The sequence below is a fragment of the Aquarana catesbeiana genome, linkage group LG04, assembly GCF_042186555.1.
Source record: "Aquarana catesbeiana isolate 2022-GZ linkage group LG04, ASM4218655v1, whole genome shotgun sequence".
In the NCBI taxonomy this organism is placed as follows: Eukaryota; Metazoa; Chordata; class Amphibia; order Anura; family Ranidae; genus Aquarana; species Aquarana catesbeiana.
Window position 1 is genome coordinate 83,430,672 of NC_133327.1, and position 144,179 is coordinate 83,574,850.

Below are 144,179 nucleotides of genomic sequence, written 5' to 3' on the forward strand. Positions count from 1 at the left end.
GCCCCGTTTATAGTTCCGACGTACGTCACCGCGTTTAGAATGATCGGATTTTCCGACAACTTTGTGTAACCGTGTGTATGCAAGACAAGTTTGAGCCAACATCTGTCGGAAAAAATCCTAGGATTTTGTTGTCGGAATGTCCGATCAATGTCCGACCGTGTGTATGGGGCATAACACTATGGAAGCCTTTCTATCCTTACATGGGGAATGAGTGAATACTATTTGTACTGAGGATATCCTGAGCTGAGTGTCTGGGAACATCTAGCTATCCAAGCACAGAGACCCGGGGCTGGGGATAAAGCCACAGGCACTTGTGATCGCCTTATACAAGAGATCTAGCAAGCTGGTAAGCGGCAGTATTATTATTGGTGGAGGACCTTTTTCCTGTCATACCCTGTCACATCTTCTTGGGTGTCATGGTTACATGTCATTACGGAATAGAGGGTCGAGGAATTATCCCTTGAACTGTCATTATGACCTATGTACCTCGTTTTAGCAACCCATCGGAGGTAATTGGACATTTGGAGATTTCTTGCAGCCTTCATTGTTCTATTTTTTGTACACTTCATTAGTATTGTGTTTTAATATTGATGCAACATTGGGTTGCACGGAGAGTTTATCTCTATTGTGTTAGATGTATCGATAATATATATAAGTCACTTTATTTTGATCACATTTAGTATTTAGCGCAACTTTTCTTATCAATAATTTGTAAACTCCTGGAGGGGATGATAAGGGACTATTTACAAGATTTTAGTAATGAGAACAGTATCAGCAGTAATCAGCATGGATTCATGAAGAATCGTTCTTGCCAAACCAATCTATTAAACTTCTATGAGGAGGTGAGTTGCCATCTAGATAGAGGAAGGCCCGTAGATGTGGTGTATCTGGATTTTGCAAAAGCATTTGACACAGTTTCCCATAAACGTTTACTGTACAAAATAAGGTGGTCCATTGGCATGGACCATAGGATGAGTACATGGATTGAAAACTGGCTACAAGGGCAAGTTCAGAGGGTGGTGATAAATGGGGAGTACTCGGAATGGTCAGGGGTGGGTAGTGGGGTCCCCCAGGGTTCTGTGCTGGGACCAATCCTATTTAATTTGCTCATAAACGACCTGGAGGATGGGATAAACAGTTCAATCTCTGTATTTGCGGATGATACTAAGCTAAGCAGGGCAATAACTTCTCCGCAGGATGTAGAAACCTTGCAAAAAGATCTGAACAATTTAATGGGGTGGGCAACTACATGGCAAATGAGGTTCAATGTAGAAAAATGTAAAATAATGCATTTGGGTGGCAAAATTATGAATGCAATCTATACACTGGGGGGAGAACCTCTGGGGGAATCTAGGATGGAAAAGGACCTGGGGATCCTAGTAGATGATAGGCTCAGCAATGGCATGCAATGCCAAGCTGCTGCTAACAAAGCAAACAGAATATTGGCATGCATTAAAAAGGGGATCAACTCCAGAGATAAAACGATAATTCTCCTGCTCTACAAGACTCTGGTCCAGCCGCACCTAGAGTATGCTGTCCAGTTCTGGGCACCAGTCCTCAGGAAGGATGTACTGGAAATGGAGCGAGTACAAAAAAGGGCAACAAAGCTAATAAAGGGTCTGGAGGATATTAGTTATGAGGAAAGGTTGTGAGCACTGAACTTATTCTCTCTGGGGAAGAGACGCTTGAGAGGGGATATGATTTCAATATACAAATACCGTACTGGTGACCATACAATAGGGATAAAACTTTTTCGCAGAAGGGAGTTTAACAAGACTCGTGGCCACTCATTAAAATTAGAAGAAAAGAGGTTTAACCTTAAACTACGTAGAGGGTTCTTTACTGTAAGAGTGGCAAGGATGTGGAATTCCCTTCCACAAGTTGTGGTCTCAGCGGGGGGGCATTGGTAGTTTCAAGAAACTATTAGATAAGCACCTGAACAACCGCAACATACAGGGATATACAATGTAATACTGACAAATAATAACACACATGGGTTGGACTTGATGGACTTGTGTCTTTTTTTCAACCTCACCTACTATGTAACTATGTAACTACCCTGTTTCCCCAAAAATAAGACTTAGCGTGATTGTCGGTGATGGCTGCAATATAAGCCCTACCCCCCAAATAAGCCCTAGTTAAAGTTCTTGTAGGTCTTATTTTCAGGGTAGGTCTTATTTTCAGCGAAACAGGGTAGGTCTTATTTGGGAGGTAGGGCTTATATTGCAGCCATCACTGACAATCGCGCTAGGTCTTATTTTTGGGGAAACAGGGTATGTCACATACACAAGTTTAAGCGAAATAGCTCAGCTTTGTTTACTGAACGGATATAAGCATTTGATTTCCTTGTCAAAAGACGTTTATTGAGTATACAATGTTATAAAGATACATAAAGTAAGTTTACAAGGATCTATAAAGTAAGCTCATTATTTTACAGTAGGGTTTATATAGGTAAATATCATGAAATTTCAAATATTAAACATTGGGTTCACGTAAACCTAAATTAAAGATATATATCATTTCCTTAGTTACTTTTGTAGGTATTTAAATGATTTATACCTACTATACATATTGTTTACAAGTAGAGTGTATATAGGTCAAATAAATTCTGATAATGAGCTTTAATCGTAAGGTGGAGAAAAGGAAAGAGAAAGAAGAAAAAGGGTTGAAAGGTAGAGGTATGGTCCACAAGGTTGTCCCGCTCGTCAGTTTATTATTCTTTTTAGTTCTCTTTGAAGCCTTAGAATGAGTGTCTTTGTAAGTCATTTAATCTGTTACCATGGCAACAGGACAGAGTCATTGAAGTTTGACAGGAACTGTTGTTTTATCCAAGGATGCCAAAGTTTTTCAAATTTTGGAATTTGATTTTGATCGATGGCTACCATCTTAGCATGGGACATTGTATTATTCATTCTGTGAATTGTTTCTGCTAGTACCAATGTAGGAGATTTCCATGCCTTGGCCACTGTTTGTTTTGCAGCCGTTATTAGTTGGATCATAAGTTTGAATTGAGAGAGTGTTAACCATTCCGGTTTTAGATAAGCATTTGATTTCAGTAACACAAACGTAGCCCTTGGAAAAGTTTCACTAGAGCAAAATAACAGCAAGGATATATGACAGTAGAACAGAAACAATAACTGATTACAGGATTCAAAGATTTTTCAAGAATACATTGTTTAGATGGAAACCTCTGCGAAAAGGCATAAGGAGGTCAGAGGGATGAGGCATGTTCTTTTGTCAAACCACTGCCTTCTGTGCCTCAATGCCACAGGCCAGATAAATCATAAAGTTACAACACTGTCCTCAAATTAATGGAACTATTACCCTTAAAGGGTAAGTTCACTTTTTTTTTTTCTAAATTCCAGCTCCCCTATAGCATTCATGTACTTTTTTTGCAAAAATATCAACGCTTTCCATAAAATTTACAGACACTTACCCTACTGTCCTCCATCCATGTTTACAAACGTATCTATTGCTTCTGTCTTACTTCCTTACAGACTAGAAGTCATGACACAGGAAAGAGTTGACCTCATTAGCACACACCCTGCATCATCCACCCTCTCATTCCCAGCTGCGTGTTTTTTTTTTTTAATTAAATGCAATCAATCAGTGATCACCCTTCTCACTAAATACACAATATACAATCACATTGCATAGTGTATGGCAATATTTATACAAGTACATAGGAAGGATTGGACAGAAACACTCAGCTGTCAAGTCCCATTCACATCTCTACATGCGTTTTTTTTTTTTTTTTTTAGCGAGGGAGGAGGTGTTTTGGAGTATTTTCACTCATCACACATAGGGCAGCCCATCCACCTGAATGGGCTGCGCTACACACAACAGTCGCCCCAAAGAAGCTACAGAGTTTTTTTTTTAGAACGGAGCTTGGTGCGTTTTTTACTGCGATTTTTGGTGCAGTGCATTCCTGAAATGCAAGGAAATGCACAGATGTTCATGAGTCTCATTGTTTTTGTGGTAACTCACCAATTTCACTTTCAGGTCCCATTCACATCTAGCATAGTGGGACCGTACATTTTGGCTCGTTTTGGGCAGCCGGTGGATTTCAATGGGCTGTGCTATATGTGGTCAATGGGACATTTTGGAGTTTTGTGGGTTGCGGGTTTTTGCTGTGCGGCATTTGCCACTCATTTTTTCACAGGCAAAAATGTCTGTTTCTGTGTTAGGTGTGCCGTTAACAATTAACCACTTCAATACAGGGCATTTTCACCCCCTTCCTGCCCAAGCCAATTTTCAGCTTTCAGCGCTGTCGCACTTTGAATAACAATTGCGCGGTCATACAACACTGTACCCAAATGACATTTTTATCATTTTTTCCCCACTAATAGAGCTTTCTTTTGGTGGTATTTGATCACCCCTGCATTTTTTATTTCTTGTGCTATAAACAAAACAAGAGTGACAAGTTTGAAAAAAACACAATTTTTTTACTTTTTGCTATAATAAATATTCAATTTTTTTTTTTTTTTAACGAATTTTTTCCTCAGTTTAGGCTGATACGTATTTTTCTAAATATTTTTGGTAAAAAATATCGCAATAAGCATATATTTATTGGTTTGCGCAAAAGTTATAGCATCTACAAAATAAGGGGATAGATTTATAGCATTTTTATTATTATTTTTTTTTTACTAGTAATGGCAGCGATCTGCGATTTTTATCATGACTGTGATATTGCGGCGGACACATCGGACAATTTTGACACATTTTTGGGACCATTCACATTTATACAGCGATCCGTGCTATAAAAATGCATTGATTACTGTATAAATGTGACTGGCAATGAAGGGGTTAACCAGGAGGGGGCGCTGTAGGGTTAAATATGTTGCTAGGGAGGTGATTCTAACTGTGGGGGGAGGGAACTCACAAGGGGAGGAACAAGGAACACACCATCGGTCTCCTCCCATCTGACAGGACGTGGATCTGTGTGTTTACACACACAGATCCACGGTCCTGCTCGGTTACTGGGCAATCGCGGGTGCCCGGTGGACATCGCGGCCACCGGGCACGCGCACCGGGACCGAAGCTAGGCGGCGGGCGCGCGCCGCCGGCGGCACGCGTGCGCCCCCTGGGCTGCCTGGAAGGCTGCGCCGTCATATGACGGCGGCCCAGAACAACAGCTGCACCATTCCGCCGTCATATGACGGCAGGCAGGCAGCAAGTGGTTAATGGCATTGAAAGCGCAACTAGTAATTTTAGGTGTATAAAGGTGGTCATACACTATACAATCTGATTGTACAATCTCCTTTAGCACATCTAGCATAGTGGGACCCCACATTTCGTGGCTTGTTTTTCCTGTGACACACATAGGGCAGCCGGTGGATTTCAATGAGCTGTGCTATATGTGGTTAATGGGACATTTTGGAGTTTTGTGGGTTGCGGGTTTTTGCTGTGCGGCATTTGCCACATGTTTTTTCACATGGAAAGATGTATGTTTGTTTCTGTGTTAGGTTTGCCGTTAACAATGAATGGCATTGAAAGCGCAACTAGTAATTTTAGGTGTATACACTATACAATCTGATTGCACAATCTCCTTTAGATTTACTAAATGTATATAATAGGAGGAAACCCTATCTAGCCAATCACTCTATATCCAATCACCAGGCCCTTGCACTACATAATTGATGGCAGATCTAAAGGAGATTGTATAGTGTATGGCCATCTTAATACACCTAAAATTACTAGTTGCCCTTTCAGTGCCATTAATTGTTAACGGCACACCAAACACAGAAGCAAACACACATTTTGCCATGTGAAAAAATGAGGGGCAAATGCTGCAAAACATACAGTAAAAAACATGCGACCCACAAAACGCCAAAATGTCCCATAAGCCACATATAGCACAGCCCATTGAAATCAACAGGCTGCCCTATGCGTGTCATAGGAAAAACAAGACACAAAACGTTCCCACTATGCTAGATGTGAAAGGGACCTGAAAGTGAAATTGGTGCATTACCACAATAACAATGAGGCTCCATTCACATCTGTGCGTTTCCTTGCATTTCAGAAATGCGCGAAACCAAAAATTGCAACAAAAATGCACAAAACTCTGCTCTAAAAAAGAGTTCTGGAGCTTCTTTGGGGCGATTGCTGTGTGTAGGGCAGCCCATTCCTATGTGTGACGAGTGAAAATGCTCCAAAACGCCCCCTCCCCGCTAAGAAGAAAAAAAAAGAATGTGAGTTCCCGCTATGCAGAGTTGTGAACAGGGCTTGACAGCTGAGTGTTTCTGTCCATTCCCTCCTTTGTGTAATAACATGAATGAACCATCACGATTCCATTTTGTGTATAACTGCGCCATCTCGTGTATTGTCTCTGTGTGTAGGCTTTAGTTCGCGTATAAGTGTGTGGGAATGTTTGTACAGCAGCAGACCCCCTATTGTGTTTAATTGTGGTCAAGCCTTTTCAAGTGTATATCCTGTTTAGCCTTAGGCAATCAGCTTTGATATGGCTAGGTGTCGTATCTAACTGTTTATAGATACACATCACAGTAACAAAGTAACAAACTGGTTTCTCCCTAGTCACTCAGTTAACCTGCCCCCCTTGATCTATACTCCATATAAGCTGAATTTTTATTGATTTAACGAACAGACATCCTTTGATTTCACATCTTGCTTGTTTCACGTGTTTTCATTGGGTCTGGGGTACCAGGGATCACGGTGGTCTGCTGAAATTAACCAAGGGTGGTCGTCCAGAACCAGAATTCCTTTCAAATGGGGGCTCGTTCCGGGATAAAGTAATCATCCGTGGTAAGTACATTTTGTCTTATTTTGACTAATTGTTTTCTCGCCTCGGCTCTGATAAAACTTTAGTCCCTTAAATTTATTAGAAAGGAGACGGGCCATGCCTTATAAGTGTTAAAACGGTCTTAGGTAGACCTGTCCTCAGGAAGGTCTTTGTAAAACGATCTTTGGTAGACTTGTCCTCAGGAAGGACTTTGTAAAACGGTCTTTGGTAGACCTGTCCGCAGGAAGGACTTTGTAAAAAGGTCTTTGGTAGACCTGTCCTTAGGAAGGATTTTGAAAGTTTAAATAAGTAGTACGACACTCCTTTTGGGAAGGAAGAAAAAGTGTTGGTGTTAATAAGGCAATTACCACCGGGGCCCATATCTGTGTCTTGCTTTTCTTATCTATCGCATAGAAGTATAAGATAATTTGTTGTGTGAACTGAAACTGCAAGGTAAGGCAGTCTTTCTTTCTCTGTGATTGTGATAATGGGTCAGTCGCAGGGAAAGGATCTCCCACTCCCTCCAAACCCTGGGGAAAATTGTAAAGATTATGTAGCCAGAGTATGTGGAAATGATTATGAGTTTATAAACCCCTGGGTATCTAACTTAGCTGGGTGGACAGAAAGTATGCACAGTAGTGACCCATTCCCTCGAGAAGGAGATAAAAAAGAATTTCACATAGATATGGTGAAGGGCTTATGTCTGGGAGACAAGAAAGCCTTCCCATGGTGTTCTGGTGACCCTCAGTGGGACATGGAATACATGAGAAAAGAGGGAGAGAACTGGTTAAAGTATGCCCCTTATTGGTTTTAGAGAAATAGTAAGAAACAAAAGAAGCCCTCTAAAGACCTAAATAGAGAGGATACTGATAAAAACATAAGGATGAGGCAGATAAGAAGAGACCAGACCCAACTGCCCCTCCTCTCCCATTCAACCCCTCCACCATACACAAAACAAAATGAGACCTATATTGAAATAGATATGGTCTATGTATAGGTAGGCATGAAAAGTGCAGTTTTATTAGAGAAATGTGCTAATATTTTTGTCTACAGGTTGTAGTTGGCTAAGAGTGAGAGTTATTTTTGTTGTGTAGAGGTGTGTGAGATCCATGGATTATGTCATGTTGTGTGAATATTGGTTGCATGATGATTTGTTTTGTGTTTGTTATGTATGTTTTAAAGTAATGTAACATTGCCACAAGTACAATTACAAGACTAAAAATGTTTATTTCTGACTTAAAATCGTGAACAATTTGATCTATATAATTTGGGTAAATATTGACTTAAAATTGTAAAATCGTGTGCAATGTGTAGTCATTTTGCACTGTGATAAATTGAATATGGAAAAGAAAAGTAAAATATTATATTTGCTTATTCTAAAAGAAAAGTTAATCTAAAAACTCTGAGCTAAAAATTGTTAATTTAAACACTTGATGGGGTGGCCAACCATGTGGTCATTGAAGCCACACCCAATGCAGTTCATAAAATTGATAAAAATAAGTAAAGTGAAATGTTAAAAGATTAGTGACATAAAAAAAAGCCTTTTTCCCTGATGATTAAAGTTTAAAAATAAGTAATGCTGTTTTATAGTTTAAGGAGCAAACCCCCCCCCCTTCTTTGACACAGGTTAAATTGCATTGCTTGTGTGTGTAAACAGGTGTAGTGTCATGCAAATTGAGTGAGCTGTGTGAACTCTAAAAGAAGAAAAATGACCCCTTAGTAATGTACAAATATATGTATTAACTGTAATCTTTGTTTTCATAGAAGAAACAGTTTGAAGAGTTCTCCAATGTGTTATGGTGAAGTATAACTTTCTTGTAGAAAATCCACGTGGTAATAATTAGTTTGACATCAAACATTTTTTTTTTGTATTAGAAAAAGTGCACTGGTAAAACATGTTCAAAATGATTACTGTATGATAATAAATCCCTAACCTTTGGTTTTATTTTTAGGAGGAAAATATAATGTGTTTTGTTAGTAAAATTTTGATCCTAAGCACAGAAATAAAAGGGGACCTTGAGAAAGTATGGTCAGAGAGCGCCCTCGATGTGGGACTCTCCTGCACCCCCTATAGGGCCACCCTTAAAGAGTGGGTACAACCCATTTACCACAAACAATATTCCCTGTCCAAAGAGGAAGAGGAGGGAATTGCTCCAATGGTGGAGCACTTTCTTAAACAGGGGATTTTAAAAGAAACAGTTTCACCCTTCAACACACCTATAAATCCAGTAAAAAAGCCAGATGGCAGTTATAGGTTTGTGCAGGACCTAAGGGCCATAAACAGTTGTAGCTGTTTAGTTGTACCTATTGCACCCATAGTACCTGATGTGCCATCACTCCTCACCTCCATTCCATCAGATGCTGAATATTTCTCTGTGATTGATTTTTTTCCATCTCTGTGGACAAGGAGACACAGCCAATACATGCATTTTGTTTTAGAAACCACCAGATGACAAGGTGTAGAATGCCTCAGGGTTATGTGGACTCCCCTATAGTCTACTCAGTGACCCTCCAGGCAACCTTGTAGTCCTGGACTCCCCGCCATGGTTCCGTCCTACTCCAATATGTTGATGATTTATTGTTGTGTAGTCCAAGCCAGGTTGCATGCAAAGAGGATGGCTTAGATCTGCTAACTAATGTAACAGATCTAAGCCATCCTCTTTGCATGCAACCTGGCTTGGACTACACAACAATAAATCATCAACATATTGGAGTAGGACGGATGGTCACAAAGTTTCTAGGAAAAAGCTACAATGGTGTCAGGAAACTGTTCAATACCTTGGTTTTGTGCTTTCTAAAGGAGAAAGGAAAATCAGTCACAAGAGAGCTGTGGCTCTCATGGGTCTGCCCTGCCCACTTACTAAGAAAGATATGCTGTCTTTTCTTTGTATAATTGGTTACTGCTGCCAATGGATACCTGATTGTTCCAACTATGATAACCTCCTGAGACAAGCCACAAATATCGACATGCCATATTGTATAAAATAAAATGTGTAATGCCTTTGTGTATCTTAAAACTGCAATGGTTACAGCTCTTGGTCTTGGATCACCTGAATATGGCAAGATGTTTCACCTATTTGCCAGGGACAACTGTAAAACCATGGTGGGAGTCCTGGCGCAGGAGCATGGGGGCAAACTCTGCCCTATTGCATTTTTTTCAAGGGTTGTGCCTATGCCGGTACAGGGTATGCCGGTGTGTCTCCAAGCTTTAGCATCCTGTGCGATGGTTGTGGAGTTGGGTACTTCATTCACCCTGGGTCATGCAGCCACACTACACACTACTCACAATGTGTCCATCCTGTTAGGAAATGGAACACTGAAGGAGTGCAGAAAAGCCCTGAATCAGGGCTCATCTACCAAGAGGGGAGACCATGCATAACCGTAGCTAGTGCACCCCTATTTATCTCACAATATCATGAGGTAGGACACAGAGGCTGGTAGGTTACATGTGGATTTTTGGATTAAGATTTTTTCATTCCCGGTCTTCCATCATTAGTAAAATCATATGTTGCAAGATGCATTACATGCCTCAGGAACAATCCAAGAAATCCACACAGGGCAAAACACGAACACCTTGTTTACCCGTCCACACCATTCACTCATCTTCAGATTGATTTTACACACATGCCCAAACTAGGCAAGAGACAAGAATATTTACTTGTAATAGTAGATATGTTCTCACGATGGACAGAAGTGTTCGTCACCACAAAGGAAGATGCACAAACAGTAGTCAGAATCCTTACACAGGAAATAATCCCAAGATGGGGCTGCCCGCTTAAAATGAAGTCAGACAGTGGTCCTGCCTTCATAGCCAAAGTGTGTCAAGATATAATGAAAACACTGAAGATTGTCTGGAAGTTTCACATCCCAAACCACCCCCAGAGTTCAGGGATAGTAGAAAGAATGAATAGGACACGTAAAGATAAAATCAGGAACTCCATCCTATCAAAAAAGGTAGAAAAAGCTCTTCGATGGTCTAAAGCTAAATTTTTACTCCACAATGGCTCCTCTTCAACCCTATTTGCTCGAAAGTTGAATCAATCTACCCGTCCTCCCCACAAATATAAATTAGCGACTCCCCCTGGCCCTATTACTTCTCACCCGCAAGAGGTCCTCAAAATATTTGAGCAATTTTATTCGACCTTGTTGGCATCATCTCAATCGAAACCCTCACAGGATGATGAGGCTTGGTTTCAAACAATCCCCATACCGATCCTCACCCCTGCACAATTGGAGATGCTTAACGCTCCTATCACACAATCGGAGGTCCTGAATGTGATAAAAGCTTTAAAATCGGGATCCGCTCCAGGTCCGGATGGATTCTCTTCTATATATTATAAGAAATTTTCTAACCCCCTGTCTACAAGATTGGTTCAGCTTTTCAACTGGGTGTTACAAGGAGGTAGTTTCCCTGAAGAGATGTTATTTGCAAATATGTCCTTGATACCGAAACCGAATAAAAACCATAACTTCCCCAAAACTACAGACCCATATCTGTCATAAACAATGATTTAAAAATATTCAGCAGAGTCCTAGCGGACAGATTAGCAGGTATAATCCCTTCCCTTATATTCCCCTACCAATCAGGTTTCATTGCCCACAGACTCATCACAGATAACATACGCTTAGCCACTAACATAATTCAGGATGCCAATTTGTTCTCTCGGAAACTCTTTATGCTTAGCCTAGATATACAAAAGGCATTTGATAGTGTCTCTTGGGATTATGTCTCCACTCTCCTACAATGTATGGGTTTCCGAGGTGAATTTTTACAAGCCTTCCAGGCCCTTTATCGGAACCCTAAAACGAGGATCAAACTCCCAGGCTGTTGCTCGGGGTTTTTCAGCCTGGGTAAAGGTACCAGACAGGGGTGCCCTCTCTCCCCTTTAATCTTCGCTTTAGCACTTGAACCCCTTGCCATTGCAATACTTCAGAATTCAGACATCTTTGGGTACTCTAAAGGTCCCTCGGTATATAAATTCGGTATGTACGCTAATGACGTACTAATGTTTCTCACCAATCCCTTAATCTCTCTGCCGAATCTTCTGCAAACCTTATCGAAGTTTGTGGGGATCTCTGGTCTATCAATCAATATGGCAAAATCGGTGGCCCTTCCTGTGGGTTTTTCACCTGAGGAATTACACCGACTTAAACAATCATATTCCTTCACATGGGCTGAATCTCACCTCTCATACTTGGGTATTAACTTGACCAGAGATTTCTGCAAACTTTTTGATGTTAATTACCCCCTCTAAACTGAAAGGAATTCTCAAACTATGGTCCCATTTGCATATTTCATTTCTAGGTAGAGTTACCGCCCTTAAAATGACAATCCTCCCCAAACTACTTTACCTATTTAGATCCCTTCCAATAAAACTCTCTAAAACTTACCTGCACAACATCCAGGCCCTTTTCAATAGATTTATTTGGCGTGACATACCCCCGAGATTTGCAAAAGAAGTTTTGTACCGCTCTTCCAAAAGAGGTGGTCTGGGTGTCCCTCAGATCTGGTTTTACTATTTAGCCAGAAGATATACGCAACAGGTCCAATGGAACATTAAAAACTCCAGAGTCCCCTGGGTCTAATTTGAACAGGACTCTATCACACCTCTATATCTCCCAGGTCTGATGTGGTCCAATAACCCTTCTAAACCAGTTTTGGACTCTAAGAACTTAACTGTCAAGGTGGGACTCAAGCTATGGGACCAATATAAGAAGACATATAATCTTATATCACAAACACCCCTAGGAGTCTCATTCCTAGGAGACCCTAGATTCCCCCCGGCATATGACCGACCAGCTTCCTTCCAAATTTGGATTGACCAAAATTTAACTACGTTAAATTCTACGTTAAGTTCTAATACGCTCTATGAGAATCTATGCTACACATCCCCTCGTCAAAAAGGGCTTATCTCAGGGGTTTACAAACTTTTAGAAGCAACAGCCGAGAAGCCCACATTGACATATAGAGTACAGTGGGAGCGGGAACTCTGCCTGGAAGACGAAGATTTAGACTGGGCAAAAGGATGGCAAAACATGCGTAGCTGTACCAAAATCACTAATGGTTCAGGAAACTGCCATTAAGTTGGTGACGCGTTGGTACTACACTCCCTTACGTCTGAGTAAAACTTTTCGGCAGTCCTCCCCCTTATGCTTTAGGGGCTGTGCCCACCAAGGCTCCTTTCTGCATCTTTTCTGGGACCGCGAAAAACTACAACCTACCTGGAAAGAGGTCTTGAAGTTGATAGATAAATTAGCAGGGAGATCTATAAAACTGACTTACCAACACTATTTTATTTCAAACCCCACCTGATTCTTCCAAACCATTTGTAAAATTGTTCCATTCAATCTGTATTGCTATGCACTGAGCCACTGCGCTATATTGGAAGACACCTTCTGTTCCATTTACACAGGTTGTTGCAAGAATAGACCGCATGATGTTAGCAGACAAAATTTATCATACCCTACATGACTCTATCCCCTTTTTTGATGCTAAGTGGAACCCTTGGTTCTTGCTTAGACTTCAAGACTGACCAATTTTATTCAAGTTGATATATGTTAATTTTTTTTTTTTTTTTTTTACTGTATTATTTTGGTAAATGGAAAACCTTTCAAGTCTCACCTATAACGTCAATATGAGTATCTGATTTGACGGTTTTAGGTATATCCCAGTCTGTTGAGTTTTTTTTTTTATGCTTGATGTTCATAAATAGGGATGAGCCGAACACCCCCCTGTTCGGTTCGCACCAGAACATGCGAACAGGAAAAAAATTTGTTCGAACACACGAACACCGTTAAAGTCTATGGGACACAAACATGAATAATCAAACATGCTAATTTTAAAGGCTTATATGCAAGTTATTGTCATAAAAAGTGTTTGGGGACCTGGGTCCTGCCCCAGGGGACATGGATCAATGCAAAAAAAAGTTTTAAAAACGGCTGTTTTTTCGGGAGCAGTGATTTTAATAATGCTTAAAGTGAAACAATAAAAGTGTAATATCCCTTTCAATGTCGTACCTGGGGGGTGTCTATAGTATGCCTGTAAAGGGGCACATGTTTCCTGTGTTTAGAACAGTCTGACAGCAAAATGACATTTCAAAGGAAAAAAAGTCATTTAAAACTACTCGCGGCTATTAATGCATTGCCGGTCCGACAATACACATAAAAGTTCATTGATAAAAACAGCATGGGAATTCCCCACAGGGGAACCCCGAACCAAAATTTAAAAAAAAAAATGACGTGGGGGGTCCCCCTAAATTCCATACCAAGCCCTTCAGGTCTGGTATGGATATTAAGGGGAACCCCGGCCAAAATGTAAAAAAAAAAAATGATGTGGGGGTCCCCCTAAATTCCACACCAGACCCTTATCTGAGCACGCAACTTGGCAGGCCGCAGGAAAAGAGGGGGGGACGAGAGAGTGCCCCCCCCCCTCTTGAACCGTACCAGGCCACATACCCTCAACATTGGGAGGGTGCTTTGGGGTAGGAGATGCTGGATGAGCACACCGGAGGAAGAACCAGAAGAGCCAGAAGAACCAGAAGAACCAGAAGAAGAAGAAGATGGAGGAAGAAACCGAAGGAAGATAGAAGAAAGAAGAAGCATTTAAATAAAGGAATTGTCAAAAACTGCCTCTTGTCATTTTTAACATTCTTGACAGTTTTTTAGTGAAATGGTAGGGGTACTTTTGTACCCCCTTACCATTTCACACAGGGGGGAGGGCCAGGATCTGGGGGTCCCCTTGTTAAAGGGGGCTTCCACATTCCGATAAGCCCCCCGCCCGCAGACCCCCACAACCACCGGCCAGGGTTGTGGGGATGAGGCCCTTGTCCTCATCAACATGGGGACAAGGTGTTTTGGGGGGCTACCCCAAAGCACCCTCCCAATGTTGAGGGCATGTGGCCTGGTATGGTTCAGGAGGGGGGTTCTCTCTCGTCCCCCCCTCTTTTCCTGCGGCCTGCCAGGTTGCGTGCTCGGATAAGGGTCTGGTATGGATTTTTGGGGGGACCCCACGCCGTTTTTTTTTAATTTTGGCGCGGGGTTCCCCTTAATATCCATACCAGACCTGAAGGACCTGGTATGGAATTTAGGGGGACCCCCACGTCATTTTTTAAAAAATTTTGGCCGGGGTTCCCCTTAATATCCATACCAGACCTGAAGGGCCTGGTATGGAATTTAGGGGGACCCCCAGGTCATTTTTTTTTTTAAATTTTGGTTCGGGGTTCCCCTGTGGGGAATTCCCATGCCATTTTTATCAATGAACTTATATGTGTATTGTCGGACCGGCAATGCATTAATAGCCGTGAGTAGTTTTAAATGACTTTTTTTCCTTTGAAATGTCATTTTGCTGTCAGACTGTTCTAAACACGGGAAACATGCGCCCCTTTACAGGCATACTATAGACACCCCCCAGCTACGAAATTTAAAGGGATATTACACTTTTATTGTTTCACTTTAAGCATTATTAAAATCACTGCTCCAGAAAAAAAGGGCTTTTTTAAAACTTTTTTTTGCATTGATACATGTCCCCTGGGGCAGGACCCAGGTCTCCAAACACTTTTTATGACAATAACATGCATATAAGCCTTTAAAATTAGCACTTTTGATTTCTCCCATAGACTTTTAAAGGGTGTTCCGCGGCATTCAAATTTGCCGCGCACACCCCAAATTGTTCGCTGTTCGACGAACCTGCGAACAGCCGATGTTCGAGTCGAACATGAGTTCGACTCGAACTCGAAGCTCATCCCTATTCATAAATACCGCTTATTGTCTGTATATTATTACTCCTATTGATCTGATTGATGTCATTTACCTATGTTTACTAAATTCTCTTATTGCTTAATAAAAGCTTTTTGAAAACAAAAAAGATAAAATTAGGAAAGCCACAAGGGTATCTTTCAACGGATGGAAAAGGGTACTTCCTGCAGTCCATACAGAGGTAAGAATGACTCCCTCTAAAACCACAGGTTACTCCCCTACCGAGGTCCTGATGAGCAGACCTTTCCCTACCACATGGGCTAGACAGCCAGTAATGTTAGAAAGATGGGTATCTTGATCTCATACAGGAGGGGTATGTTAAGAAATTGATTGAAACTTTGGATAGAGTTGAAAAAGTATCGCTTGCACCTCCCCTTTCTCTCCACAGGAACCTACTCACCCTCCAGGTGGGAGATATCGTAGTGGTCCAGCAACTGAAGCGTACCAAGAAGCAGTACCCATTTGGACCCCTGACTACAGTGATTGCGGTTACCCGAACAGCCATTCTGGTAGAGGGACAACAGGCTTGGATCCATGCCAGTCATGTGAAGAAGGTGAACCAAACACCTAAGAAGCAAGATAAAGCACAGAGAGGTGAAGCAGGTGATACAAATCCTCGAACAGTGAGTGAAGCAGGTGGTCAAGACTCTGAAAAAGATGACCTCGCTTATTTCACCACAGACTTCTGGGAAGGCCTTGGGCCTCTTATTTTTGATGACTTTGATGGTGTTACCTTGCATCACTGATCATAATGGGTATATTGGGGGACAATAAGGGAGGAAACCTGCTGAAGACTAGCATACAACCCAGGTACCCTCTCAAGCACTGCCATGAGAGAGATTTGTTCTTAGAGAAAGACATGGCCTGGGCATGATTCCCCTCAGGGACAGGGTGGGGAATTGATATGATGAAAAGGCTGAACAACTACTCTAAAATATTAGACCAGATATTAGACAAGAATTCTGATGACATTTCAAAACTAAACCTAGAGACAAGGGCTATCAGAAAACAGTTAGAACTCCATGATCTAGCAATAGAGAATATGAGTACGGCACTTACTAGCCTGTGCAAAATAACTGAGGACTATGAATGTTGCACTTGGATACATAACACCAGGGAAGAGGTACCCGATTATTATGAGATCATTGCACAGCACAGGAAAGTAGAACACAAACTATAGGTCGAAGCAAGGGGTCTAGCTAAGACATGGAGCCCTTTTAACAAAATAGGAGGGTTTGGCCTTAATGGGATATTCTCATGGATAAAAGACATTGCTATGGTTATTATAATGATCTTGCTTTTGTCTTGTTCGTGTATGCTTGTTTCAAACTTGTTATGTGCCTAATTTCCCAGGCTACTCGAACCCCCGACCCATCTGCTGCTAATAGAGCTTACCTCAGCTTATATTACAAAAACCAAGATGAGTATGATACAATGAAACTGGATAAGTCATGTCTATGACTTAAGAGGGAATTGTAATAATATGAATGAACCATCATGACTCTATTTTGTGTATAATTCCGCCATCTCATGTATTATCTCTTTGTTTTTGTTTGTGTATAAGTGTGTGGGAATGTTTGTACAGCAAAAGACCCCCTATTGTGTTTAATTGTGGTCAAGCCTTTTCAAGTGTATATCCTGTTTAGCCTCAGGCAATCAGTTTGATATGACCAGGTGTTGTATCTAACTGTTTATAGATACACATCAAAGTAACAAACTGGTTTCACCCTAGTCACTCAACTACCCCCCCCCCCCCCCCTTTGATCTATACTCCATATAAGCTGAATTTTTATTCATTAGAGACAGACATCCTCTGAATTCACATCTTGCTTGTTTTGTGTGTTTTCATTGGGTCTCACGGTACCGGTGGTCACAGTGGTCTGCTGAAATTAACCAAGGGTGGTCGTCCAGAACCAGAATTCCTTTCACTTTGTACTTGCATAAAGATGGCCATACACTATGCAATCTGATTGTATATTGTGTATTTAGTGAGAAGGGTGATAACTGATTGATTGCATTTCATTTAAAAAGGAGTAGGTGGGTGAATGATGCAGGGTGTGTGCTAATGAGGTCAGCTGGTCAACTCCTTCCTGTGTCATGACCTCTAGTCTGTAAGGAAGTAAGACAGAAGCAATAGATACGTTTGGAAACATGGATGGAGGACAGTAAGGTAAGTGTCTGTAAATTGTATGGAAAGCTTTGATATTTTTGCAAAAAAAGTACATGAATGCTATATTGGTACATAGGGGAGCTGGAATTTAGAGAAAAAAATGTGAACAAAGGTGAACTTAGCCTTTAAGTACTTAAACCTGCTCTATTAGCAAATAGAGCCCTGGGTGTAGGTATTTGTGCTTAAGACACCAAGGCCTCATGTACACTGCTGTTGAATTTTTTTCAACTGCTACTGAACTCTCATCCATGTTATCTTATCAGTACATGTACACAGGGTAGTTCACAGTCGTTTCTAGGCAGTTGAGTTTAGAGGCTTTTTTTGGAACGTAAAAATGGGTTCAGAAGCTGAGTTTAGAGACATTTCAAGTGCCATGCGCTTCTAAATGCGGCTAAACGTGGCTAAACCCATTTAGCCGCGTTTCATTTACATGATTTTTTCATTTTTGGCTATATTGAAGAAAACTATTTTTTTTTAAAAAAAAGCTTCTAAACGAAAATGCGGTAAAACACGGCATGTAAACGCGGCAAAACGGACATTTTAAACGTGGGTTACTATCTGTTTATATTATTCTGTATTATTCAACCAAAAAATAAAATAATAATTATTAAGTGGGGAAGGAGTGAAAATACCCAGACCAGCGGCCTTGTTGGGGGTCTTGGGGCTGGTATTGTCATTAACCGCCATGCTGCTGTGCTGGGTGTGGTTGTTGTGGTGGGTGGTGTTGCTGTGGTGGGTGGGTTGGCTGCGGAGGTTGTCTATGTGGGCCCACAAAATCACACAGGTGGATGGTGGCATAGATCTCGCCCATCGCTCCCCTGTTGAAGAGCTGCAGGATGAGCTCCTCACACCTTCTCCTCTGGTCACCGGCCATCCCCCTTAACCCTTTTGACTGTCACCACGCTAAATCACTCGCACTCATCTGGGTCAGTACGGATAGCAGTAGTGGCCTGGCTGAGTAAGGCAGCTGTGGCCTCGCCCAGATTCCTGCTCTTCCTGGCCCTTTTAGCAGGAGGGCATAGGGGAGGGATCTGGCTGCTGGCCACGGGCTCCTCCAGACTGACACTTTCCTGTGTATGAAAATGGGACATAATTAGAATCTTTTTTAGGGTTTGGTCATCAATCACACACAATTTTGATCTCCTCAATGTTGCAATTTGAATGTGGACAAATAGCAAAGACTATCATTCTGACCCCAGCATTTTTTATACTTGTTCAAATCATTTTTGGTCACTACTGTCTATTGATATGGAAACCACTTTGTTAAGGCAGAAATATTTTAACAATAACGTCTAGTTATCATCATTGTATTTTTGAATGCAAATATGTTCAACAATGCTATACCTGAATCAAGCTGGGCTCCTCCACATCTTCATCCCGTGTGGACCTCAGGAGCTGTGGCCTCAGCAGATGTCGAAGGGAGCGTAGACAGCGATGGCCTGGGTTCTGTCTGGTCGGTAAAAACTGCAGGCTGTGGTAATACCACAGCCTGGGGACATATATGTCATCTGATGATGCTCCAGATCTCTGTGAGTCCATGACCTTGTTGTGCTCCCTTTTTTTTTTTTTATATTTTTTTTTTTTATTTTATTTTTCAATAAATTTTTCAACAAATATAAATCAGTATAACAAAAGGTATAAGGAAAAGTCATGACAATTTACATAGAAACAATCAAAAAAAAAAGTTAGTGCAAACATTGTAAAGAAGCATAGTAAGGATATCTGTATAGATAGAAGTCAGCTTCTTCCCGAATTGGGTCATATATTAAGAGAGAAATAATTCCATACAGTATCTATGCTTCTATCTCAATTACATGTTCAAAACACAAGGATGCTCAAGAGAACGTGTAAGTTGGAATCAAAAAGGAGCAGAAATGGAAGGTTCAGAAGAAAATTTTGAATCATCCCAAGGTTTCCAAATTTTTTCAAATTGGGGAATTTTACCTTCAATTTTTGCTGTTAAATGTTCCATTTTACGCATATCTGCAATAATGGGGAGGACGTGGTGTAAAGTGGGAGCGTTGGTAGAGAGCCAAAGTCTAGGGATGGCTCTTTTTGCTGCCAAAAGTACAAAAGACCCTAATCTCTGTAGTGGTTTAGGAATACCCGGGAAAGGTAGACCTAACAGGAAATGTATGGGTTTTAATGGAATAGATGCGGCGAAAAGTGATTGCAATAGATTTTGTATCTCAATCCAATATGTACCCAAGACATGACAGTCCCAGAAAATGTGAAGGTGCGTACCTACGGACCGTCCACATCTCCAGCACAAATCAGAAAGGTTGTGCTCCCTTTTAAAAGTACTCCTCAAGTTTGATATTTTTGTCTTGACATAGTTGATGTCTGCCCTAGGGTACACTGGCTTCACCAACTCAAGCAGTTTCTCCAACGCTGCCTTCCTCAAGATTTTATTTGAGTAGTCTCGACTCTTGACCTTCCAGAGACAGGACAGCTTCCGGTACAGGTCAATGAATTGGGGCAAAAAATCAGGCGCAGTAAATTTATCCATCATGATGAATGATATGATGCCTGCAAGACAGAACACAAGACAAAACATAATGTCTGGCTTAACTCATAAGCTGCTTCCAATCTAGGCCTTGTTCTAAGCAGTATAGGCCACTAACCACCTATGCCCCAATTTCCAATTGTCCCTTCGTTTTTGGGTTCCTTTCATGTGTTGGTGATGACGATCGTTCGTCCTCCACTCCAAGATCGTTCCTACGGCCATTCCATCGACCGTGCGTTATGGCTTTGTATACACTGCGCATGTGTGAAACTCCGCTCTCAGTGCGTCATGACCCTGCGGCGTGACCCTCTCTCTTCTGCATGCGGCACACATGGCTGAACATTTGGAAGGGACAACATGGCGGATTCGGGGGATTCCAGGCAGCCCCGTGGTTGCTCATAGGAGGCATAAAGCATCCCCCACGAGCAAGGATGAGATGGGGGAGATGGTGCGCATTCTAGAGAAGCACGACTACAACTGCAAGCTGCGCAATTACAAAAGGCCCAACAGCCGAAAGGACAGCATTTTGGAGAAGGTCATCGCCGTTTTGCAGAGTGATTTTTCGGTGGAACGATCAAAGGACCAAATCAGAAAATGATGGTCTGATCTCAAACACCGTGAGCAAGACCAGATGCAGTACATACATCAGATCATAAAAAAGCTAGCAAGATTTGTATCTAACAATTATGTATATGTGTACATTAGCTGCCTGTATATGGTCTTTCTCCAAGTAGCTCTAGAGAATTATATATAAGGTTATCTAAAATCTTTGTATGACTTGGTATTCGAAAGATGAAAGTAAATATAAAGCAGATATGAACATTCTTATTTGGTCAGGTTTTTGGACATTTCTTTATTTTTGTAACAAATTTTTTAATCTTCTTTCAACAGGGAGGCACCAGCCAAGCTACCACAACGCACTAAGGGAGGCTACCCTCACTCGGGCCCCAACAGGAGAGGCAACAAGGGCATCTTCCCCCCAAAAATGTTAGTGACAACTTAAAACACACTCATTTAGCCACCGGCAGGGGTGCTTTTAGGTGGGCCAAAGGCCATGGGCTTAGGTCAGAACTTAAGGGGTAAAGAACACTTTCTGGTTGCTGCCTGCCTCATCAGTGCCCATTAATGCAACCTTGTCAGTGTAGACATGGGTAGAGGCCCCGGGGATCACAGTCACACAGAGTCACGCCTGCTAGGATGATCATCATATATCCCCTTTCCCATAGGAGACAAGAGGGGTGAGGGGCAACTGTTGGACTTTTTAAATGTTGGCACTTGTCCAGTGTTTGCCCTCTGTAAAATGACATCACCATCCCTTTTCTATGCATTTTTCACAGGAAAACAACCAGAGTGCAGCATGGTCGAGTCAACAAGTCAGGAGTAAACATTGACATCAGACCAAGTGCAAGGTTGGTCAACTAATGTAGCAAAATGGATGCTAGAAACAGATGGGACTTGGGGTGGCTTAATGAATGGTGTATTGTTTCTTTTTAGAGGAAAGAGAGTGTGGTGAGCTCACCCAGGATGTTGTTTTGGAGGCATGGGATCTGTCTCTGGAACCCAGCACAGATCTATAATACCCTGACACGAGTCACACTGAGGGCCAAAGCGACCCAGAAGAGGAAGAAAGTATTCGGGAGCCTCTTGTTTGTGCAAGTAAGTATTGCTGGACTCTTGTTTGGACATCTAAATACTTGACCATTGTTACCTTAATACTTTTTACTCTTCTTACTAGGTCATGATCTTCCATGATGCACTATTAGCAGAATGAGTGCAGATATGTGTCATTGTTTGAAGGATCTGGAGAAAATCAAGGAGGCTGCCACTGCTTTACAACGAAGAATCAGAGATTTTGTGGACATGCTTGGCAAATTTTAATTTCCTCTTGCCTGTTCTGAAGTTTTTTATTTCACTTGTTGGCTCCTGTTTGCCCTTTTCTTATTTAATATGTTTTTCGGACTTGGAAATGTGAAAGTTTAGGGACAGAACTCAGTGTTTCTCCACTCCACTCTTCTAGGTGCACCACCAGGTCATGTTTTCTGTATTTTCCTCAGTCAAAAAACGACTGTGCAAATTATTAACAGTGAACATGACAACATCACCTGTGCCAAATTCTACAAGTATAGAAAACATGACCTGGGTTTGCATCTTGAGGAGGAAAGTTGGGAAACACTGCCCTAACGAATGTGAATTGTAATTTTTCAGTGTTTTTAAGAATATAAAACCCAAAATTTGAAGGTGCTCCCAAATTGTGCCTTAACATTCTTATTTCCTTCATGATCCCATGCCTAAAATGTGTGTATTTCCATACATCTAGTTTGCCAAAAGCCACAAACCACACAGTGTGTCAACATGTGCTATCTATCATCACTGGGTATCAATGGATGCGTTTTGGGGGTGCAACCCCTTCCTCATAACTATAGAAGCTCAGAGGAAGGGGTTGCATCACTCGAAACACGTCCATTGATACCCCGTGATGGAAGCTAGCACATGTTGACACACTGTGTGTTTTGTGGGTTTAGGAAAAAAGTTGTTTGTAACTACACACATTTGCGGCATGGGATCATAAGGGTAATTCAATTGTTATGCCTCTATGTGTACGTGGCTTCAAATTTTGTCTTTTAAAGGGGTGAGATCACCCCATATGAGGAAGGCAACATCCACACAGTCTTGGGATACTAATGTCTCATTTGGCCTTCACTTTACCAAAATCGAACTTTGTAAGTTCCTGAGTTTGGGATGTGTATCTAATGTTTTTGAACATGACTGTTGTATAACAGATGTGATTCCCCAATTACCTGAAAAACCCCAACCTCTTAAACTTAATCTAAACAATTGAGACCAAACCAAGATTGGGGTATAAAAGGCCATAGCAGCCTACTTTATTAACAAATATATATCTCTTAAAATGAAAACATAAAACATAACAAAAAACATCTGTTATTCAACTCCTCCTCTAACTAGCTGTCAGGGATCTGTCAGCACCAGACTGGCGCATGTGCATGCGCCTATGCGCCGGCGCGCCCCTGTTCAGGCAATACAGCAATCTCCAGCTGTTACTGTGCGTCAGCGCGGCGCGCGCACGTTCGCATTAGCGCCGCTTGGCGCCAAAAGGTGCATAAAAGTTCTCCTGCTGCAGGGATGCGCTGCTGTTTTGTCTCAGCTCTGTGGATCTGCTAAACCTGTACTTGATTGATTGATTACCCTATTGACCCGGCTTGTCTGACCATCCCTCTTTCTCCAATCCGACCCGGCCTGCCTGACCCTGCTACTGCATCTACCAATATCGTTGCCGACCTCTGCCTGCCTACCAACTCTGCTTCTGCCTGCTGTATTAACCGCCTTGCTGTCTGCTGATCCGGACTGTCTGACCCTGCCTGTGCCTGCCATTTGCTGCTGTGCTGTTGCACCCTCAGCTCCTGCTCCAGGGACTTCTGCATCTGCATCCTCAGCGCTGCAGCCTGCTGCTTCCTGTTACCACCTCACCTGCAGTCCAGCCATCCCTGGAGGGATCTCTACTCTGCTCCAGCATCAGAGCCTTTCATCTCAACAGGCACTCCTACCCCACTGTGCTCACGAGACCACTGTCCCCACTCCAGTGGCTCTTGAACCAGCGTTGTATGAGAGGTCTTCTCCTACAAGTCAGGCTCGCTACCAGGTACCTAACAGTACGAAACAGCCATGACTGAGCCTGCAGGAGATACCTCCCCGATGAAGGAGATCTGAACGCACCTTGCGGCCCTCACTCAGGTGGTGTAAGCCCTTCAGGACAATTATAACAGACTTAAGGGACAAGTCCAGAATCTTGCTGCCCCTAGTCCCATGGCTTCCTCCTCAGCCGCAGGTCCAACACAACCTGCTCCTGCTCCCTCCGTTGTGATGCTCCCACCTGAACCAAGGGTCCCCATCCCAGAGAGGTTTTCCGGAGACCGGACCAAGTTTCGGGCCTTTCGCAATGCCTGCCAGCACTTCTTTGCCCTACAACCCCAAACCTTTTCACTGGAAGTTACTAAAGTGGGGTTTGTGATTTCCCTCCTACAAGGGGAACCTCAGACCTGGGCTCACCGTTTACTGGAGGGGGACTCAGTCTTAACCCAATCTTTACCCTCCTTTTTTGAAGCCATGGCTCAGCTCTATGAGGACCCTCAGCGGACTGCCACAGCTGAGTCAGCTCTGTTCGCGCTCCAGCAAGGCCGCAGACCGGCTGAGGACTATGTCACTGACTTCAGACGCTGGAGCGCGGACACGCAGTGGAACAATGCGGCCCTGCGTCATCAGTTCCGCATGGGCCTATCTGAAGGGCTGAAAGATGAACTTGCTCGAGTTGGCATACCAGATACTCTTGAAGCTTTGATCTCTTTGGCGATCCAGATTGATCGTCGTCTCCGAGAACGTCGATCTGAACGCTCTGCCCAGCAAACCCGCCCAGCCTGGATGACAGCACGGGCTCCGGTTCCTGCAGCACGTTACTTACCTTCACCCAGTGCGAATCCAGTCAACGCCACGCCCAACCCATGCAGCTCGAACTGATGTGACCTGCCTTGTCCCCTGAAGAACGGGCACGTCGCCGCCAACTTAACCTGTGCCTCTATTGCGGTGGAACTGGTCACTATGTCCATAACTGCCCAATCAAGATAAGTAAATGCTCATCTTCTGTGTCTACCAATCTCTCTGCTTTGTCTGCCAACTCTACCCACCTTGCCATTCCTCTCTCGTTACAGATCCAGGAAGAGATAATTCCAGTCAACACCATCATTGACTCCGGAGCTTGCAGCTGCTTTATTGATTTGACCTTTGCCAGCCAACATAACATTCCTTTATGGACTAAAACCCATGGACTTTCTGTTTTCTTAGCTGATGGCTCCCGCATTAGATCTGGACAAGTAACTCAGGAGACTCTTCCCTTGCCTGCTACCATTTCTTCCCAACATAAGGAACTGCTGACCCTTGATGCTATTACGTCTCCACTATTTCCAATTATCTTGGGCATTCCATGGCTCCAAGCCCACAATCCGCACATCAACTGGGTCTCTGGAGAAGTAAAGTTTGTATCATCCTACTGCCAGGAACACTGTCTGACGGGAGATCCCGACTCTTCAGCTACTCTGTTATGCCTTGACACTGACCAGAAACTATTCCAGTCCATACCCAAACATTACCATGAGTTCATCGATGTTTTTAGCAAGAAGGGGGCAGATTCCCTTCCGCCTCATCGCCCCTACGACTGCCCAATTGAGTTGTTGCCAGGATCCGAGATCCCATTCGGACGTATCTTCCCTTTATCGGAGAAGGAGCAGGAGGCACTAAAAACATATATTGATGAGAACTTGGCTAAGGGGCAACCACTGACCGCAGTGCCCCCATTAACATTTCCAGTCTAACCTCCGTTAGCCAGAAACCACCAGCAGGACCCATAGCAACGATAGTTCCTGAAATTCTCCTTGTGCCATATCTTCCTTCCCCTGCAAAGACCAAAACGCCCACCACAGCACCCAAGGGTAACAACCTTACTCTTGGGTGCCCCTCCACACCCGAAGAGCTCTCTGGATACCGTCCTGCAAGCCCAACGATCACAGATCAATACCCACATCATTTAGATGAACGCCATCTCTCCTCAGGTACCTCCAAGTTTCGAACTCTAACTCCAAATGCCTAATAGCCAACCCCCCCATGCTTCACCATAAACTTACTCACTTCCGTTAATCTTCCTCCGTGCCCTATTAACATCCTCCACCGATCTGGCCATCCTCCATGTTGTTCGAGCCACCATGTCTGACCAAACGATGACCATTTTTGGAAAATCCTGCATCAACCGCCAAACATCAAATTTGATGTCCCGCGAGGCATCTACCATAGATCTCACCCCCAAATCGTTGCCCCCTAGGTGCAAAACTAAGACGTCCGGCGCCCTGTCCCTATGCGCGTAGCGGTGCACCTCAGAAACCAATCTACCCCACAACATGCCCGGGAACCCAAACCACTGTATGCAGGCCTCCTGCCTAGTAAAATCCAACTGCCTACCTTCATATCTCACATCTCCCCTCCTGGCCCCCCAGCACACAAAGGAATGGCCCATTATCCAAACCAGACCTGCCGCCGAACCTGTAATTAGAAGATAACAAAAACAATACCATGACCACTAATATTCTGTAACCTACCCACCAACTGAAAATTCCTTCCCAACGGACAATTCACAGTCCACCACAAGATGAGGCCTAACATATATCTGGAACCTCCGCGATTCCCACCGCCCAATGCGTTTTACTGCCTCTGCATCCATCCAATTTCTAGCCGCTTCTGTCGCAGCCCCTATCCGAAAAGAATGAGGCGAAAATTCCTTCTCATCCAAACCCAAGGCCCTTAAACACTTCCTAAATACGGCTACAAATTGATAACGCGATAAAGGGACCTCATCCAAATGCACCAAAAAGGCCCCCCCTCGGGGCGGGTACCCATGAATCCCTTAACTGCTTCCACCGGGCACAATGCCGAACCCGTAACTGGAAAAACATGCACCAACCTCCCTTTTCCCATTTGATCCATCTTTGACCTATGGAAAAATAACAACAAACCCTCTTTTTCACATTGCACCTCCTGACTCCCAATCCCTCCGTGCACTTTCTTGGACGGACTAACCAACTCCCCGATACGAAATGCCCCAAAAAAAGCCAGCAAAAATGCCGCCTTGAACATGGTACACTCGTATTCCAAGGAACACCCCCCCAACTGTGCTACCATACCCGTCAAAATCTCAAAGGTTATCGGTCTCCTGGCGTCCGTACGAACCACCGATCGCCGATAACCTTTCAGCGCCTGCCTTACCCAGAAATCCTTTGTAAAGTCAGGTTGGCCTTGTAATTTTTTTTTTTTTTTCACATCAGCTCATCCCCCACAGTTATTACCTTTTGTCTCCACTTGACCCTCCCTTCTAGATTGTAAGCTCTAATGAGCAGGGCCCTCTGATCCCTCCTGTATTGATTTGTATTGTAAGTGTACTGTCTGCCCCATGTTGTAAAGCGCTGCGCAAACTGTTGGCGCTATATAAATCCTGTATAATAATAATAATAATAATAATTTGAACAAAAACGCTAAACCCGCTAACTTCTTATGCAGTGCTGATGCAGACACTCCCTCCTCCATCATTCTTGCAATATAATACAACATCAGGAGCCCCACCGAACCATCAACTCTTCACCCACCTCCTGCACAAACGCCAGCCACTCACGCCATACTTTCGAGTATGCAGACCATGTCGCCTCACTTACCGACTTCCTGATCCATCCCGCGACGAGGCCAATGCTATCCCCCACAACCATTCGGGACAAGGCACCCCTTGCTTCTCCGCCTCTGGCGCCAACTTGCAGAACCTGTCCCACTGGAAGCTAGACAGCGCATCAGCGATAACATTTTCAACACCCGGGAGGTGTACTGCATGAATGAAAACATTCAGTTGCAAACATCTCAAAACCAAGTGTTGTAGCAACCTAATCACTGGCGGAGACGATGCAGTAATCCTGTTGATCACTTGCACCACACCCCAATTGTCCCCATGAAAGCGCACCTTCCGATCCCTAAACACCGCACCCCACAATTCCACCGCTGGAAACAGTTCCAGCAACACTAGGTTCTTTGTAAAGTCTGCTTCAATCCATGCCTGCGGCCACGGAGCCGCGCCCCACTGCCCCTGGAGAATGCCGCGTAACCTGTGGAACCGGCCGCATCAGTAAACAGTTCAAGGTCAAAATTGCTAACCGGTACCGATATCCATAGCGCCCGTCTGTTAAAAGAAGGTATGCCATGCCCTCAAGTCATCCCTGTGCTCTTTTCCCAGTCTTACATAGTGTCTTGGGGACTGAATTCCAGCCGTATTTGCTGCAAGCCTGCGGCAAAAAACCCTCCCCATTGGCAGAATGCGGCACGCAAAATTCAACTTACCCAATAGCGATTGCAGCCCTCGAAGCTGAACTTTGCGCAACCCAATCATACTTGCGATTTCCTTCTTTAGATCCGCCAACTTATCCTCTGGTAACCTGCATTACATTGCCACTGAGTCTAAGACAATGCCCAAAATGCCCTAGGTCCCTCAGTCTTCTCAGGCATCAATGGAATGCTAAACCTATCCGCTATGTGCTCCAATGTCGCCAGGAGCACTGCGCTATTCTGGAATCAGCTGGTCCTATGCAAAGGAAATCATCCAAATAATGAATGTTCGAATTCATGCCTGACACATCCCGTACTACCCATTCAACAAAAGAGCTGAATTGTTCAAATAATGCGCAAGATATGGAGCAATCCATTGGCAAGCATTGGTCAACATAAAATTGGTAATTCCAATGGCATCCCAGCAACCGGAAACTATCCGGGTGAACCAGAAGAAGCCAAAAAGCTGACTCCACATCTGCCTTAGCCATCAATGCTCCCTTGCCGTAACGCCGCGCCCACCCCACCGCAGCATAAAACGATGTGTAAGACACCGAGCAAGCTGTCTGATCAATTGCATCATTCACAGATCCTCCCTTCGGAAAAGACGGTACCACCCCCAATGGGGATACTTCCAAATCGGCAAAAGGACGTGATGGGAACGGACCCCCCATTCTCCCCAAAGCAACCTCCTTATTTAGTTTCTCAGAAACCACTTCTGGATGTTGCATGGCTGACCTCAAATTGGGCGGAACAGGGGGAAAAACCTCCAAGGTACACGGAATCTGAAAACCCACCGTAAAACCCAAATCTAACAACTGCGCCTATCCGAATACTTACCTAGAAATGGTCGCATTCTGTCCACCATCACTGGAGTCTTCCCTCTTGTTTCCAGCCTCTCCAGCGCGGCCCTTTCCTTGTTTAAAACATCTGGACGCCGGATGAGTCCCTCCACACCCAGAACACTCGCGATTGTATCGGCAATGTAGCTCCAAACTTACAGGTCCCTGTATTGTACTGCCAACAAACCCCTTTTTTGTTTCTGGCCAATTGTCCCTGGGCCAAAGGTCCACTGGCCCCCCCCCCTGAAAAAACTGGTTAGGTGCCCCCGATGCCGTCATCAGTCGCATCCACAAGCTGATGTCCTTGTGGTCCCATCTCAATTCTGGCCGTACCGCTCTCCGTTGACGAAACTGCTCATCATACCGCAGCCATCCGGTACCACCGTAGACTCTGTATGCCTCCCCAATAGCATCCTGGTAGCAGAAGAGCGCCAAACAATGTTCGGGGTTCTTTTCCCCTATAGCACTAGCCATGATCGCAAGCGCTTGCAACCAGTTAGCAAATGTCCTCGGGATCAACTGGTACCTCCTTATTTCCTCATCTTCCTTCTTTGAATCATCTGGTTTTACCCTGTCCAAGTTAAATTTTTCTAAAGGCAGCAGGGAAAATATCTTAACGTACTCACCCTTCCACAGCTTTTCCCGCACCTCCTGTTTCAGATGAGCTCCCAGCGGTCCTTCATAGCAGACATATACCTCACATTTTGCTGCATCGCCCAACCTGACAATGTCCTGCCTCCCTTCTGCCCCCTTTGACATCTCCTGCGGGGAACTACTAACCGTTGACACCACAGCGGGCGCAGGGACTGCAGGCACAGCTGCCTGTACCACTGAGCTCCCTCCAACCGCACCGGCCTCCCCGGCACCCCCAACTGGCGGGACCCATGCCGTAGCTGGCCCAGCGGCGACTCTCTCTGCATCTTCAAATTTCTGTACCAATTCCTTTATACCCACCAAAAAACCCAATAACCCGGCAGACCCCCCGGACGGTCCCACAACCCCCGCACTCAGGTCGGTCCCACCTAGGCTACCACCAACCCCTACAGTACCAGACAATCCCACAATAGGTATAGATGAAGGTAACTTACCGGGCTGCACAGGTGTGGACCCATCAGCTGACCGTCCGCTCTCCTCCGACCGCACACTCCCGGTAAGTGGACCCACCTCTTCTTCCGACCCGGACTGTTCTCCTTGGGACCTCAGCTCTGATCCCACTTCCTCGTCGGATGACAGCCCACTAGGCAAGACAGACCTGGTTGTCGCTGGAGCTGCCGACATCCGACCCTGCCTCCGCGTCGCAGAGCCCTTTGAAGATTTCTGGACAGCCTTGCCAGGACCAGTGCATTGTACCTCAGCTCCGCCAGCCTCCGCTCTCCTGGGCACCAATCCTGACTGCCTCTCTCGAAACTTTCCCCCGTGCTGTGATGACTCATCATGGGCGGGGACCTTATTTAACTCCTCCATGCCCCCTCCCACTCGGCACCCAAAAATACCACCCCTTCTCCTATTTCCATCCCCTGTTAACCCTGTCATGTCAGCCCTACGCCTTTGCATTTTATTTTTTGCTCCGGGCTTTTCTTGCCTGTTTAGCCACAAAAAAGGGGAAATAATGCAAAACATATATGTTATACACCAAGATGTTGGTTTGTTTTAAAACCTTAAAATGTACACGATTGTGCTTTGAGTAAATTGTTTTTTACTAAACAATGTGTGGCTTATTATTTCAAACCTCAATACCAGTGTATTGTTTAGGTTGTTGTTACAGTGACAATGTGCTCTTAAATGTGGCCATACAATCTGTATGGCTGTATTCGCATCACACAGATAACGCATGTGAATTGCACAGCAGTGCGGAGCGAATCAAATGCGACGTCGGACAGTGCAGAAGTGTGGACTCAGCCTTAAGAAGCATTGAAACCCATGGCCATGTTTTTATTGCTGTCCATACTCTCTTGTTCCTGTAACAACTGGACTCTGTACAGTTCCAGGAACAGCAAGTTAGCAAAAATCCCCCTAATGTGATCACTGAGAGAAATAAACCTGTGAGAAATTTTAACTCCTACTGACTCTATCCCCAAAAAATGGCTAGAGTTCTTAGGATCTGAAATATCCATTTTTCACTGCAGTCTATACACCTCTATAGGTAACCACCTGGTTGCCTTACACCAATGCCTGGCTGCATCAATTTTGGATTATAGCACATTTTTCTGGAGCTGAACTCAAGCTCATGTTCTCGGTGTATTCCTTAACTGGCAAATAAAATATTTGCAAAGTTCAGCCTAAAATCTTGCCATTGAATGATGAACTCCCTTAATTATTTATCTCTTCACAGCAAAATACAAATGTACTTGACCTTTCTTCCTTGAGCTTTTAAAACATTACATTTTCACTCCTACTGTTGTTCTTGATGTGACTCCATTAGAATGTGTCAGGGTCTCTACTATGTTCTAAAAATTAATTGTGTATGCTTGGAAAAATGATCACAACCTGATATTTTAGTTATGCTTTTAGCAATCTCTGTGGATCAATAAAACAATACAGTTATAGTGTTTGACAGTCATTGTAGACAAGAATTCTATGAGCTTCTGAAAGAAAACAATGTTATCCAACTTATAATTCTTCTTTATTTTCTGCTACAGAACAGTCCCTATCCTCGATGCCCCCAAAAGGACCCATTACACTTTGGAATTTTTAAATGGGTCACTGCAAACAAGAACCCTGATGGATGTTCTTGTCTACAGTTTCTGAAAGCATCGTGTGTAATGAATAATGTATTTTCTTTAGTAGGACTGGTTGGGTTTTCAGTTATCTGGTCTGATTCATGATTAGAATTGTTTGCTCTCATATTTCACAGGAAGGGGTGTGACCTCTTATTGGGGTTAAAAGAGGCTCTATAGATTGTGGGTATATTACATAAATCTTTGTGATCCACTGAGGAGGTTTGCTAAAGGTAATTCTCTGAACTTTTTCAGCATGGGTTTAACATGCACACTACAAATCTCTTGTGAACAGCTGTAGGCCACACAGTCATCTTAGGTGAAGAGGCTGATGAAGAGGCCTTGTGCCTAGAAAGCTTGCTTCCACTTGGTTTAAGCATTGTTCTAAGTTTCTTTATTATGTTGGCTCATAAAAGCACTGTTTGTGATTGTACCAACAGTCAGCATTTTAAAAAATGAAAAATGCAAAAAAGCAGAGCAATATTAACAAAGTTGTATGGCAAACATTACCTACATGCAGTTAACTGAATCAATAAGCCAGACATAATAAGTAGTTAAAATTATTTGATCATTGCTTATAGCATTGATTTCAATCTTGCAGCCAGTAGGACCTTCCTGGGACCAGATCCTGCAGGCAGAACCAGGATTTTGAACACTGCCCCACATTATCTGTCTGCTGTGGACTATCCTGCAGGATCCAGTAAACAATGCAGACAGGTAGTGATGGTCCACATGCTGCAATGCTCTCTGTATTCCTAAAACAAATGAAGTGGAGATGGGTTATTATTAATACCACGGTTACTGATAAGAAGATGGATAGGGTGTGAGTGGGTGCAGCGTGGTGCGGTGATCATAACGCACACACAGTCCAGGTGCAATCAGTAGAACTTGTATTGTAGCAAAGGCAGAACTTGTAGTTGAGACAAACAGTTCACAACAAACCTGGTGGGAGAGGACCCAACCAGGAGCACTCACGAATGTCAACAGGGTGTAGCAGAGCAGCTATCAACCAAACTGACAACATCTGTCTGGAGGGGCAGAATGCAACCTGGCCATCCCGTACCCAAACAGGAAGATGTCCATGGCAATTGAGAGCCCTACGTTTTCCCTTCTCGTTTGGAACCTTTCCCTGCCGCTAACACTGTCCCTGACAGATAAGGGACCTGTCCCTATACTACCCACACGTACCCAAGACGGCCACCAAGGGTCACCTGGATGCAGCGCAGCCAACCAAAATGCTGCCCCCAGGGACCATGAAACTACAGAGAAACCAAGTTTGCCCTGACTTTCTCTCCAAGCTGTGATGCTGCTCCGACCGGGCCCCACTTACAGTGGAGGAAGCAGATTGCACATGTTTACAGGGTTATTATTGCTGTCATGGTCACTGACAACAATGAAGAAGGGGTTTTGTTGTTGCTGCCACCATTACTGACACCAGCTAAGGGAGGATTATTATTGCTGACATTGACCCCAATGATAGCAAATTTTAAATCAGATCATCCAGTACAATACATGGTCTGTATTCACAGTAATGTTAGCCAGTGGAAAATGTACCTGTAAAGGAAAAAGTTATATTCATTCTTACCTTACCCCTGTTTTTTTTTCACTGCTGTGCGTGACATCTCTGTCCTGCTGGGAAGATTCCTGGGGAATGCAGAGCAGACCAAATTTCACAATTAGACACTCCAGTAAATTGTACGAGTATTTTCTCTTGATATTTTCCCAGCTGCTCTTTATTCCCTAGGCTCTCATCCTCAACTAGGATATGCAGGTGGAAGAGAGGGGTAAGTAAAAGTAAATAAGTATAGAGTGCCTTGAAAAAGTATTCATACCCCTTGAAATTTTCCACATTTTGTCATGTTACAACCAAAATCATAAATGTATTTTATTGGGATTTTATGTGATAGACCAACACAAAGTGGCACATAATTGTGAAGTGGAAGGAAAATGAGAAATAGTTTTCAATTTTTTTTACAAATAAATATCTGAAAAGTGTGGCGTACATTTGTGTTCAGCCCCCTTTACTCCGATACCCCTAACTAAAATCTAGTAGAACCAATTGCCTTCAGAAGTCACCTAATTAGTAAATAAGGTCCACCTGTGTGTAATTTTATCTCATTATAAATACAGCTGTTCTGTGAAGCCCTCAGAGCCCTCAGAGGTTTGTTAGAGAACCTTAGTGAACAAACAGCATCATAAAGGCCAAGGAACACACTAGATAGGTCAGGGATAAAGTTGTGGAGAAGTTTAAAGCAGGGATAAGTTATAAAAAAAATCCCAAGCTTTGAACATCTCACTGAACACTGTTCAATCCATCATCCGAAAATGTAAAAAGAGTATGGCACAACTGCAAACCTCCCAAGACATGGCCGGCCACCTAAACTTACAGGCTGGGCAAGGGGAGCATTAATCAGAGAAGCAGCCAAGAGGCCCATGATGGTAACTCTGGAGGAGCTGCAGAGATCCACAGCTCAGGTGGGAGAATCTGTCCACAGGACAACTATTAGTCGTGCACTCCACAAATCTGGCCTTTATGGAAAAGTGGCAAGAAGAAAGTTATTGTTGAAATAAAGCAATAAGCAGTCCTGTTTGCAGTTTGTGAGAAGCCATGTGGGGGATACAGCAAACATGTGGAAGAAGGTGCTCTGGTCAGATGAGACCAAAATTGAACTTTTTGGCCTAAAAGCAAAACGCTATGTGTGGCGGAAAACTAACACTGCACATCACCCTGAACACACCATCCCCACTGTGAAACATGGTGGTGGCAGCATCATGTTGAGGGGATGCTTTTCTTCTGCAGGGACAGGGAAGCTAGTCAGAGTTGATGGGAAGATGGATGGAGCCAAATACAGGGCAATCTTAGAAGAAAACCTGTTAGAGTCTGCAAAAGACTTGAGACTGGGGTGGAGGTTCACCTTCCAGCAGGACAACGACCCTAAACATACAACCAGAGCTACAATGGAATGATTTAGATCAAAGCACATTCATGTGTTAGAATAGCCCAGTCAAAATCCAGACCTAAATCCACTTGAGAATCTGTGGCAAGAGTTGAAAATTGCTGTTCCCAGATGCTCTCCATCCAATCTGACAGAGCTTGAGCTATTTTGGAAAGAAGAATGGGCATAAAAGTCACCCTCTAGATGTTCAAAGCTGGTAGAGACATACCCAAAATGACTTGCAGCTGTAATTGCAGTAAAAAGTGGTTCTAGAAAGTATTAACTCAGGGGGGCTGAATACAAATGCACATTGCACTTTTCAGATATTTATTTGTAAAAAAAATTGAAAACCATTTATCATTTTCCTTCCACTTCACAATTATGTGCCACTTTGTGTTGGTCTATAACATAAAATCCCAATAAAATACATTTACGTTCTTGGTTGGAACATGACAAAATGTGGAAAATTTCAAGGGGTATGACTACCTTTTCAAGGCACTGTAAATCTAACTTTCTTCTTTAAAGGTAAACTTTGTATCTGTGGCAGTGTGTCACTTCCATACAGGCTGGTGTGAGAGGGTTCTACAGTGTAAGTATGCAGGTGTGTGGAAGGGAGTTATCCCTGTTATACGCATGCATTTTCCTAGTTTTATACTGATGTTTTTTATTTGGAAATTGTAAAAAATGGTTGATTCAGTCTTTCAGTCAACTTGTGGCTACAAATGTGGCTCTCAAACCCTAAACTCTGAGTAAAGAAGCTGAGTGCTAGAAAATGGCCACATGGAGCCCCCAGGCCACCAAGAGCAGAACAGTGGACCATGGACATCTTTGCTCAGTTTGCTAAAAAATGTATCTAACATGTTGCATCCAGTATCAGATACCTAGAATACTTCTGCCTGCTTGGGGTATATGAAGCTGTTGGCCTCTATTTACAGCATATCTAAATCCCAAATCTAAAATGTAACATACTGCAGATTACCAGTCCTTAGATGTGATGGCTGAATTCATTTTCTTTTTTCCTGGCTTATGTTTTCCTTTATTTTCACCCAGTAATCCTGCCAGTAACACACTTCCAGGCCTATGGTGACAATGCTCACTGTATTTTTTTGCACTTATCAAACAGATTTAATAAAACGTTTTTAATGGTACATTTATCAGACCAAAAGGCCAAAAACATATTTATCAGGGTTTAAAGATACTTTAAAAGATGCATATCCATGTGCCCACTACCGAATGATCCTGACTACTCTGCCTTTGTTTCAGATTTTAGCCTTTGCTGTTCCAGCTTGCTATGAATATGATGATTCCAAACATACTTTGCTTTGTTGTTCCTAGTCATTATACTGCTTTGACTGCTACGACTTTGACTGCTCCCTGGATTTATTTCTATCCTCTGTTGAGGCTTCATTGTTGGGCTTGTCTGCTGTTAGTTATTGACCTCAGACTTGTACATGAACCTGTCTCTGACAATAATTGGATTCCTTTTCTCTGATACTCAGTTTTGTTAACTCTGGACTTCTCCTCTAGCCTTCTTTAGAGGTTCCTGTGGACCAAAATGCATACCTTCTTGGAAAGTATAAGATTGAAAAATGGGTGCCTCTTCAGTTACCTACAGTATAGACATATAATTACAGCTACCCTGTTGAAGCTGTTTTTTTCCAGGATTGGGCAAAGATCCCATACCTATCAGATGCCTCCAACCCCAAAGCCAATCATTCCTGTTTGTAGACTCACTGGATAACTGGAGACTACAAGGTTTGTAAAAGCCCATGTCTATCACTGGGCATTAAAAACTAAATGATGCTAGTACCACCATCATATCTGCTATCTTGCCTCCACTCACCAGCTGTCACTTAATAGGTGTTCCTGGAACCCAGCATGCTTTTCTGCATTGAAAGCAAGCATGTTTCTGATAGCAATATTCTCACTACTTTGTTGTAGATAAGATCCAGGCAGAACAGTTTCCTCTCCTATATGTCTCTGATAACCACCCAGCAGAACAACAGCCTCCTTATTTCCTCTTAGACTAGACTGACAGTGGTATATCTTACTCAATTTCTGCTTAAGAATAGCCACTCACACCATAAGCTCCCTTTCAGGACAACTGCTGATAACCTGAAGGGTATTGCTGATTTTAGACAGACTGAGCCATACACAACAAACTGCAATGCAATGTGTGTTCTGACACCTATAGAAACCAGCATTCACTTTTTCAGCAATTAGAGCTCTCCTGGATCAGACTACACGGGCCAGCCTTTGCTCCCCACATGCATCAGTGAGCCTTGGCAGCCCATGACCCTGTCCTCAGTTCGCCAGTTTTCCTTCCTTGGACCACATCCTCACTGGCTGTGATTGACAGCAGCGGGAGCCAATGGTAAAGAGGCAGAGAGCCGCTACAGCAGCCGCTCTTCATGCACATTGCTGGATCGGGCTTGGGTATTATTAGGGGGGGCTGTGGAGGGAGCTGCATAATGAAGGTTTTTTACCTTCATGCATAGAATGCATGAAGGTAAGAAAACCTTCAGGCTTTACAACTAGTTTAAACCCAAAAGCAAACATTTATTAAATTGCAGCTTACCAATTCTTTAATGTGATGGCTGCATTAGTTTCCTTTTTTTAGGCTTTCTTTCTTCTATTATCATCTGGTGATCTGGCCAGTAAGTCTGTTTTGATTTTTTTTTTTTTAAAGGCTGTCTTGCAGTTATATGGATGAAACAGACCAATTAACACTGGCAGGGGTGCTTAAAATAATCAGCTTTTATTTATGTAAAACATTTATCCCAAAAAGAAAAATAAATTGTTTACTGTAACTGAATATAAAGTATTAGCTGGAATTTAGCTTCAATTTGTTAGTGTATTTAAATCTGCTAGTACTTCTAACACTTCCTTCCCCCCAAACTGGCAATGCTGCTGTCCAAATGTGCCCCTTGTGCTCCTTCATCCAGAGTGTAGGCACACTAATACAGGAGGTGTATTCACCAGGTGAAAAGAGAGGGGAAAACGCCTACAAAAACAAAAAAAAAAACAAAAAACGAATGCAGCCACCACATCTAAGGATTGGTAAGCTACAATATATTACATTTTTAGTTTTGAGTTTAATACCGCTGTAAAGCTGGGCTCCAGGCAAGCAGCTAAATAAACAGTTGAAACACATACATGGGAACTGTTTTACCTGCCAAGGGATCTGTAATTTTGTGCAGTCTATTTTGAAATGTACTTAGGTCTGCCACATAATGCAGCTAGATCCTTATCTTCAACAGCAACAAAACAGATTGGTAGCTCATCTAACAGTTATTAGACTGCAATGGTATTTTCCTGTTTATTTAGGATTTTATTGCATTTTACTATGAGGTTGTCTATATACCGTATGTGTTGTCTACTCTTGTGTCAAGCTGTGGAAAAGCATGGCAGCAAGCATTTCATTGTACTTGGTGCTTGTATTTGTTCATATGACATTGAACATTTGATGAACTTTTTTTTGGTAAAGAACATACACTATATTGCCAAAAGTATTGGGATGTCTGCCTTTACACGCACATGAACTTTAGTGGCATTTCAGTCTTAGTCCGTAGGGTTCAATATTGAGTTGGCCCACCCTTTGCAGCTATAACAGCTTCAACTCTTCTGGGAAGGCTGTCCACAAGGTTTAGGAGTGTGTCTATGGGAATGTTTGACCATTCTTCAAGAAGCGCATTTGTGAGGTCAGGCCCTGATGTTGGATAAGAAGGCCTGGCTCACAGTCTCCGCTCTAATTCATCCCAAAGGTGTTCTATCGGGTTGAGGTCAGGCCAGCCAAATTCCTCCACCCCAAACTCGCTCATCCATGTCTTTATGGACCTTGCTTTGTAGGGAATTATGGTGTGGGGTTGTTTTTCAGGTTGAGCTTGGCCTCTTAGATCCAGTGAAGGGAACACTTAAGGCGTCAGCATACCAAGACATTTTGGAGAACTTCATGCTCCCAACTTTGCGGGAACAGTTTGGGTATGGCCCCTTCCTGTTCCAACATGACTGCACACCAGTGCACAAAGCAAGGTCCATAAAGACATGGATGAGCAAGTGAACGGTACGCAGCTTGTCATGACCCCTGATGATGTCAGAGCGTACTGACGAAACCGGTAGGGTGTACTGAGCGTGACACGCCACTTCCGCCGTTTGCTACGCAGCTGGAGCGCCAGCGGCGTTTTCTTGTTCATGGATTTGTTTGTCTAGTTGCTCTGAAGTTTTATTTCAGTTTTTACTTTGTCTTAGATTAATTTTTTGGCATACTTCACTATGAGAGCCTTCTATCTTTTTCCCAATCTATGGCATTGATGGTCTGTTATGACCAATCCCGCATTGAGGTCTTCACAAATAAGCCCATCCAGTGTCTACATAGGTCACAGGATTCCTGACCGTACAGCATTTGGATCAAGCCGCGGCCGTGAGAATCCATTTGGCATCTTCCATTGAAGCGTTTTTGACTCCTGTAATGGGGGTCAATATATTCTGGTGAGTAGATTGTGTGGCCGGTGATGGTGGTGGATGATTAAACCTCTTTAATGATCGCCGAACGTTAGGAAGATTTTATCCAGAAGTTACAGAATTTGTCTATTTTGAACACTATTCTTCACTTTTGGATTTTGATATATGTATATTTTTTATTACACATTTTTTTGATTTTGATGATTTTTTTGAGCACTTGGTAATAAACACCATGTTGGGTGTTTTCATATCTGGACTTTTAATTTAAGAGTTTATATATGATTGTATTTAACACTAGCAGTTTTTTGCACTTATACATATTTCTGATTTTTTGGTATTAAGAGATCAACATTTCTTTTGCACTTGCACTTTATAGAGAGCGCAGTTTAATTAATTAATTAATTACTTTCCCATTTACTTTCAAATACAACGTGCTGCTCCTATATAAGATACACGTTAAGTAATACGTTCTCCATCTGTGCGGGTTGGTGGTATTTTCCATCTTTACATGAGAAAAAAAATTGTTTTTTTTTAAAAAATGGGACATTTATTATTTCAAAAAGTAAAAAATATTGTGTTTTTCTCAAACTTGTCGCTCTTTTTTGTTTATAGCGAAAAAAAAAAAAAAAACGCAGAGATGATCAAATACCACCAAAAGAAATCTCTATTTGTGGGGACAGTGTTGCATGACCGCTCAATTGTCATTCAAAATGTTACAGCGCTGAAAACTGAAAATTGACCTGGGCAGGAAGGGGGTGAAAATGCCCTGTATTGAAGTGGTTAAACTTGCAGGGTTGAAAGACTTTTAGGCTGGCCATGCATGTTCAGTTTTCTTGTACAATTTTCCTTTAGATTTACCTTAAACTATGTAGTGCAAGGGCCAGCCAAACTGGATGCAGTTGAAATTTGTTAAGGTTTGACCTCATATTTTATTGTTTTTGGTAAATCTAAAGGAAAATTGTACAAGACAATTGAGCATGTATGGCCAGCCTTAGTTTTCTAGTTGGAGCTCAGCTTTAAAAGTATATTTGTTCACTTTGAAAAGCAGTTATTTTGAAGGAAATAATCTGAAGAATCCATGCGTTTAAGATGAGAAGAGTTAACATTTATTACCTATAAACAACTTGGCATGGGATAAATGGATAACGTTACCAACAACAGAAAAAAAAAAAATGACCATCAAAGGCGGCTGTAGTCTGAAATGACAGAATGCTTTGGGGCCAGAATAGGATGCTGTCAGGAGAGAGAGGAAATGGCTTTTCTGCTGGACTGGCACAATAGGCTGTGGATTCTCTGGGAAACAATGGCTCTTCACCTCCAGGAAGGTTAGGTGAATGTTCTAGGTGCACAGGAATACTGCCGCTTCATTTTGAAGTTAATGTGCGATGAAGAAAACAATGGAACAGCTGACCGAAGAGGCCAGGCTTTGTTGCCAGAGCACGAAGAGGTCAGAACGGTTTAACCTTTAGGGTTAAACAGATCAAAGGGTTTAGTGAATGGAGAATTTCATTTTTTTTCTTTTAATTACTGCCTCACCAAAAAAAAAAAACTGACATAGTATTTGTGTTCTTCTAAGTGACCCAAAATATATTTATCTAGTTAACAGCATATTTGAAAAGCTTAAAAGGTTGATATACTTGGTCACTCTAAAAAATCGACCAATGCCTCTGAAATCCAGGATTCAGGTGATGATGAAAGATCAGGAGTGATTTTCAGCTTGTCTATATCTAGATTGGTGTGCTGTTCCTTGATTAGAGCTGCTCAAATCATTTTTTGGCAAAGCGCATATTTGATTTACTCAACAAGTAAATAGGCAATAAATTGCCCAAAGAAAAGTTGTTCTATGAAAGAATATTTCCTGGAAACAAATATGGAAAATGAAAAAATGACATTGCATGTACAATTGTTACACAATCCATGTTGTAATTTAATGTTTTTTTTATTACAGGTGCTTATATATTGCTGTCAACTTAAGTTGCTTACAATTAAAGGTCCCTAACTCACATTCTTACATACACATACTAGGGCCAATTTAGACAGGAACCAATTAACCTACCAGCATAGGAGGAAACCCATGCAAGCATAGGGAGAACATGCAAACTCTGCTCCCTATGGTTGGCATTCAAACCGATGACCTTAGTGCTGCTAGGCAAAAGTGCTTACCACTTAGCCCCTGTGCTGTGTTTCAATATGCAGCTGCTGTATTTTTTCTAAAATTCAATGCAATATGGCAAACTATACAGATCTCCCCACAGAAGGTTATTATCTGCTTGTGTGATTGGCTATTTTTTTCCCAAAAGTCTGCACTAAGATACAGTGGGGTTGATTTACTAAAACTGAAGAGTGCTTGATGACTCCACCTTGACTCTTCCTCTCCCTCTCCCTCTCCCTCTCCTTCCTCTACCTCTCCTTCCTCTCCCTCTCCTTCCTCTCCCTTTCCTCCTCTCCCTTTTCCTCTCCCTTCTTCCTTTCATTTCGCTTTTTCTTTACCCTGTGCCCCCCTTCCCCTCTTCCGTTTCCTACAAGGGATCCATCTTTTATTTCCATACGGACTCACTGTTTCAGATAAGTCTTCTACTCTTTTGTTATGTACTGCGTATGCTTATGTTACTGACATATAGATGTTTAATAAAGTTCTTACATTTGTACAAAAAAAAACTGGAGAGTGAAAAATCTGGTGCAGCCGTGCATGGTGGCCAATCAGCTTGTAACTTCAGCTTGTCTAATTAAGGCTACTTTCACACTGAGGCGTTTTAGCGCTAAAAATAGCACCTGAAAAGCGCCTATAAACTGCCTCTTCTGCAGCCCCAGTGTGAAAGCCCAAGTGCTTTCACACTGGGGCGGTGCCCTTGCAGGGCAGGAAAAAAAGTCCTGCGGCCACTAACAGGGGTTAAAAGTGCCCCACTAGCGGCCGAAAAGCGCCGCCATTTCCGGTGATGCCCCCCCACCTCAGTGTGAAAGTAACCTAAGATTTTACAAAAAAACATGGAAGCTAATTGGTTTCTATGCAGAGCTTGCACTCTCCAACGCCCGCAAAGCTTGTACTCTCCACTGCTCGCAAAGCGCCACTGTCAAATCGCTTTGCGGGCACTTTTAACCCTTTATTCGGGGTTAAAAGCGTCCCACTATCTCCAGAAAAGCACCGCTATTACAGCGGTAAAGCGCCGCTAAAACTAGGTGTGAAAGTAGCTTAAAAAACATGGAAGCTAATTGGTTTCTATGCAGAGCTTGCACTCTCCAGTTTTAGTAAATCAGCCCCATTGTGCACTATGTGCCTTTAGTAAATCAACACCACTGACATTTCCAAAAGTGTTGGATCCTGCTCTCTACAATACTCTCTGCCTGTCAAAGCTTCCAGCAAAGCGCTGTGGCTGACAGTAGCAGCCACTTGGAGACAGCTGTAATGAAAATACTGCCATCATGTCTCCCTGACAGCTCCAGAGAGAATCTTTCCAAAGCTGTCATAGATCCACATAAAAAAAATGAAATTACTTTAGAAATGAACTATCAGCAAAGAGGTTCCCGATGTCAGCCACAGTGCAGCAAAACCACAGCTCCCTCTGACAGTCGGTCTGGGAGTGGGGGCACTCTTACACAACAGCCCCTGAGTGACTAAGGAATTAAATAATGTGTGTGTGTGGTAGTGGCTGTAGGCCTAGAAAAGTGGAGAACCATCTACAGATAGCTGCATGGAACGCTTTGGTATCATGCATCCCTAACAGCTCCAGAGAGAGTCTCAATTTTCATTATAGCTAATTGTCTGCAAGCAGCTCCCGCTGTCATCTTTTGATTTTTGCTAGAAGCTGCAGCCACTAGTGCCCATGCATACATGAGTCACATTGGAGCTGTGCGCAAGTGGCACCTGCTGTTAGGCTCCATTAACATTTAAACTGAACATCTTTGGTTGTTTTTCAGGCTATATTTTCAGAATTTTTACAGGCATTTTTGGCCTTTTTTTTGCCACTGGAAGGCTAGTTACGAGCGTAAGGCACATTTTTCACATGAGTTTTGCAGGTGCTCCCATTACTGTCTATTGTGGCCAAAACTTACTTTTTCGAGTGATGGGACTCAACCAACATTACGCTCAGGTGTGAAAACCTGGTGTCGAAGCGCATTGAAGTACGCTACAAACTATACAGGTCTGAACAGGGCTTCAGCCTCAGTATTTTGCTGGAATCCATCATATAGCAATGAGGGGAAGGGCAGCAAATGCCAGAAGAGGCACATTCTTATTAAAAGAAAAAAATAAATAAAAATCTTAGGTACAGGTATCTATCCTTTTTACAGCATTAAACCTGAACTCCAGGAACTTTTATTTATAAATATCCAATAGGCCCAAAGGATATAAATCCAGTTTGAAAAACACAGATATTATCCTGTAAAAGTAGTGGTGACATCATCACAGTGCTGTGTATAGTCTGTGCAAAAATCAGAATTGTGGGACGGACCCAGCCCTTCCAGCCCCCACCGACTACAGGAGGGGGCGGCGATAAGACCAATCATTCTATACAAGGATAGAGAGCAGCAGTGATTGGTCTTTACTACAGGAAATTTGCACACTGGATTACTGCTCAGATCTGGAAGAAATACACAAAGCACACCAAGATTCCTGTAAGAATATATGAGTTTTGCATTTAGACAATATTTATTTGTCATGCAGTTCAGCTTTAAATAAAGAGTTATCTTTTAAAAGTGACAGGGTCTGTTTAACCCTCCGCTTTCCCTGTTTATTTCCCTACTGTATTTACCTACCCTGAACCTTCTTTTCTTTCAACTTTATCTCAGAAAATTAGAATATTGTGAAAAAGTTCAATATTGTAGACTCATGGTGTCACACGTTAATCAGCTAATTAACTCAAAACACCTGTAAGGGTTTCCTGAGCCTTTAAATGGACCACTGACTTCACAGTTGTCCAGAAGACAGTCCTTGACACACTCCACAAGGAGGGTAAGTCACAAAAGGTCATTGCTAAAGAAGCTGGCTGTTCACAGAGGGCTGTATCCAAGTATATTAAAGGAAAGTTGAGTGGAAGGAAAAAGTGTGGTAGAAAAAGGTGCACAAGCAACAGGAATAACCACAGCCTTGAGAGGATTGTGAAGCAAAGGCCATTCAATAATTTGGGGGAGATTTACAAGGAGTGCACTATGGCTGGTGTTAGTGCTTCAAGAGCCACCACACACAGACATATCCAGGGCATTGCCTACAACTGTCGCATTCCTTGTGTCAAGCCACTCCTGAACCAGAGACAATGTCAGAAGCGTCTAACCAGGGCTGAGGAGATAAAGTCCTTTTTTCGGATGAAAGTAAATTTTGCATTTCATTTGGAAATCAAGGTCCCAGAGTCTGGAGGAACATAGCTCATATTTACAGCTATTTAGTAATGGCTTGCTAATAATGACTTTATTGAATGTAGTTTTTGCCATTGTAGCGTAAGGCCTCATTCACACAAGGCAGACTACGTTTCCACGAAGCCCGCCTCTGTCCGCCGGCTCAGCGGGAGATCAGTCCGTTGATCTCCGCTGAGCCGGCGGATGACAGGTCCCTCTCTGCTTACTGAGCAGGGAGGGGCTTGTCAGGCACCGCTGCTGCCTATGGAGGGATCGGATGAAAACGGACAGCATGTCCGTTTTCGTCAGATCTCACCCGATCCGCCAGCGACGGATCTGGACGTAGGGCCATCCCTCTGCTTTTAGCGGATCGGACGGGGTCGGATGTTATGTCTCCGCTGACATCCGTCGCTCCATAGGCTAACATGGAGCACCCGTTCAGGTCCGCCGTCAAAACTGACAGGCGGACCTGAACGGTCCGATCATGTGAAAGGGGCCTAAAGCAGATGTGCAGGCAAAAAGTTACATTAATGGAGGAGATACATAATTGTGAATTGGCCTAACTGTCATAAAATTTGTAGCTCTGATCAGCCAGTTTTCTAATGCAGATATCCCTTTCGGGTGACACAGCCAGTGTGACCTCACTTTTCTATACTACAGTTAAAGTAATACTGTAGTAGGTTAATTGTCTCCTGTCTAAATTGGCCCTAATATGTATATGTATTATTAGGGACCTTAGATAGTAAGCCCCTTGAGGGCAGGGACTAATGTGAATGTGCAATATACAGTATATATACAGTACAGGTGCATCTCATAAAATAAGAATATCATCAAAAAGTTAATTTGTTTCAGTAATTCAGTTCAAAAAGTGAAACTCATATATTATCTAGATGTGTTACACACAGAGTGATATATTTCAAGCATTTCTTTCTTTTAATTTTGATGATAATGGCTTACAGCTAGTAAAAATCCAAAAGTCAGTATCTCAGAAATTTTGAATATTACATAAGACCAATTTAAAAAAGGATTTTTAATACAGTGTCTCAGACTGTGGAAAATGTTGCATTTCATTTGGAAATCAAGGTCCCAGAGCCTGGAGGAAGAGTGGAGGGGCAGAGAATCCAAGTTGCATGAGGTCCAGTGTGAAGTTTACAAAGTCAGCGATGATTTGGGGAGCCATGTCATCTGCTGGTGTTGGTCCACTGTGTTTTACCAAGTCCAAAGTCAGCGCAGCCCTCTACCAGGAAATTCTAGAGCACTTCATGCTTCCCTCTGCTGACCAGCTTTATGGAGATGCTGATTTCATTTTCCAGCAGGACTTGGTACCTGCCCACTGCCAAAAGTACTCATACCCGGTTTAATGATCATGGTATCACTGTGCTTGACTGGCCAGCAAACTCGCCTGACCTAAACCCCACAAAGAATCTGCGGGGTATTGTCAAGAGGAAGATGAGACACCAGATCCAGCAATGCAGACGAGCTGAAGGCCGCTATCAAAGCAACCTGGGCTTCCATAACACCTCAGCAGTGCCACAGGCTGATTGCCTCCATGCCACGCCGCATTGATGCAGTAATTCATTCAAAAGGAGCCCCAACCAAGTACTGAGAGCATACTATACTGTACATGGTCATACTTTCCAGTAAGCCAACATTTCTGTATTAAAAATCCTTTTTTTATTTTAGTATTCAAATTTTCTGAGATACTGAATTGTGGGTTTTCACTAGCTGTAAGCCATAAGCCAAAAGAAATGCTTGAAATATATCACTCTGTGTGTAATGAAACTATATAATATATGAGTTTCACTTTTTGAATTGAGTTACTGAAATAAATTTACTTTGTCATAATATACAAATTTTTTTGAGATGCACCTGTATAGCTCCTGCACTTTTGCTCATGATGTCGTATCATAGAAAACCCAAGAGAGATCATTTTTTGGAATAATGTCTGTTTTCTTCGAAGACCAATTTGTCTCTTCTGTTTTCTTTTTCTTTGCGGTTTCATCACAACTGCCACACTGCACACTTCCTTTAGCACCCACCGCCCTTATTTCTGTAAGAGATTACACAAGCTCACTACATTTCCCAGCCATACCAACAAGCCCAAAGACTGGCAGAGATCAATTTAGCTGCTCAGATTGGAACAGTTATCTGGCATGCACTCTCGCCAATGAAGCAGCTGATTTCTCCAACCAAACTTGGAAAGATTTTTTTTTTCCCTGAGCACACATTCTGGAAATTCGAGACACCTGGTCATCTTAACCAAAGTGACTAGGGAACCATGGTGAGAACCCTTGTTCAAAATGTATTGTTTCCTCTATTCCCTACAGTAGCTTAAAGTGGAACCTTAGCAAAACTTTTTTTATGCGTTTTCAATGTAGTGAGGAAGGATTAGAACCTCAATCAAATTTTTCTGTTTCAATATGTTTATTGTTTTGAGAATGAACATAAGAATTCAAAGGCAAGCCTATGAATTACCCATGCAGGGACTAGATCATGGTTAATCATTACTCAGTAGTAATAAAGATTATAGTCATGACAACTAAAATAAAGGTATTCTGGAACATAGGGATACTATCAAAACATTAAAAATGCAAAAATGCCTCCAAAATCTACTCGCAGTCACCTGGGGGAGGCTCTTCTTCTGCAACCAACCCAACAGGGCAGCGACTGTGTAAGCAAAGACCAAGAAAAATTAGAAAGAGTATGTAGGGGAAAGAAAAGAAGAGTGCAGACAAGAGAGAGAGAGGGTGGGGAGGAGGGGGTAATTTCGAGGCTCCAAGGGGAGCAGTCAAGCAAGGCCTAAACAGACTGGTTGGAGTGAGGGGAACTCATATGAGATCCATGGTCCCCAAATCTTGAGAAATTTTGCATGTGAATCATTTGGAATACTGGACGTTTGTTCATGAGGCATCATTGCAGTCATTTGCATCTTCACCACCAGGAAGGCTATGCGCTGGGTCTTCTATGCTTGAGCTATGGTCCATTTAGCTAAGATAAGGGATATGTGGCCAGCTTCTGCTGTGATGCATATAAGCTGGGAATTGGGCAGTGTAATAGGGCCAGCCTTGCGTCCCTACAGACCATTATATGGAAAAGGGTCTAAGCTGAAAACCCTAGACCAGAACCCTACTAGTCTGGGGCAGGACCATCAGGTATGCAGGGCATCCCCCCCGTTGTCTGCAAATCTCAATCAAATTCTTATTGCTTCCTGTGCCACCGTGGAGCTGTTGTTGCCTGGACAGGAAGACAAATTTTCTTCAATGGTGACACCAATAAATACCCAACAGAAATTCTGGCACTTTCACAATGCATGCCATGGAAACCACATTTTTAACGCAATAACATTTTATTAAATATCTACCAAAAGGTTTTTTAAAACACATTTAGAATGAAACATGCTAATAAAAAATGTACATAAAAAAAACGTTTTTATTATTTATCATTCTATGCATGAAGGTAAAAAACCTTCTGTGTTCAGCAGCCCCCCAGCCCCACCTAATACTTACCTGAGCCCCCTCCGATCCAGGTGGAGGGGGCGGAGTCGAGCCATGGCTCTGTGTGTGAATGGATACAAAGAACTGTGGCTCGGGAGCGGGCCTCCATAGCAACCTGCTTGCTGTGGGGGCACCAAAAAAGAGGAAGGGGCCAGGAGGGCTGGCAATGGACCCAAGAAGAGGAGGATCCAAGCTGCTCTGTGCATAACTATTACACAGAGCAGGTAAGAATAACATGTTTGTTATTTTAAAAAAAACAAAAAACTTTAATATCACTTTAAGGGTAGCTGTGTGTAGTAAAGGGTATGCAATAGAACAGTTTTATTTTATTAAAATTAGTGTACTGAGGTTTGTACTGTCTGTTACATAGTCGCTTGTGGCACAGTCATTAAAGCATATGGTCCTTTAAGCCCATCCCACTGTTGATGCAATCTGACCACACCCACAGTTTTGGTGTGGTACCGCTATATTTCCACATACCATTTTTCTTGGGGGGGGGGGTGCAAAAAAATAACCAGCCCCAGGTGCCAGATCTGCTAGCTACACCACTAGCGCTGGGGGACGTGCCTTGTTGACCAGAAGCTGGTGGAGGATATCCGCTTGTGTGGGCTCCTGTCCCAGTGGAGCACACTGTGGACCACAGCGTGTGCTCTTTAGTACAAGTACATGGTACAGCATACAGATATCAGGTATATGAAATGTTGGGGTAACTAATACTTGAAGTCATGTGGGTCTGCCCACTATCTTTTCCAGCATGCATCAAAAGTCCTTGTCAGGACTGCAGAGGAAGTGTAAATGCAAGGTTGTATAGGTTGCAAGGTAGGGGTGCAGTCAGTGGTGTATTTTGGTTTTGTCTCGTCTGCATTAAAATCCTTGCCTGCCCGCTAGTTTTAAAACTCAGGACTCCAGGTTCCACTGAATATACAGGAGGTCTTACAGTTTCAGGCAGGTTCTCCACTTTAAATTTGTACTGTGGCTGGGGTGCCACACTTTCTGCCATAGAATGCGTATGGCAGCATGATGGTATGTGGGTAGGACCTATGCGAGAGGAGTGTGACCTCGCAGGGCCCCATTGTTAAATCACTTCGCTCCTCCTGCCCACTCCGTAGAAAAGCATTCTTAGTGACACTGCAACTATTGTTGCTTAATAGAATGCTTTTCTATGGGTGGGTAGGAGGAGCGGAGTGATTTAGTGGTGCCCTGTGAGATGCTGGCACCACTGTGAGTAACCAGACAAGCTGACAATGGTGTGTGACATTAGACTTGATCTGCATTGGCAACCTCAGAGCTGTGGTACCTGGTGTGAGCCGCAAACCCCCTTACCCCCTGCACTCACTAGTTACGCCACTTCCCCTCATTCTCCCCCCATTGCAAAGCTCCCCTCTCCTCCCACCCCCCCCGGTACAAAGAGCCCACGCTCCTTCCACCCCCCAAGTACAGTGCTCCTCCCTCAACTTTGCTCTGACCTTCCCCCTTTCCTCACTAAAAGCCTCACCCCCCCATTCTTACCCCAGTACATAGAGCTTCCCCCACCCCCTAGCGCCCCCCCCCCCCCAGTACACAGAGCTCTCCCTTTCCTACCAACCCCAGGGCACAGCTCCCTCCCCCCCAGAACAGTCCTTACCCACCCCTTAGCCCTCTAGTACACAGAGCTTGAGCTCCCCCCCAGGACACAGCACCCCTACTTCTCTCATCCCTGCCCCTGCCCCAGTACACTCAGCTCCTCCCGCCCCATATTCTCCATATACCACACCATACAAGCAAGATCTGTTGCTACAAAGTTCATTACTTAGTACTTACTTCAGTTTATCGGCGCCGGCACCACGTTCCCTTCCTGTCCAATCTGAATGACGTCACCTCAGAGGCTGGGACTAAAAGTCACCTGTCTGGTGGAGATCACTCCGCCTGACAGAGAATGCAAAGTTTGCAATAGTTTGGACTGGTGTCAGGTGCAGGAGCGAACTCAGCACCCCGCTGCAGCTCTACTTTCTGTCTGTATGCCATGTATCTTCAGCTGGGAGACTTCAACCTCAGGGCTGCCTACGCACCGAACTTTACCCCCCCCTCCAGTTAATTGTTATGCCCGGAGCTTCCACCCCTTCCGCATCCCGTAGTCCTGGCCCTGCTGCTTGTCAGCATGCTCTGCTGTGCTTGATAAATATGCGATCTGGCTGCCAAGTGCCGCCCTAGGCCTGGGCCTTGTCGGCCTAGGCCAAAATACAGCTTTTACTTATGTGATCTTTTATTTGTTTCAATTTCTTATTTATTTAATAATAGGAAATCAGGACAAATAAATGCCTTTGCATCCCAAGTGCATCTTTCATCATTAATACTGTCTTCATCAAAGAGTGGTAGCCAATATAAAGTATTGGCAAAGGGGAGTTTTGTTCCCAGATTTGTAGGTCATTCCATTGACATATATTTATAGACATAGCATCATCCTTTGTAGCCTAGCTGGGGCACATGGAAACCTCTTCATGAGGATTTCCAGGGATTTGTGATTTGATTTCACAGGTTCTTATTCTTATCACCCATATACAGTATCTCCCAAAAGTGAGTACAACCCTCACATTTTTGTAAATATTTTATAATATCTTTTCTTGTGACAACACTAAAGAAATTACACTTTGCTACAATGTAGTGACTGTACAGCTTATATAACAGTGTAAATTTGCAAAATAACTCAACACACAGCCATTAATGTCTAAACCGCTGGCAACAAAAGTGAGTACACCCCTAAGTAAAAATGTCAAAATTGGGTCCATGAAGCCATTTTCCCTCCCCGGTGTCATTTGACTCGCTAGTGTTACAAGGTCACAGGTGTGAATGGGGAGCAGGTGTGTTAAATTTGATGTTATCGCTCTCACTCTCTCACACTGGTCACGGGAAGTTCAACATGGCACGTCATGGTAAAGAACTCTCTGAGGATCTGAAAAAAAGAATTGTTTCTCTACATAAAGATGACCTAGGCTATAAGAAGATTGCTAAGACCCTGAAACTGAGATGCTGCATAGTGGCCAAGACCATACAGCGGTTTAACAGGACAGGTTCCACTCAGACCAGGCCTCGCCATGGTCAACCAAAAAAGTTGAGTGCACGTGCTCAGCATCATATCCAGAGGTTGTCTTTGGGAAATAGACATATGAGTGCTGCCAGCATTGCTGTAGGGGTTGAAGGGGTGGGAGGTCAGCCATTCATTGCTCAGACCATACACCGTACACTGCATGAAATTGGTCTGCATGGCTGTCATCCCAGAAGGAAGCCTCTTCTAAAGATGATGCACAAGAAAGCCCACAAACAGTTCGCTGAAGACAAGCAGACTAAGGACATGAATTACTGGAACTAAGTCCTGTTGTCTAAAGAGACCAAGATAAACTTATTTGGTTCAGATGGTGTCAATCGTGTGTGGCGGTAACCAAGTGAGGAGTACAAAGACAAATGTGTCTTGCCTACAGTCAATCATGGTGGTGGGAGTGCCATAGTCTGGGGTTGCATAAGTGCTGCCGGCACTGGGGAGCTACAGTTTATTGAGGGAACCATGAATGTCAACATGTACTGTGACATACTGAAGCAGAGCATGATCCCCTCCCCTTGGAGACTGGGCCACAGGGCAATATTCCAACATGATAACGCCCCAAACACACCTCCAAAATGACCACTGCCTTGCTAAAGAAGATGAGGGTAAAGGTGATGGACTGGCCAAGCATGTCTCCAGACCTAAACCCAATTGAGCATCTGTGGGGCATCGTCAAATGGAAGGTGGAGGAGCGCAAGGTCTCTAACATCCACCAGCTCCATGATGTCGTCATGGAGGAGTGGAGGAGGACTCGAGTGGTAACCTGTGAAGCTCTGGTGAACTCCATGCCCAAGAGGGTTAAGGCAGTGCTGGAAAATAATGGTGGCCACACAAAATATTGACACTTTGGGCCCAATTTAGACACTTTCACTAGGGGTGTACTCACTTTTGTCGCAGCCCTGCTATAAGTCTCCGATTGTCGCCATTACTAGTAAAAAAATAAATAAATAAAAATATCCCATAGTTTGTAGACACTATAACTTTTGCATAAACCAATCAATATACGTTTATTGGGATTTTTTTTACCAAAAATATGTAGCAGAATATATATTGGCCTAATTTTATGAAGAAATTTAGATTTTGTTTTTTTTTTATCGGATATGTTATATAGCAGAAAGTAAAAAATATTGTTTTTTTTTCAAAATTGTCAGTCTTTTTTGTTTATAGCTCAAAAAATAGAAACCGCAGAAGTGATCAAATACCACCAAAAAAAAGCTCTATTTGTGGGGAAAAGGGACATCAATTTTATATGGGTACATCATCGCATGACAGTGCAATTGTCAGTTAAAGTAACGCAGTAAATTGTCAAAATAAGAAAGGGCTGGACCTCACGTGGGCTCCAAGTAAAGTTTATTGGAATATGAAAATATCCAAAATGACAGAGGACACCAGCAGTGGTCAAAGTAGACGTTTTTCACACAACAGAAATGTGCTTAATCATTACAAAGACATGCCTAACTGATATGTGTTCTATAGATCCATCCCCTGTACAGGTGCTAGGGGAACGTCAATCAGAGGCAGGTGACAACCTTGATCAATGATTAAATCAAAACATACAAATATAAACACGTAAAAACAAATATTCACCAAGTGAAACATTCAAACAAAATGAAAGAATCCATAATGGTGGAGAACGATAGTGGTGGTGTAGAACAGTGTGGAGTGCCTGCTGGCACTTCTGGAACACTTTAAAGTGGTTGTAAACCCTTACAGACCACTTTCACCTACAGGTAAGCCTAGATTAAGGCTTACCTGTAGGTGCTTGAAATATCTTCTAAACCTACACGGTTTCTGAGGTATTTACTATATCTGTGAACGATGCCGTATTCAGCCCATGCGCAATCTTAAAAGGGCATGCTGTGCCGTTTCAAGCTGGGGTCATGCCATGACTGGCGGCTCCTGCGACTCCGGTCAGTCACAGAGCCGGAGTTTGTGGCCCCGGAAGGAAGAGGGGTGAAGAATGGGCGCTCGCTGCCAGTGAGGAAATCGGGGACATCGCAGGCTCCTACGTCAGGTAAGTGACACATAATGGGCTACTATGCGATGCATAGTAGCCCATTATGCTTTACCTTTGCAGGGAAACAAATAGGAAGTAAAACCCACCAGGGTTTACTTCCTCTTTAAGGCTTAATGTTCACGGGACATTTTAAAACCTCTCCTGAATGATTTAACTTGACAGATAGTAACCGACGTTTAAAAACATTTAAAAAGTCGCTTTTGCATTTAGGAGCGTTTTTTTTTTTCAAACAGTGAAAAATGTATCTCCATTAAAAACACCTGTAATGGGGCATACACACGGTCGGACTTTTCGTCTACAAAAGTCCAACGGACGCCGACGGACTAAAGCTGGCTGGTAATCCGATCGTGTGTGGGCTTCTCCGGACTTTCAGCAGACTTTTTCAGCCTCAAATCCGACGGACTTTAGATTTGAAACATGCTTCAAATCTTTACGTCGTAACTACGACGGACCCCGAAATCCGCTCGTCTGTGTGCTAGTCCGACGGACAAAAACCCACGCTAGGGCAGCTATTGGCTACTGGCTATGAACTTCCTTATTTTAGTCCGGTGTACGTCATCACGTACGAATCCGTCGGACTTTTGTGTGGTCGTGTGTAGGCAAGTCCGTTCGTTAGAAAGTCTGCTGCAAGTCCGCCGAAAGTCCGCCGGAAGTCTGTCGGACAGGCTGTCGGACTTTTGTAGACGAAAAGTCAGACCGTGTGTACGCCCCATAAACGAAACATGGCCAAATGCGAGTTACCGAGTTTACAAACTGTTATGCAGCGTACACACGAGCGGACTTTTTGACCGGACTGGTCCGACGGTCTATCCGACGGACTTTCGGCGGACTTCCGACGGACTTTCCCAATGAACGGACTTGCCTACACGCGATCACACCAAAGTCCAACGGATTTGTACGTGATGACGTATGAACGGACTAAAATAAGGAACTTGATAGCCAGTAGCCAATAGCTGCCCTAGCGTCGGTTTTTGTTCGTCGGACTAGCATACAGACGAGCGGACTTTTCGACCGGACTCGAGTCGGTCGGAAAGATTTGAAACATGTTCCAAATCTAAAGTCCGTCAGATTTTCGACCGAAAAAGTCCGCTGCAGGTCCGATGAAGCCCACACACAGTCGAATTGTTCGTCTGACTAGTCCTGTCAAAAAGTCCGCTCGTGTGTACGCGGCATTACAGGCATTTGGTGTGAACATCCGTCCTGAACGCATTTGTTTGCTTTCCAAAAAATGCTTCTAAACTCAACTGCCTAAAAATGACTATAAACGACCATGTGTACATGTACTGATAAGATAACATAGAGGAGACTTCAGGGGCAGCTAAAAAAAAACACCCAACTGCTCCTAAACATCTGTTTACCAGCAGCAGTGTACATGAAGCCTAACTGTAATGATAGAAACCTTTCCTTCACTGGATATGCGAACGACAAAGAGGCGTGTTACCTGGATGTTCACCTAACTGCCCAATCAAGTCACCCGAGGCACACCATCAGGGGTATTCCCGTTGGGGAATTCCTGCGAGTTAGGTGCATCTGTAGTGATGATGAATGTTTTGAACAGTAGGCTATGTCTTTATACAGGAGATGGATGTTGGACAGGGCTCTGTCCATAGCCAAACAGAAGAATAGAGGGGAAATTTTAGGGAAAAAAGATCCCTGTAGGAATAAACAACAGAATAAACTCACCCTCTCTACGCCCTACAGTAATGAGTTCAACTAAATTAAGAGAATTTTCAATAGACACCTGCCCATCCTACATGCAGATGAAACATGTGCGGATATTCTGCGGGATGGGGTGAATGTGGTTTCACGTAGAGCCCCCACGCTGGGTCGCTATTTATCCCCCAGTTTCTTTTATAAGGAACCCTTCAAATCATTCACCTGGTTACACTTCAAGGGGAACTATAAGTGCGGGTCAAGGGAGTGCTCATGTTGTAACCACATTCATGGAGGAAACAAGTTTTGCTCTACCACAAACCAGAAGGAATTTGAAATTCACCCTTTCTTTAATTGTAACACCAGGTATGTAGTATATCTTATTACTTTTACCCTGTGTAGAGTCCAGTATGTGGGTAGGACAACAAGGCGTCTTCGTGATCGCTTCCAGGAACATCTGTATAGTGTGGAAAAGAACTTATCCACCAAAGTGGCAAAACACTTCAACACATGCCATGGGTGGAGGCGGCTTTACAGGTTCAGGTCATTGATAAGATCAGGACCCCCAAAAGGGGAGGGGATTCTTTTCGGTTGTTGTGTCGGAGAGAAGTGTTTTGGATGTTCCATCTCCAGACTCGTATTCCCCTGTGACTCAGTTTTGAGCGGGATGTGAGTCATTTCTTTGAATGAGTCTGAACAACACTTCCCTCCATCACCTGAACAGCTCCGACTGGCTGTTCTTTTTTTGCCCCTCTTCTCTGCTCTGGTTTTTCCACCTTTATATCCATTGCCGGCTCTTGGTCCCCTGGATCAGTATTTGTTTCCAACCACATCTCTCTTACTGGGCACACCCTAATCACGCGGTGCTGCACAGATTCCCCCTGCTGCTTGGCTGCAGAAGAGGGGCTGGGGAAACTATGTCCTCAGTCTCTTTCTTTGTCTCAAAAGTGAGACCCCTGGTATTTCACCAAAGCCTAAAAATTTGTAAAAAAAAAAAATAATAATAATAAAAATAATAAAATAAAAATAAAAAATAAATAAAATAAAAATAAAAATAATAATAATTGTAAAAAAAGTTATAATAAAAAATAATAAAAATAAACTACTGACATCAATCTCTGCTTTACTGACACTGTCCACTGCTCTACTGACGCCAACTTCTGCCCTACTGACACCATCCACTGCTCTACTGCTTTGGGGTACACACCCTTATGCAATAGTCTTCACACACCTATGCCTACATCCCTGTCCTGCATGCGATGGGTGGGTACAGGTAACTTGTACTTTCACCATTATATAGGGTTGTTGGTACTCTAGTATATTTTCCCCAATTATTACCACCCACTCATGGATGTGACACTTCTGGCCATGTGTGATTGTATACATGTCCAGGGTTGCCACATGGCTTAATATGCAATATTTATAGGGTTGATGGGATTTTAGTATATTTTCCCCAACTTATACCACCCATTTGCGGATGTGAGATTTGTAGGTAGATGTAGGTAACTAGTACATTTACCATCCTATAGGGTCTATGGGGGTTTTAGTATATTTTCCCCAACTTTTACCGCCTACCTACAGATCTGATACTTCTGTCCATGTGTGATTTTATAAATGTCCAGGGTTGCCCATGGCTTAATATGTCATCATATTCAACTTTTATAGGGTTGATGGGATCTCAATAGATTGTCCCCAACTTTTACCGCCCATCTACAGATGTAAGATCTTTGGCCACATATGGTTTCATACATGTCCAGGGTGGACATAGGTAACTGGTATATTTACCACCCTATAGTGTTGATGAAACTTTAATATAACTTCCCCAACTTTTACCGCCCACCTGTGGATGTGATATTTTTGGCCTTGTGCGATTTAACAGTGCCTTGCACTTTATAGTGCCTTTTTTTATTCACCCCCCTTGGCATTTTTCATGTTTTGTTGGCTCACAACCTGGAATTAGCATGGATTGTTTGAGGATTTGCATCATTTACAGAACATGCCCACAACTTAGAAGATTTTTTTTTTTTTTTTATTGTGAAGCAAACAACAAATAGGACAAAATAACAGAAAAAGTCAATGTGCATAACTATTCACCCCCCTCAAGTCAATACTTTGTAGAGCCACCTTTTGCGGCTAGCACAGCTCCAAGTCGGCTTGGATAAGCCTCTATGAGCTTGCCACATCTTAGCACTGTGATTCCTCCTTGCAAAACTGCTCCAGCTCCTTCAAGTTGGATGGTTTGCGCTTGTGAACAGCAATCTTTAAGTCTGACCACAGATTTTCTATTGGATTGAAGTCTGGGCTTTGACTAGGCCATTCCAACACATTTACATGTTTCCCCTTAAACCACTCAAGTGTTGCTTTAGCAGTGTGTTTGGGGTCATTGTCCTGCTGAAAGGTGAACCTCTGTCCTAGCCTCAAATCACACACAGAATGGTACAGGTTTTGCTCAATAATATCCCTGTATTTAGCACCATCCATCTTTCCCTCAACTCTGACCAGTTTCCCAGTCCTGACTGCTGAAAAACATCCCCACAGCATGACGCTGCCGCCACCATGTTTCACTGTGGGGATGGTGTTCTTTGGGTGATGTGATGTGTTGGGTTTGCGTCAGACATAGCGTTTTCTTTGAAGTTCAGTTTTAGTCTCATCAGACCAGAGCACTTTCCTCCATACATTTTGGGAGTCTTCCACATGCCTTTTCGCAAACTCAAAACGTGCCATTTTGTTTTTTGCTGAAAGTAATGGCTTTCTTCTGGCCACTCTGCCATAAAGCCCAACTCTATGGAGCGCACGGCTTATTATCGTCCTATGTACAGATACTCCAGTCTCTGCTGTGGAACTCTGCAGCTCCTCCAGGGTTACCTTAGGTCTCTGTGCTGCCTCTCTGATTAATGCCCTCCTTGTACGGTCCGTGAGTTTTGGTGTGCGGCCGTCTCTTGGCAGGTTTGCTGTTGTGCCATGTTCTTTCCATTTGGTTATGATAGATTTGATGGTGCTCCTAGGGATCATCAAAGATTTGGATATTTTTTATAACCTAACCCTGACTTGTACTTCTCAACAACATTGTCCCTTACTTATTTGTAGAGTTCCTTGGTCTTTATGGCAGTGTTTGGTTACTGGTGCCTCTTGCTTAAGTGTTGTAGCCTCTGGAGGCTTTCAAAAAGGTATGTATATGTAATGACAGATCATGTGACACTTAGATTGCACACAGGTGGACATCATTTCACTAATTATATGACTTCTGAAGGTAATTGGTTGCACCAGAGCTTTTTATGGGCTTCATAACAAAGGGGGTGAATACATACGCACATGCAATTATCAGTTTTTTATTTTTGAAAAATTGTTTTATGTATATATTTTTTAATTTTACTTTACCAACTTAGACTTTTGTGTTCTGATCCATCACATATAATTCAGATTAAAAATCCTTGATCTAAGACCCCTTTCACACTGCGGCGTTTTTCAGGCGCTACAGCGCTAAAAATAGAGCCTGCATAGCGCCTGAAAAAAGCGGCTCCATTCACTCGCGGTGCGCTGGCAGGGCATCACAAAAAGTTCTGCCAGCAGCTTCTTTGAAACGGTGAAGGAGCGGTGAACTCACTGCTCCTCCACCGCTGCTCCCCATTTAAATCAATTGGTCAGCGCTGCGATACCGCCGGCAAAACGCCACTCCGGCAGCGTTTTACGGGCGCATTTAACCCCTTTTCGGCCGCTAGCGGAGGGGTTAAAAACGCCCCACCAGCGGCCGAATCATCAATACCTAGTTGGTCATCATGTCAAACTAATGTGCATGTATTTCTTTTAGTGCCACTTGTCTGTTAGGTGTGGGATCTTTGCCTTTGTAATACATGATGTTTAGGCCATGAGTTTTAACTGAACCTCGGGTGCTCCAGGGGTTCTTGCAATATTTGTCTTAACAAGATCAGAACCTTCAATTATGTGTGATGTTTTTCAGTGAAGTTTGTTTCCAGCTGACTAATAAAGTCACTAAAATGACAATATCTTTCTGATAGCTTCATGTAGGCTACAAACTATAAAGCTAGTTTACTTATTTATCTATCTGGCTGAAAGTAAGTTTGCTTTTGGTTGTATCTTTGCAATAGACACATCTTTCTTTCCACTGCAGACAAGTCTCATCTTGTTTTGGCCCTATCTTCCTCTCCAACTCATAATAGCAAACAAATTTTCTTTCTCTTGTATTTCTTTAAAATGACTCTGTCAACAAAATTTTATATGTAAAATAAGTCCCTCCCTGGAGAAAAAGAGTTACCTTCCCAACTGTCCATGCCACCAATTTCTGCTGGAGTAAAAAGAAACCACTGCCCAAATAATTTGTAGAGTCTGAAACTTCAGATTCTTGGGTCCCTGCCAAGAGAAGCGTCAGATTCTACCCGTATGTCATTACTGTATCCTCTGGGGATGTAGGTGCCAGTGCAGAAAGAAAGCAGGAATCTGACATGACTAATGCCGCGTACACACGAGCGGACTTTACGTCAGACTTTGCCCGGCGGACGGGATTTCATCGGACAATTCGATCGTGTGTGGGCTCCAGCGGACTTTGTTTTCTCAAAAGTTGGATGGACTTAGATTTGAAACATGTTTTAAATCAATCCATCGAAATCGAGTCCGGTCGAAAAGTCCACTCGTCTGTATGCTAGTTCGATGGACAAAAAGCCACGCTAGGGCAGCTATTGGCTACTGGCTATGAACTTCCTTGTTTTAGTCCGGTCGTACGTCATCACGTACGAATTCGACGGACTTTGGTGGATTGTGTGTAGGCAAGTCCGTTCATTCAGAAAGTCCATCGTAAAGTACGTCGAAAAGTCCGCCGGGCAAAGTCTGCTGTAAAGTCCGCTCGTGTGTACGCGGCATAAGACATTGCTGTAGACCTCTGCAGCCCAGTAAACCCCACTTTCCACTTATCACTAAAAATATACGATTGACACTCTTTTGGAGTAAAATGGGCTGTAGCGGCCATTTATTAACAATACACAACATATCACCATTCCTTAGAACAGAAATATAGAACAATAACATAATGACCACCAAATTGCCGATCCTTGGAAGCACTACCGAAACCAACTCAAACTTTGTATCTGTGGAACCACTTGAAGGTCCTCAGTCACAGAACACTCATTCGAGGACAATACCACAATTCCTGCTGACAACTCCCATCTCCACAAATCCCGTTAAACCACCGTTAACTGGGATTAACCATAGGATGCCATACTATAGGCGTGTCTTACACAGTAAAATTTGGATGCTTCCAATGACCCCAACCGCCATCACACTACAACCACCCAACAAGTCCAACATCCACAGGACAGGAGGGTGGGAAGCTTCATCATCGTCTGTCTGCCTCGAAGTGCCCCTCAGACTTCATGAACCCACCTCCCCACAGTCCTTGCCCCTCCCTAGCATTACCTACACCAGTCAAAGCCAACAGCCCCTTACCAACCCCTGACCATATTACCATTAACCCACTGACTGCTGTACTATCCTGCTGGCCTAGTCATGCCTGCCCTTTGCCTATTTTTATTTTTTTTGCTTCGACCTCTCTCTCTTGGACGTGTCGGATTCTGCAGATTTTCCTGGCAGTAGTTTATTTTCCTTGGTGATGCAGTGGAGTTGAATGATGAATAAAAAATTATTTTTTAGAGAGTTCCAAACACAGTATCCTGTATGAAATATTAATTTTCTATTTTGCCCCATAACAGCTAGTCAGATTAGGGTGCAAAGATTTTCTAGAGTTCAAAGGACAGTAACATGTCTGAATAAAAACTATTTGTATTGCCCCATAACAAGCAACTAGACTCAAACCTTTAGTGGAATAAAGACGAATGAGAATGAACCTAACTGGTAACTTAGGTGTACAGTGTACACAGTGTACATATACCAAGCTGCTATTTTGGCATTGTGAGTGTCACCTCTGTTCTTATGCAACTTTTCAAGGCAAGTGGAACTGGATGCACCCTATTGACCAATAATTTTTACAAATTACTATCTGTGTCCTCATTACAGAGATTTCCTCTCACTTCCTATCCCTGAGACACAACAGAACAAAATATTACAGCGCACACATGCAAAAAAGAAATTTACCTCCTGCAAGGCTATTTAAAACACCTAAACATTTTCAAAAAATATTATCAAAAAATATGGGGATTTGATCACACCAAATGCTATATAGCGCTATATGGTGCTTAAGCCCACTTACTGCGACAAAGTACCCCATGGTTAGTGGGTCCTATGCTATCCATAGAATGGAAGATCCTGTCTCTCTGAACCATGGGAGCCATACACTCCTCTATATGGGAGAACTAAAGGATTCCACCTATGACACAACAGAACACAACTGAAAGAAATTCTGTGCAAAGTGAGAAGGAATCCTATTTTTTAAACTTGGGATTAGAACTGATGTCCCCATTAAAAGATTCCCAATAACTTTTCCAGTGACAGTATTCAACAAGTTAGAAGGTGAAGGTTTTCCCAAACAAGGACACGTCGAACCAGAGTTTCAAACCCTTCCTCACTTTATCCGCTGGTGGAAAAAAAATTGTCTGGAATCATAGGTGTGCGCACAGGGTGTGCCAAGTGTGCTTGGGCACACCCTACTCACCCTGTGTGGCGCAGATTCCCCCTGTTTAGACCACTGATATTCACAAAAGCCCCCTAATGGGGCTTATAAAAAAATAGTGAAAAAATAATTACAAAAATAAAATTTAAAAAAATAAAATAAAACAAATAAAAACTTCTGGCACCGTCCACTGCCCTACTGACACCAATCTCTGTCCTAATGACACTGTCACTGCTCTACTGACACCATCATCAGTATATATCAGGGATATGCAATTAGCAGACCTCCAGTTGTTGTAGAACTACAATTCCCATGAGGCATAGCAAGACTCTGAGAGCCACAAGCATGACACCCAGAGGCAGAGGCATGATGGGACTTGTAGTTTAGCAACAGCTGGGGGTCCGCTAATTGCATATCCCTGCTATATATACACATACACCCACGCATATGTGTTTGAGCTTTGGGGTGTACACCCTAATGCAATTGGCTGTGCACACCTATGGCTGGAATTCTTGCTTTAGAGTCCAATGTCCCTAAGAAAATCTTACAGAAATAACCATCCTGAGAGCATTTTGGATGGTGATGCTTAAAATTACAGTTCTTTCTAGGTAGGGAATCATTTCTGTTGGCTAAAAAAAATGTCACACAGAGAATGTGCCATGGTGCCAAACTGATTGGTGGGTGAAAGATGTGTGTTCCTAAAATACATGGTTTATTGTGACACACCTTTCTTCATCCTAAAGCATCAGCTTTCATTGCTGCTGCCGGTATTTGGCTATATGATATGTTAGATGTTGGTGCTGGAAAGTTTCCCTGTGCCAGATGCTGTTATTGCAGGTCTGAATGTGGAGCAGGCAGCTATATATTGCTCAGCATATGTCACTGACTTATGACTTCTCCCACTTCTCAGCCCCCACAAAGTGGAACTTTTTTAGCCTCTAAAATGCATTGGCTTTTCTTTGTTGACTGCTTTATTTAATAAAAAACATACTAGACACTTACTAAGGCTTCTACGAGGGCCACCTGTATGCATTTAGCTACCAGTTAAACCTATGAACAAATACTAGGACACGTCCTCACAAAATTCTTTACTCATGGGCCCACCACTTCTTTGTAGCATGGAACGAGGGGCAGGCAGGTATACAATGAACATCACGTGTCACTGACTGTGGAAATCACATTGATCAATTTCTGAATGGTTAGGTATCTCTACCTAGGGGGCAGCCCATCAAATCTTAATAACCATGTTCCAGGGCGAATATGCCCCAAAGTTCTTCCCTGATAGAACATATAAAAACCATGCAGTTTCCCTGGTTTATGAAAGCCATAGGTGGGTCAAATTACGAACAAAATTTCTTTAAGAAATCTGAAATTTTGTGCGTTTTGTGATCTGATGGTGCCACTATTGATTCCGAAAATCAATCAACCAAGCCTTCAATTTCTTCTCATGTTGCTACAGAAAATAATTTTCTTGGCATCTTCTTTTCTTGGAATCTTCTTTTCCTGGTCATCCTTCCACCAGTACACTATGGGTTAACTGTTTCTCATTAACCGTCAGGACCACCTTCTTCCAGCGTTATAAATCCCTGTCCTCCCCTCCCCCTTGTGTTCTTTTTTCATTGGTCGCCAGGCCACCAGACTGAATTCCAGCTACACCCCCATACGGAACCTTTTTCCCCCCCAGGTTGAGCCTCTCCTGGTGTTGGAAGGTCCAGAAAGGATAGAGGAAAATCCTCTTATGACACTGGACGCCCTGAGTGCCTGGGCTGCGGGCATCTGTTGTCTAAACGACACACATAGGCTGTGGTGAGCTGAAGAGGAATTTAAAAGTTACCTGCAAAGGGCTCCCAAGCTCTAGGACCATGCCATCTCCCTCCCTGGAGCCGAGGTCGCCGCCCAATGACATCACGGGGGCGGGGCTTAGCAAGAGCAGCCGTATGTTGCTGGGGTAACCAGCACACCATAAAACCAGACACCTACTGCGGCAGCAGGTGCCGAGCACTGTGGGCTTCAGAGGCAGAAAATCCAGTAGGTAGTATCACGGTCCTCCTCCCCGAACTCCCTTGGTCAGTTTATGTGCTGTTTAAACTCTCCTTCTACTCTTCCCTCCCAGCCAGGTTTGGCTAAATTGATCACTGCTGTTGCGCCCAGCCCTCTCTGTCATCCTGCACTTCTTTGCTGCGGGTAAGATGACCGACGATTTAAAGGGCCAGCACACACAAAAAAAAAGAAAAGTATAAGATAAGGGGAGGGAGTGGAAGAGGATAAATACCAGATGTGTCTATTACTAAACGTATTTTTCTATCGTTCCGTCCGTAGCAACAAGCTCGCCACAGCAGGCACGAAGATCTGAGGAAAGGTAGGAGGGGTCTACAGGGGACTAAATCTGTAAAAGAGTGCCACACATGTAATTAACGTGTTGCTTAGTCTATTTTAGGTGCACAAGCCCTAAAAAAAGATATTCCTGGAATGAAAAGTCCCGCCACTGCCCTAAGTCCCTGCAACCAGGGTCCCATTCCAAACGGAGGGACCGATCTCCCAGTGGTCCAAGCATTTGTTCGACTTCCATCTGATTGAGCCATACATTACGGCCATAAAGGAGGCCATAGAATGGGATCAAGACTCTAAACCTCCAGAGAAGGTTTATGCCCCGTACACACGGTCGGATTTTCTGACGGAAAATGTTCGAAGGGAGCTTTTGTTGGAAATTCCGACCGTGTGTAGGCTCCATCAGACATTTTCCATCGGACTTTCCGTCACACAAAATTTGAGAGCTGATTCTCAAATTTTCCGACAACAAAATCCGTTTTCAGAAATTCCGATCGTGTGTACACAATTCCGACACACAAAGTTCCACACATGCTCGGAATCATGCATGAAGAGCAGCACTTGCTATTGAACTTCATTTTTCTCGGCTCGTCGTACGTGTTGTATGTCGCCGTGTTCTTGACGTTCGGAATTTCCGTCCTACTTTGTGTGACCGTGTGTGTGGAAGACAAGTTTGAGCCAACATCCGTCGGAAAAAAAACATGGATTTTGTTGTTGGAATGTGCGATCGTGTGTACGCGGCATAAGATATTTTTTCAAAATTTACCTCAGGCCTCTAGGAAGAGACAGCAACCCTTCCGGGCCAGTTCGATTCCAGAAGGGGCTGCAAGGCCAGATTATATAGACCAGGCTATGAATACAACAGACCTCAATGGAGGGATACACAGAGCTCCTTCCTGCGCAAGGTGATTGACGGCAGGGCAGGTGGCAAAAAAGACTGAGAAGTCTTTTTGACAGTCAATCCATTCAAACCCTCCAGGTTGGAGCCAGGTTGGCAAGATACTGGAGGGAGTGGACAAAGAATGTGAAGGACCGCTGGATCCGACAGACCATAAAGCATGGGTACAAGATAAGATTTAAAAAAAAACCTCTGAATATCTTTGTCTGAACACATTACCCACAGGATGAGAAGAAACGCAAGTGTTTGCAGGAATACTTTACCGAATTATCTCCGGAAACAAGCAATTACGTCAGTGCCACAGGAGTGCCAGGGGAAGGGAGTATATTCTCCGATATTCCTAGTACCCAAAGCATCCGGAGGGCTCAGACCGGTGTTAAATCTGAGGTTCCTAAATCTTTTCATCCTTCCCAAAAGATTCAGGATGGAGTCAATATATACAATAGCATCAGTGGTTCAACAAGGAGATTGGTTAATCTCAATCGATTTGGCAGATGCCTATTTACACATCCCAATCTACAAACATCATCAAAAGTACCTCAGATTCACCATAGAGGAAAGACATTATCAGTTCAAATGTCTGCCCTTCGGCATCAACGCAGCTCCCAAAGTTTTCTCCAAGATCCTGTTGGCGACCATAACATTTATCCAATTGCAGGGAATAAAAAAATTTTATTATTTAGATGACATTCTTGTTGTGGCACATTCAAGCAAGCAGCTGGTGCTACAGCGCGATAAGGTGATAGCAATCCTGTCCAACTTCGGATGGCTAATAAACAGTCAAAAGAGCAACCTCATTCCTGCCCAATGGATGGAGTATTTAGTCATGGTGTTCGACACCCAGTCAGGTCGGATTCTTCTGCCATATCGCAAGGTGGCCGAACTATAAGCCTGTGTCTACAGGGTAATGGAGGCTTCAACGCTGTCGGCAAGACAGTGTTGGGGATGTTCATTGCAGCTATCCCGGCGATACCTTGGGCAAGATTCCATATGAGAGCCTTCCAGATGTCTTTCCTGGGACAATGGTATGGCCAGTCATTGGACCAGAAGATCTGGATACCAGGATGGATCCGAGAGAGTCTAAGCTGGTGGACCTTGCCAGAAACCCTGTCGCGGGGCATGCCTCTCAGGCCGGGAGACTGGATTGTAATTACCTGGGACGCCAGCCTCCCTGGCTGGGGGGCTCACTGCCTCGGCAGGCATGTTCAAGGCAGGTGGAGCATGACAAAAACCAGACACTCCAATCTACTGGAACTACAGGTAGCATACATGGCCCTGGTGGTATTCAAGGGGATGATTCAGGGAGCTCGGGTCAAACTTCAATTGGAGCACCAGACAGCGGTATCATATATCACCCGACAGGGAGAAACCAAGAGTCTGGCGTTACTTCAGTTAGCAACCAAAATTCTCCACTGGGCCGAGACTCGTGGAGGATTTAACAGCAGTGTACATTCCAGGCAGCCAAAACCAGATAGCAGACCATCTGAGCCAGAGGTTTCCCAGCCGTGGAGAATGGGCAATCAGCAGTCACTATATTCAACCAATTTTTGCCAGATGAGGGACACCCAATATAGATCTGATGGCCACACAAGGGAATGCAATGAGGCGATAGCCCAGGATGCCTTCTCGATCTTATGGCGGTTTCCCCTAGTGTACCTGTTTCCGCCAATCCCATTAATCATGAGGACCCTGCTGAAGATCGCGAATCCTAATCCTGTCATACCTAATTGTACCCTTCTGGTTTCCTCTGCTCTTGCAGATGGCGTCAGCCCCACCAGTACACCTACCTCTCAGGAGGGAGCTGTTATAGCAGGAACAGTGGGTGCACCCCAACAAAGAGGCTGTGGCTGATGGCCCGTCTGTTGAATGGGCCCAACTGCATGCACAGGGCCTCTCAGAGGAGGTGATCGCTACATTACTGGGGGCAAGGAAGACTACAACAAACACCACATATTCCAGGATTTGGGGAAAATTTGTGGACTTCGCATTACAGCATAGTTTCTCCCCGTTAACTCCAGATATCGCAAATATTTTGGAATCTCTAAAAACAGCACTAACTATAGGCTTGGCATGCAACTCAATTAAAGTTCAAGTGTCAGCCCTGTCCTGCTTCACAGGACATAGATGGGCTAATGAGCCTTTGATAAAGCAATTCCTCAGAGCCGCAATAAGAGTGCGGCCACCAAGGAGGAACCTCTTCCCAACTTAGAACTTGGGCACGGTCCTAAAGGCACTGGTGCAGCCCCCATTCAGTCCAGCTGAATCATTTACACTGGGATTTCTAACAATCAAACTGGTTTTCTTGACAGCCATTATGACGGCCAGAAGAGTGTCGGAATTAGCAGCCTTATCCTGTGAAGAACCATTCTGCATTATTTATCTGGACAGAGTGATCCTGAGACCCACTTCAGTCTTGACCTCTAAGGTGGTCTCAAGGTTTCATGTAAACTGGGAAGCAGTGTTACCTTGCTTTACGCAGCCTCCAGAGCAGGCGAACCAGTTGGATTTTAGACCTCTGGATATAGTCGGCTTAATATCAACATATCTTCAAAGGACACAAGAGATATGCAAATCGAACAATCTGTATATTTTCCCCTTGGGACCCAAAAAAGGAGAGGCAGCACCATCAAGGGTCTTGTCCACCTGGATCACAAGAACTATCTCCTTGGCATACAAGCAACAGAGCCTTGCTCTCCCACAGACTATACGTGCTCATTCTACAAGAGGGATAGCAGCTTCGTGGATATCCGTGGCAAAGATCCCGGTGGAAGACATATGCAGGACCGCTAGCTGGTGTTCCTGTGTGTGACAGACCTAGCCGGGAGAGAGACTTTTGGAGGGGACTGAATGCTAGCCTCTTGCCGATCGATCGTGGGCCCTGGCATTTGGGGGAACGGTGCTCTTTGTGAGCTGTGTGCCTGGGGACCCTTGAGGTGTTATTACTGTGGATTCAGGTCCTGGTCCCCCAGGACACACAGACTCTGGGGACCCTGGATTTGCCATATTAGAAATAGTGGCTGATTCATAATGCTGGGACAAATACTGTTGGGAGGTGCTGGTGTCAATTCCAGCCCCCTGTCTGTCTGTTGCCTGCTAGAATGTGTATTGTAAATAAGTCTCTAGTATGGGATCTAAGAGTCATTAGATCCCCATTGTTTGTGTTAATTAACTCTGCTATTGTGATAATGTTGATTGGGTTTTCGGAGCTACAAGACGGATAGTCTGGCCTAAAGGTCATGTCCGAGTCATCTAGGCTGTCTAAAGGGATTAGTTAATTAGCCCATGTTAATTAAGTTTCTGGTCACAGGTGTATGTTCAGAGTAACATGAGCCGGAGGTACGCATCTCCTCTTTTATTGTATAAAAGAGCCTGTATTTTTTAATAAAAGAGATTCCTGGTTGAACTTACATACAGCCTGCCTGGTGTTTGTTCTGAGCTACACAACTGGAATAGAACAGCACATAGCTGTAGTTCTAGTCCAGGAGCATCGGATGACCGAACCATCAAATGTTGCGATCTGCAGTCTGATTCTATAGCTGCAGAGGAGTGTGGGGAGAGTGGAATCGAGCGAGCAGGGACTCGTTACACTGTGAGACTTTTGCTCAGCACTACAAACTGGATGTGGTCACCGCTAGTTCTTCGATGTTTGGAGCGGCGGTAGTGTTGATTCCTTTGACCAATTAATTAAAGTGTGGTGAAGCATGGAATTGGGCGAGTCTTTTTTGTTTCTTTCCCACCCTATATTGGCTTGGGTATATCCCATAGTTTGCTGATGGGAGGACGACCGGGAAAATGGAAAATTGTTATTAATACTCACTGTAATTTTCCTTTCCTGGTCCGCCCTCACGTCAGCACAACTTTGCTTCCCTCCCTAAGTAGCCTGTCGCCGCTACAAAAGAACACGAGGGGGAGGGGAGGACAGGGATTTTTAACGCTGGAAGAAGGTGGTCCTGGGGGTTAATGAAGAACAGTTAACCCATAGTGTGCTAATGTGAGGACGGACCAGGAAAGGAATATTACGGTGAGTATTAATAACAATTTTCCGTTTTCTTTCCAGGTCACAGCTCATGCACATTTCTTTTTCGATTATATTTCTCGCATGATGCTCCCATCATTGATTAGAAATTTGTTTGTTTTTCCAAAAATTTCCAACATGACAATTACTCAAATTCGATGGTCGCATAAAAATCGGCAGCTGCTGCAGCCCACTATTATTATTATTATTATACAGAATTTATATAGCACCAACAGTTCACGCAGCACTTTACAAAATTAAAGGGAGACAATACAGTTACCATATGATAAAATACAAGAGGATTAAAAGGGCCCTGTTCAAAACAGCTTATCATCTAATAGGGTGGGGCAGGTGGTACAAAAGGTCGTCACTGTGGGGAATGAGCTGATGGAAGTGATAAAAAATTAGTTGGAGGCAGAGCTTTTTTTCTCAAACAATAGGTGCTGGAACTTAACCACGGCCCCACAAAACCCTTCCCCCTACACACACCCCCCAAATCACATCAAATAGTGGATGTGTTCAGTCAAATTTCACAAAAACAGTAGGAGGGTCTTAAAGGGGCATTAAATATCAGGATTACATTACATACAGAGTGCAGAGCTGTCACTTGTAAACAGGGACGAAAAGAGTTTAACCCTGCGCTTACCCAACAAGTCAGCAGCTCACACAACAAATAAGGATTTTGTCTAAAGATTACAAGTGTACAAGCAAGTGTAGCGCTAGAGGTTTTGCAAGCTTATGATATTACGTATACATAAGAAGAATATGAAAAAGAAAAGAATAAGCCTCTATCCATTCACAATGTGCAAAAATACAGTCTCTGGTGATCTTCAGATGTCACTTCAAATACGGAAAATTATTGCTAATCCAATGGTTGCCTGCAACTTCCTAATCACCACGTGGATAACTCATGCAGAGAATTGAGTGTGATGGACCCTCCACACGGAAAAAATGAAGGCTTACCAGAGGGATTGGACTCATAGGAATATATGTTCAATGAGTCAATCAAGCTTGTATCACCAACAGGCGATAAAAAGGAAAGGACCTCTCAACTGGATGGCAGCAGAACTTCGAATTTGTCCAGAACCATGAGGGAACCCTCTTTATAATGGATGGCAACCCGTCCAATGGACCGCCTCAGGGGAATAGCCCATATGTAATAAAAAGGGGCCACATAGCATAATACCGTTTGTAAAACGAATTTATTTAAAACAAGTAAACAACTTACATTTCTGTAGTAAAAAAAGCGCTTCAAGTAAAATTATGGCAGGCAGTGGAGTCTCCCGGCGCGTTTTGTCTTACAAGACTTCATCTGGGGTACTCACCCACTGCTGCCATACCCCTTAAAATAGATACCATGGCCCCCTTGATGAGAATCCAGCTCGTATCTACAATTAACCTGCACTCCTGGGTTCGGCCAAAATGGCGGACCCGCGTGCGTTCCAAGCCTCCTTATGGTGTATCGATGCGCGTTCCAACGTCCTACTAAATTTCATGCAAGTATTCTAATGAATATAATCATAAGAGTAAACCACTTCCACAAGATAAAAGGAATCTAACAGTAAAAATAAATAGATGAAGTTTCAATGTGTTTAAAATCACTCGTAGTGTAGAGCTTGTGTATGAGGATGGGAAGAGCATGTGACCCGACATACGTCACCTCGTCTATGAGACGGACGCTCATTGCTTCCCATCTCCTGGAGCGCTAAACATAAACAAAGACTCTGGCGTGCGTCCCAAGCCTCAGTATAGCGATCCACAATACGCGGTGACGTCAGCTAAGATCTGCCGTGACAGCGCAACAAGGCTATCAACTATGCGCTGATGGGAAAAAAAAAAAAAATTAATGTGAAAATATTGAATTGAGGAGAGGATAATGGACACCACCATAGGGTGTACGTAACCTCAAATAAAGACATAAAGATCTTTAAAATTAGAAATGTAAAGAGTGAAATTGTTAGGTTGAGGAGAACATGATAAACGCCACCGTAGGGTGTGCGTATCCTCAAATGAAGACATATGAGTCTAAGTGACATGAGTGACTAACCAATACCCTAAATTGAATGAAATGTGACTAAAAGGCCAGAGGATATGGGAAATTACCATGATAAAAATAAAAATATCAGTGAATTAGTCAATATATGAATTAAGTGAATAAATTTACAAAAAAGAAAGAATATAACCTAATATTAATTAAGTGAATAAATTTACAAAAAAGGAAGAAAATAACCTTATATAAATCCGAGGTGGATTCTCAATGGGTCCACAAAGTTATGCATATATTAACGTATACAACATACATTTTAGATGTAGGTATATAATCTAAGAGTCATTAATAAATGCGTTTATGTCTAGTTCCATATTTATACCACATGGAGAAAGGGACTGTAGCTCATGTATCCAGAATGTTTCTAGACGGGAAACACCCCTGGTCATAGCGCCCCCTCTCCAGGGTGGAATGTACTGGTCAATCACTAGAAATTGTGAACCTAGTGGGTTACCATTATGGAATTCCTTAAAATGCCTGGGTACACTATGCTTCGACTTCCTCCCTTTAATAAGAGCAATATGTTCACCCACTCTTCTGGTAAAGGTTCTCGTTGTGCGGCCAACATATTGTTGGCCACATGGACATGTAATTAAATAAACAACATGCCTGGAGTTACATGTGCAGAAAGGTTTAATGGTATACCTTTTACCTGTAACTGTAGATGTGAATTCTGTTAGTTTATGTCCCACTAATGTATTATGTTGGCATACAACACACTTTCTACATGGAAAGAAGCCAGTCCAGTCATGAAAAAATGAAGGCTGCACTGGAGGGTTAGTGACATTAGGTGCTACTAAGCCACGTAGGGATGGTGGTCCCTTAAAAATTAGTTTGGCTTGTTCGGGTAGCATTTTTCCTAGGATATTATCTTGCTTCAAAACCCCCCAATGTTTTTTTATAATATTCTTAATTTGTTTATGTTGTACTGAGTAGGAGGTTAACATAGCCCATTTGAATGTGGAGTCAGGTTCCCTTTCTGGTTTAGCTTCAAAGAGAGCATCTCTGTCCTTACTGATAACTCTCCGAAGGTCTGATTCTAGGGTGGTGCCATCATATCCCTTGTCGAGAAACCGTTGTTTCAAGACATTTGCTTGTTCTATGAACACATCTAAATTGGTGCAGTTCCTCCGGAGTCTCAAGAACTGACTCCGAGGGACTGCATTCAGCCAGGATCTATGATGACAGCTATCCCTAGGGATGAAGCTGTTTCGATCCGTTGGCTTAAAATAAGTGTTAAATTCAAAATGTTTATTAACAATCTTAATTTCCAAATCGAGGAAGTGGATCTCATTTTCGCTAGCTTCATATGTTAAGGAGATACCTCTGTCGTTTGTATTAAGACACTCAAAGAATTGTTTCAATGATTCTAAAGTACCACTCCTATGAGTCCAATCCCTCTGGTAAGCCTTCATTTTTTCCGTGTGGAGGGTCCATCACACTCAATTCTCTGCATGAGTTATCCACGTGGTGATTAGGAAGTTGCATGCAACCATTGGATTAGCAATAATTTTCCGTATTTGAAGTGACATCTGAAGATCACCAGAGACTGTATTTTTGCACATTGTGAATGGATAGAGACTTATTCTTTTCTTTTTCATATTCTTGTTATGTATACGTAATATCATAAGCTTGCAAAACCTCTAGCGCTACACTTGCTTGTACACTTGAGCTGTCACTTGTAAACACAGAAACCAGACTTCTGTGTTTACAAGTGATTGTGGTGAGCAGGCACCAAAGGGTCTGAGCCAGAGGTGGTGGAACTGAGTTCCACCAAGTTCCCCCTGAAAAAAAGCCCTGGTTGGAGGTGTGATAGGCTTCCCTGAAGAGATGAGTTTTCAGGGATAGCCTGAAGGCATCTAGAGTAGGAGATAGCCAGACAGGTTGAGGTAGACAGTAACAGAGGATAAGAGAGGCTCTGGAGAAATCCTGGAGACAAGCATGGGAGGAGGAGACAAGGGAGCTTGAAAGTAGGAGGTCTTGAGAGGAGCGGAGAGGACGGTTTGGGTGATATTTGGAGACAAGATTGGTGATGTAGCTCAGGGCAGAGTTGTGAATGGCTTTGTATGCTGTGGGCGATCAGGAGCCAGTGTAGAGATTGGCAGAGAGGGGTAGCAGACACTGAGCGGTTGGTAAGGTGGATAAGTCTGGCAGCAGCATTCATGATAGACTGAAGAGGGGATAGCCTGTGGAGAGGTAGGCCAATGAGAAGAAGGTTGCAATAGTCAAGGCAAGAGATAACAAGGGAGTGAATGACTAATGCCGCGTACACACGATCAGACATTCCGACAACAAAACTGTGGATTTATTTCTGACGGATGTTGGCTCAAACTTGTCTTGCATACACACGGTCACACAAATGTTGTCGGAAATTCCGAACGTCAAGAGCACGGTGACGTACAACACGTACAACGAGCCGTTCAATAGCCAGTGCGGCTCTTCTGCTTGATTCCAAGCATGCGTGGAATTTTGTGCGTCGGAATTGTGTACACAGACGATCGGAATTTCCGAAAACAGATTTTGTTGTCGGAAAATTTGAGATCCAGCTCTCAAATTTTTGTTTTCGGAAATGTCCGATGGAGCCTACACACGGTCGGAATTTCCAACAACAAGCTCACATTGAACATTTACATTCGTAAATTCCAACCGCGTGTACGCGGCATAATGGTGCGAAATTCAAAGGAAAATTCTCATGCCGCATACACACAAGCGGACTTTTCGACCAGACTGGTCCGACGGACCGAGTTTGGCAGACAATTCGACCGTGCGTGGGCTTCATCGGACCTGCAGCTGACTTTTTCGGTCGACAATCTGACGGACTTTAGATTTGGAACATGTTTCAAATCTTTACGTCGGAACTCCGCCGGACCCAGTTTCTATCGAAAAGTCCGCTCGCCTGTATGCTAGTCCGACGGACAAAAATCGACGCTAGGGCAGCTATTGGCTACTGGCTATCAACTTTCTTATTTTAGTCCTGTCGTACGTCATCACGTACGAATGCTTCTGACTTTGGTGTGATTGTGTGTAGGCAAGTCCGTTTGTTCGGAAAGTCCGTCGGAAGTCCGCCCAAAGTCCGTCGGATAGATCGTCGGACCAGTCTGGTCGAAAAGTCCGCTCGTGTGTACACGGCATCAGTTACGATTTTCAAAAGAAAATTCTTTCGGAATTCGACCCATCTATGGCCGGCCTAACTGAACTAATATTATCGACTAACTAAATTAAGTTTATAATGTTGCTATATGGACCTTGTGTAATGAACAGTGTAATGTCCACCCTGATATCATTGATGGATGTTTTGTGAACACTGATATGTTCAAATTTCAAACAAATATTTTCTGTTGTCCTTAAAGGTCAGTTTATTGTTTCCTGAAGCAGTTTGTGATATGTCGCTTACTTACAAGCTGATAGGTGTGCCGTCTGGCTTGCAAGTACCTGTCAGGGAGATTTATGTGAAATACATGAAGTTTGATAACCAAAGCTTTTAAAATTTGACACATATTGCAGAAAGTGGATTATTAACTCAGGTCTGATGTGTCAACAATGGGCCTGCTTTAACAAATGGCTCTCTGAATGTTACACTTTGCACTCAGTAGTTTTGAAACCGGCTTCACTGGTGACAGGAAAACTATTCACAACAGTCATAGTTTTTACAAGAGCAATTATGGAATGAGACTATTCTTTGTTTCTAGAACAAACATGTCTACAAGATAATAGTTCAAGAACATATAGGTTATTCACTAAAGTCACCTACTCCACTTTAAAGGATGCCCAAAGGCATGAGATGGCAGTCATGTGTTTGTTAATGAAGACTTTTTACACTAAAAGAATGACGTGTGATTTGTTTAAAACTTTGGAAATCTCATTCATCTGTTCCCACCCACCAAGTTTAGTCAACCCTGCACCCGTTGTGATATAAAAAATCTTTATATGTACTATTTTTAAAGGGTCTTTGGTTCAGTCCTGGGTGGTGTGAATATATGGTGGTGCCACTCACTACAGCATTCTTCTGTGAGCCCATGGTGGGTCCTTGATGCCCTGGGCATTCTTAGGAAGTGGGTTCAACGACCCCCAGAACAACAATAATGTTTAGGTGGTTATCTAGTGGCAAAAATGAAACTTACTTTTTACATCTTTTAAAATTTTTCCTTAAATTGGAGTGGGGTATTAAATAATCCAGTTGAGTCATGTAAGGGGGAAGTAAGGTTTCACATTATATTCTAATGCTAACACCTCTGTACTACTATTTATATACTACTTGCAGTTTATTATCCTAGATATAAGTATATGGAGCTCCAGGCTCTCCCCCCCAAATTTTTCAGTCAGCAGCTTCAAATACTGTAACTGCTGACTTTTAATATTAGGGCACGTACCTGTCCAGAAACCCAACGGTGTCCTCACCTGAGCCAAATTTTCAATCAGCTATTGGGTGCTGGTGCCGACATCTTGACTAAGGGAAACCTGCAGTGAAGCCTTGCAACTTCACAGCCGGTTTCCTACTGTGCATGTGGGTAGCGCATTGTGCTTTGTGAATGCTGCAGGGGAAACTGCGGTGGCGAACTGAGCCAGAAGTGGGAGCGGGTACCTGTCAAAGCCAAGTACCCTCCCCCGCAAAAGGTGCCAAATATGGCAGCGGAGGGGGGAAGGAGGCAGACAAGTGGAGCTTCCCCTTTTGGGTGGAGCTTCGATTTAAGGTACATCTGTTATTTTTATGACGCACTACTGGATAAGTGTTAGTGAATAATGGTGTTTTCCAGCTTAATGCCCAACTGAACTTTTAGTTTTATTCAGCCACTTCCATTCCAGGTGTATCAAAACAATAGGTGTTCTAAATCTTACAGTTCTTTCATAAAACAGCCACATACTGTTTGCCGCCCCCCCCACCAAAAAAAAAAATTACCACCGGCCTATATATATATATATATATAGTAATATTTACAGTATACCTCTGAATTTATGCTGTGATGTCTAGCACCAAGCCATCAGTAGCATATTCTTTAAGTCCTGTAAGTTGCAATGTGCCACCTCCATGGGTCGGACTTGTTTATCTAGCACATCCCACAGATGCTCGTTGGATTGTGATCTGTAGAATTTGGAGGCAAAGTCAACACATTGAACTCGTTGTGTTCCTCAAACCATTCTTGAGTTCATTAGACCAGGCCACCTTTTTCCATTATTATGTGATTCAATTCTGATGCTCATGTGCCCAGTGTAGGTGCTTTTGGCTTCGGACACGGGTCAGCATGGGCACCCTGACTGGTCTGCAGCTATGTAGCGCCATATGCAACAAACTGTGTGTTCTGACACTTTTTCTACCAGAACCAGCATTAACATTTCAGCAATTTGAGCTACAGCAGCTCTTCTTTTGGATCGTACGTGGGCCAGCCATGGCGCTCCACATGTATTATTGAGCCTTGGCTGCCCATGATCCTGTCACCGGTTCACCGGTTTTTCTTCTTTGGACCACCTTTGGTAGGTCCTGATCGCTGCAGACCAGGAACATCCCACAAGAGCTGCAGTTTTGGAGTTGCTCTGACCCAGTCAATTTGGCCCTTGTCAAGTCACTCAAATCCTTATGCTTGCCCATTTTTTCTGCTTTCAGTACAATATGGTCATAATGTTAAACCATTGGAGGTTGGTTGATGCCATGTTTAGGAAGTATTTAGAGTTCAGGTCAGACTCACTTTATTCAACAGCGGCACTGAACATACCCTTTAATGGCCATATATTAGGTAAGATGCGGTTGGTTAGTATGTGCTGCTTTTTCCTGTTACTGCCCATTATTTTTATTTATCTGCCTATTGCTGTCTTAGGGACTGTCTGTGGATCTGGCAGCCAGATCTACTGATATGCTGCGGAGGTTACCTTTCTGCCTGGACATTGTAATTAATGAATGACTGATTCAAGTATATGTGAGTGCAGTGTTGTTATGGATTATACTACTCTTTGGAACTATGAGCTTTTACCTATCCATTTTGATATATATATGTAGTTTTCTCGTACAGCCTGCATTTCTCTCTTTTACACACTGATTAAGGTATATGCCTTCCTTGTATACTTCATATATCTAATTTTCCTTTGGTAGGACTAGTTTATCTCTATCCAGTGGTGAGAGACAGTTTAATATTATTTTTGTTTGAGTGACTGCAGCTTAATTGCTTGATTAAGAAATCAGAATGTTGCTAATATATTTACCTTTGTAGGCTTTTAGGTCATAGAAAGATATTGCCATGCGGGCAGGCTACTCGGCTTTTTTCACAGATAGCACCTTCCCTAGTATAATTTTCTAGAAAGTCCTTAGTGGTGTAGGGATGGTGTTATATTTAGTTGACAGTGATTATGCCATGTTATTGTGAGTTGCCCATATCTCTTCATTTTTTTTTTTTTACTATTATCAGACAATTGCTTTTAGTATTCAATTGAGATGATCTGGGTCCTTGGTGACATTACCCTGTCTTCTGTATAGAACTAGTCCACCTGTGGCAGTCCCGCCACTGGTCACAATTTGATGTCATCCCCACTTGTCACTCTGAAGTGGTATGTAGTTTTGCATGAATCATTAGGATATTGAGTGTAAATGCAAATATGTATTTTTGAATAAATATTGTAATTATTTTCATTCAGCCAGGTTGTTCTCTCATTGAATTGCAAGGTCCAGAAGAAGCTTTGCATGCGAAACACTTATGCCGCGTACACACGATCGGACTTTATGGCATACTTGGTCTGGCGTACCGGATTTCGTCGGACAATTCGATCGTGTGTGGGCTCCAGCGGACTTTGTTTTCCCAAGTTTGACGGACTTAGATTTGAAACATGTTTCAAATCTGTCCGACGGACTCTGCTTTTTAGTGTACAAACCGGTCGTCTGTGTGCTAGTCCGACGGACCCAAACTGACGCATGCTCTGAAGCAAGTACAAGATGGAAACGCTCGGTCTGGTAAAACTAGCCTTTGTATTGAAGCTAGCACATTCCTCTTCTGTGATCTTTTAATACAGCGCATTTTTTTTTCTTTATAATGCGAGAGGAATGAAGTTGTTTTGCTGATTATATTCACACAGAGTTCTCACAAACAACTTTCTTCAAGATTTATCCTCATGCCATGACTAATATGATATTTTTTAAAAGCCAGATCTCCAGAACTAAAGTAGAAAATTATTTTTTGGACTCATCTTTTTTTTTTTTGGAGATTTAAACAATATCTATTTTACAATGTGTGCTAAATGATCCAAAATATTATTTTATTCAATTTTTTTTTTCTTTTGGTTTCTAGTTACCACAATAACCTTAACAATTTTTATTGTTTTAATGAACCTTAATGAGGTTGGTGTCCCTTGTTAATTAGACATAGGGGGGTTATTTTCAAAAGGCAAATTCATTTTTCACTACAAGTGCAAATTGTACTTGGAATTGCACTGAAAGAGCATTTGGAAGTGCATTCGCTGTGGATCCGAGGGGCACATGCAAGGAACCCCAAAAAAAACAACATTTCTCTTGCACATGATTGTATGATAAAATCAGTAGCGCTTCCCCTCATTTCAGATCTTCCCCTCAGATTTACAGCGACTGCACTTCCAACAAGTGCACTTGCAGTGCAATTTATAAAGTGCACTTTGCACTAGTACTTTGCACTTGAATAGCCAAATGATTTAGCCTTTTGTAAATAACCCACATAGTCTTTTTGACCTGTACCTGCCTACTCAGAAACCAAATGTCCTTTTTGAATCAAAACACATAGTCAATAATGTAAGGTAACGAAAAGATACATTTATTTTGGTCAAAACAGAAATGAGGAAGGCAACAGTGGAGACACTTTTGGAATGTGTGAAGCCTTTTGTCCCCCAGGACACACATCAAGTTTTAGGACAATACAATTGGTATCTTGCGACTAGGGAGCACAGTCCGAAGTCAGACCAGACAGAAGCCAGGCAATCACCTTCGACTATTCCGTGGAGCCTTCCCTGCATGCTGCCCTGCAGCCTTCCCTCCACGCTTCTCTCCAGCCTTCCTTGGAGGCTGTGCTTCTGGTGGTGTACTTGGGGCAGGAGGAGGAGGAGAAGGAGTAGTAGCAGGAGGAGTGGCTTCATCTGCTATATATGTTTTTTCAGTAAGCTCCCCTCTCAAGCCCTTCTCATACCCTTGAAAAATAAGACCCTCGCAGAGGAGGCGTTGCCCCTTTTGAAGATCCAGCAATCTGGTGGCCATATATGTTCCATACGCCTCTTCTGCATTGGGTGGTGTGCTGAGGATTTGGCTGGCTTCCCGAATGAGGGCTAGTGATTCCTCCTCAGTTCGGGTCATCTTCCTGGGCCTTTTTGTGCTAATGCGGAGGGGAGGCACCTGACATTCCGTGAGGATTCTACTGGGCCCAGCCACGGCCTCCTCCTCTCTCCCACTGGGCAAGGCCTCCTCCTGTATACCTCTGGGCACGGCCTCCTCCTGGCTGAGCTCATCCTGGGTAAAAAAAGGGACATACCGGTAGTTTTAATTACGTAATCACACACAATTTTCAGCTCATGACTTGCAATTATAATTCTAAACAAATAGTAAAGGCTATCTTTTTGACCCCACCATTATTCTAGCTGCTCACCAATATTTGACGTATATTTTTGGCCACTACTGTCTATCGATATGTCTACATATTAAAAATTGTGATGAAGTAATTTTTGGTGAAGCAATTCGAAATTTTTTATGTTTACATCATTAATATTTACACAATCCCAAATTCACCAAAAAAGTATACCTGGCTGAAGCTGGGCGCATCCACTTCATCAAGGATGAAAGGGCCCAGTTTTTCATGGGACTCCTCAGCTGGGGTGGAGGGAAGGGTGGAGGTGGAGGTGGAGGGAAGGGTGGAGGTGGAGGGAAGGCTGGAGGGAAGGGTCATCCAGAAATCACAGTTTTTGGTAAGAAAAAAAGGGGGGTTGAATCGCGCTAAAACAGATTGGTGATCATACACATCATCGCCAAACCAAACATTTAGAACTAAGTGAAGAGTTCCCCTTTAGTGTATACATAATATACAAAACACATGTCAAATGAATAATCAATCCAAAAATAAAATGTTCAAAGTGATAATAAAAAAGTCCATGTATAAAAAATAAATCACCCAAGTGATATGAAAGTATCTTAAAAAAGTTCCAAAAAACATAAATTCTTGCTGTGAGAAGAAAAAAGCGTGCTTGCTCCACCACCGTGAAATCAGACTGGCCGCTTACCAGAAACTCATGATCCCCCATTACAGAGGATCAGAGAAAGCTGTTTGTTAATACTGCTTTGAACCACGACCAATGGATCAGAGACCTTATACCGAGATGGGACATCAAAGACTGCAGGGTCAGGCTAAAGATGTTCACACTGACAGGTACTCAGACATCAGCCCAATGTTAGTAGACAATAGTAGGCATGTAGTGTAGTCTGGAGCGCCGGTGGAAGCTCACAGACAGCCCTTCCTACTGGAAACAACAGCAGCAATGGGAGGTGACGAGAACACGTCGCTCTGCCCTACGCGGCATTTCGTGATAGAGCCACATCATCCAGGGGCACGAGCGGCGCGTCTCGTCACCTCCCCTTATAGTACTAAGAGCCTGACCAAGCCTCGCTTTGAGTTCCACTCCATCGGCAGACTTGCACAAAAAATTGAAAAATCCCAAGCGCTGATTGGTGCCTCACTAAACCAAGCCTCACTGTGAATGCCGAATCATCAGCGAGCCTACCCAGGTCAGATAATCCCAAACACTGAGTGGTGTCAGGTGCGCAAGTGTGTGCACAATCACTGGAGAAAGAATTAATCATGAATTGCAATAAACCGCTGGCTGGAAGGGGGTATGAGGTCAGGGAACCATAGAAACTCATATGGAGATAGGTACCCCAAAAAAAGCAATAAAATGTCAACAAATTACTAAAATTGTCAAGTCAACCAGTGCGATCCGTGTCACAGACAGGACATTAATTGACTTGAGCATAAGGGGACATTCTAAAGATAAAATAAACAAAGGCAACCCGGTGGCCATGTTAAAATTGCAAAAAGATATATAAATGAAAATAGAAATAGAAAATGGAAATAAAATCAACTATAGGTAATAGAGCTGTGTATCCTTACGAACACACAGAAGTCATACCTATATTGTATAGATAAAATAAAGGCAAAAAAGCCTCAAAATAATCCTAAACAAATAGGTCCCATCTAGCAGCATGGTCCGTGTCACAGACAGGAACCGGCTTATAAAAGACATAAGGAGACATGTCAATGAAAAACACGGTGGCCACCTAGTGGCCGTGTTCAAAATGGCACAACACTATAGAGCCATGTCAGAAAACTAATCCCAATGGATATATTGAATCAAATGGAACCAATAAACCTAATCGTGACTGTAATAGGACCATAGCCGCACAAATTCGTCTTGAGGAAAATATTGATAGAAAACATTCCAAGAATAGATCACAAAAGACAAATAAACAATATTTAATAATATTGATATTTTTAAATGGATCCTTATTATTAGTTTTTTATTAAGGAAAAATCGGATGCGCCATAGAAAGGATCTCCATCTCATATGGAGATAGGTACCCCAAAAAAAGCAATAAAATGTCAACAAATTACTAAAATTGTCAAGTCAACCAGTGCGAGCCATGTCAGAAAACTAATCCCAATGGATATTAATAAAGGCATTTACGTCCACGTCGACATTCATGCCGTGTGGTACATAGCTTTTGAGCCTGTGGATCCAGGACATCTCACTCTTAGAGAGCTCCCTGACCAACAGGCTACCCCGCCAATGTGGTTTGTACTTATCAATACCCACAAACAGGGTATTGGAGGGGTCCCTGTTATGTACCTGGTCGTAGTGTCTGGACACAGGGTGCTTGTCATAGCCTCTCTTAATATTCCCTATATGTTCGTTTAGACGAACCCGCAATGCCCTTTTGGTTCTCCCCACATACTGAAGCCCACAGGGGCACTGTAAGAGACAGACCACATCTACCGAGGTGCATGTAATAAAGGGTTTGATATCATATGATCTTAAAGTGCTAGTAGATGTAAACTGGGTAATTCGCCTAGCCCTATTGGCGTTTAGAGAGCAAACTTGGCATCTTCCACATTTATAATAGCCAGTAAGGTTTTGGAGAAAGTTGCGATTCTCACATGGAGGATCTTGGACAGAGGGAGCTACCTTACTCCCAAGGGAGGCCACCCCCCTAAAGACCACTCTAGGTCTAACTGGTAAGATTGAGCTCAAAACTCTGTCACTACCCAGCAGATGCCAATGTTTCTGTATCAATTGTTTAATATCGCGATGCTGTACCGAATAGGTGGTAATAAACGGCACAGCATCTGATACAGTAGCATTATGTCGGGGTACATCAGACAATAGTGAGAGTCTGTCTCGTGCCGTTTTCACAGCCAGAGACAGAGATGCACGGTCATATCCCTTCTCGATGAACCTATCCATAAGAATGGATGCTTGTTCATCAAAGGTAGTAATGTCTGAGCAATTATGTCTCAGATGTAAAAATTGGCCCTGGGGGATAGCTCTGAGCCAAGGCTCGTGGTGACAACTATCCACCGGGATGTAAGAGTTCCTGTCGGTCACCTTGAAGTGAGTTGATGTCACAAAATGGTCCTCCACTATCTGGATCTTCAGATCCAGAAAGTGGATAGTGTCACGACTGGCCTCAAAATTGAACCTAATACCCCTGTTATTATCGTTTAGAGATGTCATGAAGTTCTGTAGCTTCGATTCACAACCATCCCACAGGAGGAGGATGTCGTCAATGTATCTGGCCCACAGGAGCACCTCTGATCTCCTGGGTGCATCAACGACATCCTCCTCCCACTTGGCCATGAAAAGGTTGGCCAAGCTCGGAGCATATTTTGCCCCCATGGCCACACCCCAATCTTGGCGGTAAAACTGGTTCTCAAGCCAAAAATAATTATGGCTAGCGGCATAATGCAAAAGTTCCATGATGAAATTAATTTGTACAGGAGGTAAGCCAGAGTCACGGGTGAGAAACAGCTCCACCGCTTGGAAACCCAGGTGGTGAGGCATAATAGTGTAGACACATCGGCCATCACCATCCAAAGTCCCTCCTTAGGGGAAATGTTGGAAAGCAAATTAATCACATGTTTGGGGTCATTGATAAATGAAGGTATCCTAGAGACCAAAGGTTGCAAAAAATGGTCGATATATTTGCCCACCCGGGACGTGATAGAATCTATCCCACTCACAGTGGGACGTCCCGGGGGGCAAACAGGATCCTTATGGACCTTCGGGAGGTAGTAAATGACTGGAGTGCGAGGTGCACTGGGAACCAGAAATCATCTTTCCTTGTCATTTAATATACCTCTCTGGAAACCAACCTCTACGATAGATTCAAGCTCCTTTTTATATCTGACCAGAGGGTCTCTTTGTAAAACCGTGTAAGTCTCGGTGTCATCAACCAACCAATGCATTTCCCTCTGATAGTCACAACGATCTAGGATTACAATCCCCCCACCCTTGTCAGCTGGTCTAATGACAAGGGATTTGTTGTGACAAAGGGATTCCAATCCAACTTGTAGATCCTTATGCAAATTTGCCTTCTTGACCCTGATCTGCTCAAGGTCGCGGAGGACAACATCCCTAAATACCCGAATGGCCGGAGCCACGGGGCCAGGAGGATTGAAAAGAGAGGCATTAGAGAGGTTGGAATGTTGGTATTCTCCTCTCATTACATTACCCACCCCATTCATAGGGTTAGATAACATATACCGTTTAATGTGCAACTTTGGAATGAATTTGTGCACATCCATAAAGGTTTGAAACTTGCTCAAGCTCCTAGGTGGAGCAAATTTCAAACCTTTATCCAACAGTCTCTTCTCGGGATCAGTTAGAGTTTGTTTAGATAAATTGAAAATGCCAGTTCCTAGGTCCTTTTTCTTTTTGGATGCCTGGACCCGCTACCCCCCTCTGACTCCTCTTTTCGTTCTACGGGGCGTTTGGCTGTCCGTAAATCCCTGGGAAAAACTCAATTTTGATTGTTTCTGCCATCGGAGGGACCAGGGTATTGTGGTGGAACAGAATAGGTACAATCCCGTCGGGAATCTACAGGATAATGAGTACTCTGGTTCCTCATAGGGTAATTCTGTCTGTAAACATTGGTATTAGTTCTCCGGTGTCTGGGGGTATCCAGGTCGGACAGAGGATAGAACCAATTTTGCAACGGGACAGAATTTGCATAACCATCAGAAGAAGGACCATAAGGAAGCTGGTTGGGTCTCATATTGTAATTAAGAGGGTTAGGACTCCATGATGAGTTTCCCCAATTAGTGGGGGGATATCATATGGTTGTGCATGATGACCAGGGTTTGAATCCCCATAGTAATCATATCTAGAATTCCCCGGTAGTCCCCTAGAGGGAGTACCCCCAGGGCCATGATTCAATCTATCTTTATGACCTTTAGATTTTTTCCCCATGGCCTTAGGACAGACATCCCTCCTGGGTGTGTGCTGAGTCGCTTGTCTCTCCTGAGGTAGAACAGGCGTAGCACTGGGAGGAACAGGATCTTGTGATTGTGTGTCCATCCTCCTGTTTTCTTCCTCAAGTGAGGCAAGTTTTCTTTGCCAGATAAACACAAACCCAGACTGGTAATCTTGCTTGTCTCTGGTATATTTCTTTCTCTTTTTGGCTTTTTGATCCCTATCTTCCTTCTCCAATATTTTTAAGAGACCCTTGGAGTGTTCTTTATATTCTCCACTATTAATATGAGGGGCTAATTGGTCCTTAAGAGTCTTGATCTCCCCATCCAGACGAAAGAGTTTATCTCTCTTTCTCTGAATGAGGAAACGTAGAAGGCCAATTCCTGAGTCATTGAAATGTTTGAACCAACCCTCCAAGTCTGGGTCACCCTTCTGAGGGGGGACCTCCCATCGCAGACTTCTCTGGACCATGGCCTCCCTGATGTACTTTTCAAGGAAGGCAATGTCCCATTGTGTATGTGTCTCCGATGTTGTCAGATTTTTCAGTCTCATAAAGAGACCACTAATTCCTGAGTCTAAAGATAATGGGGTGGAATCAAAAACACCTGAAGTGTCTACCACTCTTTTTGCCCGGAATTAGAAAATATCCATACTGGTATGAGCCAGTCAACAAGCTGCAATTAATGTGTTCAAAACGTGATAAGAAAAATGAGGGGAATAACTGCGCTACAGTGAAATACATAAACAATAACAATTATCTATGTAACACAAACACAGTGAAATTAAATAAGAAAAAAACCTGGCCTGCTGCTGCTCCAGATCTGCATGACTCCTGGATCTTATTGTGTTCCCGTCTGTACATATTGCGCAAGATATCAATTTTACTGTCCAGAAATGTAAGGTCTGCCTGGGGGACTCGAGTCTTCACAAATTCCAAAAGTGTGCCCAGTGTTGCCTTCCTTGCATCTCTATTCGAATATAATGGGTGCTTGACCTCACACGGGTTTCTTTTTTCTTGATACAAATCAATGAAACAGGTCATAAATTCTTCATCCTTAAAGGGATTCATTTTTGATGAAAGACAAGACACAAGATAAAAAAATGTAATGTCAGTCCAAACTCCCAATATTATTTTTGGATGAATCTAGGGTACACATATACACACACACACACACACCAAACACATTCACCAAACACACACCCACGTTTAATCTTACCTTCGTTTCTGACGCTCACTACTTCCGCTCGGACATACGTAGGCCATCGTAATAGCTTTATATACACTGTGCATATGTCATGCTACACCTGCGTCGCCCGCCCCTGACGTTCTTTAGTACGATTTGTCCCCGCCCCTTCACTCTTCCTTGCGCAGTGGCAGTATATAGAGAAAGATGGCGGAGAGATTATCTGCAAGTAGTGTGGAGGAAAGCCACAACCATCCAGATCCAGAACATGGCCTTTGAAGAGATGGTGGATATGGTGTCCATATTGAGAAGGAAGGACTATGATGGCAAAAAAGGACCGTACACCGGACAAAATATGCGGACAAAATAATGTCCTCAGTTGTCACCGCTCCTGACCAAAAATTTGGCACTAAACGGGCTAAAGAACAATTGAGGAAGCGGTGGTCTGACCTCAAAAGTAGGGAGCCTGAACAATATTGGCGAATAAAGAAGCTGCTTAAAAAAAGTAAGTACTTGTTGTGTGTTCCTAATGAGATACTTAACTCGCATGCTGATCCATATGCTTTTCGTTTATACAGCATCGTTCGTAAAGACCGTTCTTTTGAAAATACATATGATACGAAGAAAATGACGGGTTTTTTTTTTTTCGCCAAATACGATGGTACAGGGTTGGACATACATTTAGGTCTTGATAATTTGTCGTACTCCAAAAATGTGGTGATGTTGTGTAGATGTGTTTGAAACTATAATGCTTCTTCAAAAATTATTCAGTATAATGTAAGGACAGGACACAGCAGCCTTTTCCACATCTGGACTCACGAGCACTAGTGTACTATGTGACACCAGAGACAATTTTTGGGGGTAATACACATAGGGGCTCCAGGGGATACGTGAGGTGTCTGCATCTGTGAAACTTGAATGAAAATGTGTATTTTTTGGCATTTTTGGGCAGAGTGAATTTTAATTCTGTCTCCCAAATTTTTGGGGAAACAAAATGACAATTGTCCACAACTTCTAACCAACGTTTCTTATTCGTTTTTCAAGACTGAAATATCACTGTGTTTTAACTATAACTTTTGTTTCATTCTCATAGGGGAGAAAAGACTCAGACAACAGTCCAAGGATCCCAGGACCCCCCCGAGGTCACCAGCCTGAAGCTGAAATTACCCCAAGCCCCAGCCCAAGACCACGCCTACCCGACGAGCTGGAGGAAGGAGAGGTGGAGGAAGTGTGCGATATTTCCACCCCACCAAGTGAGTTACTGACACCCCAGCTTAAGTTAATCTATTTAGGCGTGCATATTTTACAACATTTTTTTAATCACAAATTTTAGGTGATGTTCTGGTTGTGGAAGGCCAAGCGGCGGAGCCATTTAGCACAGACAGTGCACAAAGACTCATTGGGCAGATAATGATGTGGAATGGCCAAATTGATAGAATGCGTGACCAAATTGACAGCATGAGAAATCGGCTGGACAGCATGCAACAGGAAATGAAGAACATGATTGATGTTTTGGGCAGAATCTAATAACTTTTTGCCTAAAAACATCAATCATGTTCTTCATTTCATTGTCAAGTTTTATTTTTTAAAAATCTTTTTACTTGATAAATACTAAAGAAAAAATTTAGCAGATGCACACGATGTGTCATCATGTGCTATCTTCCATCAGGGGATATCAATGTACTTGTAATGTGTTTTCATCAGAATAATGTTATTTTGTGAGAGGAACAAAGGGATTGCACACACAAAACACGTCCATTGCTCCCCCATGATGGGAGATAGCACATGTTGACTTGAACCTTTTTTAATCCCAAATTGTGAGCATCTGCCAAATTTTTGTTTTACATGGGTGACATCACCAGCACCGTTATTAGCATGTTGAACTTTGTAAGTTCCTGTTATTTTTGGTTCTTATGTTTTTAAAAACCCTGTTGTCAAGCCATATTTTGTAAACAATGTATATTTTATACAAATATGCCTAAACTAAAAATAAAAGAAAATATATTGTTACCAAAAAAAAAAAACCATAAACACGTTCAAACAAAATGCACCTTTCAATGTGCACACAGTAAAATGTTTTTACTACTACAATGTGTGTGGCTTATTATTTATCAATAACAGTTTGTTTTTTTGTGTGGTTACAGTGACAAAGGGCCTTATTAACTAAAGGGAAATGCACTTGCCACTACAGGTGCACTAGGAGACAGACAAAACTAAATGCAAACAAGAATCAAAACAATTGATTGTTGCCAAAATTTTTTTTATTTTTTTAATGAAAATCTTAAAGCTCTTGTTGCATTGCAATGGCCCCCCCCCCCACCATTAAAATAATTGACATATCTGTCACGCTCTTGACGGGCAGTTTGGGGGGCCAAGCCAATACGGCCACTTTCCAGACCTGTGAGTGGTTCTTCAACAACCAAGTCCGGCCTCAGGCCCAACAGAAGTTATATATGTCAAAGAATGACGTCTCAAGAAATTATGCAGAATGCAGCAAGCCATGATCACATAATTAATCTTGTATTCTGCCAGATTGATTGCCGAGAGGAACAAATGGAACAGGCTGGCCAGAATCCCAAAGGCATTCTCCACAACTCTTCTTGCTCTGGCCAGCCTGTAATTAAATACCCTCCTCTCAGGGGTGAGTGTCCTTTGGGGGAACGGCTTATCAAGTGCTCGCCGAGAGCAAATGCTTCATCAGCGATGAAAACTGAGGGGAGTCCATCCACGTTCTGGTCATCAGGTGGCAATCCCAGGCCACCAGTCTGGAGACGCTGGCACAGCTCGGTCTGTGCAAAGACTCCTCCATCAGACATCCAGCCGTTCTTCCCCACATCCACAAACAGAAATTCCAATTGTGCCGAGACCACCGCCATCAAAACTACACTATGGAACCCCTTATAGTTGTAGAAATAAGACCCCGAATGGGGTGGTGGCACAATGTGGACATGCTTCCCAATCGATCGCCCCGACACAGCTGGAAAAGTCCCAATGGTCAGCGAACTGGGAGGCCACAGTCTGCCATTCCTGTGTGTTCGAAGGAAACTGTGGAGTCAAACAAGAAAAAAAAATATAAGTACTTTTAAACATAACTTGGATATCAGATTACATAAAAACATTCTTGAACAACAGCAGTCGAACATTCTTAATATTAATTATTTTTAGAAAAAAAAAATATAAACATAAGGCCCACTTATAAGATTACTCACCCCCTCTGATGGACCATTGATCAATTTGTATGTGGGGTTGGGGGTTCTAATTGGGGCCAAGAACACACCTGACAGTTGCTAACATTTGAGGGGGTGGGGGAGGGGTTCTAATTGGGGCCAAGAACACACCTGACAGTTGCTAACATTTGAGGGGGTGGCGGAGGGTAAAACAGTACAATGGAGCTGACAATATACATTGCTGAAGGGACTATAGGCTAGAGGTATAAATGGACCCAGGTTTGCATGGTGGGGAGGTTATTGAAGGTAAATATGCATGTAGGGCAAAAAATGATTAATGTAAAAAACAGGCATGCATGAAGATAAAAGGGACATTCACAGCATATTCGAAGCATGGTAATTAGGTAACAAGGACATTTAGACAATATATTAGCAAACATTAAATACATATCATGTAATGTTAAAGGAAAAACTGACCTTCATATAGTCCTTCTGCAGGACCTGAATAATAGCAGAACAGGTCTCTGGGATTATGATCCCCAGAGCCTGGGGGCAGATGCCTGTCGAGAACTTCAAGTCCTGAAGACTTCTCCCAGTTGCCAAATAACGTAAAGTGGCAACTAGCCTCTGCTCTGCAGTGATGGCTTGCCTCATGTAGGTATCCTGCCTGCTGATATAGAGGGTCAGCATAGCCAGCAGACATTCAAAAACGGGGTCCGTCATCCTGAGATAATTCCTGAAATCTTCAGGATTATTCTCACGGATCTCACAGAGCAAAGGCATGTGACAGAACTGGTCACGCTGGCGCAACCAATTCTTGGTCCATTAACTCCTCCTCGCCCTGTTCATGGACTGGACTCGGGTCAAAGTATTAACCCCAACACCAAGTCCCCATGCAGCACAAACTCGAGAACGAGTACATCGACACAACATGGCTTCAAAACAGTCGGCTGGTCAAACAAGAAAACTTAGAACAAACTCACTGAAGAACAGCAAGGCCTATGAAGAGCGACCTGAAAATCAGGAACGAGCGGACCAGAACGGCCTGCTAGTCAGGTTACGAACTGACCAACACGCACTGAAAAGCAGATACAAACCTCACAAGTACAAACTGAACCGCAGAAAACGATCGAAATAAGCTGAAGTGTGAAAAGCGCGAATCGTCTCTAACCAAACTTCTACTAACACGAGATAAACACGAGATTAGCAGAAGGAGCCCAAAGGGTGGCGTAGTGGGGCTTGAACTTCCTTTTTCTAGTCCCGTCGTACGTGCTGTACGTCACCGCGTTCAAAACCATTGGACTTTTGGAGTTATCGTGAGTGTCCAAGTCCGTCTGTTTTTAAGTCCGGCGCACCTACGCTACAAAGTCCGTCGAAAAGATCGCCGGACCAAGTATGCCGTAAAGTCCAATCGTGTGTATGCGGCATTAGACCTTAAAGTGGATGTAAACCCAATGTCATCCTTTCTAAACTACTGCCATAGGGGTTATCTATAAGGAGATACATGCCTCCTGCATGTATCTTTACCTGTCAAATGTCTCCCCTCTGTCTGTTATTAGACCCGAAAAACTGCATATTCTGTGGGTGGGTCTGTTGCCTGGAGCTTGGTGGGTGGAGTCGTGATGTCAGTAGACTCCCCGCCCACCTCTACACTCCCCTTGTCAATATGCATTTTCCCCTGTGTATTTCTAACACTGAACTTCTGCTGAACTTCTGCTATGATCTCTAACATCCAGTGAAAAGACAGGAAAGTAACCACATGACTTCAGCATGCCAAATCATGTTGAGGTGTGGAACAGCCAATCCTTGCAGAGCTGCTGAAGAAAGGAGTGGGGGAGGGAATTAAAAAATAATGCTTGTCTCTTAGGCTGTCACTCACAGCAAGGGGGAGTATTTGACAAAGTTTTTCTCAGTTTGTCAAGATTTTTCTCACTGAACAATAAAAGAGGATTGCTCAGAGATGGATTAACTCTGTGTAGCAAGACTGGGCTCAAATGATAGGAAATCTTATACTCTACAGTATGATATATATATAAAAAAAAATTCGGGTTTACATCCACTTTAAAGCGGACCTTCAGTCATTTTTTACACTTTCCATCTATTAAATCTTCTGCCCTTGTTGTTTTAACCTTGGATAGTAAAACATTTTTTTTCTGCAAGTAAATACCTTATACAGCCCACGTCCTCCTTCTTGTGTGGTCATTAGCCTAGGCTTATTACATCATGAACAGCTCTCTCTCTCTCACTCTCCTGAGAGTTTGCCAGGAAGGGAGGGGGGATGAGTCATAAGAGGGCCAATGAGAGTTGCACAGCTGGAGGTGTGCCTCTGTGTGTCTGTGTAAATCCAGGAAGTGAACAGGAAGCAGCTTCAGCTGCTCACAGTTAAAATGGATGCTGCCAGACTTAGTGGAGGGAGATTTCTGTAGCTTATTTGGCAAGTACAGAATCACAGTATATATTTAATAATATGCAAAGTGGTTGGAGGGAAGCTTCAGAATGGCAAAAATGTTTTTATTACAAATTATGTGAGCAGACTGCAATTACTTTTTAAGGATCGTTTAACAAGTAGTTGTGGGAAAAGAACATGTTTACTAAGCACCTCTAGATGAGGGAAGTTTGAGAGATGTACTGTATACTGAAAATTATTGGAGATTTTCCCCCCTTCTTTAAATCTTTTTAATTGTCTGAATAAAAATCATATTGAAAGATTTATATATGCTGTGTCACCCTCTGTACCGGTAAAGTCTGTCGCTTTACTTTATGCTTTTTTGTCAGCCACATACTCTATACAATGCACTGGACACATGATTGCATAACGCACTAAGCCAAAACAATGCCTCTATTCTTGTTACAGTGCATAGTACAGGCATATCGACATCTAATACCCAGGACTCTAAAGGTGAACTGACTTGTCCTAAATTTGCTGCTGTATGTAATACGTATGGTCCACTCATTCTTTGCCATTAAATACCCTTGCTTCTCCAATCCTGTCCATAGAACAAAAAATCTTATTTCTGAATGTCTCCAGAAGAATTAATTCTGACATTTGTGTTGTCCTACAACAGCCAATAATATCCTTCCTTTACAGTACAGAAGAATGAAAGAGAGAATCATTGCTAAAGGATCTTGAACTCGAGACTTGAACGACCCACCTCCTTTGTCCTAATAATTCTTCTTATAAAATGGGTCCTTCCTTTTCTTTGCCTTCTAGTCCGAAGGTTGACTTGTCAGCATGAATTACCAAATTATAATTCAACTGAACAACAAAAATGACCTGCATACCAGAGTGCTGCTTGGTCAAGAAACAATAGCTTGTCAAGTTGTTGAGCGGTTGAACTTGCCTCCTCCCTCTTCATTGCTGGCAGATCCTCATTAATGCCTGTGCAGCAGTTTATAATGAACGAAGGTCAACTGCATTAGGAAAGAAATATAAAAAGGTCACTGGAAGCATAGACCTATGTGCAGAGGAAATTTTCTTTTTTTTTTCCATTTTTTTAAATAGGTTACAATGATAATATGAGAGTGCAACAAGCTGATATTAATGGCCTAGTCTCATTATATACCACTGGGAGTTTTAAATCTCAACAATACTTTGGAATGACATAATGAAAAGTAAGAGGGAGAGGAGGATGTAGATTCTGTGCTTAGTTCTCCTAGGGATGAAGAAAGCAACCTTAATTAAAGTGTGTGTGTAGCACTAACTCACCTTGGAGTTGCTGGTTTAAAGCAGGCTGTTACCGTCACCTTGTTACCTGTAATTTCACCAACACCGGGTCTAGGGGTCTCCGTTGAGTTTACTACAAGGCAATGTAGGCACCAGTCACTTAAGTACATTTTCAATGCTTTAATGGGGATAACTGGAAGAAGTAGCAGGAAATAGGTAGAAGGAGAGTTGCAGGGGTGTTCAAATACCTTTTCTTGGCGTAGCGTCAAGGAATTTAAATCTTTAAGATGAATGTATCCTCAGCTTAGGATTAAATCTTTTGCCCGCCCGGATAGGTTTCTCTCACTTACCTAGCAGCCGGAACACAGCACGAACAAAAAGTCTCTGCCACAGACTTTGGTGGGACAAACTCATACTATCCTCTGCCACAGGATGTAGTAGTTTTCGATGAACAGCAAACACAGTACCAGAACCTTTAAGCCGACCCGGCAGTACTTGTGTGGTAGGGCAATCTAGGATGCGTCCTCCAATTGAGTCACCAGGCCCCTCTCCAGACCACGCTCCACATGGTCCCTTCCAAGACGGGTCCTCCCCTGGATTCTTCTCAATTGTCCGGCTTCTTCATGCAGGACAGACAGCACAGGACCATCCCAGCAGTAGCAGGCCCCAGACAGACTTCTGGGCAACGCTCAGCTGCAGCGGCGTAACCCTCCAAGCTGGAGGGCTATGAGATAGCACTCACTGACACATACCTCTAGGCCAAGAGGGCCACGAGGCGAAAAGCTCTCCGAAACATGGCGTCTGCCCCATAAATACCCTCTCCCGGAATGCAACTCGGAGGACCACCTCCGCCGAGTTATCTCCGGGACAGAAGAGCACTCATACACTTCAGCTTGTTGCTTTCCAACATTGACCCACGATGACAACAACACCCACAGGCACAATGTGGAACTGCACGCAACACAGCCAAGCTGGAACAGAGGCTAAACTAACCTTAGATTAAACTTGAACAATGTATAGCACAGATGAGCCATTAAATTTACCTATAAGCAGTAGATTAGAATTCTACCAACGCTACATGTGTATTGTCATTATTTTTTTTTTTAAGTTTTGGATAGCGTTGTAAAGGGTTAAAAACCCTATTTTTTTTCTTTTCTGTCTGTTTTGTTGGGAAAATGTCTCTTTACTTTCCATCCTGTAGATACAACAGGAAGGACAAGCACCCCATAGCAGCGGGTAGTTTAGCCAGTTCCTACGTTGGGCCTACTGTAAAGCTTTCAGCAAGGAATGTTAAAAACCTCTTCCATTGCTCTGGCTCACTTTTCTTTCCCTACGGGCCTTATCAGAAAACACACGCTTGTCACAATATTTTTACAGGGCCCTTGGGGGTTGCTTGGGGGATGCTACAAGGTGTGTGGTCCAAACAAAAAGCTCATCACCACCGCACAACTGGCCAGCCCTCCTTCCCCTGGCCACCACCAGTTTCTTAACTGAGCAAGTCCCCAGGTATAGGCCACCCTGCAACCACAGCAATAAAGAGATTCAGTCTATCTCCCGCTTAGACCTCTCTTTACTGAATGTAGATTTTTAGCAAAACAGTCCATTATTATAAAGGTTACATTTTGTTGTTTCTGGTCAATTTCAATTCTCTTGCCCACTAACAGAGTACTCTCTCGATAAAGTTCCCCAGCTTTCCTGATGGGACTGTAAGCAGGTGCTTCCAGGAGGTTCTAAGAGTTAACTGTTTTTCTTTTGCTGTGTTTATGTCCTCAAATTAATTAGGTCAACCAGGTGCAAAATGTACTATGTCCTTAGGTTGACCTGCTGATCTTATGGTGTCTGAGAAGGAAGGTCACCAGCCCAGGCAGGTCATACTATATAAAAATGACTCACTAAGTGCCCTGGGAGGTTGCTTGGCGAAAGACTTCCAAGTGTAGCTGATCACGGGTTGGAGGAAAAAAAATAATTTGATTCCTTCATCAATATAGTCAGTGTTGATGGGGAATCAGTCCCACGCAGCTATTGTGTTCTCCTGGTGGGGGGTGAAGGGTGGAGGAGGGGGAGCCCTGCCAGGAGAACACATTGATTATGGATAGCTGCTAAAGCCCCTAGCTTTAGGTTCCCAGGGTGTCTGGAACCTGTAGACCAGAGTTTCTCAACTAGGGTTCCTCCAGAAGTTGCTAGGGGTTCCTTGGGCAATGACTAAGTTCTGCCTGTGAGATAAGTTCCCACTGACACCATTGATCTTTTTAGCTATCTGTAGGGGGGGGGGATTCTTCCCAAGGACCACAAGTGTATGGAGCATTATTCCCAATGGCCATCACACTAATGTATCATGAGTTGGAGATATCGCTATTTTTAGCAGGTGTTCCCTGAGACCAGAAATATATTTGGAGGGTTCCTCTTGTGTTTGGAAAGGTTGAGAAAAGTTTACGGACTTATAGCTGCCAGTCATGGACTTTACTGCCTTCATGGATTACTGCCAAATCATGGACTCTAAAACCCTGTACACACATTAGGATTTTCCAACAACAAAACCGTGGATTTTTTTCCGACGGATGTTGGCTCAAACTTGTTTTGCATATATACGGTCACACAAATGTTGTCATAAATTCTGAACATCGAGAACATACGACAAGCCGAGAAAAATGAAGTTCAATAACCAATGCGGCTCTTCTGCTTGATTCCGAGCATGCGTGGAATTTTGAGCGTCGGAATTGTGTACACACGATGGGAATTTCTGACAACGGATTTTGTTGTCGGGAAAATTTGAGATCCAGATCTCAAATTTTGTTTGTCAGAAATTCCGAAGGAAAATATCCGATGGAGCCTACACACGCCTATTGCTACCTCTTGTGGACTTACTGCCTAAATTGACTCCTGCCTTGAAAGGATTGCTTTATGGACTTTGCCATATGCCTAAGATATGTAGTTCTGTAGTGCTATCTTGTTTTTGTTGTCTTGATACAGAAGGGTGAGTGAGCGTTTTCATCCTAGGACAGGAACTGTGTTACTGCCAGGATTACCAGGTGAAAATAAATTGAAAAAAGAAAACTAATACACTCACCATATCAAAATACCTAAAGCTGCAATTTTTTTTTTTTGGTTTTGGTTTTAGCTTCGCTTTCAATTTAAAAAAAAAGGTTCCAATCAATGCAACACAAAACAGCTTAAAGTGAATGGCTTTCTTTGCCCTGGCGTGTACTCAGACATTCATCTCAACACAATTCACCAACGCTGGGCATCATGCAGTAAGAGTGTTGTATGCCAGCATCTCCGTTTTGACGCTCAAGTGCCCTTAGTTGACTAAAAAGTAAACAGCTCTCCAGCATGTTACAATTATTAAACACATTTCAATAGGCAGAACTTAATAAAACTCAGCCCATTATAAATCATGCTCAAGTGTTGCTTACTACATTTGCTTAGAGCTCATGCTATGGAGTTTGAAAATGGAAAATACCTGGAAAATACCTGGCATCAATTTAGGGCTTTAAAACTATGAAGGCATTGAAGGCAAAACCTGAACAGCTGAAAGAATTATTTATGTGGAAGTTGCAGGGTCCTGGTATGCAGTGAGCTATATGTTACCAGCCACCATCCTAATTATGTACCTGTTTCACTCCGAGACTTGTAAAACATTCTAGCATGACGTCAGCTCTGTGCATTGAAAAAGACCTTCATTTTTTATTTTCTTACAATTTATTGCAGAATACTAGCTGCACTGTTTTCCACTGCATAGTTTTTCCAATGTGCTTTTTATATTTTCATGATACTTAGGTAAGGGATAACATTGCAACCAGATGCTTTTTACTAGGTTAGTTACCATTATCGGACACCTATTTGTTTATTTGATAGACAGTGTAAGAAGCTAAGTGCACTAATCCATATACAGTGCCTTGAAAATGTATGCATACCCCTTGAAATTTTCCACATTTTGTCATGTTACAACCAAAAACTTAAATGTATTTTATTGAGATTTTATGTGATAGACCAACACAAAGTGGCACATAATTGTGAAGTGGAAGGAAAATGATAAATGGTTTTCCAAATTATTTGCAAATAAATATGTGAAAAGTGTGACGTGCATTTGTATTCAGCCCCCCTGAGTCAATAGGAGAATTACCTTTGCTGAAATTACAGCTGCAAGTTTTTTTGGGGATGTCTCTACCAGCTTTGCACATCTAGAGAGTGACATTTTTGCCCATTCTTCTTTGCAAAATAGCCCAAGCTCTGCCAGATTTGATGGAGAGCGTCTTTGAATAGCAATTTTCAAGTCTTGCCACAGATTCTCAATGGGATTTAGGTCTGGAATTTGACTGGGCCATTCTAACATATGAATATGCTTTGATCTAAACCATTCCATTGTAGCCCTGGCTGTATTTTTAGGTTCGCTGTCCTGCTGAAAGGTGAACCTCTACACCAGCCTCAAGTCTTTTGCAGATTTTAACAGGTTTTCTTCTAAGAATGCTCTGTATTTGGCTCCACCCATCTTCCCATCAACTCTGACCAGCTTCCCTGTCCCTGCTGAAGAAAAGCATCCCCACAACATGATGCTGCCACCACCATGTTTCATGGTGGGGATGGTGTGTATAAGGGGGTGTGCAGTGTTAGTTTTCCACTACACATAGCGTTTTGGTTTAAGACCAACAAAGTTCAATTTTGGTCTCATCTGACCAGAGCACATTCTTCCACATGTTTGCTGTGTCCCCCACATGGCTTCTCCCAAACTGCAAACGGGACTTCTTATGGCTTTCTTTCAACAATGGCTTTCTTCTTGCCACTCTTCCATAAAGGCCAGATTTGTGGAGTGCACGACTAATAGTTGTCCTGTGGACAGATTCTCCCACCTGAGCTGTGGATCTCTTCAGCTCCACCTCTTGGCTTCTTCTCTGATTAATGCTCTCCTTGCCCGGCCTGTCAGTTTAGGTGGACGGCCATTTCTTGGTAGGTTTGCAGTTGTGCCATACTATTTTCATTTTCAGATGATGGATTGAACAGTGCCCTGTGCAATGTTTAAAGCTTGGAATATTTTTTTAACTCTGCTTTAAACTTCTCCACAGCTTTATCCCAGACCTGCCTAGTGTATTACTTTACCTTCATGATGCTGTTTGTTCACTAAGGTTCTCTAACAAACCTCTGGGGGCTTCACAGAACAATTGTATTTATTCTGAGATTAAATTACACACAGGTGGACTCGATTTACTAATTAGGTGACTTCTGAAGGCAATTGGTTCCACAATTTTTTAGTTAGGGGTATCAGAGTAAAGGGGACTGAATACAAATGCACGCCACACTTTTCACATATTTTTTTGTAAAAAATGTTGAAAACCATTTGTCGTCAGCATAGAGGTGGTATTGGAAGCCATGGGAGGTTATCAACTGGCCCAGGGAAGAGATATAGAGAGAGAATAGGAGGGGCTCAAGGCCAGAGCCTTGAGTGCCCCAACAGAAAGAGGAAGAGGAGCAGAGGAAATGGTGTTGTATGTGACACTGAAAGTGCACTGAGATAGGTAGGAGGAGAACCAGGAAAGAGCAAAATCACGGAGTGATAAAGCCTTTTTTATGTAATAGGTCTACAGAAGCTGTGATTGGACTGATGTTTAATATCGTTGTTTCACTAGAGAGCAGAGAAAGGCTCCTGCCATGACAGAAAGCTCTTTTATGACTGTTCACCCAAGTGAGAGATCTATTATGTAAGGCAGTCCTTACGCAGGACTTCAAGTGGACATTGATAGGCACATTTATTAAGATTGTAAATAGGAATACACACTATGGGTGACAGTAAAAAAATCAGACCAGTTAATGTTTTATTTTTCATTTTTCTGCCTGGTGGGCAGATACATGACTTGGATACATTAAAATGGTTGTAAACCCACTAAAAAAAAAAAAAAAAAAAACCTGCAAGACAAAGGCATAATGAGCTAGTATGCATAGCATATTAGCTCATTATCAAATACTCACCTTAGATCAAAGCCCCCGCAGAGGTCCCAGTACACAGTTCCGGGCGGCGACATCGCTCTCGGAGTTACTTCTGGGTATCGCGGGCTCCGGCGATGTGATTGGCCGGAGCCGCGATGACGGCAACAGCACACTAACTGAAGCAACGGCACGAACATGCCATTGCTTCAGTGCATATGTGCCGATGACATCGGCACATGCTGATACAGGGGATATCTCCTAAACCCGCACGGTTTAGGAGATATCCGGGGTAGCTACAGGTAAGCCTTATTATAGGCTTACCTGTAGTCAAAAGTGGATTGTAAGGGTTTACAACCACTTTAAGATCTCCTCTATCATAATTCCTGACTCTGTTCCTGTCCACCTAGGCTCGGGTGACCACATGTTCCCTGTTTCAGGGAATAGTCCCTGTGCCTGGTTAAAAGAATTTCTTTCCAGCTATAATAACAGTGTCCTGGCTAAGCCAACTGCAGGGCAATAAATCTTAACAACAATTCTGTGATTAGCATCCAGCAGAAAGAGGGAGGGGTTGAGGGTGTTTGTTCCCTGCTGTGTTCGGGGTTTTCTATGATGTCACATAGCAATATCACGTGGTCTACCCGTTCCCCCCTTTTTCAGCTTGTGTAGACTTTTTTTGCAGGAAGTAAGGATATGGATTATTTAGTGCTTTGCTCTTCTTTGTGACCCCCAATGCACAACTGGACCTGGAGCCAGTAAGTTAACACTACATTCAGGTACAGGGCCAAGACACGGGAGTGGTGCACATTATACACTTTTGACCCAGAGCAAAGAAGGTTTAGGTTTTTTTAAACCATACCCCTTTAAGGCTCTTCCACTGTTAGCACAATTTCATCACACCCAACATTTGGTGTAGTGTGTTTAACATGCTGCTATTATCCCTGCCCCACCTCCAATAAAAGTGGGCATGGGCAGTAGGGTGTCCCCAGATTTTATTTTGAAAATATGGTCACCTTATCCTAGACCTTTTAGGTGTTCCTGCCCAATTGTGTGTGCTCCAGCTCCTCCTGCTGCATTCTCAGTAATATAAAACAAAAAATCCAGAAGGGATGTAGGCAGAATACGTCATTATTCTAATTTATGTGTAGTGTGCCTTTATTAATTTGGCTGATGTGTACAGGATTAATGTTATATCAGGGCATGTTTTCCCTTGTGTGTGTTAGTCACTTCCTTTTTGGAGGCCATATATACAAGAGACGTGGACCTTGTGAGGGAGTCTGGTGTGGGACGCAAGCAAAGAGGACCAGCCTGATATGTATCCCAACCACAACACTACCTGCTTGGAGTTTGCATGTTCTCCCTGTGCCTGCGTGGGTTTCCTCCGGGTACTCCGGTTTCCTCCCACACTCCAAAGACATGCTGGTAGGTTAATTGGATCCTGTCTAAATTGTCCCTAGTATGTATGAATGTGAGTTAGGGACCTTAGATTGTAAGCCCCTTGAGGGTAGGGACTGATGTAAATGTACAATGTATATGTAAAAGTGCTGCGTAAATTGACGGCGCTATATAAGTACCTGAAATAAATAAATAAATAAATAAATATGTAGTCTTTCACCCCGGTAGCACCATCCTCAAATGGGGCCCAGTTTAGGCAATGTGGGAGTGGACTCTAATGTAAGGAGCTGTCTCTCTATGAGGTATGGGGAACATCACTGTTACATAGCACCTTCATTGCAACAGCACAGCCAAATCTTAGTGCAGCCATGTTCTCAGCACAGCAAGTTATTGTATGCATTGGATAACCATGTGAATTTTCAAGAATGTTTATCTCAACTGTAATGTGTTTGATCAGAGAAAAATCAGTTTGTGTCTAAGAAGAAGTTGTCTTCTCTTTATTCAGAACTGGAGAATAACATATAGAGTGTGGTAATATTTAATAATGGTTCAGAAGAATGGGAAAGTGAAGAGTTAAGCCATAAGTAACCTTCTAGGTTGAACAGGGAAACAAATGTGAACATTACAGATAACCTTTATGGTTATGAGGAGAGTGCAAATAAGGAAGGAACAGCCAGCTGACAGAGGAAGAGGTGACAGTGACAGGTGATGGTAACTCTGGTAGTGAGGGGGCAATTTTATACTTTCCGCACCTCCCTATAGTGGTATGGTCTCCATAATAGAGCCCACTGAGATACAGTATCCTCCCAGGCACCAGGCCTTGCAGAGTAAATTATGGTGGCATCTCTCTGGGCCTGTGGGTGGAACATGGTGAAAAGTGTTGAATGGTGAAGTAAAGTGAGATGTGCTTGGTGTCACTTTATGAAGCTTAGTACAAGAGCAAGTGTTCGAGTGTGCAAGAGTAATTTGGCCTCTGATCTGAAAGTGACACCCTTCTGTGAAAAAATTGTATGAAGAAAGAATTCATGACTAGTAACTCCATCAAGTACCTACAAAAGGCAGCATGTTAAAGAGGACCTCCCCAACAGGGAGAGTGGGAATGCTCAAAATGACCACAGCAGATGTGCAGACCTCATTATAGAAAAAGGTCAGGTGGTTTTTTAGTTTGTTAACCCTTTAAGCTCTGACAAGTCCAATAAACTGCCTGTTTTATGTATAATGCCTCTACATTGCAAAAGGTGAGAAAACCTTGAATTAGTCATAACATTTGTTCTAAACTGGCACTGCAAAGCATGATTGTTGATTAAAATGTGATAAATTCTGCCATCGGTAACAAAAAAAATTTAGAGCTGGACTATTATAAGAGATCCATAGGACAAGGTTAGGGCACATTTGTTGAGTGTCACAAAGAGCTGTGAGCTACTATCACAGCAGGTACCAGTGACTGATTTGAAGAAGGGTATTGTATTCAATGGATTGTATTCTACCAGACCTATAAAAATCAATATCTGTCATAGAAGTGTTTATTTATTGCACCACAGTACAGCGAATACACGGTATTCTTTGCAGACAAAAATTGGCAACTTTATATAGAAAAATAACATGTTTACACCATAAAGCATTCAAGTCACCATTGCTTGCAGGTAGCATATTATATAACACAGTGCGTAAAGGGAAATTATAATGATTTTTGGTAAATTGTATTTTACAATGTAAAGGGTTACATGTTTGCAAAATGTAATTTCTTATTTTTTAATATTATGCATAAAATCCACATTTTACAAATAAACAATACACAGTACTTCCATGATATTTAATTTGCAGAGCATGCTGGAATATTTCCAAGAAAGCCCACCACTAATGTTTCACTTGCTGACTTAGGCTGGCCATACACAGAGTACATTTCTTTCCTGCAAGGAAAGAAATTCACATGATTCCCCCATCAACACAGACAGTGTTGATGTGGGTACACCTCCCAGCGGGGGAAGCCTTTCTCTCTGGGAGAAGACATTGATTATTGCTAGCGGCTGTAGTAGCCGCTAGCGCTAATTGCAAGAGAATCCGGCAGGCTAGTTGTATCCAAGTTGATCTATCGATCAACTTGGTACATTCAGCCTGCCGATTAACAGTTCGAATCTCGGCAGTTCCTTCTGAAATGGCCAAGATTTAAATCGTATCATATATGGTTTTGCATATAATCAGTTTATTTAAACTACCAGTGATTTAATTTAAATTGAAATCCACCTTTCTTTTGCATGTAATTCAGAAGTTCTACACCCAGATATAGAAAGGCAACTGGCTTTTTCAAAGTGAGGCCAAGTGACCTGTAAAAAATCACCTAGTAAACGTATACCTCTTAATTGTCCCAATTTCCGCAGGACTCTCCGAATCCTGCGGAAGAATGTGAAGTAAATCCTTGCATCCTGCAGACCCACCCTATGTCCTTGCACCAGGTGCAAGAATGCATGCTGTAGCACCTGGTGCCAATATCACACTGGCCGCCTATTACTCAGGAAGCCACCCCCCCCATCAGCACTGATCTCAAATCAGAAGGGGGACAATGTGTGCAGGGGGGGGGGCAGTGTGTGCAGGAAGGGGGACAGTGTGTAAGGTTAAAGAGGAGGAGAGTGTGTGCAGGAGGGGGGGCTGTGTGTGCAGGAAGGGGGACAGTATGTGCAGGAAAGGGGACAATGTGTGCAGGAAGGGAGACAGTATGTGCAGGAAGGGGGACAATGTGTGCAGAAGGGGGGACAGTGTGTGCAGGAGGGAGGACAGTGTGTAGGGTTAAAGAGAAGGAGAGTGTGTGCAGGGGGGGCAGTGTGTGCAGGAAGGGGGGGGTGTAGGGTTAAAGAGGAGAGTGTGTGCAGGGGGGGCAGTGTGTGCAGGAGGGGGACAGTATGTGCAGGAAGGGGGACAATGTGTGCAGGAGGGGGGACAGTGTGTGCAGGAGGGGGGACAGTGTGTAGGGTTAAAGAGGAAGAGAGTGTGTGCAGGAGGGGGGGGGCAGTATGTGCAGGAGGGGGGACAGTGTATGTAGGAAGGGGGACAGTGTGTGCAGGAGGGGGGAAAGTGTGTGCAGGAAGGGGGGTAGTGAGTAGGGTTAAAGAGGAGGTGAGTGTGTGCAGGAGGGGGAGGCAGTGTGTGCAGGAGGGGGGACAGTGTATGCAGGAAGAGGGGCAGTGTGTAGGGTTAAAGTGGGGCAGTGTATGCAGGGGAAAATGAGGGCAGTGTGTAGAGAGGAAGGGACAGTGTGTGCAGGGGGTGCATTTAATTTGGGATACAGTGCCTTGCAAAAGTATTCACCCCCTTGGCTTTTTACCTACTTTGTAACATTACAGCCTTTAGTTCAATGTTTTTTTAATCTGAATTATATGTGATGGATCAGAACACAATAGTCTAAGTTGGTGAAGTAAAATTAGAAAAATATATACAAAAAACTATTTTTCAGAAAAAAAACAAAACTGATAATTGGCATGTGCGTATGTATTCACCCCTTTTGTAATGAAGCCCATAAAAAGCTCTGGTGCAACCAATTAACCTTCAGAAGTCTCATAATTAGTGAAATGATGTCCACCTGTGTGCAATCTAAGTATCACATGAGCTGTCAATGCATATACACACCTTTTTGAAAGGCCCCAGAGGCTGCAACACCTAAGCAAGAGGCACCACTAACCAAACACTGCCATGAAGACCAAGGAACTCTCCAAACAAGTAAGTGACAATGTTGTTGAGAAGTACAAGTCAGGGTTAGGTTATAAAAAAAATATCCAAATCTTTGATGATCCCTAGGAGCACCATGAAATCTATCATAAGCAAATGGAAAGAACATGGCACAACAGCAAACATGCCAAGAGACGGCCGCACACCAAAACTCACGGACTGGGCAAGGAGGGCATTAATCTGAGAGGCAGCACAGAGACCTAAGGTAACCCTAGAGGAGCTGCAGAGTTCCACAGCAGAGACTGGAGTATCTGTACATAGGATGACAATAAGCCATATGCGCCATAGAGTTGGGCTTTATGGCAGAGTGGCCAGAAGAAAGCTATTACTTTCAGCAAAAAACAAAATGGCACGTTTTGAGTTTGCGAAAAAGGCATGTGAGAGACTCCCAAAATGTATGCAGGAAGGTGCTCTGGTCTGGTGAGACTAAAATTGAACTTTTTGAACTCAAAGAAAAAGCTATGTCTGGCGCAACCCCAACACATCACATCACCCAAAGAACACCATCCCCACAGTGAAACATGGTGGTGGCAGCATCATGCTGTGGGGATGTTTTTCAACAGTCAGGACTGGGAAACTGGTCAGAGTTGAGGGAAAGATGGATGGTGCTAAATACAGGGATATTCTTGAGCAAAACCTGTACCACTCTGTGTGGGATTTGAGGCTAGGATGGAGCTTCACCTTCCAGCAGGACAATGACGCCAAACACACTGCTAAAGTAACACTTGAGTGGTTTAAGGGTAAACATGTAAATATGTTGGAATGGCCTAGTCAAAGTCCAGACCTCAATTCAATAGAAAATCTGTGGTCAGACTTAAAGATTGCTGTTCAGAAGCGTAAACCATCCAACTTGAAAGAGCTGGAGCAGTTTTGCAAGGAGGAATGGGCAAAAATCCCAGTGGTAAGATGTGGTAAGCACATAGAGACTTATCCAAAGCGTCTTGGAGCTGTGATAGCCGCAAAAGCTGGCTCTAAAAAGTATTGACTTTAGGGGGTGAATAGTTATGCACATTGACTTTTTCTGTTATTTTGTCCTATTGGTTGTTTGCTTCACAATAAAAAATAAAAAAAAATCTTCAAAGTTGTGGGCATGTTCTGTAAATTAAATGATGCAAATCCTCAAACAATCCATGTTAATTCCAGGTTGTGAGACAACAAAACCCGAAATTGCCAAGGGGGGTAAACCCTTTTGTGGAAATGTATTCCCTGATGGCGGTGGCCTCTTTCAACAGAATAATGCACCCTGCCATACTGCAAAAATGGTTCAAGAATGGTTTGAGGAACACAACAATGTGTTTGAGGTGTGGACTTTGCCTCAAAATTCTCCAGATCTCAATCCAATGATCATATGTGGTACTGTAAGTGCTGTAAAAACAAGTCCGATCCATGGAGGCCCCACCTCGCAACTTACAAGACTTGTTACTGACGGATTGGCGCCAGATACCACAGAATACATTCAGAGGTCTAGTGGCGCCCATGGCACAATAGGCCAGGGCTGTTTTGGTGGCTAAAGGGGGTATTAGGCGGGTCATCATAATGTTATGGCTTTTCTTTTTTTTTTTTTTAAGGATGTATTGTTGCTTTAAATTGTACATTTTATATCTGTTTTATGGGCCCCAGATGTTTAATTTTGATGTATCCTAATACTGCGTATTATTTTTCTATGCTGGTAAAGATAACTGCATAAAATAAATAAAACATTATATATATATTTATTTCTATTTAAAAAAAAAAAAAGAATACTAAAACTGGTCAGCAGAAAAAAAGATTCCTTTATACACCTCCACAACCAGATGTACAAAGCAGGCTTGGCTTATTTAAAGAAAGTTTAGTTTTTTATGTAAGGAGGAAAATCACCAGGTCCTTGGTTTCCGATATTCGGTAAGTCCTTTGAAAATATTTAACATCGCTGGTCACCAGAAGAAGAAGCTGAATACCAGATTTCTAATTGTGTCTCCACAGAAACTTTCCTCTAATTTCTCGTTGCTAACTCGCATTCTTTAGGTCCCTTGGCTCCAATCCCAACACTGCTCTGTTTCACAAAGAAAAGAATTTGCCTTTTTTCCCCCCTCAACATGCAAGGTCCTTTTTTATTTCAAAGTAAGCTACTTGAATGACTGACTATTCACAGTGTGCAGAATGAGGCCTCTCCAGCGCACTGCGCTATAGTGAATGCCGTGTGTGCTTATAAAGGCCGCTTGAAGGCAGCCCTCCACACACTGGCCGGGGCAGCGTACACAAGTCCCCCCGACCTATCCATCTGTATGCAAATCTCTGCAGACTAAGTAAACTTTCATAAAAAATGTTCTGCTCTCTCTTTTATGTGTGTTTAGCAATTATTGCAGCACATTGGCCCTTTGTGTCATATTATTGCGCTTTGTATGCAGAAGGGACTTCGTGGCACCTGCACTTCTAGGTGGCAGATGGCATATCTTGGCAGCATTGAGTCGGTTCTTCTTAACGCAAGCAAAACCACAAACCCGGCGTTTATTAATTCTTCGAATGAAAAAGGCATTAAGCGTAGATTACCAATAGCCTGGAAAGCAAAAGAAAGGGAAAAAAAGGAAGTAGAAATGTTATAAAAAGGATAGATCAAAAGACATGAAAAGATAAAGAGACAACAAGAGATGCAAAAGATAAAAAGGGCTGGGAAAAAAATAGGAAGCTAAGAAAAAAAGAGATTTTAAATAAGAAATAAGAAAGAAATAAAGGAAAAGAAATAAAGTGAGGAAGGAATATGTTAAGTCACACATAATTTCAACCAAGTCATTCAAATCACAAAAGCCCCCGCCCCCCCCAATGACTTGCAATGTCTGAGGCACCTAATGTAATGCAGTTTGTTTTTGCTCCATTCACCTCCACCAACTGGTTCTTCTACCCAAACAGTCCCACACTGCTGTAGCATTGCAGGCAAACCTCCTATGTGGCTGTCCCACCATGCCCCAGCTTGTCCTATTGTGCCTGGCACTACAAAAGCCCACTTTTTATCGTATAGACCCTGCCTTGAGCTGTCCCTGCCTTAGGTATCTAGACCCGCCTGGTTTAAATTTTGTGTTTACAGCAAGGCTGTTTATGGGTTTTATAGGTTTCTGCTAAGCCTAAGGACAAGCCCAAGGTTTCTGCTAAGCCCAAGGACATTGTTTGCTTCTGCCTACCACTGTTGAGTGTTTTGTAGTAGGAAGGGTGAGAAGATACAATTTATTGGGTTATGAATATTTATTCAGCCCCGGCTATTTACTAAGACCCCTTTCACACAGGGCGGATCCGTCTGAGCGGAGGTGGATCTCTTCACTGATCCCCACTGAGCAGGTGGATGACAGGTCCTGTCCGCTCTGCATAGGACAGAGCCTGCTCTCCTCTATGGGGCAGTCAGATGGAAACGGACTGCATGTTCGTTTCCAATCCGATTGTCATCTGATACGACCCGCTGAACAGATGGCAAACGTATCGTAATACGTGTGTTTTCAACTAATTTTGTCGGATCGGATGCCAGGCGGGTGTCAGCAGCATGCATGCAAGCATGCACCAATGGAAGAAACACTGGAGCAAAGGATAAAAGGTCCAAATCAATTTATTGGTTCAAACTAAAACAATCAGATCCCCCTCATCTTCATCAGGGCTTTAGTTAAAATAGGAGTCTTGAGTGGACTCAAAATAAGGTTGTGTGAATCTATGTAGGGAAGCTAATTTCTGAATCAGGAGAGTTGCTGGCCAGCGGTATCTGTGTAAGCAATCAAGATAAAATCAAGATAAGTTCTGTGTCAGTATTCAAAATATACTTAAAGACCCCTTTCACACCAAGGTGCTTCAAAAACGCCCTAAAGCGCCTTAGCGTTATTACCGCGTTTTTATCGCGTTTTACGGGCGCTAGCTGCAGGCGTTTTAACTGCTTTTTTCAAGCGTTATTGAAGCATGTGTTATTGATGCTATCTTTCTGCTTGCACGTTTATCCTTTGTGAGATCATGTAAAACAAGCAGTGTCTTATAAAGTAACAAGCAGTGTCTTGTTTTACTTCAAATCTTCATTTTTCTGGGATTAATTCTTTTTTTGGCACTTTAATTTAGTTTTTTTGGCACTTTGATGGTCTGTTTAATCATTCTGACCTTCCCACAAGTTCAGTCCTGTTGTTGTAGATGCTCTCTGAGATCATGTGAATTTTCTACAGCTCAGGGCGGATTATAGGCGCTATTCAGGCGTTTTTACAGCGTTTTCAATTCATTTCAATGGAGAGGGGTGTTTTTGAAGCACTTTTTTTCAACGCCAAAAAGCTGCTCCAAAGATGCTGATTGCAGGACTTTTCTCAACGCCCTGCCAGCGCAACGCCTCAGTGGGAAAGGGTCCATTGAGATGCATGGGGAGCATTTATGAGCGTTTTAATAGCGTTATTTTTAGCGCTAAAACGCTGCAAAAATGCCTTGGTGTGAAAGGGGTCAAAGTGTTACTAAACCCACGACCCTGCATTCACTATATCTGGTCTCCCACAGTACATGGAAATGCAATTATTTTAGTAACTATAAACTGCTAAATACCTTTTCTCATCAGCAGTATGTAGCCGTTTAATGACTTCTATCAGTTTCTGGTTAAAGCTTGGAGGAGGAGTTTTCATTCCACTCTGACTGTCCTATGAGGCTGCAGGACCTCTGACCCTCTGTCTGGACAGTGCTGATTGGCCCTGTGTTGATCACATACACTTTCCCAAGAAAACAAAAACTCTCTAGCAATACACACCAAACTGAGCATGTGCAGAGTGTCCCCAAGGCTCTAATTTATCAGGAGATGGATTGGGGACAGTGGAAGAAGGGGAGAATCAGAGAAGACAGGATCAAACAGCCTTTTATACAATACGGAGGATTAACCCCTTTGGGTCCACAATGAGTATACCAAGCATGCTTTACTGCATATACAGACTGATTTACTATTGTGGGTTTAGTAAAGATAGCAGTCCATCTGGGCCTAAAGTGTTCTTTGAGAACTTTATTGTATGGAGGGATTTTTTCTGCTGTTTTTGGGTATCCTATACCCCAACCCTCTCTCCTGAAAACAACTGAGCCAATTAACCTGCAAAAAGAATATTGCAGATACTGAGGTCTGTCTGTCTATCTATCACTGTTGGTGGTTATGTGAGTGTTTGGGTGCATCTACAGGGCAGCCCATCTGGACCTAAATAATTCTTTGAGAATTCTATTATATGGAGGGATTTTTGTTGATATTTTTGGTATTCTGTACCCCTGACCCTCTGTCCCATAGACAACTGAGGCAATAAACTTGCAAAAAGAATATTGAAGATACTAAAGTCTGTCTGTCTGTCTGTCTGTCTGTCTATCTGTTGACGTTGGTGGGTTATTTCATTTTTGGGTGCAGCTTTAGGGCAAGTCACCATTAGGCAGATTAGGAGAGCAGATCCTTCAAGAGAAACTACACTGCATCTGAGCACCATAAACCAAAATTTAATTCATTTTTAGTATTCTATGCTATATTTCGCTGAGAAATCACTTTGAACCCCCCCCCCGGCATTTCTGGCCATGGCCATTTTGAGTAAAGGTAGATGATTCATGTAACATTTACTTCCTGGAATTCATCTGCTTAGATGTGCAGGCCAGTGCTGTGTCTTGGCCTAGGCCGACTAGGCCTAGGGTGGCACTTTGCGGGGGGGTGGCAAAATCTTGGCTGTTCTCGGGCGGGGGGGCGGTCTCAGCTCCTCTCGGCTCGGGGGGGCTTGGCTGTGCTCAGGCGAGGGGACGGTCTCAGCTCCCCTCGGCTCGGGCGGGCTTGGCTGAGCTCAGGCGGGGGGCGGTCTCAGCTCCCCTCAGCTCGGACAGGCTCGGTTGTGCTCGGGCGGCCTCAGCTCCCCTTTGGCTTGGGTGGGCTCGGCTGTGCTTGGGTGGGGGGGCGGGCGGTCTCAGCTCCCCTCAGCTCGGGCAGGCTCGGAATGGCTGTGCCTGGGCGGGGGTGTGGTCTCAGCTTAGTTGGGCTCGAGCAGAGGGGCAGTCTCAGCTCCCCTCGACTAGGCTGTAGGACTTTTCATAGAACCTTTCAAGTGACGGAGGCACCCTTACCTAGGAAAGCAGGGGCAAGGCTATGGGTAACACTTCATTGAGAAAGGAAAGGAAAACTTTAACACATTGAGAAGTAGCACAGAAGACAATTTTCAGCCGTAAGAATAGCAAAAGAATTAGGATTTAATATCATTTTGCATATACAACAACCTTTCAACCTGTTCATAGAGACAATTTGAGCTTTAGCAATTTGAGCATCTCTTTATGTGTGAAGGAGGAGCTTCTTTGGCTAAATTATTTTGTTTAGGCAATGGGTCTGAAGATTTCCCATAGACAGGGGTGTATCTTCCGTGTGGCATTGGCCTTGGGCAGCATTTTTCAGGGGGGTGGTGCCTGTCCTTTCGGTGGTTGTACCAGGATAATACCTGCAGATGTAGGCATCACCTTGGTAGTATTTTTTAGAGCCGGCGGTTGGCTGTCTTGTAATAGCAATCGGAATGGCTTCCTATCCACTCGATTGCTATTACAAGCAGCAGGAGGGGACGCCCCCCCCTCCTGTAGCCTTCAGTGGCTCTCTCGGACTCTCCCGTCCCACCAGCTTTTATCAGCTGTTCGTAACAGTAAACCGGAAGTAATTACATCACTTTACTCTGAAACCATTGGTGCCAGTTTTTACACATCTAAAGTATTTAAAAACATAGATCTTGGTGTTTTGAATGCTTTTAAGTGTAGAGAAGGGTTTGGGGCTCTTATAGACCCCAGATCTATCCATAAAGAGTACCTGTCACATGTCTATTGCTGTCACCAGGATGTTTACATTCCTGGTGACAGCAATAAAAGTGATAAAAAAAATTAAAGCAACAGTGTAAAAATAAAAAAATGAATTCAAATAATAATAATAAAAAAAGAAAACTGAAAGTGCCCTCATCCTCCTGTGCAAAAGCGAACGCATGTGTTGGTCCTGCACGCACGCAAACACTGATCGTCCCACACATGTGAGGCATCACCGCAAAAATCAGATCATGGGCAGTAATTCTATATACGGCACTTGGACAAAGGATGTCTCAGGGTCTCATGTGGAAGTCGCAGCTGTTCACTGTGAACGGCTGCAGCTTCCCCATCAGACCCTGACACAAGAATGGTATACTGTGGCTGGGGTGGGACAAATTTAGATAAGGGGGGGGTGCCCGATTTTAGTCTTGCCTAGGGCAGCACATAACTAAAATACACCACTGGCAGGAGGGTGTGCTTATCTGAGAAAACCACTCTCCTCCTCCTGAAGACTCCTGGGATGTATGACATCATTTGCCTAGGCATGGGAACCAGAAAGTTACTTAAAGCGGGGTTCCACCCAAATTTTGAACAATATCTGTATGTATTCTCTTCCTTGCCTAGATGCTGACATGCCGTTTAAAAAAATTTAAATCGCCGTAATTACCTTTTATTTTTCTATTCTTCTTTGCACTTCCTGGTTCTCCTCCCGTGGGAGTAGGCATGTTTCTAGCCTCTCCCAGACTCCACACAGTCTCCTGGGAGCTAGTCTCAGGCTTCCCAGGATACCACTGAGCATGTGCGGGAACGAGCGGTGAATGCTGGGAGCACAGCATTCACCGCATCCAGGAAATAAATGCTTGTGGGCTTCAAATGCCCACAATGAAGATGGAAACCGCCTGCAGTGAATAATATAAGTTATTCTTTCCGACAAAATCTGACACAGGCGGACATATTACACACAATATGTGAGTATGTAATGCTGAGAAGAAAAGTTTGTGAATGAACTAAAAAAAAAAAATGATAGATAGGTGGACCCCCGCTTTAAGAAAAAAAAAGTTCAAATAAGTAAATATGATATACTTTCCTATCTTTTTACTAATGCTAGCAGCATGAGGGTTACAAATAGTCAATATTGATTGACAGAGTGAATTTCCCCTTTCAGTATTCATTGCTACATAATCAATCATAATCATAAATTGAATTTGTATAAAAGTCTCAGTTCCAGATGTAACAGTAATTTATCATAACAGCTGTTTATTCCAGCAACAAGAGCTGACAATAATGATTGAGCTCAGCGAAGCTGGCCCCCCTACAATCAGCACAAATAAAAACTCAAGTGTGTTTCTTTAGTGCTACGTTTGTGCTGTTTTGTGCCGTAAAAATTTACATTTGTGCTGCTTTTATTTTTAAGATATTAGCAATTGTTTTTTCCAGACTGTGACATCACCTAGCCCCCCTACAACGCCCAAATGACACAAAACTGGTCTCGTTGGTTAGTGCTACGTTTGTGCTGTTTTGTGCTGCTAAAAATTCCGTTCTATCTTTTATCGTTTTTGCGTTATTAATGATTTATTAAAGGTCACCAAAGGTCAGTCAGCCCCCCTACAACGCCCAAATGACACAAAACTGGTCTCGTTGGTTAGTGCTACGTTTGTGCTGTTTTGTGCTGCTAACATTTCCGTTCTACCTATTATCGTTTTTGCGTTATTAATGATTTATTAAAGGTCACCAAAGGTCACTCAGCCCCCCTATAATGCCCAAATGACACAAAACTGGTCTCGTTGGTTAGTGCTACATTTGTGCTGTTTTGTGCTGCTAAAAATTCCGTTCTATCTTTTATCGTTTTTGCGTTATTAATGATTTATTAAAGGTCACCAAAGGTCAGTCAGCCCCCCTACAATGCCCAAATGATGCAAAACTGGTCTCGTTGGTTAGTGCTATGTTTGTGCTGTTTTGTGCTGCTAACATTTCCGTTCTATCTTTTATCGTTTTTGCGTTATTAATGATTTATTAAAGGTCACCAAAGGTCAGTCAGCCCCCCTACAACGCCCAAATGACACGAAACTGGTCTCGTTGGTTAGTGCTACGTTTGTGCTGGTTTGTGCTGCAAAAATTTTTATTTGTGCTGTTATGGTTTTTAAGTTATAACAGTTTATTTTTTTTTTTCAAACCCCACTCACTTTGCCCACCCTACAATCAGCACAAATAAAAACTCAAGTGTGTTTCTTTAGTGCTACATTTGTGCTGTTTTGTGCTGCTAAAATTTCCGTTCTACCTGTTATCGTTTTTGCGTTATTAATGATTTATTAAAGGTCACCAAAAGTCAGTCAGCCCCCCTACAACACCCAAATGACACAAAACTGGTCTCGTTGGTTAGTGCTACGTTTGTGCTGTTTTGTGCTGCTAAAAATTCTGTTCTATCTTTTATTGTTTTTGCGTTATTAATGATTTATTAAAGGTCACCAAAGGTCAGTCAGCCCCCCTACAACGCCCAAATGACACAAAACTGGTCTCGTTGGTTAGTGCTACGTTTGTGCTGTTTTGTGCTGCTAACATTTCCGTTCTATCTATTATTGTTTTTGCGTTATTAATGATTTATTAAAGGTCACCAAAGGTCACTCAGCCCCCCTACAACACCCAAATGACACGAAACTGGTCTCGTTGGTTAGTGCTACGTTTGTGCTGGTTTGTGCTGCTAAAATTTTTATTTGTGCTGTTATGGTTTTTAAGTTATAACAGTTTTTTTTTTTTTCAAACCCCACTCACTTTGCTCACCCTACAATCAGCACAAATAAAAACTCAAGTGTGTTTCTTTAGTGCTACATTTGTGCTGTTTTGTGCTGCTAAAATTTCTGTCCTACCTTTTATCGTTTTTGCGTTATTAATGATTTATTAAAGGTCACCAAAGGTCACTCAGCCCCCCTACTACACCCAAATGACACAAAACTGGTCTCGTTGGTTAGTGCCTCATTTGTGCTGGTTTGTGCTGCTAAAATTTTTATTTGTGCTGTTATGGTTTTTTAGTTATAACAGCTTGTTTTTATATTTGTGCTTTTTTGTGTCATAATAAAAATTTGTGCTGCTTTTTTTTTAAGATAATAGCAATTTGTTTTTTTCCAGATGATGACATCACCCTGCTCTCCTGTCACGTACCTGGTTAGTGAGCTCCTGGTTAGAAAGCAGCCATGGGAGCACAGTGAGGTATGAGTGCCTGTGATCAGTCCAGTAGACTGCGTGGTGGCAGCAGTCAGCAGGTGGATGTGGCGGCAGAACCAGCTGGTGGCAGATGAGCTGGCACTGAACTTGGCTGGTGGCAGACTGTGGGTAAGCAGCTGGAAGCAGGAGACAGATGAGACCTTGCTGGACTGAAGAGCTGTAGCAGGCTGGATGAGCAGGATGCAGGGTCAGATGAGCCGGGTCCATAATGGCCAGGCAGATCAGGCATAGACGGCACACAACAGGATAGTCGGGTCACAAACCAAGTCAGCAACAGGAGGTAGATCAGGCAAGAAGAGAAGGCAGAAGCAGAATCCAGAGACAAGCCAAGGTCAGGGCTGGTAGCAGTCAAACGGAGGTCAGGAGTAGGGATGAGCCGAACACCCCCCTGTTCGGTTCGCACCAGAACATGCGAACAGGAAAAAAGTTCGCTCGAACACGCGAACACCGTTAAAGTCTATGGGACACGAACATGAATAATCAAAAGTGCTAATTTTAAAGGCTTATATGCAAGTTATTGTCATAAAAAGTGTTTGGGGACCCGGGTCCTGCCCCAGGGGACATGGATCAATGCAAAAAAAAGTTTTAAAAACGGCCGTTTTTTCAGGAGCAGTGATTTTAATAATGCTTAAAGTCAAACAATAAAAGTGTAATATCCCTTTAAATTTCGTACCTGGGGGGTGTCTATAGTATGCCTGTAAAGGGGCGCATGTTTCCTGTGTTTAGAACAGTCTGACAGCAAAATGACGTTTCGAAGGAAAAAAAGCCATTTAAAACTACCCGCGGCTATTGCATTGCCGACAATACACATAGAAGTTCATTGATAAAAACGGCATGGGAATTCCCCACAGGGAAATCCCGAACCAAAATTAAAAAAAAAAAATGACGTGGGAGTCCCCCTAAATTCCATACCAGGCCCATTAGGTCTGGTATGGATATTAAGGGGAACCCCGGCCAAAATTTAAAAAAAAAAATGACGTGGGGTTCCCCCTAAATTCCATACCAGACCATTCAGGTCTGGTATGGATTTTAAGGGGAACCCCGCGCCAAAAAAAAAAACAAAAACAAAGGCCGCAGGAAAAGAGGGGGGGACGAGAGTGCGGCCCCCCCCCTCCTGAACCGTACCAGGCCACATGCCCTCAACATTGGGAGGGTGCTTTGGGGTAGCCCCCCAAAACACCTTGTCCCCATGTTGATGAGGACAAGGGCCTCATCCCCACAACCCTGGCCGGTGGTTGTGGGGGTCTGCAGGCGGGGGGCTTATCGGAATCTGGAAGCCCCCTTTAACAAGGGGACCCCCAGATCCCGGCCCCCCCCCCTGTGTGAAATGGTAAGGGGGTACTTACCCCTGCCATTTCACTAAAAAACTGTCAAAAATGTTAAAAATGACAAGAGACAGTTTTTGACAATTCCTTTATTTAAATGCTTCTTCTTTCTTCCTTCATCTTCTTCTGGTTCTTCTGGCTCTTCTGGTTCTTCCTCCAGCGTTCTCGTCCAGCATCTCCTCCGCGGCGTCTTCTATCTTCTTCTCCTCGGGCCGCTCCGCACCCATGGCATGAGGGGAGGCTCCCGCTCTTCTCTTCATCTTCTTCTTCATCCTCTTCTCTTCTTCCTTCTTCTCTTCTTCTCTTCTTCATTTTCTTCTCCGGGCCGCTCCGCACCCATGCTGTCATGAAGGGAGGCTCCCGCTGTGTGACGGTGTCTCTTCGTCTGACGGCTCTTAAATAACGGGGGGGGGGGGCGGGGCCACCCGGTGACCCCGCCCCCTCTGACGCACGGTGACTTGACGGGACTTCCCTGTGACGTCACGGGGAATGCCACAGGGAAGTCCCGTCATGTCCCGTGCGTCAGAGGGGGCGGGGCCACCCAGTTATTTAAGAGCCGTCAGACGAAGAGACGCCGTCACAGAATGGAAAGTAAATAGGCACAAATCAACACAAACGTGGCACTAACCAACCAGCCCGTTTTCATTTTGTTTGGCTGCTGTAGGGGGTGTCAGGGAAGGCTTTCGCATAGCACAAATGATGTCTCCCTGTACATACATATGCGCATGCGCAGACTGGCAACTGGCTGGGCAGATGAGCGTGAGCCTGTCACCAATGCTGGCACCAGACAGACTATTTAAACAGGCTGCAATTTGGTGTGCCGCTTCTGTGTGTTCATTCCTGATTCCTGTGTTTGACCTCTGATCCTAACCCAGCTTGCTCCTGACCTCCGTTTGACTGCTACCTGCCCTGACCTTGGCTTGTCTCTGGATTCTGCTTCTGCCTTCTCTTCTTGCCTGATCTACCTCCTGTTGCTGACTTGGCTTGTGACCCGATTATCCTGTTGTGTGCCGTCTATGCCTGATCTGCCTGACCATTATGGATCCGGCTCATCTGACCCTGCATCCTGCTCATCCAGCCTGCTACAGCTCTTCAGCCCAGCAAGGTCTCATCTGTCTCCTGCTTCCAGCTGCTTACCCACAGTCTGCCACCAGCCAAGCTCAGTGCCAGCTCATCTGCCACCAGCTGGTTCTGCCGCCACATCCACCTGCTGACTGCTTCCACCACGCAGTCTACTGGACTGATCACAGGCACACATACCTCAGTGTGCTCCCATGGCTGCTTTCTAACCAGGAGCTCACTAACCAGGTATGTGACAGGAGAGTGGGGTGATGTCATCATCTGGAAAAAACAAATTGCTATTATCTTAAAAATAAAAGCAGCATGAATTTTTATTATTATGACACAAAAAAGCACAAATATAAAAACAAGCTGTTATAACTAAAAAACCATAACAGCACAAATAAAAATTTTAGCAGCACAAACCAGCACAAATGAGGCACTAACCAACGAGACCAGTTTTGTGTCATTTGGGTGTTGTAGGGGGGCTGACTGACTTTTGGTGACCTTTAATAAATCATTAATAACGCGAAAACGATAAAAGATAGAACGGAAATTTTAGCAGCACAAAAGAGCACAAACATAGCACTAACCAACGAGACCAGTTTTGTGTCATTTGGGCATTATAGGGGGGCTAAGTGACCTTTGGTGACCTTTAATAAATCATTAATAACGCAAAAACGATAACAGGTAGAACGGAAATTTTAGCAGCACAAAACAGCACAAATGTAGCACTAAAGAAACACACTTGAGTTTTTATTTGTGCTGATTGTAGGGTGGGCAAAGTGAGTGGGGTTTGAAAAAAAAAAATAAACTGTTATAACTTAAAAACCATAACAGCACAAATAAAAATGTTAGCAGCACAAACCAGCACAAACGTAGCACTAACCAACGAGACCAGTTTCGTGTCATTTGGGCATTGTAGGGGGGCTGACTGACCTTTGGTGACCTTTAATAAATCATTAATAACGCAAAAACGATAAAAGATAGAATGGAATTTTTAGCAGCACAAAACAGCACAAACGTGGCACTAACCAACGAGACCAGTTTCGTGTCATTTGGGCGTTGTAGGGGGGCTGACTGACCTTTGGTGACCTTTAATAAATCATTAATAACGCAAAAACGATAAAAGATAGAACAGAATTTTTAGCAGCACAAAACAGCACAAACGTAGCACTAACCAACGAGACCAGTTTTGTGTCATTTGGGTGTTGTAGGGGGGCTGACTGACTTTTGGTGACCTTTAATAAATCATTAATAACGCGAAAACGATAAAAGATAGAACGGAAATTTTAGCAGCACAAAACAGCACAAACATAGCACTAACCAACGAGACCAGTTTTGTGTCATTTGGGCATTATAGGGGGGCTAAGTGACCTTTGGTGACCTTTAATAAATCATTAATAACGCAAAAACGATAAAAGGTAGGACAGAAATTTTAGCAGCACAAAACAGCATAAATGTAGCACTAAAGAAACACACTTGAGTTTTTATTTGTGCTGATTGTAGGGTGGGCAAAGTGAGTGGGGTTTGAAAAAAAAACAAAAAACTGTTATAACTTAAAAACCATAACAGCACAAATAAAAATGTTAGCAGCACAAACCAACACAAACGTAGCACTAACCAACGAGACCAGTTCCGTCTCATTTGGGTGTTGTAGGGGGGCTGACTGACCTTTGGTGACCGTTAATAAATCATTAATAACACGAAAATGATAAAAGATAGAACGGAAATTTTAGCAGCACAAAACAGCACAAACGTAGCACTAACCAACGAGACCAGTTTTGTGTCATTTGGGCATTATAGGGGGGCTGAGTGACCTTTGGTGACCTTTAATAAATCATTAATAACGCAAAAACGATAATAGATAGAACGGAAATGTTAGCAGCACAAAACAGCACAAACGTAGCACTAACCAACGAGACCAGTTTTGTGTCATTTGGGCGTTGTAGGGGGGCTGACTGACCTTTGGTGACCTTTAATAAATCATTAATAACGCAAAAACGATAAAAGATAGAATGGAATTTTTAGCAGCACAAAACAGCACAAACGTGGCACTAACCAACGAGACCAGTTTCGTGTCATTTGGGCGTTGTAGGGGGGCTGACTGACCTTTGGTGACCTTTAATAAATCATTAATAACGCAAAAACGATAAAAGATAGAAAGGAATTTTTAGCAGCACAAAACAGCACAAACGTAGCACTAACCAACGAGACCAGTTTTGTGTCATTTGGGTGTTGTAGGGGGGCTGACTGACTTTTGGTGACCTTTAATAAATCATTAATAACGCAAAAACGATAACAGGTAGAACGGAAATTTTAGCAGCACAAAACAGCACAAATGTAGCACTAAAGAAACACACTTGAGTTTTTATTTGTGCTGATTGTAGGGTGGGCAAAGTGAGTGGGGTTTGAAAAAAAAAAATAAACTGTTATAACTTAAAAACCATAACAGCACAAATAAAAATGTTAGCAGCACAAACCAGCACAAACGTAGCACTAACCAACGAGACCAGTTTCGTGTCATTTGGGCATTGTAGGGGGGCTGACTGACCTTTGGTGACCTTTAATAAATCATTAATAACGCAAAAACGATAAAAGATAGAACGGATATGTTAGCAGCACAAAACAGCACAAACGTAGCACTAACCAACGAGACCAGTTTTGCGTCATTTGGGCATTGTAGGGGGGCTGACTGACCTTTGGTGACCTTTAATAAATCATTAATAACGCAAGAACGATAAAAGATAGAACGGAATTTTTAGCAGCACAAAACAGCACAAACGTGGCACTAACCAACGAGACCAGTTTCGTGTCATTTGGGCGTTGTAGGGGGGCTGACTGACCTTTGGTGACCTTTAATAAATCATTAATAACGCAAAAACGATAAAAGATAGAACGGAATTTTTAGCAGCACAAAACAGCACAAACGTAGCACTAACCAACGAGACCAGTTTTGTGTCATTTGGGCGTTGTAGGGGGGCTAGGTGAAGTCACAGTCTGGAAAAAACAATTGCTAATATCTTAAAAATAAAAGCAGCACAAATGTAAATTTTTACGGCACAAAACAGCACAAACGTAGCACTAAAGAAACACACTTGAGTTTTTATTTGTGCTGATTGTAGGGGGGCCAGCTTCGCTGAGCTTAATGATTGCTATAATGATGGCTATTAACATGTGTTATAGCTTTGTGAATTGAGCCTAAAGTTTATAAATTACATTATTCTGCATGTGTTAGAAAGGTTGACTACATTTGCTTACAAAACAACAGTTTTTTATGCATATATAGCCAGTGATACTTCAGAAGCACTTGTCCTTTGCAATCTTAGACACTGGTATAGATTACTTAGAGAGTTTGAGGTTTCTTTGAAATTCAAACCAATACACATTCAGAGAGCTCATGGGCAAAATTATACGGTTATCTCAGCTTTGAACGGCAGAGCAGTTTGAAAGAAAATAATGGTTATGTAATACTTCTGCCTTCCGAGGCACTGTCCCCTGCACACTGTGATTTGTATACATGGCTACAAAAGCATGAAAGAAAAACACAATATACAAAAAAAGCCACAAACATATGGGGGAGCACAAGGGTGAGAAGGAGCGTGCAAGTGATTGAAACAAGAGAGACAGCCTGACTGTACAAAGATTATTCAAATTTATGTCCTAATTCAGAACCAAAGGGGTGTAAAAGAATCCACTTCTCACACAATGTGAAAAGCACTTTCACACATTAGATGGGAGCCTGCTTGGAGCAGCTGGAGGAGCAAGCCACATTAAATCTGAACTATCTGTGGCCTTATTTATATAGTAAAGTAACACACAGCCTTCTTAATGTAGAAGGCAACCAAGAACACATATTGTAAATATGACTTTTATAATATTGAAATGAATTGAAACCTAGCGTGTATTAACTTCCCAAAATCAGCAAAAAATATGTGAAAATAAAGCTGGCCATTCGTACATTTGCACGCAAATTCTCAGCACATTTGATGACTTGAGAGATGAGGTTGGAAAGTACTTCAAAATTTTGCTTGCTTGTAACATTCAATTTTGTAACGAATGAACATTCCCGTGCAAAAATCTCGTACACTATTATTATTTGCTTATTGAAACATTTTAAACACAATTCTACTAGTGTATGACAAGCTTAAAGTGATTGGAAACGATCACTTTGTAAAACAACCCATTCAGTTTAAAATAGAAATGAAAGGCAAAACATGTTTGTATAGATGTAAAAAAAAACATTATAAATACCTTTTTTTTTTTTAATAAGTGATCACATTCCCACTGTTCTCAGCTGCAAAAGAGCTGGGGGAGGAGAAGTAGTAGCACACTGAGCTTCCCAGTGTATGGTTGTGCAGCAGGGGCGTGTCAGGACAAGTCTGATCATTGGAGGAGAGCAGGCTGAGTTCCCCATATAGCTAGAGAACTGACCATGATGTGCTCTCCTTATTTCCTGTGTTCAGTTTTTAGCAGGAAAGCAGAAAAACTGGCAGAAACACCAGGGATTTTACATAAAGGAAGCAATACAAAGAGAACAAGATAGGTTCTCATACAAGTACATGGTAAAGCAGGCACATATCAGGAGTATGAAGTGTTGGGGTAACAAACGCTTTAGGGGGCTCATTTATAGCGGACAGGAAATGTCACTACCTGCTCTTCATTTGACACCATAATGTTTTCTCCACCTTGTGTCTGCATTTTATAAGCCATTTATAAAATGTATTGAAGAACTAAGAAAAAAAAAATATGGTGACCGCTTGTTATATTTTTGTGTTTCAATCATTTTAATTCAAGTTTAAAAAATAGCCAAAATGCAATAGTTGCACCCTCGCAGGGGCTAGCATTGACAGTCAAAAGAGGCAATGTAAACATAAAGGAGAAAATGAGAACTAACACAGCAGCAGAGGATAGCCCTGTTTCATAAGGCCACCAGGTGTCCTGGAAAGCTTCCCCAAACCAGTGGGGCATCCCCTGGTGCCACCAATACCCATACAGTAGTGCCATATACAGGTCTGAGAAGAGAGGCAAACTGGAACTCAAGAAAAAGTGAAGCAGAAAGGTGAAGCTAAAGAAAGAGGGAGTGCGCACCTGACAGGAATGGAGCCAAGGAAGGCTAAGAGAAGCAAGAAATAAGGAGGACCAAAGGGACAGAGATCAAGAGAAGGGGGAACGGTAAGGGCTCAGGAGCATTGGGACTGTCCATTATAGGTGACCTAAGCTGGCTGGGGGGAGAGTGGGAAAAGCATATGACAGCCATGATTCCCAAATGTTAAGGAACTTAGCATGGAAGTCGTTGCAGATGCTGGACATATGTTTGTTAAGCATCAAGGCAATCATGCAATCTCTCACCCCCTGGATGGGGACAGATTTTTTTTCCAGGCTTGGGCAACTGTTCTTTTGGCTGACAAAAATAAGTAAGAAGCGAGCTTCCGCTGATGGGCGAATAGGCCCCGGATGGGACAATGCAGTAAGGCAAACTTGGCTTCTTTTGGTAAAGGGTGGTGAAACAAAGTAAATAAGAGGACAAATACACAGGACTAGAAACAAATTAGTCTAGGGCACGCCCACCATGTATGTACTACATCACCCCGATGGCCACAGCCCCAAAAACAGCAGTCATTGGAGGACGGATTGGCATGTACAATATTGGTCGGAACACAATACCAACGTAAAACTACCTTATATGCTGCCTCTAAAGTGGCAGTGTTAAATCAGCATTTGGCTCTAGAGGTCCAGGCCCCGCTTCAGTCAGCTAACTCTATCTCAGTTGCCAAGTCTCGTTCCCACTGAGCTACATAGGTGAGATGAGGGGAGGCAGGACGGTTATTCAAAGAGGCATAAAGGCCTGAGATGAGGCCTGGGGATCCCAGATATGTTAGAAAAAACAAAAAAGCGCCTCTGCCCAGCCCCCATCTATAACTGGCCATCGCAGTAAGCAGCATTGGGGGGTAACATTAGGTAAATACAAGGTCAAGGATAAATCCAAAGGAAAAAGACCAAGCTTACTTACCGACCAGCTCGCAGACAACCAAGTCAACCTGTCTAACAGTATGCGTTAAAAGCAGGGTTAAATCCGCGCGCATTTGCAAAAGCATGCGTAAGCCACAGAGCCACGCTACGGCACCCTGGTATCTGTGGTTTCTAACATTAACTTATAAGGGTCTTCAGGTGGACTGAAGGGGAGCCCACCCCTCCTTAAAGGTACAGGAGCACACTGAGCACCCAGCATGTAGCTCCACGGCTGCGAAGGTGTCAGTGCGTTGGGCTCCCCTTCAGTCCACCTGCCCTCATCTATCCATCAGAATGCATGTGCTTCCATTGTGGAGACACTTATAAGTTGGTGTTAGGGACCACAGATACCAGAGTGCCATAGCGAGGCTCTGTGGCTTACGGATGCATTTCCAAATACGTGCAGACTAATTCCCTGTTTTAACACATACTGTTAGACAGGTTGACTTGGTTGTCTGTGAGCTGGTCGGTAAGTAAGCTTGGTCTTTTCCCTTTGGATTTATCATTGGCCTTGTATTTATTTATAGAAAGTAGTTTATGGAATGGATATGTAGCAGTTCTGTGCAGTGAGGCAAGCCAATGCTGAAGTTGGAGGTAGCGGAAGAATTCCATCTCTGGGAGATCTCGGGACTCCTGCAGTGAGGCCCATGAGGGGAACGATCTGGCAGGAAGAAAGTGTCGGATCTGTGTGAACCCATTAGCAACCCACCAGAAGAATGCCTGAGGTTGGTCCAGGCCTGGGGGAAGAGAGGCTTCACATGTTATATTTTTAAACCTTTTTCCCTTTATTTTCACCTGGTGATCCTACTAGCAGCACACTTCCTGTCTTAGGGTGACAATTTGCACCCACTGTAGTTTATCTACTGTATATGGGAGCAGTGGTCTACCCCTAAATTGCTCTCCTGATTTGACTACAAAGACATCCCCCCTTTCCTTATCTTCATTACATAGGAACAAGGTGTTTTGTAGTTCACAACAGAAGAGAACCAGTCCTCCCTAGGGGTGTGTCATGGGGTTGGGTCACCCTGTTGTCTATATAATGTATGCTTGGGGAGGAGCTGACCACCAAGGTACAGAGCATTCTTCCCATGACCAGCAACATAAGCAGCATTCTTCTCACTGACCACCGATGTAAGGAGAATTCTTCTCACTGATCAACAATATAAGGAGCATTCTTCCCACTGACCACCAATCTAAGCAACATCCTTCTCACTGACCACCAATCTAGGAAGCATCCTTCTCACCGACCACCAATCTAAGGAGCATTCTTTCCACTGACCACCAATCTAATGAGCATTCTTCCCATGACCACCAATCTAAGGAGAATTCTTCCCACTTATCACCAATGTAAGGAGCATTCTTCCCTCTGACCACCAATCTAAGGAGCATACTTATCATTGACCACCAATTCTTCCCACTAACCACCAATCTAAGGTGAATTCTTCCCAATGATCACCAATGTAAGAAGCATTCTTTCCACTGATCATCAAATATTGAGCATCCTTCCTAATGATCACCAATCTAAGGAGCATTCTTCCCATGACCACCAAAATAAGAAGCATTTTTCTCACTGATCACCAGTGTAAGGAACATTCTTCCCACTAACCACCACTTTCCCATGACCACCAATCTAAGGAGCATTCTTCGTTACATTGGTGGCAGCGGTGGGATTTGCTCTCCAGTTACTGGGACACTCCAAACCAGCCTGCAGGAGAGCCACGCTGAAAGACTTACTTGAGAGCCGTGGAGGGAATGGTAGGATCGTGCCTCCTTGCCGTGAACACATCCAAACCATCAACTGGATCCAAGGTCCAGATAGCAGGAGAGGAGAGGTACAGATACCAGCCACCATGGAAGAGGAATTCAGAAGGAGGTTGCGAGAGATGCAGATACAGCACAGAGGACCAGTATCAGAGCAGGTCCTGCTAGGATGGTTTGATTCTATCCGCTGCGAACTCTGGAAGGAAGCGCTAGCCCGTGAGCACCGAAACCAGGGAAAAGTTCTCCCCTCCATCCATGTAAGGTACTGGTCGCAGTATGAAGTGCGAATGCTGTTATTGGGGGAACAGCTGAACCAGGAGTGGACAGCCGAGTTAAGCAGGCTGTTTCGGGCAGAAATGCGGTTGGACGAGAGCTACAGAGCCCTCCGGTGGTATGTAGCCCAAGTGTGCCTGTGGACAGCGGATGACAGCCCCACGGAAGGCTTTGACTACGCTGGCCTGGGATTGTTGTATTGGAGGCTGTCCGAGGACCCTGACTTTGGGAGTGATCGGGAGTGGCGTTTGGAGGAAATAATGGAGCACAGAGAGTGAAGACTGAATGTCTCGGAAGTGCACTGGGCACAGGAAGATTTGGAGTTTCTGGCCGTTCAGGAATGGGAGCTTGAGATGGCCTACAGACAGCTGCTAGACTCTGCTCAGCAGCAGGGTGGGGCTCCCTTTGCCTGGGACTATCAGGAAATACCAGTTGACAACTCTGAAATCCTGGCTGAAGAGTTGACAATGTGGCAGAGTAACAGTGTGCTTTGCCAACCTGCCCCCACAGCTATGGAGGCAGAGGTCTTATGGCGGATGCAGCAAGTGCTGACTGACCTTGATGAACCTGTTTCTGCATTGGATGATCTTGGATTTGAGGAATGTGCCTGTCCAGCAGAATGCCAGAGAATCGGCAGTGGAAAATCTGGAGATCACTATCCCCAAAGCTGAAGTGCTGACAACAGGGCAGAGCTCTGCTAACCTCTGCCCAGCACTGATAGCATCTTCTGGGTTCCAGGGACAGGAGATGGTGAACCTTTATCCCCAGACACCAGTTGCAGAGACAGGGGATTTGATAGACTTTTCTGTTGAGGAAGAACAACCTGATGAGCCTCCAGCAGAAGAGCTGGTATTAGGGCCAAACTTCAATGTGCTCTGCCCAGCACTGATAGCATCTTCTGGGTTCCACAGAGAGGAGATGGTGAACCTTTATCCCCAGACACCAGTTGCAGAGACAGGGGATTTGATAGACTTTTCTGCTGAGGAAGAACAACCTGGTGAGCCTCCAGCAGAAGAAGAGCTGTTATTAAGGCCAAACTTCACTGTGCTCTGCCCAGCACTAACAGAAGTATCTGTGAAGTTACAAGGAACTTCCCCAGCTGAAGCGCTGGCAACCGGACAGAGGGTCCAAGATCTCTGCCCTACACCTGCAGCGATTCCGGAGGCTCAGGGTGAGAAGGTGGTGGTCACTTCCCAGCAGCAGATCAGGATACAGGGGGAGAAGGGAGAGGAGGTGTTCGTCGTCCCTCCCCAACAGTTAGCCGGAGCAGATGGTGTGGGGTTTTCAGCAGAAGGGCTGGCAACAGGGCTGAGTACTGCTGGACTCTGTCCTCAACTAACAGAGGATGGATTTCCTGTGAAGGTGGATGGGACTTCAGTCTCCACCTGTATACCCCAGGGATGCTGGGCAGTCGGCCCAGATCCCCAACAGCATGACGGAGTGAACCCAGACACCCTGTCTTCTCTCCAGCGGCAGAAAGGACTCCAGGGAGAAGGGCCAGTCCAGGCCTCTTCCCAGCGGCAAATATGTTCTCTGAGAGAGGCAGAGGTTGGCTGGGTGAGTAATGCTTTGTTTGGAACAATTTGTTTGGGGTACTGTGTGGGTACAGGCATTAGAGGACTGGAACTACTGACTAACTTCGGAGTCAACCCGTCTGGGGTCTCCTCCTGTGTTAGTCTCCTGCCAAAAGGGGAGAAATGTGACAGACCTAGCCGGGAGAGAGACTTTTGGAGGGGACTGAATGCTAGCCTCTTGCCAATCGATCGTGGGCCCTGGCATTTGGGGGAACTGTGCTCTTTGTGATCTGTATGCCTGGGGACCCTTGAGGTGGTATTACTGTGGATTCGGGTCCTGGTCCCCCAGGACACACAGACTCTGGGGACCCTGGATTTGCCATATTAGAAAAAGTGGCTGATTCATAATGCTGGGACAAATACTGTTAGGAGATGCTGATGTCAATTCCAGACACCTGTCTGTTGCCTGCTAGAATGTGTATTGTAAATAAGTCTCTAGTATGGAATCTAAGAGTCATTAGATCCCCATTGTTGTTTGTGTTATTTAACTCTGCTATTGTGATAATGTTGATTGGGTTTTCTGAGCTACAAGATGGCCAGTCTGGCCTAAAGGTCATGTCTGAGTCATCTAGGCTGTCTAAAGGGATTCGTTAATTAGCTCATGTTAATTAGGTTAATTAGGTTACAGCTGTATTGTTAGAGTAAGTAAGTAAGAAAGTAAGTAAGTATGAGCAGGGGGTCTGTACTGTATAAAAGAGACTGTATTCCTGTCAATAAAGAGAGATTCCTGGTTGAACTTACATACAGCCTGCCTGGTGTTTGTTCTGAGCTACACAACTGGATTAGAACGGCACATAGCTGTAGTTCTAGTCCCGGAGCATCTGATGACCGAACCATCAGATGTTGCGATCTGCAATCTGATTCTATAGCCGCAGAGGAGTGTCGGGAGAGTGGAACCGAGCGAGCAGGGGCTCGTTACAATGGTGAAACAGATTGAATGGGTGTGTATGCGTTGCAATGGACATCTAGGAGAGGACTATATTCTGTTTTGATGTTCAAAGTGTAGGAAGGTGGGACATTTGGACATTTTTAATACTACGGGTGGCACCAAAACACTGCAAAATGGTAGTACACAACAGAGCGATGGAAATACTTATTTATGTAAGTAGATGACTATAGAAAAGAAGCTCAAGCTCTACCAAGTGGTCAGTAAACAATGGAAACCTTCAGGCTCCTTGGGCATTTACATCTAACTATCATTAATTACTCCAGGTTATGAGGACCAGTGGACCTGTTACTGTAGCAACAGCCAGTGGACCTGTTACTGTAGTTTGCTTTGTTTTCTGCTGCTTTCTTGGACACAGAATGTAAGCAGGACCTAGACATAAGTTTATGTTTTTAGCCATGCTTGTTTTGGTGATGGTTAAGAGAAAACCATTGTGTACTTCACTTGACAATACAAAATCCAAAGCACAATCAAGACTTAAAATGCATAAAGTATTTTTCCATGATTTTGGCATTTTACCTGCTAACTATACTATATTCTTATGATCATATTGCATATACAGATATTTGGATTCTCTCAAGTAGTCATCTATGTGTCAGATATTGCAGTCAGCACCCTTGCTAGATAACTGCATTGCATAACATGTCACAAACTGATCATATTCTTGCTTGTAATCTTTCCAATGTACATATGGATTAACATTTTTCTGATAAAAGTCATAAACAAAAATTGCATACAACCCTGAGCAACAATAAGAAATGCTACTTAAACTCAGTTGGAGGTTATGGGAGACCAAGACTGCGCTTATAGAGACACTGTCACCATGCATATGCAGGGCAAAGTAACAATCCCCCCACCCTCTAACCAGTTATATTTACCTCACTAGCATTCTCTCACTGCTCCTGCCTCCAGTCCAGGTGGCACTAACATCTTTAGTGTCAGCTGGTCGTGGTTGCTATGAGGATCAGTGAAATCACTCACTTATGAGTCATGTCATTGTGCTCAAGCCTAGCAATTGGCTGCTAGACCCAAGCACTGTAACAGGGAAGATGGTCACAAGCTCTCTAATACTTGGAAGCAATAGACCAATCGAGGCAGGGATGATGAAGGAATGCTGGTAATTTGAGTATAACTGGGTCGGGAGGCCCCTTTGCAAAGTCATTGTCACTTTGCCTAAATGGGAAAAGAGGGCAGTTGTAAGGTGGGATGGGCTCAACTGGCTATGGTAGTGGTAAACCATGCACAAGAAAGGGACACCCAGGAACAGTCCAAGCAGGTTTGTCCCGGCATCAGACAAACACAAGCTGCATACAGGAGGGCTTTGTAAAGCAAATCTTTAGCATAAAACAAATAAAACATCTGCTTTTGTGAACCACTAACTAAGCTAATGTCAGTCAGATTAACGGGGTACCTGCAAATGGGTTCCCCACATATCAGTTAGCTCACATATACAGAGGCCTGTGTACAACTGAGACTAATAGGGTAAAAGTAAATCATGGACCTAGGAATAGAAGCTTTAGCCAACCCAAAGCTCTACAAATCCTCGCCACTACAGGATCAAATACAAGACAGACTTATTAAGATTCTGAGAAAGCAAAAGGTTTGATTTCTCCATATTAGTTACAAACCCTGAAGCCCTTCCCCATGTAAAGGTAAGAAATTTAGGTGACACATACATACTGTCCCCAATCCTGCCAGCCAGCGCATTACACTTTTTAAAGTGAACTTGTGCTCTGCCCATGAAGGGCCTGCACATTTACCTTCTTCTTGCTTCTAAAGCAAAGGAAATCTCAGAGTAAGACATGAGTCTCCAGAGTTGTAGCTTATGGGAATCCACATCCCTGTATAAGCTGCTGTCAGATGAAGTAAATCACATGCACTCCGTACTTCGTACCTGCTGCTTTGACCTAAATGGATTTTGCTTGAAAAAAATGTTAGCAGTGTTTTTGGTTGAGCTGTCCAGTGCTGATTCTGTGCTATTTTCTTTTTTTTTGTTGTTTCAGATATACAGTACTAGCCTGCCTACCAATTATATGAGCAGCTATTACCATAGCATGAGAACTGCAAGCATACAAGCCCATGTACCTTAATAGTAGCTTATTGCCTTCATCATACGCCATGTCAAGTGGTGGCCAGGGCTACCTTACAATTCAGGCGCCCCAGAAATGTGATGTAAATTTACACTTATCCTTCCAGTGGTATAAGTTGGTATAAGTTATCCGCCCTGGTGAATTGGAAAGGGGATTTACATGACCCCCTTACCTGTTCTCCTGGGTGCAAAACTGCCTTGCTGTAGTAGACAATAGAAGTAACACATGTATTATGAAGAGCAACCATCGATGCCCCAAGAACATTTATAAGTTCAAACAACATGCGATAAAACATTTTTTAAACAAGAATACATATTGATCTGATTATTTAGTTAGTGTTCCCAAACATTATTAGCCACTTATAGGTGGAGTCTGACTGGCTCCCTATATCTATTGGGGGTAGCAGACACTTCTTGCTTTGTTCCTGCATTCCATGAATGTTTTGTGTGTTTACCCATTTTGGTGTGTTTCTTCTTCTGTTGCATTCTATGTAAATTAAGATATATTGAAAATTTATCAAGATAAGTGTGGCCCCCTTTTTATTGTTGCTTCACCAGGTGTTCAGAAAAAAACAGTATGATGATCCTTGAAAGCTGGCCAGGGGGAAAAAAACACACACACACATTTCCTGCCAGCACCTAGCTAAAAATAAATTTGAAAATGTTTAAATACTCCTGAAAATGCCTTCACAAAAGAAACAGTGATCAGAAACTACAGAATGTTGTTGCCACCCCTTGCATCATTATGTCACCAGTGGATAACTTCAGGTCACTATGAGATATACTTAAAGATTCTGTAAAGTCCCACCGATGCAACCTTCTGGCAGCCAATGGGCAGTGTTCTCATCACAGCCTGTCACATGACTCTAATTTCAGGGAAACAGATGCAGCCATCATTCATTTATTTATTTATTTTTATAATTATATCTAGTGACTAGAACTGGGAAAGGTAGTCAGATTGTTGTTTTAAGTGAAAATCTGATTTAAAATAACTATAAAAGGTTCATATTAATTAAAGCAATACTATATACCTTCTATGCCCTGCTCCTTCTTAAAGCTACAATTCCGATCATCTTAAATTAATGTATTTTAAAGTAAACTATCAATGCAACTCAGTTGCTTGGAAAAAGCAATTGAAAAACCATCATAGACCTAAATTCATTGATCTATACAATACAAATGGCCTTTTATATGTAAATACATTTCCCATCCAAATTAAACATCTGCATAACAATATAATGGCAAAGTGCAGCAAATTTGGTGGCATTGGGGCAGACCTCACACTCGGTTCACAAGTAGTAAGTGAGCAAAACCAAGAGTGACAAAATTCCATGGGAGACAATGAACCTCACTAGGCTATTATAGAATCCGGCTACTGACAATGGCTTTTTTCTCAGGCAAGAAGAAGATGCTCTAGGATGGGAGTAATGTGAAGAAATAGTCCATAGCCTGTGGACAATGCTCCAAAGATAATTAAATCAATGAGCTAATTATACAAGCTACATAGACATTGTAAACAGCTAATCCAACTAACAACTTCCACCATGCATGATTTTTGGATATGGATGACAAACTTTATAGTGAACTTTTCTGCCTCCTGAACACTTTTCCCTACTCAACAGCAATAAACGACCCTTTTGAACAAAAATTAAATCACAGACACCATATAAAAGAACAAATGTGATACTTATCTTTACAGCAGACAATGAGTTGAATATTTGCTAAGGCCCCAATTACATCTGAGCATTTTGTAGCTTGAAGCCACAAAATGCTTAATATTAAAAATGCTATTGTTTTAAACGGTGACTGTTCATACCTGGACTCCTGTCACTCAGAAAAGTAGAGGAGCTTCTTTTTAGGCTGATTTTGGGCATTTTTGGCCACATAGACTTTAATTGGAGTTCTCTCATACTTAAAGTCTCCGCACTACCCAAGGAATCAAATGAAAATGAGCAAAAAAAAATAAAAATACATAAGAAGCACAAAAGAAAATGCTGTTAAAACTAGTTGAATGCGGTACAATAAATGTAAATATATTTACATTCTTCAAGAGCTACAGCTGCTGATGGTATTCAAGGCTTCTGAATGTGTTTAATACTTGGTCCTACATTGGTTCCCTTCTCCAGCTACTATATTAGTAAAGTTTTATTAAACTGACCTGGAATTTAGCCATTACAGGAAGATTTGGGAAACTGTTGCAGTTATACTAGAAGAACCGCGCCCCCTGCCTGACGCACATTGCCGCTTTACCTGTGCCTCCCAAGTGCCACCACGACAGCCCTGTTAGACCTCAGATTAAGTGGAATTATCAAGCAGAAGCTTTCCTTGACATCTTCCTGGATCTGATGTGTCACATGATACAGCTTAGGAGGGCTTCCTATACTCTTCTAAGCACTACTGTGTCTGGGGTCAAGTAAGAGTTTTGCTGGAGGAGGCGGCTTGCTGGGGGAGGGTTCTTTTGCTAATGGGAGTTTTGCTGAGGGACATGGACTTTGCTGGGGAAAGGGGTTGGCTGAGGGAGAGGGCCTTGCCATGATTGTTTGTATATTGTCACAATTGCTCATTTTTTTTCATATTGTCACAATTTCTAGTTTGTTGCCCCCATACAGTTACAATTGTTGTGTGCATATTTTTAGTTTTGTTTATAGATTTTGCATATTGTCAAAATTACTTGTTTGTTGCCCCATATACCTACAATTGCACGCACATTATCCAATTTGTGCATTAGTTACCTACATATTGTAATAGCTCACTAATTGTTGTTTGAAGTCACAGCTGTTTAAAGGATCATATTATATAATTAAGTCCCCTGTCCCCCATATTACTATTGTAGCGCTACCCCCAAAGGAGCGGATTGAGTATATTTGGTTCTGTATTCTGCCTCTCGACCCTAAGAATAGTCTCAGCCCCTCAGGCACACTTGGCAATAATGTTTGTGCGAATGTCCAGTAAAAGGACACAAGCTGTAGTAAACACAGAAATTATCTTTTCTGTGAAATTTCTTAGGAATGGAACAAACAATAACAGTATAACTGAACAGCAGACAAATATATCTCAAGTAAATCAGCTGTGTAATAATGATTGAGGATTAAGAGAAATAGACCTCAATGATACTGTCTGGCTGCTTTCAGGGGACTCCTCAAGGCGAATAACCCCAAAAGCAGAGGCAAACCCTTTAACAGGGACAGATCACGAAATAGCAAACACTTTAACAAACTGACCACCAACTTTACTTGAATTGGGCTCTATGAGTCCAGGTGGGAGATGGGCAGAGGAATGACCCTTTGTTATGTCAGACCTCTCCCTTCTGCCCCTGACACCACAGGCCCAAAGACCCACAAACACTGTACCTAGTTCGGTTCAATAACGTAACTCCCAAGTCAGATCACCCTGCTCATTCACTCAATATACTGAACGCTGGGTGTTTGTGTGTGTGCCCATATGGCACCAATGACTTCAGTTCCTTGGAAGAAGAAAACCTGCAATCTTCAGCCAGCTATTTTTGTTGGTGCACTTAGATGTCCTGATTGGCACGAGTGATGCAAAGTGTGCTGTGAAACCCCTGAAGCAGAAAGAATGCTTTTACTGTCTAGCAGAGGATAAGTGCAGCACAGTGTTCTACTGGTGTAGGCAAAACAGACAACGTTGTCTGTAGGTAGTGTCTCTGTATCTCTGTAAGATGGGCAAGTGCCGCTCACCAATCCTGTGACCAAGGCCCAAAAGAGACGTCCTGGCAGGCTGGCTCTTCAGGTAGCCCAACTGGCTACCTCACAACCGGAATGCTTCATGCCGTCGGTACAGGTGCCTCAGGAGATGCGCCTGGGATTCCCCCTCAGGCAGGATGTCCCTGACTTGCTGTGGATCTGTAGGAGGAAATGGCACACGGACCCGGCAAGGCAGCACCCCTCCCCTGGGTCTGGTCTTCTCCCTCGCATTGTCTGCCCTGCTCCCAGGTAGCCTCTTGGTGTCCTCTACTTCTCTGTCCCCAGAGCATTCTGGGGTGTGTGGTTCTGCCCCCTAGGGATTGCTATGGGGCCACTGGTGTTGGTGTTGGGGAGCCTGTCAGCACCTGTGTTGATCCCAGGTGGTGGCCGGCAGGAGGTGCAGGGCCGTGGGCGGGCTGAGCAGCACCCGCTACACTATACTTTAGTCTCCATGAGGCCTGTCGCTATCAAAGCACGCTGCTATTATCCTTATGTTTCACCATGGTGCACCATGTGCACTGCTGCTAAAGCCTTCATTTTATTTTATTTAGCACATTGGTTTTCAAGGAGGAAAGGATGGGTAATAGGTGCTAGGGGGTGAAAGTTGAGCAGTGTTTAGTGTACCTGTCAGAGAGTTCCCTTGGGCAGATGCGCTGTTGGTGGGCATCGCGGCGTGTCGGCGCGCGTCGGCGGACGCGCGCGCCCGGTGTTTGGCGCCAACCTGCCTATTTAGGCCATCTGCACAGGGGGCTCGGTGCTGTCCGATCTTCAGCTTCCTGTGTTCCTGCTTCCTGCTTCCTGCTTCCTGTTTCCTGTTGTTTCCGATCTCCTGACCACCGGCCTGTCTCTGTTCCTCCTTGTTTGCTGCCTGCCACTGATCCCGGACCGTCCTGACTACGAATCTGCCTGCTCCTCTGTACTGTGTTGCCCGCCTGCTGCCGACCTCTGCCTGTGACCCGACCAACCCGCTCCACTCCTGCTCTGCACCCACTGCCTGTGCTCCAGTTGACTGGTGATCTCCATAACCATCTTAACCGGGATCTTCCTGCAGCTACTCGCCAGGCTCTCATACCACTCTGTGCTCCCGTGCCTCCTGTCCATACTACCAGGGGCCGGTAACCAGATACATAAGGGAGGCCTCCCCCTGCTACATCGGGGTCACCTGTCTGCTACGTACAAGTCTGACAGTATCGGACAGCCATGTCCGAGCCCGAGCAGGGAACCTCCCCCATGGAGGAACTGTGTAGACACCTGGCGGGTCTCACGCAAGCTGTGAAGAGCCTCCAGGAAGGCTACACAAGGCTGGAAGAACAAGTCCAGGTCCTGTCAGCTTCAACCCATCCACAAGCTGCTTCATCGGCCGGAGCGCCATCTGCGCCCTCAGTAGTTATGCTACCTCCAGCCTAAGGTACCCGTACCCGAAAGATTTGCTGGGGACCACAGTAAATTTCGTGCCTTCCGCAATGCCTGCGAGCTATACTTTGCCCTGCAACCTCGCACTTTTTCCTTGGAGGCGACCAAGGTGGGCTTTGTGATCTCCCTCTTGTCTGGTGCACCACAGACCTGGGCTCACCGCCTCCTGGAACAGAAGTCTGGAGCACTGGACGACCTTGATGCCTTTTTCACCGTCATGTCCCAGTTGTATGAGGATCCTCAGGTAACAGCGACTGCCGAAGCTGCCCTGCACGCCCTTCAACAGGGGCGTAGAGCCGCAGAGGACTATGTGGCGGAATTTAGGCGGTGGAGTTCCGAAACTGGTTGGAATGATGCGGCTTTACGTTATCAATTCCACATGGGGTTGTCTGATCCCCTGAAGGACGAGTTAGCATGGGTCGGTGTACCCCAAACCTTGGATGAACTCATCAATCTGGCTATTCAGATCGACCGACGCCTCAGAGAGCGTCGCTCCGAGAGGTCTACCAGCCAATTCCGCCCTACCTGGATGCTACCCAAGGTTCCAAGCTCTCCCAGCCAGTCCTTCCCGGCACCGGCCACATCAGTTCCAGACACCTCCGAACCAATGCAACTCGGGCTATTCCGCCCTTCTCTCGATCCAGAAGAACGCCAACGCCGAAGAGTTAACAATCTCTGCATGTACTGTGGGGAGCCTGGACACTACGTGAGGTCTTGCCCAAACAAGACACGTAAGTCGCTTAAGTCGCTGCCCATCTCTTCAATTTGTGCACCTGCTTTCTCTAAACCTGTTAATCATCTTGCTCTGTCTATCACCCTACAGCTTCCAGGAAAGATTATTCCAGCTACAGTCATCATTGATTCAGGAGCCTGCAGCTGTTTTATTGATCTGACCTTCGCTGCCAACCATCACATTCCTCTCCAGTCCAAAGTCCGGGGACTCTCGGTACATCTCGCAGATGGCTCCTCTCTTCGCTCCGGCCCTGTCACGCAGGAAACCATTCCTTTGTTGGCCACCATGGGCCCTAACCATCAAGAACTTCTGCGCCTGGATGCCATCTCCTCTCCCCTTTTTCCCATCATATTGGGGATGCCATGGTTACAGGCCCATAACCCCAGCATTGACTGGTCCAGTGGAGAAGTCAAGTTCTTTTCTGATTACTGCCGACAACACTGCTTACATACAAATTCTGCTGAGTCTACCCAATTACTCTGTTTAGACACCGAATCCGAGCTTCAACAGGTGGTCCCTGCACCCTATTGGGACTTTCTGGACGTCTTTAGCAAAAAAGGAGCAGAGGCCTTACCTCCTCACAGGCCTTACGATTGCCCAATCGAGCTATTACCTGGAGCAGAAGTTCCCTTTGGAAGGATTTACCCACTGATAGAGCAGGAGCTGGATACTCTAAAAATATACATCGACGAGAACCTGAAGAAAGGGTTTATCCGCCCATCTACCTCTCCGGCCGGGGCTGGCATATTCTTTGTGGAGAAAAAGGACCATTCCTTGCGTCCTTGTATCGATTGTCGGGAATTGAACAAAGTAACAATCAAGAACCGTTACCCTCTACCCTTAGTGCCCGAACTCTTCCAGAGATTAGGATCCGCAGTAATCTTTACCAAGCTAGATCTCCGTGGTGCCTACAACCTGATCCGCATTCGAGAAGGAGATGAGTGGAAGACAGCTTTTCGCACCAGATTTGGACATTATGAATACCTTGTCATGCCCTTAGGTCTGTGCAACGCACCTGCTACCTTCCAACATTTTGTCAACGACATCTTCCGTGACTTCCTGGATCTTTATGTTATTGTCTACCTAGATGATATCCTGATCTTTTCCTCCTCAGTCTCAGATCATCGCAGGCATGTCAGAAATGTGTTAGCTCGTCTCAGGCAGCATGGACTTTATGCTAAACCAGAAAAATGCCAATTCGAACTTCAAAGCATCCAGTTTTTAGGCCTAATCATTTCTGTTGATGGTATAAAAATGGATCCGCAGAAAGTATCTGCCATTCTGGAGTGGCCCGCTCCCTCCGATAAAAAAGGGGTTCAAAGGTTCATCGGCTTTTCGAACTTTTACAGGAAGTTCATTAGGGGCTTCTCTACAATAATTGCCCCCATCACCGAAATAACCAGACAAGGGAATCGATTCCAGTGGTCCCCTGAGGCACAATCTGCCTTCGAAAAACTCAAGGAGCTGTTCACCTCCGCCTCAATCTTAGAACACCCGGATCCTGCTCTACCATTCGTCCTTGAAGTGGATGCTTCGGAGGTCGCAGTCGGAGCTGTTCTGTCCCAACGGCAAGGCCCAAAGGCCCTTCTCTACCCAGTGGCCCTTTTCTCCCGCAAACTCTCTTCAGCGGAGAGAAATTATGATGTTGGCGATCGGGAGCTTCTGGCCATTAAATCCGCTTTGGAGGAGTGGCGTTATCTGGAGGGTGCAGCACACCCTATCCTGGTCTATACGGACCACAAAAATCTGGAGTATCTCCGAACTGCCAAAAGACTGAAACCTCGACAAGCAAGATGGGCTCTATTCTTCTCCAGATTTCAGTTTCATATAACGTACAGACCTGGTTCCAAGAATACCAAGCCGGATGCTCTTTCTCGTATGTTCCCTGATTCCGGCAAACCTGAGCATCCGGACACCATTCTTTCATCCGGAAATTTTCTTTTGCTTCAAGTGGATCTGTTATCCCGCATAAAACAAGCTTCTTTAAATTGGACCCCAAGTTCCGGAGAGGTGGTGAGGGCCCAGGATGGTCTTTTTTGGCACAAGGGTAAAATCGTAGTCCCTGAAGATTTGAGGGTGGCAGTGCTGGAGCTCTGCCATGATCATAAGATGGCTGGACATTTCGGTGTGCTGAAGACAACGGAGTTAGTGCAGCGCACATTTTGGTGGCCTTTGTTAGTGAACGACTACAAGAGCTATGTAGAATCTTGTACTACCTGTGCCCGGAACAAGAATAGCCGGACTAGAGCCTGGGGTCTGTTAAAGCCATTACCCGTCCCGGAAAGACCGTGGAAGATTATATCAATGGATTTCATTGTAGAGCTTCCCCAGCCAGAGGGAACTTACATGCCGAAGAGCTTCTGAGGTCTTTTAGGAGTACCCACGCTTCCAAATTGGCACAGTTGGACATCCGGAGGCTGCCCTTGAGGGGGGGGCACTGTCAGAGAGTTCCCTTGGGCAGATGCGCTGTTGGTGGGCATCGCGGCGTGTCAGCGCGCGTCGGCGGGCGCGCGCGCCCGGTGTTTGGCGCCAACCTGCCTATTTAGGCCATCTGCACAGGGGGCTCGGTGCTGTCCGATCTTCAGCTTCCTGTGTTCCTGCTTCCTGCTTCCTGTTTCCTGTTGTTTCCGATCTCCTGACCACCGGCCTGTCTCTGTTCCTCCTTGTTTGCTGCCTGCCACTGATCCCGGACCGTCCTGACTACGAATCTGCCTGCTCCTCTGTACTGCGTTGCCCGCCTGCTGCCGACCTCTGCCTGTGACCCGACCAACCCGCTCCACTCCTGCTCTGCACCCACTACCTGTGCTTCAGTTGACTGGTGATCTCCATAACCATCTTAACCGGGATCTTCCTGCAGCTACCCGCCAGGCTCTCATACCACTCTGTGCTCCCGTGCCTCCTGCCCATACTACCAGGGGCCGGTAACCAGATACGTAAGGGAGGCCTCCCCCTGCTACATCGGGCTCACCTGTCTGCTACGTACAAGTCTGACAGTACCAATGATGTCACATTACATGATAAACACGCTGTGATCATCTTGGACCCTTTGGTGGCAGATGATGAAGGCTGTTGACTGGGGGTTGGGAGAAGCAACAAATGCTTGCCCCCGTCTCATTTTATCAGTGAACAGCCAGGTGGGAATTTTGGGTGGCCAGCTCAATTTAGTATATAGGTACCAGTCCACGGGGAATTTGTACCCTATCTTTGTTTACCACTGTTTGGACAACTTTGTCAGTTCCCTTAACGAATTAGGTTCCCTTTGAAAGTGAATTCCCAAAGAACCAGAGCACTCAATGAACCAGTCTGATATGCTGCCAGATAAGTTCTGACTCACAAATGATTTATTCTTTCATAATTCTTACAGCAGATGTGATGTTAAACACCCATATTAAAAATGAATTATTGTAGCTGCAAAAATTCCAATCCCTTATTCTTCCCAAATGCATCTATATTTATATCAGTATGTGGTGTCTGTTCTTGATTCTCTATAAAAGAAATTGTGATCATAATCTATAGAATAGTGTTTTAGCAGAAACGATAGTGGGGGAAAATATATAGACTCTCTACTAAGAGCTGATAATGTGTTTAAATAAAGCAAAATATATTATGTGACATCTAACAATAAGAACTGAGGTTAGTGAGCCCTGGACTGCCCTGTAGCTATGTTTCTGAATAAGTGGCTGTTTGAGTTTAGCCTGGATTAGGTATCTATATGATGTCATCCATAACAGAGAAGATAAGGTTCCTCAATGAACACATAACCTCTAGCAAAACTCAACTCATAGCAGTATTACTTGTGTTCATGAGCGTACTGCATTTAAACAGAGCCTGCTGGAATAGAAATGTGGGAGCTGCCATTACAGACTAGTTGCTTTGCTCACCTATGCTTCATTATTTAAAGGCCATCTATGAACTAATGATGTCACCCCTCAATCCCTCCCTTCCTTAGAAAAAAAACCCTTTGATCAATCTTTGTTATTCATCTGAACCTGGTGTCTCATGACCCTTTGCGGTGCCTCTTTTGGGGAAAACCTCTGGCATCGGGCCTTTTAACAATTGGCCTTGTTACCGCTCTTTATTGTGACCTCATCATCATACCCATGCTGAAGTCTTCAGGGCCTTGTGGAGAATCCATGAGCTGCCATTACAGACTGGTTGCTTTGCTCACCTATGCTCCATTACTTAAGGGCCATCTTTGAACTAATGTAGTCACCCCTCAATCCCTCCCTTCCTTAAAAAAAAAAACCTCTGATCAACCTTTTTTATTCATCTCATTCTGTCTCATGACCCTTTGCGGTGCCTCTTTTGGGGAAAACCGCTTGCATCCGGGCCTTTCAACAATTGGCCATTTTACCGCTCATTATTGTGACCTCATCATCGTACCCATGCTGAAGTCTTCAGGGCCTTGTGGAGAATCCATGATGGACAGTCAATAAGAGGCAGCCACTTCATCAAGGAGGGAGAAGGACCCTTTCACTCTTCGGTGTAGACCAAATGTGTCCCATAACTAGGGATGGGTCGAACACTCCCCCCCCCCCCGTTCGTTTCGCACCAGAACATGGGAACAGGCAAAAAATTTGTTCGAACACGCGAACACCGTTAAAGTCTATGGGACACGAACATGAAAAATCAAAAGTGCTAATTTTAAAGGCTTATATGCATGGTATTGTCTTAAAAAATGTTTGGGGACCTGGGTCCTGCCCAAGGGGACATGTATCAATGCAAAAAAAAGTTTTAAAAATGGGTGTTTTTTCAGGAGCAGTGATTTTAATAATGTTTTAATTTTTTTAATAATGCAAGTTCATTGATAAAAACGGCATAGGATTCCCCCACAGGGGAACCCCAAACCAAATTTTTTTAAAAAAATGAGTGGGGGTCCCCTCAAATTCCATACCAGGCCCTTCAGGTCTGGTATAGATATTAAGGGGAACCCCGTGCCAAATTTTTAAAAAATGGCATGGGGTCCCCCCAAAAATCCATACCAGACCCTTATCTGAGCACGCAAACTGGCAGGCCGCAGGAAAAGAGGGGGGGACGAGAGAGTTCCCCCCCTCCTGAACCGTACCAGGCCACATGCCTCAACATTGGGAGGGTGCTTTGGGGTAGCCCCCAAAGCACCTTGTCCCCATGTTGATGGGGAGAAGGGCCTCATCCACATAACCCTTGCCCGGTGATTGTGGGGGTCTGCAGGTGGGGGGCTTATCGGAATCTGGAAGCCCCCTTTAACAAGGGGACCCCCAGTTCCCGCCCCCCCGTGTGAATTGGTAATGGGGTACAGATGTATCCCTACCATTTCACAAAAAAAGTGTCAAAAATGTTAAAAAAAAAGACAATAGGCGGTTTTTGACAATTCCTTTATTAATGTCCAACTGTGTGACGCTTCTGTTCAGGTGACAGCTCTTATATAACGGAGGGCGGGGCCACACGCCACCTCTCCCCCCTCTGACACACGAGGACTTCCCTATGGCTTTCCCCACCCCAAGACACCTGCATTGCAGCACTTCACAATGCACACTAATCTACTACCATTTATAATGGTACTAGCAAAAATTCAGCAGGTCTGATTTTTGTTGTGCGTTAAGCAGGGTGTATATACGTTCATTTTTTTCCTTTCATTCCACCAGCGGGTGGAACAAAAGACAATTGACCGATCCCTGCATCAACACAAGCAATGTTAAAGCAGGACTCTCTCCTACTGAGCTATTGTATTATGATAGGGTGGACTCCCCCCGTCAGAATACACAGATCAGCACTGCAGCCATTGGCTGAAGGGAGAAGAAGGGAGAATAAGGGTATATAAGAGATGCTTTTTCAGTGCAGTGAACTTTGAGGATGAATTTTTCTGCAGTACCTATAGCTACAGAGGTCAGTGAAGGATTATGTTAAAGGATAAGTTCACCTTTGGAAACATGTTACATGTTCCACACATTTTTATATGCATTTTTTTTTAAGTGAACTTATACTTTAAAGCTCTTTTAATTTTTTGTGAAGAATATGTAAATAATTGAATCTCCATACTTTGGGGACATGTGTATTTTAATTCAGTTTTTACTCACCATGCATTTTCCTCAGGTTAAAAAAAAAAACATGCACAACACATTATGAAAATACATACATCTGAAAAGGACCAAAACAGGTCCAAATGTGCAGGGGCTGCTTAGTATTTTGTCATCAGAATGTACTGTAGCTCCAGTTTGGAAATTCATTTTTTTCTGAGCCATACCAAGCTTCAGCAGTCTGAGGCCTGCATTTTGTTTTAACAAACAGCCATATAGCAATGTTTTAAAGAGGTGACAGATGCCAGTCCAAACAGGGAGGTTTTGAGTGAGGGCTTTCTGATTGCTTTAGTCCCTTTTCACCATATAATATAACGTTGGGCCTCAAACCGTATTCCACAGAAGCCATGTTTTCCATACACTATACTACATTGATTATGGTCCAAAAGCCTAAAAAAACTATATGCCGTTTGGAATAAATGGCTCTATAATATTAGGCTATAATAGTACTATACACCAGCAGTTCATGATGTGTAACTGTTCAATGGGATGAATGGGGAAAAAAATACATGATTTCCATGGCTTCACTCACTGTCCGTATAGGCATTTGCACAAAAAATCTGACTTTAGTCCAGTTACACACTGATATAAAAGCATGAAACATGCTTCTATATGTTGCCTGTATACATACCTGAAACCTGCTATTATCAGTTGATGTAATCTCTTCTTTGCAAGAAATCTGTTGAACAACATATAGGTACAGGTGTGAAATCAAGGACAAATTAGGCCCTTCACCTTTAGGCCTGATTCACACTTGTGCAGGTTGCAGTTTGCATATTGCAGGTGCATTTTGCGTTTTTTCAATACACATCTTTAAACCATTGAAGTCTATGGAAAAAAAAAAACAGAAAAAAGTCCCTGGCCCTTTCCATAAAATGTACAGATGTGAACTACATCCATAGGAAACCATGGTAAATGGACTGTAGTGTGTTTCTGCAAAAATGAAAATTCACAAAAAAATGCATAGGTGTGAACCAGGCCTTAGACTATTGAGATTGAAGTCCAATTTTTACCAGCCAACAAAATACCAGCCAGTTGCTAACCCTACTATCAACCCATGTAGATCATTTCATCAGCAATTTTTTTTTATTGTGAAAGCCTGCAATCAAGGGACGTAGAGTAATTTTTAGTTTCACTGAAGCGTGACTGAGAATCTGTTGTAGTACTAGGGCTTTAATTATGGTCATCCTGTACAAATAAAATAGTACAGAATAAGCTCAAACAAAAATCTATATTTAAGAAAATGGAATAACTGTTTAAAAAAGTATTTCTCACTAGAGTGGATTAAACAAATAAGGCTGCATATTCTACAAAGCCACACAATGAGATTTGAGTGGGAGGGATAGGTCTATCACCAGGCAATAAAATGAAAGCAAAAGCTTTGTTACAACCTACATATAAAATATCCCAAAAGAAAGATAATACAATTCAGCTGTAATGTTGGTCACAACCTTCAATGAATTAGCTTTCCTCCGATATAAAGACGGCTCTTTGAACAAGGATCAGATTTACAGTGACATGATTAAAAGGTGTCAGGGCCATTGTCCCATAGTTCTAAGAAGGTTGTTTTTTTTGTTTTGTTTTTTCGTGGATGGCAAACTGTCATTTGAAACTATTGTACTGCTTTCACCGTAATTAATTCAGTTTTGATGCAAGATTATATTCAAAGATATACAGTAGTGGCTTGCCAACAAAAAACAGGTAATAAATAGAAAATAAAGGAATACTTCTTCTACTAAAGAAATATAGAAAGTAAAAGGATGCACATAAGTAATTAAACAACTAATTATATGGTGCCATATAAAAATGTAAATGATTATGCCCTTTCATAAAGGATCCTCTTTTGTATTTTCAAGCACATTTTTGTATTAATATTGAAAATCATAGCACCATAATATATTGATTGAAAGAGTCTGTTTTTCAATTAATGTATAGAACCAGCAGCTGAAATGCCTCTGACAGTTAGCTGTGAGAGTTGAAGAATTCCAGGAATGGATATTTTTACATCCAGCTTGGACCAATGTAGCTATGCATATATACCATACCTTGCCGATCCCCTTAACCGCCCTGGTGGTACGATTACTTCAGATTTTTGCGTCTCAAAGCGGTAAAATTGTTTTGCATATAATTTTGGCGTTTTATATTGTAGGCCTGTAATTCTTAGCAATAACACACTTAAATCTGTCCACCAAGAGTCTAGTAGACATCCCGGGTATGATGAAGTTTGCAACACAAAATCATAAATTATAATATAATAAATAAATATAAATAATTATAAAAATCTTAATATAATAAAAAAATTAATTTCCCCACGATTCACTATCGCTCAATTCTGTGTTCTAATTTACTATCGCTGTTTTCTAGCTGGTCTAAAACCACTTTTGACGTAAAGGGACACTTTTTGGTTGCTATGGACAATCTCCAGTTTCCAGGCAGAAAGAACAGTATATATCATATAAAACTGCATGCAGGGCATCGGACAAAGCACTGGGGACAAAAGAGATGTGAAATGATTTCATACAGTAATGTAATCTGTAAGATTACAGTGTACTGTATGTGTTATGAATTTTCACTTTTTTTTAATTTGCTGCCAGGCTCCGGAGCCCGACACACGGGACATCAGGGCAGAGGACAGAGCCCGCAGACACAGCGAGGGGGACATCGCAGGATACTGGGGACAAGGTAAGTACACTGCACCAGGATCCTGAGATGTAATCCCAAGTGTGGCTCAGGGTTACCACTAATGGTGCTGAAATTGAACCCGAGCCACACTCTGGAAAACCGCCAGGGAGGCTACAGCTGGAAATCACTATAGTAGGCACAGCCACTCCAATGATCTCCACTAGTTTCCAGGTCCCTTGCCAAGTAGTTGCCCTGCTACTTACCATACACAGGAGGTTTCCTGCCTAGCACAGACATCATTCAGAGAATGCTTTGCATTTTCTCAATGAATGCAAACAGTTCTCTGATTGGACAAGGTGGAGATTCATACTCCACATCACCCAATCAAAGAACGCTTTGCATCCATTGAGAAAATGTAAAGCATTTTCTGAATGGAGCCCATGCAGAGCGGGTATCCTACTGTGTTCACAATGCAGCAGGGCAGCTGCTTGGCATGATACCCAGAAGCTAGAGCAGACCTAAGTTGGACCAGTGTAACTATGTAGAAATATCCATACCTGGAATTCTTCTTTAAAGAGGAGCTTCAGCCTGTAAAAAAAAATTACTGTGACTCCTTGTGGCTAAAAAGCCGCCTGCCCACTACACATGCGCCAGCTGCGCTGCACCCCATGATTGCTTCTGCAGTTTCCTGGGACCTGTGATGTGTCCCAAGAGGCTGCGTGGGAAGAGGGGATGGCCAAATTTCCACTCAGATCGCCACAGCAATCGGACCGGAAGTGGGAGTGTCAAAATCAGGTACCTGCTCCCTCCCTACCCCCCCCCCCCAAAAAAAAAATTTTAAATATGGTAGAGAAGTGGGGGGAGGAGTAGGAACAGCATACCTTCACCTTTTGGATGAAGTTCCACTTTAAAAAGCCTACTGGGAATTGTTTGACAGTTTCACTCTTCCTGGATGAGCTGCAGGAAAGTCACATATTACTGTCATCAGAAGGTAGTCAATGGCCCAATTACAGTCAAGTTATCTGGTCAGATGCAACAAAAACTTTGGGTTAGGACTGCTCTTACATTCTTGTGTTCTCTAGTGTATCGTAGCATCCATATCTCTCCTTTATTATTATTATTGGCTTCCTGTGGACCCTGTAATGTTGCAAGACTTTGGAGGTACTGTAAGAAGTTTCAATTACATTACAAATGTTTTTTACACTTTATAGGTACAAAATAAATTACAATACATATGCCATGAGCCCAATTTGTCTGACTCTTAAATATCACGTGCCCGATGCATTAAAACCAACACTTTACAGCTCAGGTCTCCACATTCTTTTACATACAGGTCTCCACATACTTGTACGATATATTATATAACAAGTACGCCTATCTCCAATTCCAGAATATAACAGCAGTGGAGAATGACAACATGGTGACAATGCCTACTCTAGCATTCAAAGTAGGAGCGTACTTAAAGTGTATATAAAGTCCAAACTTTTTTTTAAACTTTTGGATGAGATAGTAAGGCAGTCCTCTCAGGTCTTTATTGTTAATTATAATGGGTGGCAGAAGGTGGATTTGATAGGCCCTATTGAACTGAATAGTGCCTATGGATCTGCCTACTGTCATGTGAACTCAATTAAAAGGTATAGGGGACC

At 43.4% G+C, this 144,179-nt stretch overlaps 1 long non-coding RNA gene across 1 annotated transcript; it reads left to right on the forward strand.

The window, feature by feature from the left end:
- Positions 1-46,427: 46,427 nt before the first annotated feature.
- On the forward strand, positions 46,428-87,110 carry LOC141141390 (uncharacterized). The gene is made up of 3 exons (XR_012244056.1): positions 46,428-46,654; positions 86,211-86,370; positions 86,451-87,110. It is a non-coding gene; the product is annotated as an uncharacterized lncRNA (long non-coding RNA).
- The last annotated feature ends 57,069 nt before the right edge of the window (positions 87,111-144,179 follow it).